This window comes from Anopheles coustani, chromosome 2, assembly GCF_943734705.1.
Source record: "Anopheles coustani chromosome 2, idAnoCousDA_361_x.2, whole genome shotgun sequence".
Lineage (NCBI taxonomy): Eukaryota > Metazoa > Arthropoda > Insecta > Diptera > Culicidae > Anopheles > Anopheles coustani.
The window spans coordinates 5,979,497-6,123,675 of NC_071289.1; the positions used below are offsets into that span (position 1 = coordinate 5,979,497).

At 46.2% G+C, this 144,179-nt stretch overlaps 3 protein-coding genes across 3 annotated transcripts in view; 1 reads left to right on the plus strand and 2 right to left on the minus strand.

Annotated features, from left to right (window-relative positions):
- LOC131267698 (neurotrimin-like) overlaps positions 1-8,397 on the minus strand; it is a 12,864-nt gene extending 4,467 nt beyond the window's left edge. Inside the window, exon 1 of the mRNA XM_058270633.1 lies at positions 8,298-8,397. Within this exon, the coding sequence (XP_058126616.1) occupies positions 8,298-8,397 (100 nt within the window). The remainder of the gene's footprint in view (positions 1-8,297) is intronic.
- A 41,140-nt stretch (positions 8,398-49,537) lies between these two features.
- On the minus strand, positions 49,538-82,722 carry LOC131267710 (lachesin). Its single transcript, XM_058270651.1, has 11 exons — positions 82,719-82,722; positions 82,599-82,643; positions 81,097-81,200; positions 65,139-65,346; positions 62,854-63,009; positions 62,642-62,770; positions 62,421-62,558; positions 55,519-55,683; positions 53,729-53,788; positions 52,241-52,312; positions 49,538-49,701 (listed from the first exon to the last, which is right to left on the minus strand). Exons 1-11 carry the CDS (start codon positions 82,720-82,722, stop codon positions 49,538-49,540), a joined length of 1,245 nt encoding a protein of 414 aa, XP_058126634.1.
- Positions 82,723-131,729: 49,007 nt separating this feature from the next.
- On the plus strand, positions 131,730-132,851 carry LOC131267716 (uncharacterized). Its single transcript, XM_058270657.1, has 2 exons — positions 131,730-132,304; positions 132,797-132,851. Exons 1-2 carry the CDS (start codon positions 131,730-131,732, stop codon positions 132,849-132,851), a joined length of 630 nt encoding a protein of 209 aa, XP_058126640.1.
- The last annotated feature ends 11,328 nt before the right edge of the window (positions 132,852-144,179 follow it).

The window sequence follows — 144,179 nt, forward strand, 5'->3', positions numbered from 1 at the left end:
ATCATTTTCAACTTACACACAGTTTACTCATATGGAATCTAGTTAGCAAAATAAACCGAAAAACGAACAACATTGAAACACATGGAAACCAGTTGATTAAATTAAAATCGAATTGCATTAACCCGATGACAGTTATTATTATGATATTTAAAATTCGTTTAATGGTTAAAATCCAGTTCCAGTTCGGTAGTGCATCAGAGCGGATGTTAGCAGTGCATAAGTTTCCTGAAAGGGTTAGCGGAAAAGTAAGGTTACGGCACGACCGCGTGGTGACGCCGAGCTGGAGCTCAGGTCAGACAAATCCTAGCTGCCGCACAGCTCGTGCTGTTTGAGTCAATCAAGCGGACCACGAGTTCTTGTGTCCTGACAACGGAAGGAATTATCCCTCCCGTGGACGGCGGGTGGACATATGGCTATTATAGCCGGTCCTAAAGGACGAGCCCCTTCATAGGAGTTCGGACAGAGTTGGTACGCCTCTGATTACGTGTAAGGGAACAAATTGTTCGACTTAGCGTAGGAGGATATACCCCGACTCGCATATCGAAAGAAGAAGAAGAATGGTTAAAATAACACAGGATTATTTATTTCATTCCCTTCTTAGTCTTTTCTCTCTTACTATTGACCATAAGGCATAGCATGTTCAAAGTTTTCCGTTCACTTCAACTTTTTCATACAAATTTACAATACGCAAAATATGAACCACTCTTTGCTAAAAAACGGCATGACTTCAAACCATTGTCACTTCATCGATCCCTCGATCACAATTAAACGTCCGCGAGACCGTGGCCGCATCCCGCTGATAAGAAACTTTTCCGACTGCTCCCAAACCACCGAAGAACGGTCACAAAACCGAAGGATTCTTTTCTTTGCCCAATTCTCAGGGAGTTTACCGCGCAAAACGGCGAACAATTGTCCGATACGCACTGCCACGCTAGGATCTTTCAGCTATTGTTCACTTTTTGCGCGAAAGGTTTCGTCTTTTTGTGTCTGGCTATCTGCTTATCCCCATTGTTATGTTCTGTTGCAGCCTGGGGACAGTTGTTACTCTATTTCTTATCCGCATTTCACACTTCCCAGGGATTGAAAGAGGTTTGTACGCTTAGCAAATCTGTTTGGATAAGATGTTCCCTTTTGGGTGACAAAAAGGTCAATTTTGTGCCGCATGGTAAAGAAGTGAGAAGGAACTCCCTTGTAACCTTTCTTTGTGTAGGGGCGAGTAAAGGTTTTCCTTGGACGAAAAAGAAAATGCTGATGAAAAAAAAAATTTGTTAGGTTTTTCATTTTTTTCTCCCTTATAAACGCTCCGGTGAAAAAAGCAGGCGGCGTTAATTTGCTCCGTTGATAATTTATCGTCACCTTATGCCGGTAGTTAGGTGCGTCAGAAAATGGGAAATTTATTGACCGGATTTCCTTTAAGTGTGGTTAATGATCTTCCCGGCGGCGCGTTTTCGGTCGCCTGAGAAAAACTACTTCTTCGCCAGACAAAACACGTTGAAATGCTTAAGAAAGTAAACATTAGCTCTCGGTGCGAGTGTATATTGTTGTGTTTGTGTGAAATTAGAATAATAAATTAGTAATGACATAATTTGTATTTGATTTCGCTTTTATTCGTCATTTGGGTCCTTGAAGCCACGGACTTTGGCGACGACGACGACAACACGGATCCTTTACCACCGTTAGGTTTGAGTTCCATTCACCATTCACAGGATAATTGCTCCACTCGAGTGGGTAACACCGGGACTTTCGTGACCCCATGGGGAACTACAAACGGGAGAAAGGAAAGACATGAAAAAACTGTCCCAAACAAACAGTCGAAAAAGGAAACTACCCAGCAAAAAGGCTTACCCCTATCGGCGGTGGTGTAAATATTTTTATTGCATGCTTGGAGCAGATTTAACACTCATTTTCTTTTCGGCAGTACCATTCCCGTCCCCGGAGTCATGCCTTTTCCTTCCGCACTCACCGTGACCATCGTGCGCCTCGGGGTGCTCCAAGGGAAAACACGGAAAATAATGACCAAAGGGATGAGAAAATTACTCATTTCCAGCCGTTAAGATTTGGCCCAAACTCGAGTTGACTTTCCGGACGGCGTGCTTTCGTACCGGCTCTGCACAATTATTTGTTTGTTTATTTATTAGCCACCAGCTTTTCCACACTATTCGGTTTTCGCAAGGGCTCGCGGGCTGTTTGACACTATTTGCCTATCGCTAGCGCGACTTGTCTGACAAATTGCTTAGCGGGTGGGAAAATTAGTTATGCCCAGAGTGCGCTCCTTTCGTTTGGTTTTCACCGAGCATTCGGTTGATGGCTGTGGTTTGTCAGCAGTTAAGCATTTCCGCCCTTTTCCCTGGGGGCGCGAATGAAATAGCAAATGAAGGAGGGTCAACTTTTTCGCTGAAAGTAGCTTCGGCAAACTTACGGGTGAAAAGCTTCTCTGTTCTTTGTTTGTTTTAACATCGCGCATGAGAAATGCTAGAGTGCAAAGTTTCCAAAGTGCAAGCGAAACACCCTGAGCGTTCGCGAAAACTTGCCCAACTTAACGTCCAGCTTGATTTTCTCCTCGAAACGTTTACGTGGTGTTTACGTCACATTAGACCTCATCATCTACTTCCGGGCTGCACTGGGAAGAAGGGAAGAACGAACCGCACTATGATGGCCATTGGGTGGTTTTTAAATATTAACCCTCATGCAGGTGAGATGGTGAGAAAATTTTGAATTATACATAATTTAACATGTTGTTAACGTAAATAAAATATCAAATGAGTATTATTTTTATTTCAAACTTCATCGATTTATTATTCTGAATGAAAATCGACTGATCCCTTGATACTGAAGGGTTAATCTTCGTCGTCACCATGTCCTTTCTCATCGTCATCGTAAAGGTAAACAGTCTCGCACACACCTCAAGACCTACAAACACCGTTTGCTGCGGGAAAACTACCCTTTCCGGAGTTCCGGTCATTCTCGGCGTTGGCGAAGGGAACTTCCGATCGTACTTAACCAAGACACGAACCTTCCACTGAAACCAAGGGTCTCCTCTTCGGTCGCGCTAGATGTTTTTATTTTCTTCCAACCGGACCTGCATGCAAAACTCTGCTGAAAATCGCTATTGACTTTCTGACCACCGTCGCATGCAGTCGCAGCTGTGCTGGGACAGTTTTTCCCTTTAAAAGTTCCGCAAAAGAAAGCGGTAGAGACCCGCTTCGTTCGGCGTTGGTAGGAAAATCAATTGCAAATTCCCATAATCACGTCTAATTTAGAAATAATAATACCTTCCCGCCGTTAATCATTGCGCCCAGACGGCGGTCAAGCAGCGGTTCGGTCGTTCGGTTCGGGTTGGCAGACGGCGTCCACCTGGATCCGGAACAGGAACTTCCGTGTCGGCACATCCGGACACCGGGACGCTCGTCGGAGTGTTTGTGGTTGTTTGTGCTTCGGCACTGGCTTGGAGGGGGTTTCTTAAGGACCCATTCAGTAACGGGTGACGATAAGAATTGATGACCTTTGCTCGAATGCGGATGATGTTGGTGACCCGTGCTAAGGTTAGTCGGAGCAATGGTTCATGTGTGTTGGTGTGACCGCCGGGCAAGGTCCTTTTCGTCGCCAAACAAACATGCATGGATGTGATCGATATTTTTTTTTATTTTTTAAACTCTCCACTTATGCCAAAATATAAGATAAGGATGTTTGTGTCGCAACGCAGATTGAAATTGGAAATTAATTATGTAGAACCTCATATCTGGCGGGTAAAAGACACGTTATCAGACACGTCACACGTTATCAGACACGTCAGACAAGTCCATGTAAAATTTTCTCGTAAACAAGGTCCCATTGCTTGGTCTCCATCGTAAACATACTCCCTCCAAAGAGTAGCGTAATGAAATTGAAATCCTTTTCTGGAAACCACCGTCGTCGGGGAACGCAAGTAATAAATCAATCTCTGAGTGGGCAAAACACGACTCGCCTTCGAAAACATAACCCCGTTCGCATCCTGGGGCCACGAAAAGCCAGTGCTACAGTGATGATTCAGTGATCAAATCCTTGTACGCCTAGCGTTTCCATCGTGCCGGAGGTAATTTTGATCAAGTAGTCAAGGACCACCGTGTCCCGGTTAAACGGGCTTCAGGGCTCGTGGATACTGAGCCGCTTCAGTGCAGGTGTAGCGACCTTTTGCATATAAAGAGAACTGCGGTAAACGTTGATCTACTATTATTATATCGAGTTAATGTAATTTTATTAGTTTTATTCATGCATGCCTTCATGCGAATCTCTGCCGACGGCCTTCGAGTGTTGAACGGACGAGTTTCCTTCGTGGCCGGAAAAGCGTCCCGCATGATTGAGGCTACATCCCTAAGACACCAAAGGCTAGTCTTGGGGCTAGCCTTTCACGTAAAGAGTTATCACTCCACCGTCGAACGTGCAAGGATGGCTCAGTCTATGATACATCCACACTCACACACAAACACACACACATCACCATGTGGAGGCATTTTGAGGCGAATAAATTATGATTCCGACAGTTTGGCCACTTTCCTTGAAACGTTCGCCCAAGCTCCAAGTTTGCTTTCTACCCACACACCCATTCCTTATTCTGCGCTGCGCTTTTCCAGACGGATTATGACGCAACGCGGTCGACGCAAAACCCCCGCTTGCCAAACGTGGGGAAAAGCTTTGGGGGGGAAGGGAGAAAATTGAGCTATAAACTGCTTCCGGATTATTAGCGTTAATTGAAGTTGTAAATTCAGGATTTTTTTGTTGTTCTGTTTCGTTTCTGTTTTATGTTTTCCTTTCCAATTGAGCTGACTTTGAGGTTTTCCTCGTGTCGGTGGTTCGCGGGAAAATCGAATCCATCACTTTGAACACCCTCCCTCGGAGCGTTTTTATATATATGTGTGTGTAAACGTGTTGGAAAGGGGTTTTACCGATTTTCGTCGTAAGAAAATGAGGGGAGGAACTGTTTCCATGCGAACGGAATTCCAGAAAAACCCCGTTCGCCCATGCGGACCAATTACATTTAATCGCTAAATCGATCGCGGCCGGAACCCGAGCCGCCCGAGTGGGTGGGTTTCTAATTAAATGGTTTATTGACTCTGGAGTGGCTTTTAATTGAGTTAAAATTCGACTGTTTGCTCACTCTTTGATCAAATCACCACGATACAGTTTGGAAAAAAGCGGTGAAGGAAATCACCAAAACGACAATCGTAGAAAGGATATCTGAGAACGTGTTTTTCCGCCCGACACCGACGTTCGTGGCTGGAAAATGTCAAATGATAACATTTACAATGAGCTAAATGGACTTGTAATGCGTTCAGGCGTGGGAATCGGGGAGGCAACGTTGCGTGGAAATGATCGTTGTAGGAAAAGTGATTGCCTTCAAAAACCTCGAATGGTAAACTGACCTTTAGCGAGTCGGTGGATGTGAGACATACTGTACTTTTTGAGTACTGAAACAGAACCAGGGCCAACAAATGTTGGAAGGGTTTGTTTTATTTTTAAACCAAATGTCGCCACGTGTAACCATTTCTTGCTTAAAAGGTTGGAGATTGTAAAAACATATCTAGATTCCTATTTTTTTATGTTGCTTGATTCTTGGTCGGCCATTGATTCGAAGATACAAGCACTTTCCGTTTCTTTTGCAGCAAACCATACCATGCTGTTTTTTTTATTCTTGTGAAGCCTACACTTTAATCGGGTCGGTAATGGAATGAAAAACACAAACAACCGACGACGGCGACGATGACATCAGGTAAGCCTCGTGTTTGCCTTGGCGGGATCCACTAAGATGCCATTAAAATGGATATCGTTGTCTTGCCCTGTTTATAATTCCTTCCCTTTCTTAAACTCCCTCAGCAACGAATCACAAAACTCACGAGCACGAGCTGACGAAACGTTGATCCCTCGATCCATTTGCTGCCGCTTAACATGACACAAATTTACATTTTTTTCCATCTCTCCCATCCTTCCGACTTTGCTTCTTTAATTGCTGGTGTTAAATGGTGTCGGTTAAAGTTAAGTCCTTTAAATATTTTTTCCCCCCTTCTGCTTGTGTTGTCTCTTCGTTTTGCCAGAATATTTGCTGTGTGTTGGATATTCTTTTTGCTTTTAAATGGGTTTTTTTACATTTCTCTGGCTAAAGGTCGTCGTGTTATGTTAATCGACTGGGTTTCAAAGGGCTTTTTGTAATGTTTAGAAGAACACAGTTCTTGATGGTTGTAGCTGATAAAGCTATAAAAATTAGAAAGTTGCATGATTTGTTTGACAGCAAGCATCGTAATTTATCAAATTAACGTAAAACCATCTCAATGGAGGAAAAATTGAAGCAATAAATAAAAACATAGTGATATGTAGTAAAAATCGTACGTAAACAAATGGTTCTACAAACCCTAGTTGACTTTGAACGTGAAAAGATGTATTTATTTAGAGCTACGCAAACATACGCTCGAAAACAAGAGGCATTTGTTTGAATCAAAGAACCGTCGCATCCGTGATTCGATTTCTCAAAATAACCCCTTTCACACCCGGAAGGCAAACGAATCGGCAAACACACAGCGTCTTGACTGTCTTCGGGGTGGAGAAGAATGTTCTTTCGCTGTTTTAATCTTTTATCTGTGAGAAGAACGTCTTGCGAAATCACGAAATCACGCATGTTTGCCCAGAGGGTGGAAATCGTATTCGCCTCATTTCCCCTTTGGATAAACACTCCAAAAATACATTGTTCAGGGGCAACGGATGCGTGCGTAGGGTTTTACGCTACGTACTGTTGAACCGGAGAGAATGTTGTTACAAAAGTATTCTTCAAAGTTCGAATCGCTTCGAAGGTCACTGAAATGATAAAGGAGCATAGCTACTGCTTTTGGAACGGGTTACTGGATTTTCTTGAACATCGTTTCGGTTTGATAGAACGCTGGTTAACGTTATCGTTAGATGGCAGCGTTGCACATAATTTCAACGCATGTGGTAAGGCTCATATCCCGCCCCGAAGCAGCATATCCTCCACTGAACTTATCAATGGCTGGTGCAGCACATCCTCCTCCCACCAAAGGCTTAGCCTTTTGTATGCCACAGTATGCCATGCCGTGGTATTAATTAAACACACCGAATAAAACTAATTATATAATTACACAACCAATTTCGCAGAAAGCTTTCGGCCTGGGGGAAGCGAAGGGCACGGGGTGCTTTGAGAAACGAGAGTTTATTGGCTAAAGTTGGCCGGGGGGACCTGTCTTCTGTTATCCCGTCGGGGCTTTTTGGGTGGCGGTTTCGAGTCGTGGTCGTGGCTGCATATGGTCGTTGCAATTCCGTGCATTCCTATCGCGCCTCGCCGTGGTTTTGCCTTCGGGAACAAAAGAGAGACATCGGGCCCGTGCGCTGGTGCTACAGGTGGTTCTCGAGATAACGTCCTTTCCTGACGCCAAGGAGTTCGGGATGCTGCTTAACATTTCCCCCATGCCACCGTTCCGTGTGCAGCCTTGTGTCGAGCCAAAACCGCAGAGAGCGTACCTTCAAGTGGTACTCGAGCAAGCGGCTTGCGAAACTGTGGCAGCTACGAGTCAAGTCAGGGGATGTTTAACACGCGTAATGTTGTGGGTTAGTTGATTCAATAACATCTTCTCCGCGTAACACTTTCCGTCGTCCGCCGGTATTTCGCCCCGGCTTCACTGATCCCGCGGTGTGTTAATTCGTTATCTCTTTACAAAAAGGTTTTCCCCCGGCTTACACGGGCTGTCGCTTCGGAAAATTGTACCGGAAATGGATAACAAAGTGCACTGGCACAATGGGTGAATAGGTGAGCCCCCGGGGGCGATGCGTGTACGATCTTAAGCAGATTGCTTTCGGGTAGGTTGATTACGTTAACTGTAACACATAGCGTTGTATTGGGTCACGCCGGAAATTATGTTGGAGAATTAACAATGAAATTGGAACAATATGTGTCGTTAAGGTGTAGGTTATGGTTTTTTATTCAAGTCACAATTGGTGAACATTAAACAGAAAAGATAATTATTATTTATTAAACAGAAAAGATAATATTTGATACAGTTCAAAAGATGCTCACTGCTCCATTATTTAACTGAAATCATTTGAAAGTGGGTGATTGCATGTTACTAAATAAAAATATTATTGTTATTACTAAATAAAAATATAAAAAAATGTATAAAATTTCACATTCGGGTACAGACTCAATTATAAAAATAGTTTCACAACAATAATTTGATAGTGTATTTACTTATTCATTTTGTCTGTTTCAAAATTGAATGGTTTTATACGGTTTTCAAAGTAGGTTAACTCAAATCACTTACTTCCTGACACATCCAGTAAAGCACAGCACGTTGAAACACCGTACAGTGCAACTACGGTAAGTTTGAAAATTAAATCCATTTTCGTTCCGTAATCCTTCATAACTGCGTTGTAAAATATATCCTTGTGCGTTGACAAATTGTGCTGCAAAACGATTGTTTTGTAGATTGTTAACCTTCGATATTTTACATGTTGTTGAAATGTTTCCTCAAATTCACTTCTACTCTCGTTTCCTTCACATTTATATTAATCTTATCAAATGAGGTTATGTCTGGTAATTATTTAAACTGTATTCGACCGTTTCCACCACGGCCCACGTTGACCGTCCGCGAGACCAATCCGAACTGCACCGAGCGTAAACAGAAACTGCTTAAGAAGTAACCAACCGACCAGGTCGGGACGCCTCGCGCAAGGGTTTCGAGAAGGAAACGCTCGCCCCACAGGGTGGTGGACGTTTTCACAGCGTGAACCTACCGTGGCTGCGAGGAAAATGTTCGAAACGCTTCGTTGCTAGGTCGCGAATCGAAGTCACCGTTGCCGTTCGTTTCCACGCTGCCGTTCGGATTCGGTTTCAGCTTCGGCACGCTTCGGCTCACCTTTTTGTGGGGTGTTTGGGTGGGGTAATTTTCCACCCTCCCTTGCGGCGCGCACTCGGCAATGGAAATCGCGTGCTTGGGAAAATCGTCCTCCCGAGCAGACGGGACGTAACGCAATGCCAAACCGACGGCGCCTCAACCGAGGTGGACGATGATGATGAAACGCACAGGAAAAATCAAACCATAATCACAGCTTTTGACACCCGGCCGGAAACGGCGGTGACGACGGTAACCGTGTAACCAGCACGAACTTATCGACAGCCGGCGCTGGCCCGACGCACCGTACGGTTTTCCCTTTCGGGCAACCGACGGATGGTGTACCCTTCTTACTCACCCCACAGGACGGGTGTTGGAAAGAACTCAGCGGGCTAACAAGTGGAGGTGGGTGATGCGAAGGCAAACGGGGGACGCCAAAGTGCGGTGTTTTGTGTCGTTTACGATTTTTCGCATGTTTACACAACAAACGAGATTCCTGGCGCGGGGTTTGGAATGCCAAAAGGGGTTGCCGACGACCGAACGGGGTGACGAATAACAGCGAATTCAAACGGACGGAGGTGATTGTGTGTGTGGGAACAAGCCGAGTGGAAGGAAGGAAAAACAATCGCACTCTTTCGCTGGTGTTTGATGGTCGCAATTCTTGAGCTGCATTTCCAGCAGGAGAGCTCGGATTCGAAGGAGGGTGGAAAAATGTAACAATTCTTCGCCAAGAAGACAAAAAACACCTCGACTGCGGTGGCTTTCTATCATTGCTCAATGAACGCGGCACGCGCTGTTTTATGCTGGTTTGAGATTTGTTTTTCCTTCTCGCTCGTCCTGCGTTTTCCCTACCATCAGCAAAAAACGTCGGCGTGCTTCCTTTCGGGTGAGAACATTTTGAACAATTATGTCTCTGTTTATTGAGAGCGTGTTTCCCTTTCCTAGAGCTGTGAGGAAGTTTCAGTGTCATTCGCTTCATGAGTCATCACAATGTGACCAGTGTATTTGTTAATTGTACATTGCTCTTTAACACACTTTAAAACAAGAAAAACTACTGGTTTCAAGAAATATTTATTCTTTAATAAGTGATATAAATAGTTTTTAAAGTGGTACTTACCATGAATTTCAGCAAAAGGATATTACATAAAAAATCAAAACCTCGTTTAAAATCCTTGAAAAAAGCTAAAGGTACCCGATCCATTCGTGACCATTCTTTTTCGCACAAAAAACAACCACTTAGGGAAATTAGAACGGCTCTTCCTTCCGATGGAAGGGAAAAATTCAAAGCAAGCACATTTCCCTTCCAGCACGAGCCAAACGTGACGCGTCGCTTTCATTCTCATTTTAATAGCACCGTGTCTCTGGTCGTTTCATCTGGGAAGGTAACTTCCTTCCACAAACGTTCCAATTCCCTTCCCACACCATCAATCGAGCAAAAGTGCTTGGCTTGGAGAAAAAGGAAGAAAAAAATTAAATAAACGCCCAAAATCGAGGCGAGTCAAAAGTTGACCGTTAAACGGTTTGGCAACAATTATCACCTAATTAACGAGCGAAGCGATTCGGAAAGTTGTTCGGAAGTAAATCAGTGGATCCTTTCATGGCCATCGGTGGCCACGGTCCCTTCGTCCCTCGTATAGAAGGAGTAAAAGTTGCTGACTGTAGTTGTTTTCACTTTTTTCCAGGTCCAGGTTTTCTTCGCCGATTCCGGGAAGTATTATGATTATTGTGTTATCTGATGTCCAGACGAAGCGGAAGAACAGCTGCTAGGGGACGATACCTACAACCAAAGATGAAAAGAAAAAAAAATGTAATGATGTAAAGTTAAGAGAGGCAGGGATATCGAATTATGGGTTTTCCTCAAACATGAAATATTTCCGGGAAAACCTTTTTCCCACGGTCCTTGGTCTGAGAGGAAAGCTTTTGGAAAGGATATTTGAGATTCGACTTCAAAGCTCCAAAAAGCAGACTTTCTGTTGGTTACGCTATTCGCCGCCAGGGGGTTTTCTGGTTTCTTTTAAAAACCACCAGGCGTCTCCATATTTTACTCTCAATCCAAAATTCAACTACCAACGAATTTTTTACTTCGTTCTTATTTCTAAAATGCCAACAGTGTGTAGAGCGAAATTTTTAAAACTAATTTTACTATTTAAAAAAATATCAATCTGCGAGTTGTGAAAAACATTCAGATGAAAATGGCTCGGAGTAAACCAATCAGGTCGAAAATTCCAAGCACTACTTGTAAACCAACGCTACAGTACGATGACTCGCGTCCCTCATGGGATACGGGGTGGATAATTAGAAGAGTACAATCATGAGCAGGTATTGTCCTGCGTTGCATCTTGGTGTCCTTATTTTCGGTTTCCAATCAAAACCCTTTCCTCCGAATCTGTTTCCGAATCCGTTTCCGGTTCCATAATCCATCATTCTATTATGGATCGGTACTGATTTTTCCTCAGCCTTACTGCACTGCCGATGGAAAGGGTGTGTGGATGCGTCACAGAAGCGACACTTTTCGGCACGATTTCGATGCATCCCGTATGAATGTCGGTCCCGATGGGAAATTACGGATCGAATGAATGTATCTCAATGTTGTCATTTTCATTCACCGGTTCCTGCTAAGGAAAAGGGTTCGAGATGGAACACAACGATGCATGGATGCTGCTCAAGGAAGCCGGAAAAAGGGTTGAGGAGAACGCACACTGACGACAGTGAAGGACTTATTAATTTCCACACGACAACCCGACGGCATCTGCGAGTTATGCATTCTTTGCCATCAGCTCCGTTGTTGACGTCGGGAATATATGGTGACATTGTCGAGGCTGGTGAAGTCGATGACCAGAGGTGATGGAACTTCGGTTCGCCCTAACAACGGACGATGTAACAGATGTGTCAATGAGGTTGTGTCTTTTTCGTATGCTGACGTTCTAGTCGTCGAAATTGTGTCAGATTTGGGGAAGAGATTTTGAAGGTCTGTTCGTTTCTTTGTTGCTGGAGGAAAGTTTAGTTGCGAAAGTAATCATGTTTATAAAGAAAACTTCGAGAAACGTGAAACATTCCAAATGAGTTGTCATCATTAGCTTTCCATTTATTTTTTATTGAAATACGATGAAGTTTTGAACTCCTTCGCTTTGGCGTTTATTCTAAACAATTTAATTGCGATTAAAAAGCGTTTACTGAACAGTTAAGTTGTGTGGTTTGATTCAATGCCTCCTTCGTGCGATGTTTATTCAAAAGATAAATGGAGGGTTAGTTTGAGCAGCAGTGTCCTTCATCTCCCCCCAAACAGGAGGGACATCTGGTGCGTTGGGCAAACATACACATTTCTTGTAGCCAAGCGGTATCTGTTTACCGAGCAACACTAAACTGGCCAACTGGCTCCCCCTTTGCCTTTTGCAAACCGTGTCACGTGTCCCTTCTCCCTTGCGCCAACAAGCCTTCGTTGACTTGACGCGGTCGAACCTTCAACGCAGTTCTCGTTCGAGCTGGAGATGGAGAGGACTCGTAACCAAGTCACCGGCAGCTTTCAAGCATTTGAATCTGCATCTGTCGAGGTCGGTTCAGTCCGTAGGAGTCGGGTCGTGCGGCGAGATAGCGTCGTGTTATCTATCACCGGGCAGTCTCGGGTGCAACTGTTTCGCTGGCTCCCAGAACCAGCCTGCCAGACGGCCCGGAAACCCTCCACTTCCTCCCTCTCTCTCACTCTTCCTCTAGCGGAAATCGGTGTCCTTCGCGCTCGGCTGCATTTTGTGCCAAAGGGTCCGCATTTCCGTGCGATCGTGCGGCAGCGATAAGGCAATGCAAATTGCTTCGAATATCTATAAATTTGCATTTGATTATGAAATCTATTTCGAGCGCACGTGGGGCGAAGGGGTGGGTGTGTTCTGCGCCATCCGTCGGAAAGCCGTTCCCGCTGGTCGGAAACGGATTTAGAGGGAAGCGTAAATTCCCGGCGTAGTGTTGTCGGATTAATAGGAAGAGAAGTCGAGACAGAGAGAGAGAGAGAGAAAAATGTAGAACTGTGCAACCGAAGGTTTACATTTCGTCCTTCTTTTAATCGCACCAGACACCGGTTTGAAAATGAGTGACTTTTGTGAGGGCCAGGGATTCGGTTAGGAAAACGGTCTGCGGACCTTTCGCTACAACAACAACAACAGCATGGCCAACGTCGCTGCGGTGCAATGGAGCGACACAACACGACTTGGCACCAGGTTTCGGCCGGGCCCCAGCTTGACCGAACACGCCCGATAATGGGTTTAACATTGGCGACAAGCCACCCTCCCCAAAAGCCGTCATGTTGCCGACCTGCCGAATGGGATAAGAACCTCTCGATGTCGGGTGTGCGTGTGTGCGGCCTAATGGACGCGCGATGCTAAAGACGCGATTTATGTTACCGTGCTCTACCCGAACGAGCCAAGGATGCGTCCGCTTGTGTCGACATGTTCGGCACATGTGTGTGTGTGTGTACGATGTAGCCACTTCATGCCGGTACAGCACGATGTTCATTTTGCAGCCATTTTGCGGGCCCATTCCGTGGAGAGTGCGAGATAAAACAACCCCGGACGGATCATCGGGCACGGATCGTGACTTATGCGCGAGGGGTGTTCCTGTAAATGATGCGGCAGCATATGCCACCCCCGGTGGAGAGGGGGGCAGGGGGTTCTAGCACCACGCAGCGCACCGGTGTTCGGCTAAAGATTTTAATGAAATTCTGCACCATAAAACACATGCGCCCCGCGCGTTTCGCCCGCGAGGGTAATGGCGAGTGAAATGAAGCCAATTTCATGTGTTTTGTGCTGATGGTGGTGGTGTTGTGCTGACCCTCGGACGCTGGTGTTGATTGTGAATTATAGATATTTTGGGGTAATTTTCACGCACTGCTGGGTGCGCACTTTTCCAGCCCGGTGCGGCCATCTCGGGCGCGTTTTGGACTAGAAGGCAAATTATGGGCCACTTGGCAGGGTGACATCTTTTCCCGCGAGCGAAACACTTGATTTGGTGGAGGCTGCAACATAAATGCAAACGGTTGTTTTTGACAGTAGTAGGCGGTGTTTAAACTTAGAGAGATGGCAAATAATTTAAATTGAAACAGCATCATTATTGTATGACCCAAATTAATGTTCCAATCGATGATTCTTGAAACCCAAATATGTTAATGCACGCCTCTTGATGTCTTTATTGTTGGTTATATTGTTTCGCTTATTCTGCTCCTCCTTTATTCCACGCGCAGAACAGACCACAGACTAGACGAAACTAGACTAAACAGACTTCAGAGCCTACGAATAATTCCTTGCTGCGTCTTCGTCACAGTCTACTAGATAACTATAGACTACTAGATTGTTGAAGTTGTAATCGATAACTCAACATTTATATAGTTCGGTGAACCTTCATTTTTCTTTTCTTAAAGTTGTAAGTCATTGACCGAGTAATAAAAGGTAGTCGTCTGTCGCCGGAAGCCAAACCGCCAAACCGGAAGAAATCGGTTGGAGAGAAAGCTTGATAAATTGAATTTATTAGTTGATCCCACATCGCGCTCTGGTTCTTGGTCCGCATACCTTCCAACCCAAATCGACGGGAAGAGTTTTAAGGCTTATGAAATATGTAAATAGCCGCTGACATGGTTGTGCAATCTTGGATGGAACGATGGAAACCCCACGAGCCAGAAATACCTCTTCGTAGTGGAATCGTCAAAATTCCTCCCTCTAGTGGTGCGCCTGATTCTGGAGTCGGGTTTTCACCCGCCATCACGATCGTCAGGGTGGCTGCTGACAGGGCTCACTCGACAAGTGATTTAAATTGAATGAAGCCAGGCGTCTGGGAGTGCATTACAGACACCCCAAAGTAAATCGTGTGTAGCGGTGGTGGTGGGTTAAGCGGTGTTTTCATCCGGATCTTCTCTCTCTCGCCACCTCAACCTGGCGTTAAAAGTGAGCGCGAAAAAAGACATCCTTTCAATCGCTTTCCTCAACTCGACGCGAAAAGCTGCTGCACGATTTCTAACGAGTTTAAATAAATATATAAATTATGCAAATGGCGGGAGTGCATTTTTACGGTTGAAATCGTTTGCTCAAACGGTGGCGGGAATGAATACGACAAACACGCATGCTTTTCAGCGAAATACTTTGCACAAATCCACCAGAATGCTCTACTTTTCTGTGGCAAAGAAGTGTATTATTTGAAAGATAAGAAGATAAAGGAATGGACTCACGTGCCATCCATGTCTTATGGTCTTTGAGTCAGTTGTTTGGCGTCATTTCATGTGTACTAAACACTAAGTTTGCCTTGTGATAAGGGACAGATTCTCCACTCACCTCCCAAAGATCGTACTTGACAGTTCTGCAAATATTGCAGCAAAGTCGGAAAGGCCATTCCGTAGTTGCCACTCGATGGTCGGACAATGGCCGAGATTGTGCAGCCCAGTAATCACATTAATGCATTTCACATGTTCACTTGCCGGCTGTCCGTTTCGGACGGAACTGGAGATCCTCCAGCATAACTCATCGTTACATCGTTTGCTACTTTTAAGAACTTCATATACGGCAGAGATGGCTGGGGGCTCTAAATTTGATTTCTTCCGGCCGACTTTTCCTCCCCCAAGCTGACCCAAGGAGGGAGCTCACAGGTTGACAACGAGTGACGCTAAATGTGTGGCCTGACATTGTTGAACGATTTTATTGACTCCTCCGAGGATGGCACCATCCAAAGGCAAGTCATTTTAACGCCTGTCACAGTTGGGGGGAGCTTTTCGTAAACCATCGTTAGGGATGTGTTTGGTTCATAACGCACATCGGCAAAAGGGGATTGTGCACTGTTCAAAAATCATGTTCCATGAAGGGAGCCTTCCTTAACCTTACGCCACCGTATTTGGTGTTCGGAAATCGGGCGTACGGCGTGCGTACTACCACAATGCAAAGCTTCCGCCTGCCGTTTTTATTAAACATGCAAGTAACAAAATTCAATTTCATTACTTCCTCGCCTGTACAACAAACAGGCCGATGGAAGTAGGTCGTGTTTCGGAAAACATACAACCAGCCTGGCCCGAAAGATACAAGTCGGCCTGACTTCCTACGAAGCCCATCATCTAAACGGGCAAATGGGTTCTTCTATCTTCATTCACCATAAAATATGCATTCATATCCACTGGACTTCTCAGTGGACTTCCTGCGTCCGGTTTGCCGATGAACTGTCGGTTCACTTTGTGGAAAGGTTGAAATTTTCTTTAAATAGACTTCAGCACTTCAGCAATCTGAACTTTCCATACTGCTTGGGAACTGGGCCATTGGAATCATCACGAGTCGGTGGTTTGTACTTTGCAGTGACGTTTAACATTTGGTTCGGTGCAGATTAGTTCCCGGCAATGCAATAGGTTTCCCGGAAGGGGAAAATCAAGTGTCAAACTGTTTGCGGGGATTAAAATTCTGTTCTAAAATCTGTATGAAGTACGCTTGTAAAATTTGTCATTTTATCTCACAAACTTTGTAAGTCTATAAAAAAGATAGTTAATTTTAATCCACTACCACATTTTTTAAGGCTTATGTGGCACAACATACATTTTTCCTTTAGACTTCAAGTATTTGAAAACTCGCTTTGTGTATGGAAAATGCTTGATAGTCAAGGGTTTGCTGACCAATCCTGATGTCCGAACAAGGAACCGAATATTTCTTGCACTTTTCCAACCAACACACGCAAGGGTAGGGATTTGTTTTCATAATTTTCGTTGCTGTAATCTTTGCAAAAGTGATCGACGGAAGTTCGCCCAACAATGGCCCAGGCTGGGCACTTGACCTGCCCGGTAGCAGGTTCTGGACGTATTCGACTGCCTGCTTGTTTGTCGACCCGCTTTCGACACTCGGCTGTGGGGGAAAACTCCTTCGAGGGTGACGAATGGAAGGCTTTTTTCTTCTCTCACTCTTTCGCCTTTTCCTGTTAAAACTACAAGGACCAGTTTTGAATCTTCAAGCTCATGGGTCGTTTCACACGTTTCATCACCATCATCACTGGCTGCTGCTGCTGATGTTGCCGGAGCTGTCGCTACTGCAAGGTTGGACCGGTTGGCCTGACTTCTGTTCGGGCTCTTTGCAGGGCTGCCGTGTCGTCGAGGCTTCCACAAAACTTGCCAAAGAATGGGGGACACCATCGCCCCGGTCCCTGGCTTCCCTGTTATCACCAACTAACGTTCTTACAAACTATGAAGTCACAAGCGACTGACGTGCCCGTACCGAGAGAGAGAGACTCGAGCGAGGGAGTCCTTTCGTTGTAACTCCTGCACGCTTCAGCACGCGCTCCATAGTTTTCCCGGACGAAAGAACGAGCTTACGTGATGATTTTTAGATTTTCTGACAGGCGAAAAGCTCATGTTTGGCATCAGCTTCCCTCTCCACTCTTCATCACACACACACACACACCCGCGCGTCTATCATCACATTCCGGGAGTTTTCTCCATCGTTTTTCGGGCCCGTCACGGACCGGGCCTTCACATGGTGAAAATGGATCGATGATGGACCGAAGTGAGTGTTTCCCGTCGACGCTGGTCGACCTCCTTTTGTTGGGGTTGGGGCTGGCTGAATCATAACTGGCCGTCGGGGAGCAACTAACGGATTGATCGTCTCATATGCCGGCTACAAAAACCTGCCGGCCTTTTCCTTCACAAGCGCGATCCCTCAACCGCCAGCCCCACATCGGTCATATTCTTAAGCACATTCTCATGAAAACCCTGGGCCCGGGGGTTTGCCGAGTAACCGAATATTCTTTCGCCTTTGTTCCCGTCCATCCATTGCCAGGCGTTACCTTTACGAGGCATCCGAGGTTTGCCGGCGACCTTTACGGAGAAGGATTATCGCATGAAGTCTTTAGTGAACCGCACACTTAATGGGAGGAATGAAAACAAAACAAACGCACAAGAAAATGTCTGAACCCCCTGACGAACGTTTTCCGGCGAGAGGGCACTTCACTTCGGCACTGATGCGTTATCTGTGGATCCTTTGTGTGTTCCGTGTGGGTGTTCTGTTGACTCATGCTCGTTCCGGGAGGGGGGAACTCCAGGGAAAGCTTCACACATCGATAAACGCAACCCCCCCCCCCCTGACCCGATCGTTGGGTGGGTGTAGATTACAAGTGTCAACAATCGAGGAAATTCTAGACCTTGTTCTGCATGGAGTTTATGTACTAAGTCTGCATCAAGTACTTCCTCTAGTGTTGGTTTTGTTGGGGGGAAATCTTTGATCTTGAAAAATTTAAAAATTTTAACGGGTTCGAACGTCAGCGCCAGGTTTGCCGGCAGAGGGCGATACATGTAAATTAAACGGAGAGAAAATAAAGAGAACTCACGTTCTTTCTGAACCCAACGTTCTATCTAAAACGAACCACCGGAGACGAAGGACGTGAGTTTTAGCATACGCTAAAACAGTCTATAGTATTCAATCAAATTAAAATTTGACAAAGCCCATAGAATAATAACAAATGATGAATTGATTTATGAAATGAAAACGACCTTAACCCTTAAGGACAGTTTAATGTTGGTTCAATTTATTTAAATCTGTTATAATATAAATTAAATGTCAAGCAGCTAAGTGATGGTTCAAATGAAAGCAACAAATTGCAGATGTTCTTCATTGGGTAAAACACAATTTCAAACCCTTTTAAAGCGTTCTAACAGATTTGGTATCTCATTTGGCCTTTGAATGAAACCTCCAAAGCATCAGGTAAGAAGCGGAAAAAAATGTAGCAAAACACACCTTCACCGAGAGTCGTGACCCGGTTTCCGGGCCTCAAAAGGAGCCAACCAACTGGAGACCAACCATCCGGTCACGCCATTACTCACAACAACAGCCATCGCGCGATGGCAGCACCCGAAACAGAGCTTTCTTTCGAGCTTCCCGACCCCTCGACACTCGAGGGGGCGAAGATAAATTCATCCTCGTTCAGCTTACCCCAAGGTTCGGTGGACGAAGAAGGTGCTGGCGATGGGTGTGGGGGGAGCTAAATAATAAAATATCATATAAAATAAATATATAGCACTTCACACCAGCTGCTCGCGTTCATATTTATAGGGAGCCGGTTTGAAGACGAGCTGGAGCCGGGGTTTTTTTTTCCCCCCGGCGAAGGTAAAAGTAACCGTTTGCGTCCTTTTTATCATCGACAGCAAGGCGAATGGCGAAGGGACCTGTACCGCGACCCAACGAAAGGCCAACGCCGGAAAGGATTAACACCGGAAAATCCTGCAGAGGTAGGAGGGTATTGCTTGAAGAAAACAAAAACGAAGATGACACGCTACAAACGGATAAGAAATGGTCTTTTTCTCCCCCCCTACAAAATCCAAAGGCAGATCGCAGCTGAACGTGCTCCAATGATGCGTCCGGTGATCATTTGCGAAATAAATGGCACGGAATGTCGTGCGCGCTCGGTGGCACGTGAATGAACGAACGCGAAAAAGTCAGCTCTTGAGACAACGGACGCCGAAAAGCGTGAGAAACGCGCCTCGAACCATCGCCATGCAATCGTGTTGCAGTTTTGTGGCGTAAAGGAAAACGAGCTGCTGGATAGTGTTGAGGCGTTGCGTCGTTGCAACGACGACCATGGACGAAATATATGAATCGTGGCGATTTTCGCGCCTGGAAAAAAGGACACCGTATCCCTCCACGGTCTAGGTGTCCTCTTGGTCAGGATAATCGTGAGGAAAAGGGAAGGTAAAGAGAAGGCATAATCGTCACGTAATTTAACGTCAAAATGGTGCACAATTTATGATCTATTTTGTCCAACACCGGATGTGTAGGTGTGTGGGTATGTGTGTGGGAGAAATAGTTCGAAGGAAGGAATACTGCACCGGATGGGATCGAGCGTACCAGAAATAGGGACCATTTTCCACGGGGAAAGGAAACTGCTGGGGGAAATAAAAAAAGGGCAAATCTGTCCGGGCAGAAAGATAACACCCGCTTGCAGTGTTCCCAAAGGACCCCCCAAAAAAAAAAAGAAAATGGCCGAGGGTTTTGAGAGGGAAGTGTTACATTTTCCACGAACCGATCTTGGTGTTGGTTGGCAAAAAGATCCTACCATAAAATTCGTTAAAGCACCGACGTCGACTGGAAATGCGGGAACGCTCGTAAGGAGCCAGCTGCTTACTATCGAACATCCCCCAAAAATGGGTTGGAGGGAAGAAAATTCAACTACTGTCCCGTCCCGCCTTCACACATCGCCCGTCGCCCGTCGGCGGAAACGAGGTTTGATTTTTAACGAATTATAATGTGAGAAATATTGCAGAGGAAAAACGACGTCGTTACGAGTGACGTCCTGTGACTGCGACACGGGTTTTCTGCACACCGGCATGGCACTTTGTGAGAATCTAGAGGGCTGAGATGCTCGCGGGCGTAAGGTTGGAAGGTAGGGGGTTCACTTTGGAAATCGCGGTCTGGCTGTCGATATGATGGTTGACACTTTCGTTCGACTGGAATATGTGGCCTTTCGCCAAGAAAGACGCGACCTTTTTTGGGAGAAGGAAAGAAAACCCCGAAGTCGAAGAAAATGTTTTATCGAAACTATTTGCCGGGAGGTTATCTATTTCGATGTGTGGGACAAGTGAAACGTGAACGAAAACGGTTTATATTAAATGTGAAAATTTGTGTGCTGGCTTCTTTAAGAGTCGACTTTGTTCATTTTAAGCTACGAAAATGTAAGTGGTGCATATTATTGAAAATGTTTAAACTATAGATTGAATCAGTTTTTGTAATTTGTGGAAAAAAAACACACAGTTACGATTGATCCAAAATTCGTACTCAATTTCCCCCATTCAGTAAAAGGATAGTTGATCCTCTCCGATGCTTTCAATTTCTCCTTTTCTTACCCTTTCTGCCCATAAAAATCCAAGGGATATTGAAATAAAAATTTATGTGACGAGAAAGCTGTGACGCACCTTTAGCTTTCGAATGTTCTCCCCGCATCTGTTAGTTTCGTTAGGAAAATCCTTTCCATCCGACAGTAAAGGAGAGAAAAGACAACAAACGAAACGGGTTAAAGGTGCCCGGGTTGGATTTGGAACGTGTCTACCTCGTGGTGGAAAAATGGGTGGTGGCGAGTCCTTCCTCCAGTTCCAAACACCGGCTTTTCGAAACAGCTGTTGGGGATAGGATTTTGATTCAATTTAAAAGTGGATATTATGCGCACTATTTCATTCGAAACTGCAGCCCCAATACTGGCCCCCTGACCGGGGAGCTCTCTTCTGAGTGTCTGTTTTGGAAATTATTTTCGCTTTTCGAGCTTCGTTTCGTTCAACACGTTTGGCCAAAGCATCTGCGAGACAGAGGGCGTATGTGTGTGTGTGTGCGTCTTATGGGACTGTTTTTGTGAGTGGCGCTTCAGTGTGCGACCCTTGTCACGTTTGGGCCATTCGGGCAAATGAAGTGGCCATTAAACCGTCAATAAGTATTAATGGTACTTATACAATACTTTCAAGAACCAGCCACCTTCGGATGAGGGCTAACCTTGGTAAAGGTTGACATTCTGAGGCTGTCGGTTAAAATATTTCGCCATGTTGTGGATTTAATTTGCATTTCACATAACTCTGGTCGTAAATAAATGAGAATTGTTACGGACACATAACTTCGTGCATTTTAGGTTGTGGATGTACTTCGAAATGGAGCTTGATTTTTTGTGTTTTTGGTTGTTAATCTTGAAATAAATTGGGAGGTTAAATAATATCTTTTGTTCAGTTCAAACAACACATAAATTTTATAATCCATGATGATAAAACACATCGATGATTTCGAGTCCAAAAATTCCAAAAACCTCAATTCTTTAAGCACTCGAAAACCAAGAACTACTTATCGATTGGCATAGTTTCGATGGGAAGCTAATTTGGGCGGACAGACACACAACAGTCAGATTTCTTTTTGCGAGTATTTTGGCGGAGTCTTCCACCATGAAGTTGGAAGTTCCACGTGAAAGTTTTCCCCCCAGGCAGCTGGCGCATTCGTACACGATCTAATTACGGTGGCAAATTGAGTTTAAATCATTAATTTAATTCTCATAATTAAACGAAATTGACTTACCGTCAATGAGTTTATGCTGGCACCTGTCCCGGTGGGTGGGTTGCGCCTAACGCGCGCCCACGAGGTGGTGGAAAACTGACTGCTGAAAAAGCTGCAGTCGGTGCTAAGACGGTGCACTGCACGCACTCGCCATGGCAAACAAATCTCCGTCCTTGCGTCAGATCGCAATCGTTTCACCTGTGAACTCTGGGAAAATTTGAGTTCCCACCCCCTTTTCGAAGCGGGCGCCGACCCAAAACGATCCTGCGGGATTCGTTTGTCGTGAAGCCAAACTCGTAAAGTACCTGCTGTTTTGGGAGGGGAAAGCTGTTACTATCGGCCACCAACTGGGGTGGTGAATCTGCATCGCTTTCTTCCGTCGTAGCATAAAACTAGCACCGAACAGTTCGCATCGCTTGCTCTCGTTTTTGTTCCCCTCCCCGCACCCCCTTACCCACACACAGACGCGGGCCACATCCTTTCTGGGTAAGCTGGAGTGGATAATTAACTTAAAAAGAACATTTATTTTCATCTTACCCGTAGCTCGGAGTTTCCCTAAAGATGCTTTCGTGGAACATCGGCAAAGGTTGGTGGATGGTTGCCAGAAGTATGGAGGTGCAACTCGTGGGGTTTCATGTTGGGGTAGGGCTAGGTCCTTGGTTTTTCCTTGTAATCCCAAGCACTCCCCGTCTGCGGGACTAATGGTTTCCGGGATCAAGTGGGATAGGTGCGTGGGGAAGGGAGAAAGGGCAAGATTTAACTGGTATCTCGCTTCCATTGTCGGAGGTTGATGGAGAAGACGTTGAAAAGGTTAAAAAGGAAGGGTGGGTGGACGATCTTTGGCGTGCCTTTTTCCGGGAAAAACGGCTGGTTCGGAACCAGTTTCAACAGGAATAGGGGTTGCAAAAATAAGTAGAACACTACGCCACTCCGGGAGCCGGGTGAGAGTAAAATTTAGAGCAAACAAAACAACACTTTATCTTTATTCTGGGTGAGACTAATGAAGCCCAAGTTGGGCAAGTTTGCGGAGCAACGCCAGCGCATTTGGAAGGCGCAACTTTCTCCCCCTAGTCTTGGTGTTTCGTGAATGCACAGCGCAGTGCCATAGGTCAAGGTTTTCCACCCCTTTCCTAGGGGGGGGGGGGGGGGGAACGGGTTTTCCAGCAGGCTCGCTCGGTTCGATGAAACAATGAACGAACCATTCCGCTTTTCATCGGCACCACTTTCCGAGTCCGATAACGAGTGCAATGACGAAACGGAGCTTGGCACCTTCGAAAAGTCAAGCGGCCTCATTGCGCCCCAGTAACACAGCTTGCCTTTCAGCTCTTGTATGCAACCGGGGGGTGAAGTCCTTCTCGACAACGATCCCGATGGAAGTGCAGAGGGAACCGGTTGTTCATATTTACACTTGGCAACACTCGCAACACATTCTTGTGGAGGCAATGTGTCCGACATTGTATGCTGGACTGTGTCACAAGCTTGTTCGTTTGTGGACAGCTGAGGATATGACGAGTAGGTAAAAACCAGGTTGGTTCTGCAGTGGTTGTAAAGATGCAGGTTTTATCATCAGGAAATTGTTTAAGTTTTTTTTTTAAACGCAGTAGGTTGGTTCTTGTACATCTAATGTTCAAATATTGTCATTTCTTTCATTTATTAGGAACGTTAAAATTAGTTGTTCACATTTCTTATCCCACAACATTTGTTGTATAAATCCACAATCGTAGTAGACCGGTTCTTCTAATAACCTCACAGTAGAAGACAGAAAATTGGCCTTATTTGTTCACACACCTCCGTTAGTCTGCAGAACGATGTAGCAATCTCGGTTGTAGACCTTTGGCCGTTGTGGACAAACGGTCCGTGCGTGCCCTGCCTTGCCTTGGGAATCCGGACACTGGAGTCCGGGAAAGACATCGTACTCCTGCAGCTTGTGGTTTGTTGGTTTGCAGGTTGCTCTGCGGTGGTTTTAAGGGATACCATTCGGGGTAAGGGTTGTAGGCTGAAGAGTTATCTCCACTGCAGCCCACTGATGACACCCGTTGGAATGTGTGTGTGTATGTGTGTGTGTGTTTTAGTGTGCCACAAAAGGCTTGGCAATGAATAAATTACACCGAGACTGGTCATTTATCTGCAGTTAGTTAAAGATACCTCTGTCTGAAGTCGAGAGCGGGAGATGGTGTTTGGTTTCTGGGAAGAAAGTTGATAAAAATACACGCCAAGGGTATTTGCAACAAATCTGTCTTATGCAATTAATGTTGATTGCGGTGAGATATTATTTGTTGAAAGTAATTTCGATGAAGACATATAAAATACTTTCGGGGATAATTGTTTAAATTAATGAGAGTATATAACCAATTAAAAGGGATACAAAATCATTTTTTCCATTGAAACTAGCATACAACACTTTTGTAAAACGTCAAATTTTGTATTTTTCATGCGTTTATGGTATAGAATATTGTTTATCACACGATCGAAGGGAAAAACAATCGTAAATTGTGACACTTTAGAGCCAAAGCACTCCCATTCCTATTAGCCACTCTTGAACCTGCAAAGCAACAAACAACCGATGTTGGCACACAAAGCGATTCTCCAAATCATTGTCTTCCTGCACTCGGTTGATTCCGATTCAACATCGGTGTGATTTCCGCCACTTGTGGCGAGATGAAAAACGGTGCAAAATCCTCAGCTTTGATCATGCCATCCGCACTAAGGTTGTGATTGAAACCACTTGCAGACACACACACCCAATCTCGCGTGTGGTGAGGAGAAAAATAGCTTCCATTTCAGCGGAAAAGTGTGCATAAAAACCGGTGCGCTGTGCGGTCACGAGAAAATACCGTCGTGTTTGCAAAACAACACCTTCCACTTCAACGTGCCGTAAGCCGCTCGGGAATGCTTTTGTTTGGGAAGCGAGATTCCGACGCTTGCCTACGACAACGACAAACCGATTGGTGCCATTAACCCGATCCACCGGGGAGAAAATCCCGTGAAAAGCCACCCCTTGGTGTCCTTGGGTGAAAAAGGTGAGAATCTTCGAGTGGATCGGCGAAAAGTGTCACTAATCAGCAGAAGCAAGTGCTTGCCAAGGGGGGTTTTTGGGAAGGAAGGAACCAAAGACGGTGCAAACAGAGTAGAACTGCATCTGAATGGCTTCAACCGGGTCAACAAGGTGCGGATGAGGCGACAATCGAGCATCGTTGGAGTGTCGGTGTCAAGATAGGTGTTGGTGCGTCGTCCTGATTGCACCGTCCTTTCGGGCGGGAGCGGTGATTTGTCGCCCCCGGAGCGCCACACTTTCCCAACCCCCCACACCCCCCGTGCCCTGGATTACTTGGAAAGGCTTGGTGATCCTGGGCTTCCGGCGTTTAAAAACGGCTTCCCCAGCTCGTGCAAAGAAAGAAACGAGCACACCCCAAGGGATCCTTCACGGAATGGAGCTGCTTCGTAGTGATTTATTCCGCTGGACTTTTCCCCGGTCGCTTCGTTTAGATCCCATCGGTTGAGGTTGCAGCTTCGCCTTATCGCCTTAGCCTGTCCTTTTCCTCATGCACTTTTCTTTTTCGCACAGTGTTATCGTTAGACATCATAGATGGCGCACTAAGGAAAAAAACCGAAAGTGCATCGCTTAAAGGGAACATTCTGTTTTGTCGATAAATTTTCCCGGGTTAGGGTCCCGCGAGAATAATTAGTCTTGTTTAACCCACGGTTGCACGGGCTAAACGGCAACGTTGTAGTTCAACTGGGTTTTCTTAATGACGAACGTATTAATTGTGCGCTAGAAACGTTTGAATGATTGAGTTGTTGAATGAAAATACTGGAAAGGTATCATATTTAAATCTTATAGAGAAATTAGATTAGTATTCAACTGTGAGATTTTATACTTTGTGTTAATCTTGAACGAAAGTCACTTATTTAAATGATAAACGTGAATCAGGTCAATCCAAAAAAAAGGGTGAATATTCAAATAAGTCTATTAACTTCGACAAACTATATTTAGGTTAAAGAAAAGTCGTCAACGGTTAAAGGAAAAAAGTATCTTGCCAGAAAACAACGAACCTCATATCTCCATTTGAGTCACTTTGGGGTTTTCCTTCGAATTGTTCCTTTACCAGGCGGAATCATCTTCCCGTAACTTTTGCTTCTTACGACTCGAGGATGCTTGGAACGGTTCTTGGGCTTGTCTTGCTGCCTCCGGGCTACTTCTGCATCGTGGACGGTCGTTTAGATGCCGTGTTCGACGATGCGAGCAGCATCGCGCTGAAATGCGGTAAACGGCAATCCATTCTTTCAGCTACCTCTCGGTATGTACCCGCAGCAGAGGAAAAGAGGAGTCAATTGGGGGTGGAAGAAGGGGGAAACTGAAAGACAGGATCCAGACGTCTGCGGCGGAAGTTGAAACGAGCACCGGGAGGTTGCGTGAGTTGGAGGGAAGATTGTTACTCGCCGATTTTCCTACACCCGGTGGTGGAAAAATTGGTAGAAATAGGATGAAAGCCGGCCGAAGAGGGGTAGGTGGTTGAGCAACCCAGAGCGTGCCGTGTTCGGAATCGGAGCTCCGGTGGAAAGACACAAGAAGACATTAACCTAGACAAGATAGATGGATGACTTTAGGGTAAATAATAGAGGGTAATTGAGGTGAAATGAAACCAACCGCTTCGAAAACGTATTCCCGAATACGTGGGAATGTGCAAGCCCCTTTCGGTCGTTCCGGTGCTGGCTGGTGTTTTCGTTCTCGTTCGGTCCTACCTGCAGCCTGGTTCCGACGAGGTTCTTTCGCAACAACGACGCAACCTTCCCGTTTTTTTTCCTTCTTGTGTTTTTTCTCCATTCCGAGTGAGATTCTTTCCGCTTTCGTTCGTCAACCGTTGGTCGGTCTTGTGCTCAATGTCTCACTTATGGTTAGCGTTTTCCCCTTGCAGGGTGAGTTTTTTCTTTTCCACTCTCCCCCCCCCCCCGTCTCCCCATTCCTGCAGCTACATTCGACATTCGGTGTCATGGCGCATTCGAGGGTAGCATAAGTCATGCGTCACACGGCCACATATTACATACTCCCGTAGCGTGGGAAACGTAAGTGGGTGTAAAAATGCGATAAGAAATGCTGCCAAAGACAAAGGAAAAATCTGGAACACCACGGCAGACGCATTGCATACGGTTTCGGTTCTCGGAATGTCCCCGGAAAGTGCGAAAGAAAGCGACCCGCACGTTTCGTTCGAAGGGAATACGACCGAATTATGTGCCGCATAACGACAATGGGGGGTCCGGTCGGGGAGGGTAACGAGATTTTAAAACTGCCTTTTCTCAACTGCCATTGTCTCGCGGGAGGATGCGGAGGGAGGTGTAATTTTGTACGCTCGAGGACATACATGAATTTTCGTGCCGGCAACGAAACATTGGGTGCGATTCACGCTTGAAACCGGAAAGTACATTCCCATTGTCATCGTCAAATTGTCATCAAATGTATCTTTTCCGGTGGAGGAAAAATGTCATCCGTGGCTTTCGGATGCAACGAAACGTCGGCGCAAATACCTTCACGGGCACGATACGTGAATTTATCATTAAAATGTGTGGCTCATGTAGGGCATATTTTATTTCCAGGTTTCGTTTCTCACTTCTGACCTTTTCGAGGCACGTTTCGGATGAGGTGCGTTTTTCTTTCGCCTTTTTAATATGATCTCTAAAAGGAATATCTTGTTGCATGGTGTAACTTTCAAGTGAAATGCCTCAACGTTGGAGTTTCCATGAATGCTTGTAATAAAATGATCGTGAATTTATTTTTAAATTTTAAGACGAAATATTGTGCAGCCTGTTTGAATGAATTTCCAGCAAAAATATTAATACGCCTCAGTTCCTTTTTCTGCCACATGAAGGTTAAACAAAAATATAACTCCTGATGCTCGTGGGCATATTAAAATTGACACATTCGTACCTTTTCCCCGTTCCCCCACGCAGGGAATCGATACCATTTGGAAAACCAACTCTCCCGGTTGGTGCCCTCTAAGAAAGGCTCAATCCGGGCTCAATTCGTAGTCAAAGTAATGCGAAACATACGAGACGGTGGTTGGTGTGCGATAAAACTAAAAGCATATGCGCCTGCCATCGGCCTCGGTTGGCACGTTTCATCATTCGGAGGGAAAAAATAAGGAAACACATTCCGACGGAGGAGGCACTCGGAGTCTCTCACATATGGTCCCCCTAGGGCTCCCCGGCGGGCGCACTCTAATGCATCATATTTCGATCTAATCTGCATAAATCAATAATCCATATCTTCGATTTCGGTGCCTCTACGGCCCCGTCGACTCCTCGCATTCCGTTTCCCTGGTTGCAGATGGTTTTATTTGTTTATTTATTTATGTGCATCCGAGCGATCGAGCGGCGCGAGCGTGAGCGGCTCGTTTTCACGTACGGCCGTGAAATATCGAGCTTACAAGCTACGCCACGGAAAATATATATTGAAAATATTGATATGAAATAATATCCTCACGAGCGAGCGAACGAGCTGTCCCTGTGTTCCGAGGCGGTGTGCCATCAGGGCCATCGGTATCTCGCCTCGGTTGGCGAATCAACTGCGGGACCCGAAAATCGGAGATGGTTTTACTTTTTGCCAGTGAAAGCTTTCACTCTTCTTTATTGAGCCGGTGAGGCGCATATTTATGGAAGCTCCACATATCGGATTCGTCTGTCGATTCGTGGACGGGGGTTTTTTTTACGGATGGAGCCCAAGAATACGTGACGAACGTACCCCAGCCGAGCCCAATCGAACGTATCAATCGTTCTCGATCGCTGGTGGAGGCGTTAAAATAGGCCAGAACAGAAAAGTGGTCTCAATTCGGGAATGAGGAAAAAATGTGCCAACACATCGATGGGAGAAATTTTAAAACGCAAGTAGGGAATGTTCAGTTGGTTCTTTAGTAACTCACTGTTTAAGTAAGTTTTTCTGTCACGTGTCTTACAAAATTTGTTCAAAATGTGATATGATAAATTAAAAAGCATACGTCAAGTGAAGATCCAAGTTAATCCACACTCGTGTTTTGTGGTCTCAGGAAAGGCAACAACTAATTTGGGGGCACAGGCGGGGGCGCCTGTTTTGCATACCTGTGACGCAACCTTATTAGCATTCACCATCCATCAGGCGCATCAAAGCCGTGTAGGTTTTTCCTAAATTCATCTTCGTCGCGCTTCCGTTCGGACGCGAGCACACGTCGTGTGAATGTGTTCCTGACAATCGAATTTCATCTCCATTTCAGAACCCACTCTGGGCCCCCGCCCAGGGTGTGAAACATGAAAACATAATGCGCACGGAGCGCGCGTATGTTTGTACAAACTGCACACGAACAGCTCGCGTGTGTTCGCGAGCAAATTCGCACACCGGTTATTGATGGCGAGGCTATCAGTCACGCCGGGCGGTTCTCTCCCAAGGAGTGCGAATCTGTCATCTTCCTTCCCGTTGGCAAGTGGTTTGTTTGTAGGGAGACAAGACAAGCGAAGAACCGGCACAAACAGGAGGACGGCAACCTGTTATGGAGAAGATTTATTTTGACACGTTCATCCGCTCGGCAGCCGCTTTTCGGGGTTCCGATTTTCGAACGAATCGTACGGAGATTTCAAGTGGCAGGCACAGAAGTAAGAAAAAAAAAGACAACGACACCCTCACCACGAAAATTTGAAAGCCTGGCAAATGAAGAGATATATTCCTTCGTCGTTTGTTCCTGGAAAACTCGTGCTCCACGTGTGAGATATTTTTTTTTCTTCTCTCTAAACTCGCCATTTTCCATTTGCCAGCCACTTTATGGGTGTGTGGTTTTCTTGTGAGGGGGAAATAAATCACAGCACCGTCTGTGTGTGTGTTTGGGGCATCAATCGATATGTTTTGATATGTTTGCGATTGGCCAATCATTGTCACCCTTTGGGTTCTAACGTAGGAAAATCAAGCAAAAAGACATGTCCTTGTGGAAATGTGGACGATCGTTGAAGTAAAATACCACTGCTCACTTTAAAGTCAGTTTAAAACACCCCTTTGTATTCGAATGCACAATAGTGAAAGCCATTCAACAAATAATTTCCTTCAAAATGTTTGAAATGTCCCACAAAAACCACCCGACCAGGTCCTCTGAATCAATCATTAGTTTCGGAATGTTAGCTCTACACTCCTTCCATTGCCGAGAGTGGGGACATATTCGTGCAATATTTTTTAATTACCCTATTTACCTGGCTGAGTTTTATACTTTTTTTTTTTTTTTTTTGTTTTACGTCAGGGGAATCTTCTGAAGATACGGGCGCGACTCCGTATGCCGGATTTTTACCGACTAAACCACCTGACGGGCGCAACCCTCATCCCCCCCAACTAGTGCCGCGAGGCGTTACTGGGGGAGGGGTATGGCTCCTTTCTGGAGCTTTAACGCTGCGACCCGCTTGGGGCTCGCGCAAAGCCCTTGCGCTGACTCCGCTGGACATATCCAGTTGTGGTTACTGCCACCCGTTGTTTACGCTGGTCGGCGTCACTGCCTTGTCTCTGCGTTAACTCTGCGATAGTGATGCACGGGCTAGCGGCCTGACGTTGTAGCTTCGGTGATTGCTGCGTCCTCGTCAGAGGTGAGGGCTCGTCGGCGTGAGCCGTCAGCCTCGTCACCGCTTTCACCGTCGCTGTCGCTGCTGTTGCTACTTCTACTGCTGCCAAAGCTGTCTCTGCTACCAGCATCGTCGATAGTAGGGAGCGTGAGCAGGAATAGCTCCTCAAAGTATCCACGTGCAAGAGCAACCTGTCTTACGCGCTCCAGAAGCTCGCGACGACGTCGCCGCTCCTCACGAGAGACTTGTGCGGATGGTAACTGTTGCTGCTGGTGTGGCCGCTGCTGTTGGAGCCGCTGCTGCTGCTGCTGCTGCTGCTGCTGCTGTTGCTGCTGCTGCTGCTGCTGTTGCTGCTGCTGCTGCTGCTGCTGCTGCTGCTGCTGTTGCTGCTGTCGCTGTAGCTGTTGTTGTTGCTGATGGTGTTGCTGCTGCTCTCCAGCCTGTCGAAGCCGGAGCCGCTCACGGTATCGACGTTCTCGCTCTGCAGCTGCCACTCTGCGAGCAAGGGTTCCTGGAGATAGAGGGGCTTGTGATGGTTGTTGCCTCGCACGCTCAGCCCTGCCCGCTGCCACCCGCTCGTTTTGTTGAGCATTTCGATGGTTATCGCGAGTCCGTAAGCTTCCTGCTGCCTGGGCTGCATCTCCCTGCCGTGCCGTGATCAGGTTGGCGCGCTCCTCGTTCCACTCCGACTGAAGGATCGACGTGATCCGTGTTGCTAGTTCCGTCACGCTACTCCACTCCTCAGGTCCTCGGAGGAGGAATGTCTGTAGCATGCCAGGCGCCAGTCCGCTGATGTATTCACGGCGAATTTGAGTAAACCGTGGGCACTCGAAAACGGCATGCTCGGCAGTCTCTGGAATTCCCTGACATCGTCGACAGTCTGGGGATTGCGTGAAACCCATGCGACACAGGTAATCTCGGAAAAATCCATGTCCAGAGAGAACCTGGCACAGGTGGAAGTTAACGCTTCCATGCTTTCGTTGCATCCAGGCCGTGATGTCTGGGATTGCTTTACGTGTCCACTTAACGAAGCGTGAGGCTCCCGGTCTGGCCGCCTTCTCGTCCCACTCCTCCTGCAGGATTTGGAGAGTGGTCATCCGCTCCTGCTCGCGAACCTGCTTGGCACTCATCTGATTTCCTTCTGTTTGCAGCCTGGCATAGCACCTCGCATCCTCCTTTACCAGGCGGCATATCGGCACTACGGTGGCTATCACGGCAGCCACCTTGTACGACACCGTGCGGAATGCAGAGGCCGTCCTAAGAGTGCATTTCCGCTGGGCCCGGCAAAGAGTCCTGCGTGCCGTTGTGGTTTCCATGGCCTCATGCCACACGGGAGCAGCATAGCGCAATGTCGACTCGACGACCGCGGACAAGAGACGCCGTTTGGCATCTTTCGGTCCGCTGTGATTCCGCATCAGGCCCGTGACTGCGTTGGCAACCCTTGTTGCTTTTTCTCCGACCTCCCTGATGTGTGGAATCCACGATAGGCGCTCGTGTATCCGGACTCCCAGATACTTGATATCTTGTTGCGACGAAATCTGCTGGCCGTTTACAACCACTGGGATGTGCCGATGTCCTGTTCTCAACTTTGACACCATAAGAACTTCCGTCTTTTGTGGTGCTAGACTAAGACGGTGGGCTATCATCCATTGATTAACGGCTTCTGTGGCTGCGGTTGCTCGGCGGGAGGCGACTTCGGGGGTCGGGCCAGGAACTAGTAGCACTATGTCGTCAGCATAGGCTATTGCTTCCGTCCCCTCCGGTAGATCAACCGACAACACGCTGTCATACATACAGTTCCACAGGGTGGGGCCAAGGATGGACCCCTGTGGAACGCCTGCCGACAGCGGCCTTTCAACCGCGCCTTGGTCGGTGTCGAAGACCAACTGGCGATCCTGGAGCCAGTTCTGCAGTATTCGTATAATCGGAGTTGGGACCTCCTTCTCGTGTAGGGCCTTGGCAATCTCCAACCAGCTAGCGGAGTTAAACGCATTTTGGACGTCCAAGGAAACGACCATTAGACACCGATCTGCATTCCTGTTCGTTGCACGGTGAGACCTCGCAAGCCTCCCCGCGTCTACCACCCGCTGAATGGCCATCACAGTCGAGCGTCCCCGGCGAAACCCAAACTGGTTGGGAGACAGGCGAGGTGTCTCCAAGTCCTCGAGATGCTCGTTCAGACGATCGGCAATTAGACGTTCCAACATCTTCCCTGCGCCGTCCAACATTCCCAGAGGGCGGAAGGACGAAGACTCGCCAGGCGGCTTGCCGGGTTTCTGGAGAAGTACCAGGCGCTGTCTCTTCCAAGGAGCGGGGAAGACACCTAGGTCGAAGCAATCCTGATACACGCTGCGGAAGATTCCAACGTGCTCCTTAACTGCCACTTTAAGTGCCGCGTTGGATATGCCGTCTAACCCTGGCGCCTTTCTGCAGGACATGTTGGATGCGATGACGCAGATCTCCTCCTCACTGACCTCCCGTACGGTACTCTCTGTTGCGATGCGCTGCGACGAGGGCCACTCGAATGATTCATGGTCCGGGAATAGGTCATTGACAATGCATTCCAGCGCTGCTCTGTCCTTTTCGGGAGGTACTCGGCTACCTCGCAGGCGAGTCATCACAACCTGATATCCTGAACCGAAGACGTTTTCCTGGACTTCCTCAATAAGTCTGTTGAACTGCTCATTTTTGCTGGCCTTGATGGCACGGCTAAGTTGTTTCCTCAATTCCTTAAGGTGGTTCTCGGCGGAGACTCTCCCCGCTGGGTCTCGGATGGAGAGTAACCGGTTGCTGGCTGCGAGACATTCCTCCTGGGATTGGCCAATTTCCGCTGTCCACCAAAAGGTTTGCGGTCGTATGAGGTAACTTGACGAGGTGTTCCTCTCCATGAGCTCGTCGCAGGCTCTAGTGAGGCCCGTCACTAGCCCCTCAGGAGAGTTTGCTGCTTCGGAAAAGTTGCTAGCCAGTAGCGCGAGCTTGTACGCTTCGGGGTCAAATTGGCGCTGTTTCCACCGAGTCCCCGCTACACGCTGTCTGGTTGTTGTTGTTCTTCCCTGATGGTGGCGAACGCCCCCGGCCGCCGATGTTGGTGCGCTGATGACTTCAAACTGAATATAGCGATGGTCGCTGTATGAATAGCGGTTCACTAGTACCTGCCATGTGTCAGGTAGAGTCACTGTTTGGCTGGCGAAGGTGACGTCCACTACGCTTGGGGTGGCCGCTCCATTACCGGTGAATGTTGGAGTAGTTCCTCGGTTAAGTGTTGCCAGTCCGAGATGGTCCACCATTTCAAACAGTTCAACCCCTCTTGGCTTTGTACGCGAGCTGCCCCAATGCTGATGCCATGCGTTGAAGTCTCCAGCAATGACCAGGTGCTGATGTGCGCGAGCTTCAATCTCAAGGCGCTGGAGGAATGTTCTGAACTGAGCGATGGACCACCCAGGGGACGCATAACAGCTCACAAACGTGACACCTCCTATCTGTGCTGCCACCATGCCCGGCTCATTGTTCCAAACACGCTGAATGGGATGCGTGCCCGTTGTTATTATCGCCGCTTTCCCCGTCGAGTCCACAGACCAGTTCCCGTTGTTGTTGGGAGTCCTGTAGATCTCGGAGGCAAGGACGACTTCCACCCGCTCGGCCCTCGCTGTCTGCAGTAGTAGATCTTGCGCCGTTCTGCTTCGTGCCAGGTTGATTTGCAAGACTCTCAATCTGGCCACGGTGCGCTGTGAGGAATTGCGATTTACGGGGAGCATTGTTCTGGTCCTTTATCGCAGTTTGAACTCCCGGTGATGTGGGGGCCGCCACATTCAAGGCACTTCGCAGGGAGAGTACAGTCCCGTACCTTGTGATCCTTCGAGCCGCAACGAAGGCACATTTCCGTGCGATCAGCCCTGCTCTTGCAGTTTCTGGCTTGGTGACCTCGGTGGTGACAGCGCACGCAACGTCGCTCGCTGACTGGTACTGGCGGGAGCTCCTTTACTGTGCATCGAGTCAGTCCAATGACCACCTGCCGGTCCGCAATCTTTTCCATGGCCTCTACAGGAACGCTAATTCTAGCAGTCTGAAGGCCGCTACTCTTATTGGTCCATTGTGAGACGTCCGATGTTGTCACCTCCACACCTAAAGTCTGCTTGATAGCCTCAATTGTGTCGTCCACCGTAGCCAACATATCAATATTGGTCACTATGACGACCGTTCGCGGAACCATTAACTTGGCCTGTCCTGTCCCCCCGAGGGCCTTCTGCACGATGGCGAGTGCGGCCTGGCCATCCGACGCTTTCTTGAGGGTTATTGACAGGACTTTGTCGGTTATCCTCTTCGCCTGTAGCACGTGGTCGTTGATCGAGCTGTCGGTACGGATCTGACGATACATATCGAGGTAGTTTTTCCCTTCAGGGACCGTTACCTTGATGTTCTTAGGCCTGTCTCGTGCCGCTGCCTTCCTCGAATTTGTGCTTCGTTCGGGCTGGCTCGATGTTAGGTTCTCTCTGAGGCATACCGCTGGCGCTGAATTTACAACTCTAGCATAATTTTGTTGTTCTTTATGAAGCACCTCCCGCTGCAGCTGCTGTTCCAGCGGTTCCGTCTGCTTTCGCTGGCCTTGAGACTGCGACATGCTTAGCAGCTTCTGCTGCTGTTGCTGCTGTGGCTGTTGAGAGCTATGTTGATGCTGCTCTTCCTGCTGCTGCTGCTGTTCTTTCGCCCTTTTTCGCTGTCGTTGGAGCTTGCGCTTCAGCGATCGATTGGACGCCGGGTTCTGATTCTGGTGCTCTTGCTGCTGCTGCCGGGAGGTATTCCGTCGCCCTCTCCGCGCACCCGGCAGGTGTTCAGCCACCAAGCGCTGAATCTCCGCTATGGACTCGGGGATCAAAACGCTGTCCTCTTTTCTCTCCGCCTTGATCCGCTCCTCCAGCGCCTCGCGCAGTTGACGCTCTCGCTCGAGTTTGCAGGCCAGGTGGTTCAGTTCCTCTCTCATCGCGTTTACTCTCTCGATGAGAGACGCCACCAGGCCTGGCTCTGCTTCGATTCGAGGAGAGGGCATCGTCGGTTCCGGCGACCCGACTGCCTCCGGACTCCCTTGACCACCCTCGATCGACAGCGCCGATGGTGGTGTGGCCAACTGCTCCTGTCCCACGCTGGGCTTTGTTCCTGCGTCTCTGCTGGCTAGCCGCGAAGAAGGCAGCGGCAGGCGGCTCAACGGCAGACGGATCGACGGCTTTTCGCCCTGCAATTTTTCGACCAAACGAGTCGAGAACCGTGTCTTTTGCTGTTTCGAGGCCATGGTCAACGCCCGCACCCGCTGTTCTGTACCTAGCGTAGGTCAAACCTCTATCTCCGGACGCCTCGCCGTACCGCAAAAACCGTTAAATTACCGTTAGCAGCTGTCAATCCCCGTTTCTTGCACACGCTCACACCCGCTCACACACGCTCACTCACTCGCTCCGATTGCGTTGGCAACGGGTGACTTATGAGTCCGTCACCTCTGCTTACTCACGCACACGCCAATTAGTCTGCACACTACTTTTTTTTTTTTTTTTTTAATTATTGTCCGCTTCACACGCTTCTCTTAAGAGCGCTTCAAAATCACGTCTGCACCGAACGGCAGATCGAACGCGACCGGCTGAGTTTTATACTGGGAATTCGTAACATTCCACTGCATATTGCATTAGTGTGGCACAAACTAACGGTACGGGTAGCGAGAGCCCCGTTCCGTTTGCTTCGAGGTCGCACTCATAAACTATGCACTTCACGTTGTTGATACTCAATTTTGCTCGGGCAACTAACGGAGCCACCAATATGGACAAGAGAAAAAAGAACTGGTTACCCTCTTCAGGATGGAAGTTGTGCAGCGAGGGTCTGTTTTTGTCGTGTTGCACTGAAGCGACCTGATCAACCTGATGTGCTCCATCGGAGGAGTTGCAACCAAACGTGTGGCTGGCTGCACACATACACTTGTCAATATACTCCCGGAGGACACTTGCTCGGCGGGGGCAGGGGGAAAAGTTTAGCAAGTGACATCGAGGCCGCTACGGCGTCCATTCTATTGCATCGTCAACCACCAACCGACCCTCTTTTTGAAGTGGCCCTGTGTGTTTGTGTGTGGCGACGGTGGCGTATCCGTGTCGCGTTCGGGTTTTGCTGCAAATTATTCGCATATATTCCATGCATTCGTAATGCAAATTTGCCGTTATCATATTATTTGTACATATGCGCGCAGCATTACTATCATTATTGGCGAGCGACCGGCTGAATGCGTGTCACCGAAGGGCACTCTCCCCGGGAAAACCTTTGCCCTTCGTTGGTGAGGGGAAACGAAATGAAAGAAAAATTCTCACAAATGTGGTTCGAATTTCCCCATTAACTTTTTTCGTAGGAGTGGAAAAGGGGTTGGGTTTTGAAGTGCGAAGAAAATTGCAATGAATTTTGTATCACCACCGAAGAGGAATCGAGAACGGAAAGTGTCGCTGAAATTAAACGAGAAGCATCGAAGTTGAATTGAGTCCAAAACTGTCTTATTGAAACTGAATACATAACGAGGCAGAAGTGAAAACATCGAAATGGTGATAGGTTATAAACATTTTTATGCAGCATTTAAAAGAGACAGTTTATAGAAGTTGAAACGATAGTCAATAAAAGCCAGTTGAAATAAAGAAACTATTTAAAAGTTTCATTGCTCATGAAACGTCCACATTCAGTTGAGAAAGTTGAACAAATTGTTTGATGAAACTATACAAACAGTTGAAAAGAGGAGATGGCTTTAAAAGACAATAAAATCCTGTTCATAAACAGCAAAATATGTTTAATGATTTGTTCTCTTGATTCCTCACGGTTTGTTTGTAAGCCGATAAAGTATTCCGGGAAACGCACCCATGTGATGGAAACATTGTGTTTCCTTTCGTCGAAGCTCATGTACATTGCTTCCATTGCTAACGTATCGACTTCCTGGCAAATATATGCGCAATTCCGGTGATGTATGGGATTCTAGGAAATTTTCCTCAACATCCATATCTTTCTCTAGGAATATGATTCTGGTATCAGACACGCACAATGGAAGGCGAAGTGTGTACGCACACAGGCGAAGCTATCTCGTGTTTAGAAGAAACTCAGTAAACAACCACCAACAGTCCTTTCGAAATTGTGCAATTTCATGTCCTAAACAACCAACCAACCGTAACATTGCCAATAGTAAGCTTTTCTCCTCGATTGGAGGTCGCAGATTGTGGTTGAAATTGATTGAAACTTCTCCTACTGCGAAAAGCTGCAATCCGTGTCGCATTCCCGGTCCGTTTTTTTTTTTTGTGTCGGAAATGCAGCGACATTTGTTCACTTCCTGCACCGGCCTGCACATTCACAACCGAGCCCGACATTGGGGGGGAAAACAAATTGAAAACCATTAGAAGTTATGACAGGAACAGGATTGGAAAGTTTATCCCTGCTGCGGGAAAAGAATTTACAGATCGCACGAGAAGAAATTGAGCAATAAATGCGGGTGGTTTCGGGTGAGGAGAAACACGGGGGACGCAAAACACAATCAATTCAATAATGTAGTTCCATACTTTACGACTTTGTTAGCGATCGAAGAGTTTTTGACGGGAGGAACAGCGATATGGTTGTTAAATATTTCTTACGGGAAAGAAAAATAAAATCCACCAGTTGGATGAAGAAATTCACTTCACTGCAAGCTGCATTTCCCCGGCACGGGCTCCAACGGGGGTTGGAAAAGTCGAACGTGTCGTTTTCCGTGACTTTGGTTTTAATGAGAAACAACTACCGTAAAAGGCGAGGGCACCGGGAGAAATCTCACCCGTCTGTCGTGCACGAAAAGGATCGCGATGGCGCAAAATGACGCCAATTCCATGATCTGACCTCCCGACGATGGCTCTCCAGGGGGGAGAGTGTTCTTTTGGGGTTGGCCACCATTGAGCCGTTGCCAAGGAAATGGGACATCGTGAAAAGTTCTTGTCCTTACTGCAGGGCTAGATCTTTTTGCGGCCCACACTCTCGGTGGATGAAGTTATGCAATAATCGTTAGCGAAATCGGACGCAGCATGAAGCTGAAACGAGTGCGACACCGTCTGGGAAGAACGTTCATGGTCCACCAAGACGACACCGAGGACACGGCGCGCCGTAACGGATCGAGACGGAAATCATAATCTCGAAAATTCATAAAGTTTTCATTTTAGATTTTCATTAATTTCCAATTTGCAGCATGCGGGCGCGTTGAGCCGGAGCAGGGAAGAAGCGGAGGGATGGTGGTCGTCGGTAAGCCGACTAACCGATGGACTTGAGGCCGAGAAGTTAAAAATAAAAAATCATGGCTTTGCATTACAGTTGAACATACTTTGTGGGATGAAAAAAGGAACAGTCGGGCTTTGAATTCCTTTGACATTATGTTCTTCTTCGTCTATTGACTAATTTGTGGAGTGTTTTCTTGAGTTCTGTCGATGTTCATGGTTTGCTGAGCACTTAGTGGGCAAATAATTGCACGGAGAGGGAACGGAACATAAATTGGAAAATTTTAACGAGAGCTATTTTTGGTTGTTCGAGTGCATTTTTTTTCACCCTAAGGTGATTCATCGAAAATGTGAACAATAAACATTTGAACGAATGTCTGCCAACAAAAAACTCGTGTTTGTTTGACGTAAACGAAAATCGTATTCCATTCATCACACAAACCTGTTTACTCAAACATGCTTTACGCGAGCAACAGCACAAGTACAATAAAACATTCCGAAAGCCTGACCAAACCATGCTCCATTTCGTAATTGGCCAAATGCGATAAACTGTTGGCAAAACAAAGAGTTACTTACTAAACCAACAAACACGGAGTGGGAGAAACAAATCCTACCGCCGACATTGAGCCACACTCGTTCCAAGAACTTGGTGAAAAGGAAAGGAGAAAACACAAGACGGAGCCTTTTTCCTTACGTTTCCTGCTTGCTTGTTTCACTCTTGCGTTTCGCGCATCCGTTTTTCACGCGATGACTGATGTTCGGGTGGAAAAAGTTGCGCTGAAACATAACGAAAAGTTCTATCAGCTTCCAGCTGCTTCCCGAGCTGCTGGCCTCGGGAGTCACTTTTGCGGTCCGGACCGACTTGAAGACTTTGGAGAGCTCGCTCACACACACTTTGTCACTGTACACAATCGGGAAAATGGTGGGCAGCTTTTGCTTCGTCAGTCGAATGAGACGAATTGGTTTCGAAAGCAAGGAGAAAAAAAAGCAAAGCAAACAAAAATATTCCGGGAAAAAAAGAGAAAAAGAAAGTGATGAAAGTAAAAAACTAAAACACATCCGGATTTTGAAGAAAAAAGTGGGAAAAAAGAAAAACCAACGGGAAAACTCGCTATCCAGCCAGAACTTGGGTGAAAAAAGTAACTCCTTCGAGGGCACCAGTGTGCCATGGAATCGAAAAAGTTTCCAAACACGGTACCATGAGGTTCCACCTGCCACCATCCACCCTTTTTTCAGCACAGTCCATGGTATGTGTGTGTGTGCGAGGTGTGTGTTTGTTGTTGAATCGCGAAAAACCACCAATGAAGAACTTACCATCGAACGGAGGGAAATTTCGCAGGAATATTGTGAGAACACTTCACCCTGCGTCGGGTTTTGACCACCGAGCGAAGAAGAGATCAATAACACAACGATAATGGTTGTATTGGCGGCTCCCTCGGCCCACGTAATCTCAGCCCATACCACCCCTCATCCCCCCGTTTCCCCTTCCCACCCTACCCGAGCGACAAAGTTACCAATCGCGTGAGATTAAAGAATTGAACAATCGAAGAACGCCCACCACCCTTCGTAAAGTTGCCACCATTTCAACATTTTCTCCTTTGGAGTTGGGTGGAAACGAAAAGGCACGGAACAAGCGGGGAGGACACTAGTAGCAGGGAGGGAAAGCCCTCAACCCGGCGAAGATTTATGGGAGCTCGCCAGAGTCGATCTATCTTTTTTTTCTTGCGTTTGCTTTCCCACTCGCCAAATCGGATGGCTTTTCTCCCGTCGTCTCGCTCTTCCCACCCCCCACCACTGTGCAGTTAACGCTTCCGCAAAGACTTTCCCAATTGACAGAGAGTGCTGGAAAATTTATTGGGACTTTCGATTCGATATTCGAGTGTGTCCTTCTGCTCGCCAAAAGGCACGTGGCGTGTGCACCTTGTTCTTTTGCCATTTTTTTACTCCCTCCTATTTTTCCGTTTCCATCGGAGGGAGATGACGTTCGGGAAAACACAAAACTCCAGCGCCAGCTGGGAAACCGGGAAAACAAAGGCACATTTGGGACAGACTTGATTTTCCCTCCCCCCTCCCCCGGGGAAAGTGATAGCAAAACCGGACACTTATGGTGGCCAGCAGCAGTCGGCGCGCCGGGAAAACTTGCTGCCTTGACGGAAAATTGGAAAATCATCGTACCGTGCGTGCCGGGGCGGGTGCGAGCTTAGGCAGCGGAATTTATCGCCTTAAAATTTGCTCCCGCGTTTTCCCGATCAGATTGTTTCCATCTCTCTCTCTCTCTCTTTTCTTGTTATCAACCTGCCGAAATGGTAGGAGAAAGAAACTTCATCCCGACACAGTTTAGCGGCCGTAAATGTTTCCACTCCAGCTTTTCCAGGATGGTCCACCGATGGTCAACGCGTAAAGTTTATGGTAGGCGGTAAAAATAATCTACTTTCCGATTCGGAACTTCTTGTTCGTTTGGGTGGGGAAAGCGATATGGAAAAGAGAGCCGTTGTGGTGTTGGGGAAGGTTTTCGTGACCAGAGACATAAGTGGGAGGAAGAAATTTGATTTGTTTTTTGAACGTTTCTTTCGCTGATCTCGACAAACTCTAATATTGAAATTTTTTCGTTGCCATTCTGTTTTAGAAAAAAAAAAAATAATAATGTAAATCTTTAATAAATACTCAAGCTTTCATATCTGGTTCAAGGTGTCTTGTTGTACGTTCTTCTCCCTCTCTCATGTTTTGACTTCTCTTTCCTTTTTAACTGGAAAACTTTTTTATTCGCCTAATAAAACACACTAAGCCGCCAACAATCCTCCGTACCTTTCGTCGCGTTCGGCTAGACGTAGCCACAACCTCCGTTCATCTTTCGTTATCTTCGTGATGAAGGGAAATAAAATAAAAAAAACACACACCAAACCTAGCTTTACAAACCCGTAAATACCCGAGGATCAACGTAATGGCCATACATAAATTGGTGGCTCTAAAATCGCCTCTTAAATTCCACTGACCACTTTCTGCTTCGTTCGCGACCTCGCCAGGGAAGCGCCGTCTAATGCGGTATTGGGTGGTGGTGGTATATCCCACACCTGATGGATTTTCCCAACCCCCCCTCGACAATGGGTGTTGACATCCGCCCAATCGATCGGTGTCTCCGATGGCACGAAAGCTGGAGGAAGGCGAATAAAATTGTCCAACGTTCGTTTTGCTACACAAAAATAGGCTCGGAGAAAAAAGAAAAGGGAAAATCTAGTGGAAAAGGGAGAGAAACTGACGTGAAGAAAAGGGGCCCCATCATATTACCGGCCGTTGAAACGGAGTGCAAGTGTTCTGGTGGTCAATCGGGGTTTTCACTAAGCCCACGGTTCCAGCTAAAACGACTTCCCGGAAAGCGGACACCGGAGAATCTAGAGCATGATAACTTCCGCCACCGGTTTCCGAAACCACCACGAAGGATGACGCTCAAGGAAAAGGACACATTGGGTTGTGTGGTTTCCCTCGTGGCACGGTTTTCTCGAACGCCGATCCGGCGTATTATCGGGCGTACAATCGCCAATAGTGGACCGTTGTCGCTTGATATGATCCGATAGAATTTTATGTTACTTTTCCGGCCTAGCGCCAAAGCGCTCCCTGATCGTGTTGGTGATATTCATTTCCGGTGAGGTTTCCTCAATTGGGTTTCGGTAGGCAGTAACGGAAAGCGAGAACGGTAATTTTAACGATAAGAGCATAGTTTCATTAATGCCAGGACGATTTACACAAAGGATTTTCGCTTTTCGTGTTAATATGTTTCTTTTTCCGATTGGAAATCTTAAAGTATGGTTCCTAAAATGACTTGAGAATATTGTAACTGTCTTAATTCCTTGTTTAAACGTTTCAAATAATTCCTATGACGTGTTTTGATATTTTCCTTCCACCATAAAGTTTAAGGAGTGGTGTGAATTCACAAATAAAACTACCCATTCCTATCATAAATTGGAAAAGCCGTAGCAGTAACAATCCGGCATCGTTTCCTCGATCGTTTTCGGAAAAGAAGGACGCTTACGGTAAATGGGGTCGGGTGGAAATCGCTATGTTATCTTAGCATTTATCCTGACGCCAAGGACGACACCGTTGGTTAAACCACGGATCTCCGGTGGCGTAAAGCTACGCCAAAGTCGGACACGTTGTGGCACGCTGCGGCGGCCTTTCCTTTGTCACCAGTTTCTTTTATTTTCTTTTTCCCTTCCCTTGCCAGGGAAACGATAAAGACGACGAAGTGCTGACTCGCCCGGGGGGAGGTGTTTGAGGAGGGGTGATCTTTTCCTCCTCGGGAAATGCTGACCCCCAACCGCTTTTCCACCTCCTCGGTTGGTGAGTTGGAGTGTTTTGCACTTGCCTCGGAGCGAAAGGGAAAGAGCGAGTTTTCCCGTTTTGCCTCCGATGGTATCGGTTTCCATCGTGTTTCCTGGTGCACGTTGTCCCTTGTCCCCCTTCCCGGTGTGGGTTCCCTATGACACCGATCCTGTGTACGTGCAGGATAAGCTAAAAGGGGATTACAGCATTAACGGATGGGGATTTTCATCGGCAAACCGGTTCGTTGACGGTTCTTCGGTCAACGAGCGCCTTGGTGCAGCGAGCGGCCAAACAAGTGTCCTATCGGAAGCCGGACGGCGATAACTCCGTTTCCGGGAACATGAGGTTTTGGGGTTAGTTTTTACCACCACCATGCGAAACGGCTAGATAATTTTTCCTTTTGCTCTTTCCACGTCTACCTTTGGCGAATTTCCGTTTTTTTTCTTAATTCCACAAAATCACTTCCTATCCCTTTTTGCACACGTCAGAATGTGAAAAACGAGATAAGAACCTCACAAAAAAACAACAAATGAATAAGAACCCATCAACAGCTTCAACAGCTCGACGAGACAAAGGCATACGACGGTGTAACGATATTATTGCTGCAGCTCTTTGTTCACTCACTTCCGATCCGGGGCTTCCGGAACGCACTCTTCCCTTGTGTTTGCACGTACTGTATTTATTTATATTTTTTCCTTCCATCCAAGCACGGACGGAAGTGCAGGTCCTTCCGGTGGTGAAAAGTGAGAAGGATGAGTGTGTAATTAGTGTGATGAACTAACGTGTCTAGTAACTTCACACGAGTGTGGATGTGTGTGTATGTGTGGTGGAAATGTCGAGTGTATCGTCTGACATCCCGGTGTGTCCAGGTTGTTTTCCCGGACCAGCTGTACGTGCTGGGAAATATTTATCCTCGGGCGCTAATTCGTGGCAACATCATAATTGGTCGTGGCAGATAACGCTAGCTGAGGAGGACCGACCGATGTGTTGGATTTATTTATTATACATCGTGCTCCAGCTTGGCGTTGTTCATTAACATAGTGATGAAAGAAGATTACACCCACTTTTTTTCATCTTTTTGATCGGTGCAAGAGACGTGACCTCAACCAAAGTGGGTTCATCGTTAAACTCTCCATCTTGAAAATGCTGTTACGTTAACCTCTTATATTTAAAATGCTGATAAACACATGCAATTTGCATAGCCATGTTGAGCTAGTACTCTCTTTTCTACATACTACTTACCTTTACCACTCAAAAAAACTGGTTCTGTTTTAGCTCCAGCTTAGAGTGCCATTACCAACACACTCATGATGTCCATTCACAGCGTGGCACTTTAGCGATCGTGACGTGGTTTTGGCCCGCATCACTTACCTTCTGAATGTGTATGTTCGTTGGTTGTTCCCACATTTTCCAACAGGTTTTCCCATTCCTTCTCGGTTATGCTCTGGAATGCTGGGTGAAATGCTACACTCCTCAGAACTGACACTTTATCCTTCCCCCGTTTTCCATTCATTTGTTTCTTTCATTTCGTCCTGGCACAAACCGCTGGGGGGGCATAAGCGAAGACAAAAACCATTCCCTCCCTTTGGCTTGCACCCGAGACACGCCACGGAAAACGCCACGAATTCCGATCCGAACAATTCTGGAAGCCGCTTTCGTTTGTTTCTCGCAGCAAAGTGGTTAAATCAGAATTCCTTGCGTCGGTTGCTCGCTGTTGCGTTCGCGCTTTGATGAAGGCACCTTCTGCCCCGAGGGGGCGAATATTTAGCGTGTGTCCGTGTGCTCAAGCTGCATTCTGGCTAGGGGGAAGGGAGAGGCGGATGAAAACGACTACCCTCCGTGAAGTATTCCACTCGAGAGGGTACGGCGTTTAGAATCCCCATCGCATGATAGGCCACACACAAGAATGCAAAGCGCTCGTTGAGCGTACACCAGAAGTATCTCGAAAGTCCTCCGGAAAATGGGCCGACTGCACTCTCGAGTTGCATCGCCGTCATCGTCATCAACAACATCAGCAGTAGCTTTATTCCTAAGAGCGAGGAGGAGGGGGGTTCACTCTCGTCATTCCGGCGGCCTCCTTAAGCGAATACATTGAGCGAAGCTGATCGTTCTCAACGGGTAAAAGTCACAGACAACAGTGTTGCAACGCCGATATGGTGGTAGTGTTGTTTTTTTTTCTTCAAATGTGTTCATCTGTTTGTTTTTATTTCATTTCGCTCCTTTCATGCAGCTTTGCTCTTTACATCTTTTAAACATCTCAGCACTACACGCTTCCATCCGTACACAGTCTCTTGCCATTTTTATTTTGATGTGTTTTTTTTGCCATTCTATTGCCTTCAGTTCGCTTCGCCAACATCACTTCAACATCGCTCTACTAAACCTCTCACGCGTTTTACATTTTTTTTTCGTTCACTTCACAAAACAGCAATTGTTGCTTCTACAACGCATCACTTAGGGCATATAGCAGTGTTATGTTTTGTCATTACTTTTTCTTGTGTTTTTTTTCTTTGTTCAGCTAGAGGCTTAGAAGAATGGTTTGCTTACTTATTTTAAATCTCCCTGCGCAATTATTTACATATCATACTTATCGTTCTGCGTACTGGTAATCTTGTTGCTACGGGTGTTCTAGTTTTTATTTTAAATATTGTACACATTTTGATCGTTAGCGATCACAACTATATGCGTTTCTCGTTGGCTGAATCCTGCTTGTACACGTTTGTTTCCTTCGTTCGTTCGTATCTTGCTTTTCCGGTCCTCGGGGGTTATTTGCTTCCGCAACCGAAGTGGGAATATTTGTTCTGCCCGTCGTGAGACCGCCTTGCAATGCCTTTTACACTAGTATTTACACCTTTTTTTTTTTTGGCAGAACCCGTGCGAACGAGCTGTACAACGATGGGACGATGAGTGGGAGACTTATTGATTAGTTTTTTTCCCCGGTCGGTTTCTGGTTTACTTTTTAACAAGTGCTCCTACGGATATGAAAACAGCACAGTCAATCGATGGGCGCTGATCGAATTTGATTGGTTGTACACAAGCTGTTTACTGTGCTCTTTTTAGTTATTTTCGTTCCACAATGTGAAGTACCAAAACATCTCAAGTACTCTGCATCCTTAAGTTGAGTACCGGATCAATGGGTTTGTCAATTCCGACTCTGTCGGATAATCCATACTCGCTATGCCAATATTAGCTGCAAGCACATACGTTTCGATAGCAATATTGCTTTCATTTGCAAAAACAAGAAATCAAATCTCTCCACAACCTTCATATTTCATGGTGGATTATTTTTGTCCTCACCTCAATCAATATTTGAAAAATGAGACCGTTACGTTCTTGGCATGCTATGATGGTGGGATGTTTCTGTGTATCGAGTTTAAATTTTTCTTGGATCGGTTTTTCTCGTTCGAATCGAATCGATTCGGTGGATAACAGATCAACCACGAAAAGCCACTTGCCGATTGCAAGGAAAGCAAATGTTTTCCCAATAAAAAACAAACCATCCAGTGGGAGGAGAAGTCAAACAAAAAAAAACGACCCGACGTGTTTCCACGGCTGACGTGGGCAGGAAAATAATTTGGTTTTCAGTTCAAGCATTTACTGCCTTCATGACATTTTCCAACGATCCCGTGCGCTGATGTGGCTTTTCCCGCTTCCCTTCCAGCTAAACCGATTCCGTATGGCATTTCGGTTTCGGTAAAATCTCAGCATCTTTTTCTCATTCCTCCTGCCCACGGTCCATAGGTCTGTTTGCTTTGCTCGTTTGCCAGTCGTCTCATTATTACTGGCATGTTTTCCAATTCGTTTGACGCACATACCACTCCCCAGTTCCATGCCTCCGAATGCATGTTGATCTTTTCCCCAAACCAACGGAAAACATTTCTGCCGGTATGGTAAAGAGGATTTTATGAAGACGGGGCAGTGAAGGAAACTTATTACCTCAGACGGAAGATGGAGCCTTCAATCTTGAAAATCAAGACTCAAAACGGTGGTTGATTCAATCATTTATTCAAATCCTAATCTTCTCCGTACCAGGACGCGCACTGATGGCTTTCCCGGCATTCCCCAAAAAAGCAAATCCAAGGTCAAATTGCCATTTCCTGCTCTCTTGGCGTGTGTTGCTGCTTCGCTTTTCCGCTTGCTTGCATTTGCTTTGATTGAAAACATTATGCAAAAGGTTAGATAGACATCGACATCGAACGGAAAGACTCCCAATACAGCATTCAACGATTCATTTATCATTCGTGGCTTACCCGAAGCTACCATGGAAGAGATGTCCGTGGGGTTTGGCGTCAGGAAGCAGCCATCAGGAATCGATTTTCCACTAATATTCGTCGAGTCGTCATTTTGCTTCGGTTTGTTAGTGAGTTTTTTGCTGATTACTTCGCTTCATTTCTTCCACTCGAAGGTAGTGGAAATTCATAGAGGCATCGATCCCGAGGACTTGGGCAGTGGCATCGTGTATTCTCCACGCAACGGATATCGACCAACAAGGTATCGATCCTTTCCAAACCGATCAATCATTCGACGGAACTGATTCGATTCGGTTTCCATAATCAAACCCTGGTGTGGTGATGGATTGATTAATAATTTACCTTGCTGACGGCTCCAACATTGAAGAGCTTTTTGCATACTTGTTCCTAATTATACGAGACTGTGTGTGGTTGGCTGTTCGTCAATGCATCAATTTGGATCAGCTTTTCGTCGAAGCATCGGAAAATTAACTTTGTCCCGCAGAGAGTAGAAATCCATGTTAGGTATAAAATATCTCCGCTTTTTCTTTCTCTGTTGATAGCATATTCTGTTGTATCTCCAGATCCGGTTGAAAAATATAATGAATGAAATTAGATGAGCTATAAGCAGCTCTACGCAACATTAAAGTTACAACTCATCAACTTGATGTGAAATGCTTGCATTAAATCACTCATTACCAGAAATGATTGGCAAATGTTCGAACATTTCGTAGCATCAAACTTACTTTTCAATTAGTTAAATGCCCCATAGCGACTTTTCACACCCACTAAACACTCGAAGGAAACTCAATTTGGATGCAATTTGTAGAAGACTGCAACATCAGGCGATCGAATGTACTTCAACGCTGCTAGAAAACCCTACCGTAATTGCACGCTTCCAGCGAACCATCACTCGAAACCGGCCCATAAATTTCCATTTACCTCGCGCTTTCGACTGCGGAGGCCATAAAAGCAATTAAATAATCATCGCACCCATCAATCGGTGCGAAACGTTTCGGGCCATTTCATAATTACACCGCACGAAAACGATGGCTGAAGATCGCGAGTAAATGGAGAGCAGCATTTAGTGGCTCGTTTATCAAATGGAACGCGTTGCAGTGGAGGCTCGAAGTAAAGAGCTACGTAATCTCATACCGGTGAATTGTGCTGCACACCGGCCATCACCGAACAAGGGTGCTTCGGAAACGGACTTCGCGCCCAGTCAGAGTTATTAATTTTCGATGGTCGTCATTACGACCGGCGTGTTCCTTTCAAATTCGACCAGTGGCGTTCGATTGTTGCTGCCTATGCACTTACAAATTAAAACCTCTACTAAAACAACCGCAACCCTGCGCAGTCGAGCGAGGGTGAATTTGACGTTTTGATCTTACCGTATAGCGGAATAGCGGTTTTTGTTTTATTTACAGTGAGTTTCAGTATTGCCCTTCCTCTTTTTTTAGCAGATCTAATGATTCCAGTGTTTTGCATTTTATATACTTTGCGGCTACAGGTAACTTAAACTTAACCATTACGATTCAACACTAATCTCGGCACCGGGTCCGTTGGAGAAGGAAACGTTCATTCATGCCCCTAGTGGCGACCATGCAAAACGTTCTTTCGTTAATAATTGCACAGCATCCTTACGAGGGTGTGAACAACATCACCCATTAAAATGAACCGTAGTGAAATGAACTGAATAAATTATTTCTCTGCATTTCCTCCGACGGACGAAAATGTTGGACATTGAAATAAATGTTTAATCCTGCTGGATTGTTTCAATCAGACGTCGTCGGTCGAAAGCAGCAGTGCAACAAAATCGGTGGAAGCGTTGTTCGTTCGCTTGCTTGGCAAGAGACCCTTTTCCAATATGGCAACGCACTGTGCATTCATTTCCATAATCACCATGGCAACCTTTCCTTCTGCCACGGAACCGTGCCGGATGACGAGAAACATACTTTTACTTCATTTGCCTACAACGGGCTCCCTTTGTAAGAGAGGCTTCGCTTCCGGATTTGGATTTTGACTACGCGTTCACTTACTTACTTGACTAGCTGTTGGTTTGCGAGACTCGGTTTGAAATCGCACGGAAGTATTTTCGTTCCCATCGGTTTGCTTTCGGCTCGAGTGTCCACCTTGTTCTTCCATCGTTGGCGTGGGTTTTTTTATGCACGCAACCATTTTCCATCCACGGAAAAGAGCTCGTTAGCTTCCAAGAAGCGGAAACTCTTTTCGGTCGGATCTTAGCAAGCATTGGATACGTTCACCCGCCAACTGCGATGGCTAACGATGGCGATCGGTTGCACTATTCACTTTCATCTCCTGCCATCACCCGTCAGATGGCGTTGCGATAGTATCGACAGGAGTTGCAGCAGGAAAAGCAAGCCGCAGCAGCATGACCAGTAGGACGTCGCGTGAATACCTCGGCCAGACGCGGCCCCGTTGTGGAACGCTCCCGGTGGATGCCGTATCGAGGGACCTGCAATGAGAAGGGCAGAAAAGAGTGTGTTAGAAGACGGCCTAGATTACGCCAACGCACGCATCTTGGGCCAGGCTGGCTTGAGACATGATGCGGAATAAAATGTTAATCGCATCGCATGCGTGTGGTTAAAATTGATTGCCGAAGCCAGTGATTTGCAGATCGTTCGTGGGGTGTTCTTTGCTAAGCTCTCGCCAAATCCCGAGACCGGTTTCGTGCTACCTTCCTGAGGGTTGAGTCGCAGTGAAATCGAAGGTAGTACAATTAGTATTACACCGGAGGCTGTGTCTCAGGGGCGCGTGTTCCAGCGTCGCCCGCGGATGAAGTTTTGAGCGCCCGGAATCGATTTGCAGCTGCTCCCCGGGCGAGCTGCATTGATAAATGGGCGAATAATTGAGGCACGCTCGAACATAATTAATTGTACTTTGCGAACTGCTTCCGTCCTTTCCCGCCGAGGAGGCTTTCTGTTCTCACCTTCTCACGCCGGGAACGGAAGGAACGAAAAGTGCGACTGTCCTCGGCCAGAAGGACAGATTCAAGCCACTTCCCAACCATCTCCCCGGACCGGAGAGAAGAGCTGAACGGTCCCCAGCCGTTGCTGCCCGCTTCTCTCATTCCCCGTCAAAGCTGTCAAAGTGGGCACCCGGTTCACTCACTTGCTGACCTCCGGAAAAGCCCGATGTAATTAATTACCTCCCGGGGACAGTCGGCACAAATAATGTGCGCCCGGAGGCCACTCCGCCGATTCCTCCGTTTGACGCCCACACCGAACTCGGTGAAGGGTTCTCCTAGGGGTCCTTTCGTAACTTCTCTCAAATTCTTCTCCCCCCGCTCCCAGCCACCACCTTATCGGTTACGTGGAACACGAACAAACCCCATTTGTTAACAAGCTGCGAAACACGTCTAACCGAGATGAGTTACAAAGATTTATTGGCTACGCTGGGGGGAAACCGGGGATGCCGCGGGACAGCTGGGCGGGGATTCGGGTTGGAATCGCATTTTCGGGGTGAAAATCGCTGCATGATTTGCAATTACCGACGGAGCCAGCTGAGTCCGGAACCTGTGCTGGAACTCGAGTGCTTGGTCGGTGTTAATTGGAGTTTTATGTTTCAGGGAGTAATTGAATCGTCATAGTTTTCTTACTACCAGGAATAGTGTTGGGTTTGAGCAGCGCTAGATATTAATTATGATACAATGATAATCTGATTAGCATGGCAATTTATAAAGCATTTCCTGGCAGCCACTGTGATTGATGGGTTTTGGCGAATGTGTGCGAGTTCATTTAAACACTGACAATATAACCGAAGCTAAACATCGTAGTATGCTGTGGATCAAAACAAGCCGGGGTGTAAAGTTTTTAATTTAAAGGCAACACTTTAAAAAAACGTTTGATCCGGTAAAAAAGTCAACAGCTTGACAATTCAATTTAACACCGAAAACCGCTCGAAAATGTCAATATCCTTTCGTTCCACTCAACAACTTCGGATCGGCTGTGGTAGCAATTTATTTGACTTTTTGCTCAACCAATGTCCCTTGTGTTGCATTGTTTTATGCCGATTTCATTCGCAAAACAAGAGAAGAAGAAAAAAATCCAAACGAATGACACAAGTGGTGGTTTTGGCAATGAAGTGATAATTGACTCGTAAATTTCAACGGGATACACCAAATTTCCGACACGTTTGCACCACTCACGCAGAGTGTTGCACTTCGACGGTTGGCGCAATCATGGGTCTTAATTCTCGGAGGGAGAATAGTTTTATTGAGCGAACCAAAAAGGGCCAACACAAGCGCCCCAAGCGGTGTGCAGTAAACCATTACACATTCCCGCTTCGGTTTTCTAGCTTGATGTGTTTTCCATTACGTGTATTGAGTGGTAGCCGGGCACGTCATTGTTTGGTACAATTCGGAGGAATTCTTTTATGTTATTTGTTGAATCGATTGTTTCCATCGCTTTTTTCACAATTTTCACAGTTTTTGTTAACCATTGCTCGTGGTTTTCTTCCTATCCTCTGTGTGTATCTGTTTTAACTGGTATTTAGTTTTTTTCTCATAGCTTGGCGACCTATTTCTCTCTTCACTTTAGTTAGGTGGTGGTGAATCCAGCACGGATTGTCCATGGAAAATTGATTGTCCACCGCCACATCACGCGACAATCGAGTAGTTGCCGTGTCGTGATATGTGGTTTGTAATCAATTCAGTTTTTACTTTGCCACCTTATTTTTATGTCGTTTGGTCCATTTTTCAGATATAAATGGCAAAACTAATCCCAGTTGAGTGGAATGTGGTGAACGTGGTGTTTCGGATGGTGCTGATTTCCACATTTGAAATAGTTCACGCGTGATATAGTGATAACCACGGGGTGCCTTTTCTGTAACCACATTTTACGCTCCGATACTCTACCACCGAGAGCTTGTTATCTAGGAGGTTTTCATGCAAATAGTGAGGATGGTACTTGGTGGATTGTTGAATGTTACACTTCACATTTGATACATTTAGCACATTGAGTAAATGGGGCACCACAAAGGGGACTTAAACTCACCATTTTCTTTCCACTCTTCGACTCCATAGTCTCCCACCATCATGGGGTCGTGTTTTTTGTTTGCTTTGCGACCTGAAATGGTACGTGAGAATGTGTTAAGTTGGTTCATTAAATAATTAATTTTTAAATAAGTTGAGTAAAACAAATGGTAATCATGAACAAAGTGGTGAACACTTTAGCTTTATGTGTATTTTTGACATTAAAACTCATCGCAAATAACCAAAAGAATGTTAGGGAAAACAACTGCTGACCAAGAAGTTTCAAAGTACCACTAACCAGTGGACTTCTTTGAAGCTTTTCACAGCAACTGGCTCTTGGGAGTGGTTTGTGTCGTTTTTCTTCAGAAAATATCCCCAAAACCGCAAGTTTTCCAATAAAGACGGAAGAGGCGCGTTTGAAGAGTCGTACAAGACGAATCTTGGTGAAAACTCCCCGAGGAAGAGCTCGAAGATTGATTTCCTTAAAGGAAGCTCGCTTTGCATAATCAAGGTGTCGGAGGAATAAAGTTTCATGGAAACTTCTTTTCGCAAAGTCTTTGGAAACTTTTCAAAAGACTCAACAGTATCATCAAATCATCGGTGACATTTTCAACATCATCGCCATGTTCGTCTTGGATGGTTGAATTCTGAGAAGGAAGGGATTGGTAGAAAATATATTGAGCAATGGGTGATCTTCACCGAGGGAGGTTTTCTTGATGAAAAAGGATTGATATTCAGTGGAAGGGAAATTTAAAGTGGGCACCGAAAGCACTCGTCAGGTGTTAGGGAAAATGAATGAAACGATCGAACGTCACAGTCCGATGCATGATCGCAAACAGGAGTATAGACATGTTGATTGATAGTGATTCGGTTCCAATGAAACAAATATTGTTGACCTGAAAACAGGAAAAAAAACACACACACTCCGAAATTGGAAAAGTTGATCATGTTTTGCATCGGAAAAACCATTTGCCATTCATGGTGAACGTAAAAATGCTATCGACCAAAAACGGCCCCAAAACCAAGGGCGCCCGATTGAAGGTACCGTAAACAGAGCACCGAGAGAGAGAGAAATGGCACAGGACATGAACATTTCACCGCCCAACTCGAGGCAGTTGCGAGGGAAAATCATCAATTCACCCACTTGATCGGTATTTTCTGTGCGGTTTTTGGTTTCTTTGCGGACGACGTCGCCCGGTCGAACACTCGACGAAGGACGAACGAAATAAATGAAACGAAATAGGGCGGGGGAAGAAAAAAGAACGGTTTCATCAGGAAACCGCAGCAGCAACACGGTTCGATGGAAGAAGTGCTCTCATGAATACGCTCACACCGTGTGGTGATGGGAGAAGGGAAGGGCTTGGCTGGAAAAAGTGGGAAACCCAACGCCCCACAGTCGAGTGGGTGAAGTGGCTGGTGATGGGAGGGAAAGGTGAGATCGGCTGGGGAAGGGAGGGGCACATCGGATGGATGAAATGAAAATACATTTTAAAATTTACATTTAAATTACCTTTTGATCGATTGTTATAAAGTGATTCGGTTGTCAATATTGTCGTCGGGGCCGGTATTTCTGAATATAAATTAAAAAACCGAAGGCAAATGAAAGGCATCATTAGTTCGGTGTCCGCTCGGTTGTGGTGGTGATGGTGGTGTTGTGCTGTGGGAAGTGGAACAACAACAAGGACACGCGCCAGCACTCGCTCGGTTCCGGGACGCTGTGCGATAAATAACTGTTGATGTAAGAGGGCCTTCGGTTGATCTGTTTCATTATTTTCGCACCCTCCGTAGCTCTAAGTTTTGTCATTGTTTCCGAGTGAAATAACTCACCGGCCGTGTCGGCCATTGCGGTGCTCTCGATACGACGTCATTCTCGGAAAAGCGCTAGAGTGGGACGGTCGGAGCGAATATTGGTGGTTCGGTAAATTGGTTTTTCGATTTCGGCCTATCGTGGGTTAGCGGAATGCAGCTTCCTGAAACCAATCATAGCAAGCTGGTTGCGTTTCATAAAACCCTTTCCATGGTGAGTGGCTTAAATTATGACGATCATCAGTTGAGTTCGTTTGGGTTAGTTATTTTAATTTAGACGCATTAAATCAATATGGTTTAAACTTGCATAAAAATGTAAATAATCCTGAAGAATCCAGTAAAGCCACCCGTCTATCGTTCAATGTATTGAAACATTTAAACTCCCCTTCAAATCGATACCACATTGAACACGGTACACGCTGTAACCCTCCTAGTTTTCAGGGAAAGCATGAAAAATCAGCGCCACAACATCTCTCTTGTATTGAAATCCAGTCGGCCAGAACGGAGAATTCCTTTATTCGAACCGACGAAGTGCACTTGTGTGGCTGTAGATCCGTTTCGATGAAATTCCATTAGCTCGGGAAAACTCAATTACATGCGTTGCCGTTGCCTCCGAAGCCTACACTGGCGCAATCCGAGATCAGCGCCGAACGCCGGCCCGCAAGCGACGCAAGCGGTGAATGCGGACGATGCCAATCGGCGGATGCCGTCGCGGAAGCACAACATCCGTTAATTATGGAGCGAAACAATGGGGGGAATGCATTTTCCAGCGAAATCAAAAGTTTATCCACTATTATGTGCACGCACACACCGGTTTCGCGGGTATGCGTCGCCCTCGGGTTTTCCGTTTTTTGTGGTATCCGTTTCTGCGTGAACAAGAAAAAAAAGGGTCTCCCTAGCCAAGGGAACCCTTTGGTGGCGTGAACTTTTCCGTCTCGTAAATCGCACCGATTCGTCCTAATTTGGTTACCCACGCTGTTTGGGGGCGTTGGGTGAGTTTTGATGAACGATGGTATTGCGTACCATGTTTCGCTTTCGCTCTTTTCTCTTCGCACACCAACGAACCCAGGATCGTAAACGAACGTTCGGGGAGGAAAAAAAAACACCTATGACACATTCCCTGTGGACACCGTTCAGTATCGGATGTCCTGTTTACTCATGACCTCGGACAAAGCAATGAACATGGTCCAATTTTGCGTTCACGGAAAGTTCCTGCTGGCAAAAAACGGGGTAAACGATGGCGCGATGGCATTCACCTATCGAGTTCCCTTTCGGCCAGTGTTTTATGTTGCTTCTGGAACCGAACCGAAGACTGGCGATGCAGTGCGTGTTAGCTGCATTGAAAAGCTTCCAGGTCCTTGCGGCTGGACACGATCGGCTATCGGTAGGATTACGGTCCGCTGCCCAGGGAGTGCAAGCCCTTTCTCCCCCTTTGGATGATTTGGGATGAGGGATCCTGGGAGGATAGGATATGGGATCTCAGGGCTCAGTTACCGTCCAATTTGATTAGTCCATCGGTTTCGCCTAATGAGTTTTTCGCCACGCATCGGTAGGAGCCGAAATCCGCCGGGCCGACGTTGCGGATCTTCAGGCTCATGTACTTCGTATAGCCCGTGTTGCGGGACATCGTTTCGAACTTATCGCCCGTCCGGGAGGTATCTGAAAGTGGAAAACAATAGAGAGAAAAACAGTTTTAATCCCAGGGTTGTGGAAGAAACATTCCTGAAAAGGGCCTAATAGCCAATGTAAGGTAGTGTTAAATCATCCTTTGTTTTATAGTCCAAGCAGAAAAAAGGATGGTCTTTAAATTGGTTTTTGAACTAAACGATTTTAATTTTTCGAGGCAATATAAGTACATGAAACACCATGCGCCTCCATCGAACCTCAAACACCATGCGCCTCCATCGTCAATTCCGTGTAGCATGTGGCAACCCTGCGTCATGTACCATAAAATCCGCTTCGTTGTAATGCAAAACAGATAGGTTCTTTTATGGCCCTAATGATGCAGCATTACTTTTACAACGAGGCAAAATTGAGCCCCTCATTAGCCGCTCCAATCCCCAGTAAATGGAATCGATTCTGGTGTTGAAGCGTGTTTTTTGGATTAGAACCGAATTGACGAAAGGTACTTGTCGTGCTGATTATCCTTAATTATCTTTCCCATTTTCTAAACAAGCTGAAGCCCGGTGCCAAAGTGCATATAATATGTTGTTCTTTTTGCTCGTGGTGCAAATGAGTGGCATTATTGTACTTTCCCCTTTCCCAGCCCCTGCCTTTCGGTTGGTTTCTATTCAAATATTCATCCACTGGCTTTTGCTGTACTATTTATCCACAAAAATGTACAAAAACAAACTCATGAAACCATTGTGATTACATTAAAATTGCATATCCAACTATGCTCTGGTCAGCAAATTTAGGATCCGCTGTTTTTTCCACCAAATCCTTTGCTCTGAGCAATAGCTTCGTACATCAAGCACGAACCTGAAGCTCGCACTAGTTGAAAATGTGTTCCAGTTTTGTGGGTGGAAGCTTTGATGCCGTCCACCGTCCACCAGCAAAAGCTGCTATAATTCCATGTGACACAAACCATACAGCGCCCTCGGACCACGCAGCTGCTGATCTGCCCGTGACGGATGAATCGTATGTGTGTGTGTATGTGCTAGATCCACCAGATCGACCCGACAGCTGTGGTGCATTTGTGGCATCATGGAATGCCAGCCCGGGCTGCACTCGAGTGAAGGGTGGTGCAAATTTAATTGTTTTATTAGCAAGCGCTATAATAAAACCCTCTACACGCTTGTCGCAGCGTAGGGTTGTGGTAGAAAATGAGAATCCTGGTGCTGGCTGTTTGTTGCGACGGGCGCATGTTTTTGATGGAGGCTTTTGTGTGAGTTTGCGGACAGGGTCGGAATTGTCATTCATTTAAAATTCAGTCCAGCACTTTTATGGTAGGGAGACCAATTTCCTTCCAATCAACTCCTGGCAAACACCGGCATAAGTAAAAACCGAACCTTTTCATACTACTCGCTTTTAAAATACTGCTTGTAGACAATGAGTTATGAATATTTTTACTTCCACGAGTCCATTTATTGGTTTTGAAACATTAAAAGGTTGAAAGCTCGTCAACTCGCATCGAAATTGGTAAAACTTTTGCGGGAAATACCACCAAAACCTCAAATAATTCTGTTGCACAAGACAAATGAAGCTCTTTACCGAAAATCCCTGCAAACTGCGAGAATATCATGACGATGGCGTCGTCGTCGTCGTCGAGCGTTTCCCTTGCGCCGCTTGTTGGCCAATTTATTTTCTTCCAGAGAGGCCCGAAGAATGTTTCCATTTCACCACCGAGTGAATCGATCCGTAACGATTTATGTTGCATCGCTGCGAAACCAATCCAAAACCATTTCAAATGTACTGTGCTTTTCGTCCTTGTCTCGTTCAACACAATTTCGAGGAATGCGCTGTCCCTGTTCGTCTTTCGCTTCCTTTTTTCTCTTCGTTCATTCTCGAGGGGTTGTGGTTGGATGGGGGAGGGGGATAGAAACGACACGGGTAGATAAAATGGAGATCTACAAACATGTGTTCTTGGTCCTGAGTTATGGCGGGCAATTTAGATTCGAATGAGTTGATATTGGAAACGCTGAAGTTCTCATCAGGAGCTCAACTCACATTCCCGGAGCTTGTCGGGCTTACGGTCGGAGTACCGTTGAGCGTCCGGTGTTCGAACGAACACATTCACACACACACGAGGCCGAGGACGAGGCAGTTTTCACCGCCGACGAATCGATTCCGCTGTTTTTCATCGATACTCGTGCATTGTGCTCCGGACGGAAGCTGCAGTCTACGAGCTGGAAAAGCACACGCTGGAAAAGCGAAGCGGACTGCGACGCAACCGCATGCCACCCACAGTGGACGTCCATGTTAACGGACGTAATTGAGACCGTCCTAGTCGGTGTTTTCCAGTTTCCAGCTGGTCGCGTTCCGTTCCACGGGGCTAGTCTAGCGCTCCCGCTTGCCAATCCACGCGGGGGTTTGTGTAGTATTAAATTGATTTAATTATAGAGAACGAAACGTTAACACAGATAATTCTGTTTCGATGAGTTCTGTTTTCGCGATAACGGGGCGGCCCGAGGGGGTTTTGTTCCGTGGATTAATTTATCGCAGCATTACGCAGCACCCTGAATGTCCACCGACGGATGTCCTTCCGCCGCGAAGGAAGTGGCCGATGATAGTAGGACGATCGTAGTAGGAAACTTTCAACCCGGCCCGCTCAGTGGCCCCATTTACTGCCCCTCCATACCCCTGCTACCGTCCTTCCTGTCTCGGACACATCCTGTCGATATGCTAAATTGTTACACATTCAAGCATCCCGCTCGTCCCGATGGAAAGGACGAATGGCGGTGGAAAATAGATAACTGGTTGCTAAAATCCCCCGTCGCCTTCCACACTTTCCACCGGTTGGCCGTCCCACGAATGCACCATTTTGTTGCCGCTTCGGGAAACCGCTTTGTTGTGTGCGCCATGTGTGAGGGTAATTTAATATGCGTCCAATCGGTACTGGGAGTGGGTGCTCATTTCGAAACAGTGGACGCATTATCATAACATAACCACAACCATAATGAGCTAGTTGCGAACAAGGGGTCTGATTAGCAGTGACATTACGCGGGCACGAGACGATGGGAGAATTAAATTGTATGTTTGGCCGCGGAATTTATGGTTGCACAATCTTTTCTCACAGGTATGTGTTGAGTGTCGGCCGAAGAAGTAACATAAACATAATCGGTTAACATTTCAAACAATAGTGCACATTTTTGATACAAAACACTACTGATGTAAGCTTCTAAAGTAAGCTGTCAACAGTTAGTTCATAGTAAAGGAAGTTAAAATTTAAATAGCATTTTGTTTTCCTTCTTAATGAAATTAATCCCCTGTTTACAACGATAAAATATCCTTTAAATATCCAGGCATTGATCGATATTATGTTTACGATCGAAATCAAACCAATTATTTTCCTCGTGTATACCAACGTATCAGCAAATTGCATGTTTTTCTCGTAGCACAAGATTTCTGAAGAATGTTATTTTTGTTTCAGTTTCCCACAATGTCATTGATGCAGTAGAATGTATCAGTCGTAAACAAGATTATAATTGCTTCTGCTGAAAAATGATGAAGCACGAAAATGCTTCTCAATACTGTTTCATTATTCTTAAAGTATGTACATTTTGAAAAATAAACTTGCTTGCTTTATTTACTTGTAATAAAAGTAAAGCGATGCATGGACGCTCCTTTCATCTGGTTTGTCAACGCATGCATAAAACTAGCCTTTCCTATAGCCATTTGCCTGTTCACTGGTCAATGGCTATTTTCCAATGTTTGTTTACCATACAGACTGGAAAACAAGTCATCCCGAACGTACGATCATCTGGCTATATCCCATCTCTTTATATTTCTCCAATGAAAAGTCCAGTTATTCACGCATCATACCAGGACTCGTTCGATCGGAAGCCCATCGTGTCAATAGGCCGTTGGAATTTTTACAGCGAAAGCTATCATCAACAACAAAGCCAACCCGGTTTCACCTACCTGAAGTTGACTTGTTTGTCAAACCGATACCGGTAGGTGCCGACCTTCCATGGTGAAAGATCGATTTATCGTTCGTTTTGGTTTGGGAAAAAGTAAAAAAAATGAATCCAAACAAACGCTAAGGAACGTGAAATGACTCGTTCATGGCGAGGGTTAGCGTGGTTCTTGTTCATCAAGTGGTTCGTCATGGTTGCACGTGAGCTTGCCTGCCATCAACTTTTGCCCTTTCGACTGCCATCCGTCTAGTTATTTCTCTCTTCAACCCGGTCCTGCAACTGACATGCCGCCCCACCGTGGCAGGAAAAGTCGGAAAAGCTGTGCTGTGCTTTTTCCACCAGCATGTGTTTATCTGTGCGTCAATGACTTCCACCGGGACAACGTCACCCGGTGCTCCGTACGCTTACGACAGTGCTTTTGATGTGCGCCCACCCTCACACACACACACACATACATGGTGTGTTGAAAATGCATCCACCCTTGGCATTTCCATTTCCTTCCTCCCACGCAAAGCAACCCCTGCGGAACATGTTAACCCTTCTGCTGCCAGAATCAGGAAAAGAAGCGACCCCGACTCGGATGTTGGAGCACAAAATGCAACCTTGTTTCCGAAGCTCCGAGGCGGCGCACATCATCTTTCGGTCGAGTCTCACACCGGCCGGTGAGGGCGCGTGGCAAAGGATACCATCTATTGTCGGTTATCTGATCATGCTGAAATGGGATTGGCATGGTCGAGCCAAGCGAATCACGGAAGAGTCGAGGGCTTGGGAAATTGGGAGTTGGGCTTCACTCGGAACCAGCGCTCAACTCTTCAGCACTCTCGTGCTTTCCCACTACATTGTGCGGTGTGACAGTTTAGGCCACACGGGGTCGGAAAAGAATCCCCCACCCACCCCGGGATGGTTGGGAGCAGATTGAAGATGAAAGATACCAATATTTAACAGGGTAATGTGTGAAGTTTTCCTCCGTTATCACCGAGATTTATCTCTTTATCGAGTGTCGGCTTGCGGTGGGTGTGTGTGGCTGTGTGCTTGTCGTGCGGCAGAAGGACCAACATATTTGTGGTATCTTTATTCGCCTGAATGGGTCCCTCAATGGGTTCATTTCCTGCCTGCATGCTGGTTTGCCGTTCCGCTCGACGTTGGTAAATGATATCGGTGTCATTTATTTCCTGTTTGATTTGAGCAAGCACCGGCTCGGAAAATCCGGTTCTCGGTTTGCGGTACACAGTAAACGCAATGGAGTATCTTGCTTAGGAACGCGTTACAGAAATGGAGAAAAAAATCTGAGAACAGAAAATGGTAATTTGATTGCCTTCGAAACAGCACATATTGAAATTTGTAGGCAAAGTATTTTTTCAATACCAATAAAAGCTTAGTTTAATCAAATGTATCATTCCGTTTGAAAATCACTTGACCGAAAGTAGAAATTCTAATTGATATTAAATTAGATTGTGGATGAAAGAAAGTTTTCCGTTTGCAATGTAAACACTTCAGCGAGAAAATTAAATCAACAAAACAAATCGACCGGTTTGACGCTGCAATCAAACCACTATCGAACGATTGCGCACATTTGTGACCATCTCACCAAACGGACCATTTCAACACTTTGCCACAAAATTGGCTGTTAATGCCAGTTGGCAGGAAAAGTGACACCATTTAGGGCCAATTAAAGCTGCCACCTCCACCTCTCCGGAGCCACGTCAAATCCAATCCAAAGTGCACGTATCAGCACACATTTGAGGGAAAGCACACGGTCATGTAGGACAGCAGCATCACGCCGGCATCGGACATCGGTTCAGGCTAACGCCAAAAAGTCGAAGTCGTATTCCTATCACTTAGCCTCAATTCAATTAACGAAGGTGTGATGCGGACCGATGGGTTCGTTCCGAAAATTCCCACCCAACTCCGTCCGGGACTGTAGCTAACTTATGTGTCCGTGCGAGTGTGTGTGTGTTTATTTCCGGAAAACGCTTACTCCAAACGCATGGACAGATAATTTATTTCCGTGTCCTTTCTTGATTGGATTTGACTTCCTTTTTTGTACGGAACGATTCCCACCGAAAATGTCACGGTTCCGGAGAAAGGACACATTTCGTGCCAAGATTTGACCGTCCGCCTACGGAAGGATACTGATACTTGTACGTGTGTGTGTTTGTGTGTTTCCTTGGACGCCCGTGTGACGATTGGCTCTTCGATTGGTTTTGCGGTGGACGGTTTTATTTATTCACGAGTGGCAGCTTCTGAAGCCGTTCCGTTCAAAAAGTGGCCGAATGTGAGCATCGTCTCGTCCAGCTGCCTTCCACTCCACGCACCTTCGAGGGTGGTTGGTGTGTTGATCTTTTACGAGCTTTCCACCCACTCCGGGCCGACTCCGGTTGATTCGCTTTCTTTCCTCGCTCACTCGTAACTAATTCTCTAAATTGAGTTAAGTTTTATTGATTGCCGGTTGATTGGTGTTAAGTGGGAAAGTTCTGAGCGTGGCCTCCGAAAGTGGGACCGTCCTCGCTCGGTGTGTGTGAGCGCGATGAAGGTATTAAGTCAATAGATTGACCGACGAAACAAACCTCCTTAGCGGGAAAAGGGAGGGAAAACCAACCCTCGAGCGGAAAGGACCCTTTCATCCCATTCGAAACCTTTTATTTATTAATCGTCGTTTTCGTCCGGGGGGGATTGTTTGTGCGTTTTGTGGGGCTTGAAGCCTTGTCAAAGTTCAGCCCCAGCAACTGTCCAACTGTGGAATTAATTTCATCAAACGGGACCGATTTTCCCCGCCGAAGCGCATTTGTAACCCGGATGTTGAGGTTGAAGGCTTACCGGATATTATCATATCGCCACGCTCCGTCGTCCAGTAATTGATTGATGCCGGATACGCCTCCGTGTGACATTCGAGCACGACGTCCTGCCCCACGTAGGCGCCTTCCAGCTGATTGGGGATGGACAGCATCGGTGGAACTGCGTGGGGGGAAACGAGTGCGAAAGGTTAATTCATTCCACGCATTTTGAACTCAATTTGCACAACCTCGAGGCAAACGTACATTGTACCCGCAGCTGCACCCGCTTGCTGATCGATGGAGGTACACCGTTCGATGCCACACACAGATACGCCGCCATATGAAGTCTGCTTACTTTGGTGATGTGTAGAATTTCCCCGTCCACTACATTCACTGTGGATATTGTAGAAAAGAACAAAGAAAATGACGGTTTTAAAGACATCAACAAATATCTACTGAGAGACGTTTTTCCTTACCATTTTCCCCTCCTATGGCCATCTCGTCCCCATCCTCCCGGCGCCACATGACGTAAGGTTCGGGAAACCCTTTCGCCTTGCAGTTGAGCGTCACATTAGTGCCTTCCCGCACCACCATATCGTTGCTGGTCATCGACTCTACGATCGCTGGTGGAACTATAAGAAACAGATTGGATAAAAGAAAAACCATTTTAACAAATTTTCATGATTGAAAACGCTTATTGAATAAGCACCATAATATTTTACGAATGAATTTTCATGGAACATAGAAATAATAAAAAACTTCGTGGTTTATTCGTCAAACAAAAGTTTCGTGAATTTTATCAATCATGTCAAGGAAAGCGAAATATAAGGAAAAACAGACAATCTATACGAAACGTTGTTATCTCGATGCACATAAACAATACGTTCCGAAAGAGTATTCCGTTTAATCACGTGATGAAAATATTGCAATTCGATATTTTACTCTCATCGAACGGAGTTGAAATTTGTGTATGTTTATCCGCCTTTGTGTGTGGGTGTGTTTGGAAAAACGCTGTTGCTTTTCCCCGTCAGAATATGAAGCGCTTTGACAGGGTGCTTTCAACGTTAACTTTATCCTTTCATCCAACCCCGAACCAACACCTCCCGTTTCGTATCGAACATAAACAAGTGTGATCCCTCGTGTTAATCGGCTCCCACTTTTGAAACAACAGTTGTTTGACCAACACTATCGCGCATAATGATAGCCATAGGTGGGGGGGAGTTCGGCAATGATATCGCTTTTATTTTTCATCCCTCGTGTGTGTAGGTCAGGGTGGTGCTGTTGATTATCGCGCCGGCGGAAACCCGATCAGCACACTTGTCGCGAGGCTAATCCACGCCTGACGTTTGTTTTTGATGTTCACCGGATGCTGTTTGGTGGTCGGTTTAAGGGATGATTTATCAAAAACCATTCACTCCAGCCATTGAGCTAAAGCATGGTGGCCCGATAGGAGGAGTGTGTGTGTGTCGGGAATAGTGTCACAGAGCGATTGTGATATGTTTGCCGATAAAAGGTTGTACACACAAAAGCGTGTGGGTGTGTGTGTCGGGTGCCATTTATCAGCCACATCGGATGCACATCTTCTCCGCTTCCGGAAACGCACGCGAGATTAACCGCCGAATGCTAGCCGATAAATGCAAATTGCTTTCGTCATTGTCAAATCAAACGAATTCAATTTACATTCCACGTTCACGGGATTATCTCTTCGGGGAGAACAATGTGCTGGTCCGGGACTGGTGAATAAATAAATAAACAAGCTTCAATTTTGACACGCTCTTCACTTTATGCTGACGGACAAACAATCGCAAACCGATAAAAAAGGAAATAAAAAGCGATGAGAACGATTTGCCACTCTTGAAGCCGTCGGATCTATTCGGTTTGAGTTGGCTCGTTATGACGCGCTGGAATGGGAAACGCTAGAAATGTTATCTTGACCAATTCGGACGCTAATTATTTCCGACTTTTCACTTTCTCTTTAGCTTGGGAGTGTATTTCCTAAGGAAAAAAAATGACTTTATTGTTACTTCCCATCGGCATTCAGTAACGTTTCGCTTTGATCATCGATCAGAAGCTTTTGCTTTCCGCTGTGTTCTCCCATTTTTGCAGTCTACTCTTATTCCAAGAAAAAACTTGGGCTGAATTGTTTGGAATAACAATGATTTCTACTCGCATTTTTCCGCGTGGTTCGTGGGCGAGGGGAAAATTTTCCACGAACAACCATTTGGTTTATTGCCGTGGTCGAATGCCCAATCATCGCCGATTGGGTTTCCTCGAACTGGCTATTTGTGGTTGACTTATCATCAACTCAAGTCATTTCCGTTTCGGTTGTTTTTTTCAACTTTGCTTTTGTTTTGGTTCAGTTTGTTTACTCGTGGAATTTGGAAAACGAAAGTCAAACAGTTGTGAGTTTATCAAATTCAAACGAAAATTATATCAAAGAAACGCAAATTTGGATGAAAGTTTTGTGTTTTCAAACGAACGAAAAAATAATCTTTTGGACTTAAAAGCAAGCCACATAAGTGAAATGACTGTTAAAGAATCTAATTACGTTGTACTACAGGGGTTTACTACATGAATCCCGACACGGTCTGACGGTATTCTTATCCCACATGCCGGTCCTCGTCACGCACACCATCATCGAGTAATTGCCGCATCAAAGTATGCCATAATTGAAATATCAACTGCGAATTATTGCCCTTCCCCGATGTTCCGAGGGAAAACCGCCCCGTTAACCAAACCCTGACCCAGCTACGGAACTTACCCACGACCTGTAAGTATCCCTTGCGCGATCTCATGGGATCCGTGTTGACCTGACACATGTACCAGCCCCGGTCGTTCTCCTCCACCTCCCGGATGTGCAGATACCAGGACCGGTGGTCGTTGTACGTGAGGCTAATGCGTGGGTTCTGCGTTATCACGTTGTGATGAATGGATAGTATGGTTTGCGTGTCCACCCGCACCCAGGCAACCTGTGAGGAAGAGAGGGAACGAAATGGAATGTTGTGAGCAGGAGCGAGTTAGTGGTTGAAGCTATCGGAACCCAACGGATGAGGTTGTCGATGTCACATCAGTCCAACCGAGTTCGGGGCTTTATGAAGGGCTGAAACAGGTACCGTTGGGTCGCAAAGACCCCCAACCAGGGTGTGTGTGTGTGTGTGTGTGTGTTGTGCAGTCCCGGCAAGTAGGTTGTGTCGTAATAAATAACAAATTGAATAATAATATAAATTGCTTAATTCAAACTTTGCCACTGTATGAATAATGAATTTTAGAAATTGAATAAATCCCAATGTTTGTTGTGTACCGGGCTCAACCCCTCAGGTTGGGCACTCTACTTCGTCGAAGGGAAGGGGTGGGTGAGGAAAGTGCAAATGAAATTACCCACACCCACCCGGACTCGGAGCCGGAGCAGAAGAAAATGGTCGCGTCGTAAAGCTCTGGACCCGCCGTACGGAAACAAGGGACTGCGTATGTTTTACGAAATTGGCGCAGCTTGTCGACGCTAGCGCTCGGGCTGACGAGTTGGAACCGCGAGGGAAATGTAGATCAGCTCAGGAGCGTGTTCGACGAAAACTACTGTGACTATCGTAAGGGGTTTTCTTGTTGCCGCAAAATGTTCCCAAGCAAGCATTTACTTCCCCTTGGATGTGATTTAATTTACATCGAGCTGGGTTCGTTTGGTCACTTGTTATCGTATTCTAAGCAAAACGTGTAGATAGTGAAGCGCACTTGTACGTTGTTCCTTACCCAAAATTACAGCAACATATTTCTCCTTAAATAAATCATGCAGAGGGAAATATTGATCATTCCTTTGGGGGCGAAGAAAGTCACATTCTATTCCATATTCATCCATACATCGGGGCGAATCTTGAGTTAGTTAAGGTACCGGTACCGAACTATCCCCGTTTTCAGATCGAATGTAAAGGTTTATTTTCCGGCAGATGCAAATACCTGTTACCGTAACTGCCTTTCCATCTTGTGCGACACAAAATCGAAAGAAAACCTGGACCGATTTAAAATAACCCCCTGTTTTGCATCCACAATACTGCTTTGCGTGACCCAAAATCCTTCCGTTTTGCTGCACAAAATCCATTCCAGGGAGGAGCTTGTTTTCCACCGGTTCCCGGGTCGCTCTGGTCACATCTCCAAGGAGCACTTGCGGACTTGTTGGATAAGTAGAAGTGTTCCGGCACGGCAAGGAGGTCTAATGCCATCAAAGCAAAAGATAAAAACGGGGGAAAACTTCTCTGCGACCGGAAACGGTAGCGGATATGGACCCAAACAAGCTCCAACGGGGTTGTGGGGGGAAGAAAAGGTACGCTTTCCGCATTTGATTTTCCACCACCAACCGACACACATATGGTCAAGCCGTAGGAATGCCGTGAAACGAAGGTAAGTTTCGAAAGCAGGGAAAATAAAAGAACAACCTAATGGAAGAATCTGAAACGATTTCCACCCGGGTGTACGGGGTGCGAAAAGCCATCAGCAAACGGACACGATGAAGCGGTCGAGCAACAACAACAACGCCGAAGCGGGAAAAATACACGTAGATTGAGTAATACTCCGGTAAGAGTTTCGGGGGTTTTATTCCATTTATATTCAAATTTTATCAATTTATTCCGCAAATAAAAGCGAGAGCCGTTGAGTGAGTGGCCACCGTTTCCGAGTGGTGCCGAGAAGGTGGCTGGCAGTTTCCGAGAGGACTCCGGTCGTCGTTGTCGTTAACGGTGGGGGAAAAGTATCGTAGAGGAAAAGTGGCAAAAAAAGCACACATTTCGCACCCAAAAAAACCAAAACAAACGAACACGAAGTGTGTATTGCTACTACTGACCAACGACGGGAGTGGAAAGAAAAACTAAAACGAACTACACATTGCACCAAAACGGGCAAACAACTCGAAGTGGGAAATGTTCCTAATAGAGTGGAATCCTTGAACCGATTGGATGGCGCAAGAAGAACGAGATCGAGCGAACGATCGACACCGGGTGAAGATGGTCGTTTTTTTTGGCGGGGTCGTCGGAACCATTCTCGGCAATGGTCGGTTTTTCACAACCAGGTGAGCAGCGAATTAATGAACACGATTTCGGACGACATCATCAACGTGTGTACAACGTGTGTAGCTTACCGGTGGAATTGATGGCATCAATGTGAAATATTTTTGTCGAACCCACCAGGTAACGACGTTCGAGCACAGCGTTGGAACCCGTTCTGAGACTCGACCGAAACACGAACCTTTGGATGTATCTTGCGCAATTGAATTAATAATATCACTAGATCCCGCAGTCTGCTTTGCATGAAAAGCGGTGCCTCGAGCGGTTTCGGTAGAACAGGGAGGAAAAATGCCCCGCATAAAGAGAAGGACACAACGTTAACAAGCTGTAACCCGCATCAGACCCTCGTCTCGGGAGTGAACGAGTCGGATCTTATTATCTTGCGAGTCTTAAACGAGCCTCGGAGTCTCTGATGGTGTAACCTGGTGGAAAAACAATGCAAGTACATGGTCGTGGAATGTCAACTAACCCGGTTTGTCTTAAAAGGAGTTACCGTAAGGTACGTAAAGTTTCTCATGTCACACAAATGTCATGCAAGACAAGTAGGAAAAAGCCTTCCGGGATAAATTACCTTCCGGTGCAGCAGGGAGAAGAAAAAAAGCTACGACACGACAATGAACCGGTTAGCAGAAGTTTTTCGAGACAAGAAAAAACATAGCTCGTACCCGCAGCATAATCGAGGTGGTAATAATTGAAAATTAATTGACTGCAGCTTGATCAAACAGGGTGGCCCGATGTCGGGAAAAACTTCCTCCTTATTGTCCTTCGATCCTTTCGGAGGTCCTTTCCTTGGGGGGCGGGGGAAAGAAAAACTGTTCTTCTTGGCGTTAGTATGCTGACTCATTAGCTTGGTGGGTTTTTCTTCCACGAGAATCTCCTCCTCCTGGGGGGTGGTTGTGAGTCGCAATCCTTCATACTTGTTTTTCCTCCCACCCTTAACCCGACTCTTATCCCCACCCCACATTAAATATGTTCCACGTGGGTGGCACGGACCCCCATCCCCTGGCGGTCTTTGATCGTTTGACTTTTCTTCTTTCCACTCCTCCGCTCGCTTTCCCGAGCGCGACCACCTTTCATTTCTCCCGGATCGTTTTTCTCTAACGAGCACGACAAAGTCGACGACTTCGTACGTAAAAAGGCTGGACCGTTCTTTCGGGGGTGGGGCAGGGTGTGTTTGTATTGCCGCTCAGAAGACAGTCCGCTTTTTGCTACCGAGTTCAGTGTTAAATAAGCTGTCTTATGAATAATACATTTCCCACTTTCAGCCTCGCTATATTGAAAGCCGGCACCCATCGGTTCTTTTTTTGTGTGTGTTCCTTTCTGTATTTCTCCCTGTTTTCGGTCTGTTTTCCATTGAACAGGCGGTGGAAACACAGTTCGTCGGGAAAATGCTTCGTACAATTTCTGTACCAATCCTAACAGCGCTGAAGGAAGAAAACAGCACAAAAGGTTGGGGAAAATTTGAAAAGAAAACAAAAGGTGGAAGAATGAAGGAAAAAGGCAAACACCATCAAGAAAGCAAGAGAAAAAAAAAATACACACACACACTCCAAAGTGACTTCATCGTTCAAAACGTTCGAAGAAAAGATGGCAAGAGAAAATAATTATTCGTCATATTTTACTTCGAATTCCTGGCGCTGGCTGGCTGGCTGGCGGTTGGCGGCAGATGAATTCGCCAGGGACGTTGCGGGGTGGGGGGAGGCAGGATTGCCCCGGGAAAAGCGCAGGGAGCTAAGTTTATCGTTCAATTGTGCCAAAGCTTCCCCAAACGAGTGCCATGATTACACCAACAACATCACCATCATCATCAGCATCGTCATCATCGTACTCGCTCCGCCTTTTCTGCCGTCCGTTTTCCACCAGGGCCAGGCAATAAGGTTTTCTTTTTTATATATTTCTCCGCCTCCCTTTCCTCCACGCCAGTTCGATCCAGTTTCTTAGACCGGCCTTTCCTCCCTGTCGGAGGGTTTTGAATACGAAATTGATTTTCTTTCATGATCACTCGGTTTGGACAGTGGGAAATGGGGAGTGCGGGAAACTGGCGGCAAGAAGTCCGAAGTCAATGGGGTTTCGAATCCCCGACGTCGGGTAATCGCATATTCATGAGCACACATACATATTCGCCCGGGCGCTCGACATGATAATTTATCTGCCGCAGAAGGATTTCGGTGGTAAATTTTCATCAGCTTGATGGCCTATTAAACCTAGCCGTGTGCACGATCATCAGCTGTTAATGTGTGCGGGGTGGGGTGGAAAGGAAATCTAGATAAGTAAATAGGATCAGATTTTCCGCGTGGAAGGCAAATGGCCCCTTAATGAAGATGATCAACGAAACACGGCGTAACGAGCAAGGGATGTTAACGTCATTCGAATTGATTTGTAAATAAGATAATGTTCGATCAATATGAAGGCGGAAGGCTGAAGAAAAGTTTGGTGAGGCATTATAATGTTCGAGGTTATTTTTTCAAAATAAGTGAGACTAATACAAAACACATAAACTTAAACATGTTTCGACGTTTAAAGTGTTCAATATGCTGTAAGTAATTTTAAACCTCGTTTTGAACTTCAAGTAACAACCCAATTGAGTCGTTACGTTCAACACTTCAACCTTTAACGCTGTTTTACCATATAAGACGTCAACGGAAGCCTTCCCGGTTCGGTTCCCGGTTCAAGTCATCATCGATTTCTCTCGTTCAAGTTGGGAGGGCGAAAGTCAAACAGTGAATGGTGCCTTGTTTGCCAAAGTCACTTCCGCCGGTTCCAGCCAACCGCGTCAATCCGTCCGGTCGCCGACCGGAAACGACCTAACGCGGCCCTTGGAAGCTCATAACCAGCTGAAGACTTCCGGGTTGTGCCGGCGTATTTGCATTGCGTGCATCGGTTCACATCGCTTTTCCCGTTTCCGTCTTCCACCGGGAAGCTTCTCCGAGCCGAATCGGCCGTTTCTGGGAAGGAAGAACTTTAAAGTTCCCTTCTCTCTCCGAGCAGGACAGTCAGTTTTTCCGGTGAACGGGTCAAAGGGTAGGGAAGTGCTGGCTCGAAAGTTCGCGGTGTTGAAATTAGAAATGTTTAATTATTTTACTAAACTGTGGCCTGAAATCGAACGGAGGCGAGAATATTGATTTCATCGCTCTCCTTCCTGTACCGGTCCCGCTTTGCAAATAGAGACAATTTCCCTGAGCCTTGTCCCGTCGAACCACCACAATTTCCCTGTTGACTGAGGTCGAGACTCCACAGCCGATTTCGATCGATGATAAACGGTCTCACAGAGCGGGGGGAGAATGTCGAATCGTTCGCCATGGGGTTCTGCTGACAGCACCGATGGTCTCAGCTGTGTGTTGGCTAATTCAACTGTCACTTTGTTAATACACGCACAAAGGGTCACCGCAATGGCCGAGGGTTGCCACTTTCGGTGCAACCCGATCCGACTGCTTTCGGAAACACACCGGTAATCGAACGCATTCGTGTTCCTAGCGAGGCTCTTCCATTGCGGTTCTTCCAGTGGCACTTATCTACTTACACATTGACGGTGAAGATGGTGGGGACACATCAAACAGGAGCTTCAGTTTAAGCCGTTTATTATGGCATAATGCCCTACGGCCAGTGCACCACAGGCCACTAAAGTCTTCACCGTTGGAAGGATGCTTTTAGCGCGTTGGGTTAGCATTTGAACTGCAGAAGGGACGTATAATTCTCGAGGCAATAATTATCCTCGAGAAGGGGAATGACCAGGCATCGGATCTTATCTTGCCTTAATGTTAAGCCTATTCAACATGTATTCAATACTCTGTATTCCATGAAGATTATACGGAGCGATGTTATATTGTATCTACAATAAGGGGTTATCTTTGGAACATCGATGCATTTGTTCCGTTTTTAAATGCTTACTAATTTGGTTTAATTTAAGACCAACACATTGTAAAACATGTTGGTTATATATTTACTGTTTGTTAAACGTGCATTGAGATTCGCTTTTCAAATGTAAATTCAACCAAAAATTCCATGTGTAAAAACCCATTCGAAGATAAAACGTACCGGAAACTTCCTTCGGATCATCCCATTTCGGCAATCGGGTCCCTGGCAGGGTACGTTTCCGGTTGTTAAACCATATTTTATTGCTCCACCGCTGCGAGCGCGCAACACGTAAACACGCTCCGACACAGTATGAAGTGGTAAATAAAGTTTACTTATATATTTCGCAGCACGTTACTCTACGCTTGCTCTTTTTTTGTGCTGAGTTCTGCTGGCCCGATGAGTGGCGAGCCACTTCAGTCGAAAGTCGACTGCAAAGTTCCAAAAAAGTTTGAAAATGGACCACACCGTTCGGTCGACGTTGCGAGGTCCTTTTTTCCCGAAAGGGAAAGGGAGTTCTGCCGGCACGACACGAAGCTGTTGAACAAGCGGAAGTATGGGCGAGACAAATAAATAAATATATAAATAAATACAACTTTCCTCCACCGACCGGCGGGGTTTTCTTTTCGCTGCAAAACCGACGTGCAGTGGCTCCAAAGTTTGGGGGTTTTTAGTTCCGTTGGGTTTTTGTTTAGCTTCTGAAAAACTTCACCCCGGAAGCGAACGGGATGAAAAGCCCGAGTGGAAGGATCGTAAAGTTGTGCGCACTTGCTCTGGTTTTTTTTTGTTCCTTTACAACGCCACTGCACCAAGAAGTGCAGCTTTGTAAGTCCTCTCGGACAGTGGCGCGTTTCCTTCCTCGAGAAAATCCTCAAACGAACGATCGTTTCGGACGGAAAATATATATCTTTGATGAGCTCGTTCGTACGCTGCCCTCTTGCGCCCTAACAAGGTACTTCAATTTATTTATGTTTGCTCAATCTCAATTGTGAAGAAGCGCACGTGTTGTTGTGTGTCTGGCTCCCTTCCGGACAACCATGTGTGTGTGTGTGTTTGTGCACCTAGCCGGCCAAAAAAAAGACAGACATACGGACGAACGAACAAACCGATCCAGAAAGGAAGGGTTGCGATCGCTCCTTGGCGATTTCTCGTCTCGTTACAGCGCAAAAAGGCAAACATCATTTGGTGTAGACTTCGACGAAGGCGCACCAATTCAGCTTCCGGCTGGAGATAGCAACCCTCCCCCTTCCCTTAGTTCGATTGGTCGAAAGGGAGCAAAGATAATCCGGGAAAACACAGGAAAAATAAAGTTGGCCTTACGCTGGCATCGCATCCGGATATCGACGCGCTTTGGCTAAAGCAACAGCGCAAGCACTTCTAAGAGGGGGGTGGGGAGGAGGGAGTGGAAACTATCCGGTGGAAAAACATCCTATTACGAACCAAATAAGACACACACACACAAACCTTGGAGGGGTGGCTAACGTTGAAAAAGGAAGTTGAACTCCGGAACCAATGTTGTTATAAGAATTTCTCAAATGAGATTTTCCCTCACTTTTTTTCCCGCCGCCCACGATTTCCTCACTTCAGCTCGGGGAGAAAATACATTCGCAACGGTTTCCACCAACTGCCCTTCCCCTTCCTATACAATTTCCAAATGGAAAGTTCGTCCTTGGTTGCAAATTGATTGGAAGGAAAATATAAATAAATGTCAATTACAGAGTTCAGCACCTCCACAAAATGGCGGCGAAGATGCCATCGCCCTCCGTAGCGTAGGAGGGTTTTTCGCTGGAAAAGAAGCGACTGCATATCGCGGAAACCATAGAAAAGCGCGTCGTGAAGAAGTGGAGGGAAATATTTGAAGCGTACGCTCCGGGAAGTGGATGCACTTTCGCTAAGATGATGCCATTTACTTGCTCTCCCCCGGTAGGCTAATGGCATTATGTGTTCTTTTTCCGCAATGGTTTTCTTTATCTCGGGTCAAACCACTCGGATCTTGATGATGGTGAGGAGTGAATTAAATTTTTCGAACTAAAAACCGTATGCTCAGCAAAAAGTGAAAATTATTGCTGTCTTGAAGTTTTTTAACAAATGCACATAATTGAGATCCAATTGGTCGTTTTCTCTATCTAACATCAAATCGGAAAGGAAGTGTTAAAAATGATTGAATATTTTCTCTCATCTATTTTAAATTTTCTGATACAAAGTAACATAATATCCTCACTTCCATTTGTAACGGAGAAGGCAACTTTGTAAACGTTTACCTCAACTGATTGGTCCTTCTTTCACCTCGTGATTTCATCTCGCTAACATCATCGGACAAGCAGCCATTTTTCCAACATCTTAAGCACGAAAACGCTTCAACCTACCCTTCATGCGGATGTGAATGCACTCGGAAAAAACCCGGCTTACGAGACCTCGGAGCCATCGCAGCTTAAGCGCGTTTGTTTCATTCATTTTCCGGCTCGGGAGAAAAACTAGAAATCAGCAACGACCACCGGTCGGTACCAATGGCAATAAATGCAATCAGAGAAAGAGATGTTTTTCTGTTTATCGAGCCCATTAAACCGCGTGGCTCTGTCCGGGGATTTTTTCCGAAGGGTGCTTCCGAGAGGGAAGGTATAGATGTTCTTTTCCGAGGGCTTATGCCCCGGCACGTCCTCGAATCGGGATGTGCCAATACCAAACCGGCCTTTGTTAAGGTTTATATTCCCCACCCAGCGCCATGTGCAGCTGTCTTCCCTCGTTACGGAAAGCGGACCAGCTTGACCAGCAGCACTGGTGTTGCCCATCGACCATTGCGAAAGCGACCGTTATCGAGATTGTGTACGAGAACGTCTATTACGATGGTGGAGCACATCTTCACTGGGCGAGAAACAATCGGAATCGCACAGTCCACAGTTTTACCCACCGCAGCATCCACGGAATCACGGCTCGGGAACCTCGGGAAACACGGCGGTGCAGTAAAGTTGCGAATCGGGTGGCCAAAGCTTCGCCTTGGAGCCTTAAGTTATGCAGCAATGCACATCCTCCCGAGTCCGTAAATATCCGTAGTTGTATTGTAAGGCGTTCAATTGCACTACCGACCCTCGCAAGCGCACCATTGCGCCACCGATTGCTATCGTGTCAGTGGAGCTTAACATCCCACCTCAAGACCAGAACCGAGAGCGTCGGCAAATGGGAAACCCACGAGCCGTGTGGTAGAACTAAATGAAATTCCTTCGGCAGGAATGTTCACCGAGCTGCTAGTGACCATCGGGAGGTTTTCTCCCGGAACTGGACACTCTGCTCTCCGGGTCCGAGACCTCCCCACCTTTCCCGGGGGGTAAAAAATATATTATAAACATTCATAGTCACATCACGTACAGCGTTCGTTGTTTTCTTCGTGTTATTGTACAAACGAATGCCATGAAAGTATTCACATTCGTCCGTGTCCAATCTCCACCGGACCCTGCGTTGCATTCCGTTTCCCGAGGTTTCATCTCGGAAGATTCCAAAAGTTCCGGAAATGCCTTACCGACGATGAACGCTGGCCACGACATCCACTTGGTCGAGACCATGGGGCACGGATTTACCCAACCCTGCCGGAAACTGTATCCGTTTATCGATGCTCTAAGCTGATAAACGCTGCTCGTGGACTCGAGACCAAGCGAAATCGAACAGGTGAACGAGGGCGAGTCGTTATCCTTTTACGGTTAATTGCGTTTCGTCTTTTGCTTAAAGCTGTCTTTCCTACCGAAATATTGTCAAAACACTCTGTAGGAAATTTCTTATCTTCGATACAATCAGTTTTCTATTCCTGTATTTACTTTTATTTTTCAAATCAAACCTACTCTGTATCTGTGGTTGCAAAATTAATTTTATCAGATCTTGCCTGCAACAACTTTGTCGACATCATAAACATTCTCAATAAATCTTCCACCGAATCTCGCCCTCGCAATACAAACAAACGGAAATTCCTCGGTTCCGATTGTGCTCGGTGTAAATTCCTATTGTGCATTCCACATTCGATCCGGGGGAAGCGTTCAGATTTAATTTGTAAGTCCCATATTTCAAAGGCGCTACGTGATCCAAATTGTGCCGAAACTCCACTCCGACTCCGTTCACCTGTTTGTTTGCAAACGTGCCTCAGAACTCGCAAAGCAACACCTTACGACAACGAAGCAAACGGAATGGTGTGTGTATGATGTTGTTTTCCATTCTCTCCCGTTGATTTCCCTTTTTTACGACCAACGGCGAATTGTGGATGGTTGAAATTCAATTGTAAGACAAACTTAATTTTCACTTTTCCCCCACACGGCTCGACGGCTTACCGAAGGGGTTTTCCCGACTGACTCCGACGTTTGACCTGGCCGGGCTTGATCTGTTGAGCTGATTGTTGATGCTGCAAACACTTCGAAATATTTTTCCAACACCGCTTTCCTCCCCACGACAGATTCCAACCATGCTACAACCGACTCAACAGGAGAGGCAGTAAGTTTTCTCACATAATTGCTCCGACATGGAATAAAAAAGGACAAATAAAACACTGAAGGCAAAGGAAGCAACACCTCGGTGTTGAAGGCCCTCGGGCGGGGAAGGCATTTTAATAATAAAACATAGATTTAATGATGAGTGAAAGTGTTTTCGTCGTGGCCGTCTTCGGCGTGTTTTTCCGAGCTTCCGCCCTTTCCTCCGAACTGGGATTCATTGACATTCATTTATCTTTGCCTCCCGAAAAACAACACCGCATCGGTGCTGCTGTCAGGGAAGTCAGGTGGAAACTTGGCCATGTTCGGGCCTTTCCCGGTAGCAAGAACCCGTCCCAAGGGCTGATGAGCGCAGTGGGAAGACAAAAAACGACGACGACAACGACGTTCGCCGGAGCATGGAGACGCTTTCGTTTTACGAAAATGTCCGGCAGCGATGCTGGAAGGTCGACTGTGGAAGGCGGAAGCAGGAGTACCAGAGCTCAGATGGGATGAGATGAATGTTTAACTTTTTTCTCACCCCCAACGTTGGCCCCTTGCTCTGCCTCTCCCATAATGCGCATCTCGTTTTCTTAGCCTTCGGGGGGGCCAACGTCGGTCGGGTCCGGTTCGGTTCGGAGCCTTCCGTACGGTTAACACGGCCCGGTGTTTTGATTTATCGTTTACCAACGTTGTGTTTCCCGGCGGAAAATCATGGGCGGGCATCCCATCAACCAGATGCCTCCGGGTGATGGAAACTGAACATTCGTTCGTCCCGGTGAGGAGGAGATCTCGTGTAAACAACATTAAGTCCTCCCCGAGGGGCGCCCTACCCGGTGTGTAGGATGTCCAACGGGGTGGGGGGAACAAACAAAGGCGGTGCAGCCTGGCGTGTTGGTGTGTGTTGCTGCCGGTGACAAGGGCAAATCAACAGGAGTGACAGGATCAAATCCCAGCGCTTGACCTTCCGTGGCCGCCGGGTTAGTTGGCCGTGACCTGTCCGAGCGCTCACCGGGAAATGGAAATCTCCGCCCGTCTTAAGGTTGTCACAGGCTTTCTGTCGGAATGAGGGAAGATCGAACAAAGGTCCCGCAAGGATGTCAAGCGTCACGGAAATGACCGGTGTGATTGTGGACGTGATTCTTTCAGTGACGGAAGGAAAGAAATCCTTCCCATGTATTTAGTTATTAGGGATGGGAACGTGGTTAAGGAAATGGTTTCTAAATCATCGGATAACGTTGAAATCATGAAATCTGATTTACCATTTCCGTTACCACTATATTAATTACAAATAATTAATTTCCCAACCTCACACCTAATAATGAACCCTATTGGAATTCAAATTAAATTTATCCAACGATTAATCAGACCAAACATGCACGGCAACATCCTTCCGGTAGGTAAAATTCATTCGATTTAATACATTGATCCCACTTGAGGCAAGCCGCCGGCAAAGTCGAAAGTTTTATCATCGAACCCAAACGAGCGAGGAGCGCGCCGGACGGAAGCTACCCTCGAACATTATCGTCCACTTCCGATACTCGGATTTATCGTTTCCGAAAACTTTAGCGACCTTCGTCAAACGCCAACGCGCAGTGGTGGTGGTGAGTGACGTGGTTAAGTTTTCCTCGGTGAATAAACACCACCTTCCCCGGAGCGTTAGAGGAAAATCCACACACGTGGCGCGCGTCTATCGACAACACATCGACTCGCACGATTCCCTGGCGCTTCAATAGCGCTAGGGAAAAGTTAATGTATGGCAAAGGGTGGGGTGGGAGGTGGAGGGAGAGGTTTTCTGTCAGCGGCAGCAGTAGAGGATGATCATTTGGTTTTATTTATTTATTTATGAGCGTAACACTTACTAGCTCTGTGTGTTAATGCGGGCGCGAATAGGGTTTTCCACACACACACAATCGGATGGAGCGATTTCCCTTCGCTCGGCGAAAATTCTACCGGTCCCTCGTGTAGTGTGGGGGGGGGGGTGATTTCGGTGGAAATGGGTTTTCCGATTTTGGCAGCCCGAAAGCCCCATAATCCTCGTGTTGTTATGATACCGTTTCTCGCGTGGGACAGTTCGGGGATTTCGGCGTACTACTTTGCGATGTTTTTCCGAGGAGGGAATAAAGTTTAAAGATATGTTTGTGATGCCCAACTCAGACCCTTCGTTGAATGCTTACTTTATCCAACTTCTGCCGGCCTCAAAACTAGAACTTTCCGCTTGAAAACTTTGCACGCTTTCGTGGATAAACGAATTGATTTTAAATCAATAATAAAATTATGCTTTATTGATATTAAATCCAACCCACATCATCATCATCATCATCATCAGAAAGGTTGAAACTAGTTCACACATACGCTACACTTTCAATCGTAACGTATCTATTACCGAAGGTCCTCCGATGCTCGATGTGAGAGCACGTCGGCAAAGGTCCGGGACCGGTGCCGATTCGGATGTTACCCCAATAATCCCTGCCCTTGTGACACGATGTTCGATCTCTGCAGGTCCGCAAAATTCAACCCGTCCCTTTTCCAAAGAACGATCTCGCTTTCGCTCGTTTATACGCTCCCAACGCTTTTCCCTCCCGATGGTTAGTGCCGAAAGGTCGGAATGGTGGGTGAGAAAATTTCATTCGCTTTTCGGCACTTTTCTTCGATTCGATTTCTGGGAGGAAACATGTTGACTTGCATGAGCTTGAACTTGGGTCCTTTTTTTTGGGGGGGGCGCGACAAACGAGGGGGGCGATGATCACGGCGATGATGATGTGATAGAAAATATATCAATTTTATATTTTTATATCCCCCTAAATCCTTGCATCGATCATCGCCCACCATCGGTGGAAAGGACACATGCTGGCGCTCGTTTTGGGGCCCGGATATGCTTACGTCGTGCTGCAGCATTAGCAGAATAGGAAGGGGGAAATCTTCAAAAAAAAAGAGAGCTCAACTAGCTGAAACGACGATGTCGGCTGTCAATTCGTTCGTTTGAGACGAAAGTGGATCAACGTCATCGATGAGCTGCTTTGCGATTCCAGCGCTTTCTTGGGGATTTTCCTTCCACCTCCACCCGACAGATTGACATATCAGCGAAGGTTCAATCATTTGGAATGTAGAAAAACCACGGAAAAATCACATACATGTCTCGGCTCGTGTGTAGGTGTAGGTGAATTAGGCCACCGACATGAAGATTCATGTGAGAAAACCTCCGCCTTTGGCATGGCTTTACGTCAATTTTATTCCATTTTCTTCCACGTCCCGACGTGAAAAAGATCCACTGTCATTTTTCAGACTGCTCGTCAACATACAGACACAGAAAAAGATTCCACAACCAACACGAAGCCAAGGGCGAATCGTATATCTCGCCACGGTGCAATCGAACGCCGACGAAAATTTGCCATTTCGATCACGTACCGCACAACTTTTATGAACCGATCGGGGAAGCTTAAATTTCTTCAGCCGTGGATAGCACTGGTGCGCGTGAAGTAAAGACCCCTTGCCCGTACCCCCTACCTCAACCTCGGGGCGAGCGGCAGACACGGTGGGAAATCAACAAAATATCATCCTTCCAGTCCGCTTTCCCACAACTTGTCTCGAACGTCGACGTGTCAAATTATTTTATGTTGCCCTTTTTTCTGCGCTTCCTTCCGATTTCGGCTTCACTTCGCCACTTGCGGGAGGTGAAGCACGTGCAAATCGGTGCGCAGAAGTGTTGGATTGAAAAGCACGAAGTTGGAAATTTTATCCAATTGTGTCAGTGTGCTGTCGGCGGAATTAATCATGGCAGTGGAAGTGAGCGACTGGGCGCCTCCATTTCGTGGGTTGGTTTTGGGTTTGAGGCGGCGCGGCAAGGGAGGGGAATAATCGGGTGGTAAATCGTTCGCGTAAGCTAATCAAGGGAAAGTTGAAATTTTGTGTAAAAGTCCGAGAGGCTTTTAATCGCGTGATTGTTGGGTTCGCCGCGAGTTTGAAGCGATTAAACGTTAACGAGAACTTTGCGATGCGTAACGAATGTTTTAATGTTTTCAACTCTCTTGCGAACTCTTTGGGAGTGTTTAACTGTTTGTGAAGTTTTAAAGCAGTATAGAGTTTTACACATTAGTTACAGATGTTATCCAAATATTGAAATGAACTTAAAGAAGTTACTTCGTAGGAAATAAAATCTTTTAAAAGCTCCATTGTACATTCAAACATAAAACCGAATTATTAATTTTTCAAAGCTTGGTTGGGGACTGTTTTACTAAAACCTTTGTGAACGGAACGTACCAACCTCCATTAGTTGCTCAAAAAAGGCTTTAGAGAATTCGTCAAGCGTAAAATACGATTTCGCTGAAAACAACCACCATTCAGTAGACCCACCCCTCCCTGACCTATCCTTCCCTTCAGGTGAAAAGCATTTCCCCAATCGGATTTCACACCAAAATGCACCCCCATCGGTTTCGAGAGTGGGAGAGAAAATGTAAAAAAACCGACCCAACACCCCGGGATGGAAAATATTTCCACGACCACGTGTCACGCATGGTACGAGGCCTGTTTGCGCAATGTCGGTCACTAATCCCGCAAATCCCCCTCTCCCGCGGGGCTTCTTTGGACCGACCGACCCGTCCGGGTCGATTCCGATGCATCCCAATGCCCCGGAGCATCGATAATGATAGTGCCACACACAGGAACACGCACACATCCAACAAGGTTTCTAATCCGAAAATGTTCCCGCGTTCCTCTCGAAAACCGAAATGCGGAAACCGCGAACCGTCGAGCTTGATTGCGTGCGGCGTTAATTGTGGTGTGATGGAAAGCAGGTCCGGGTCTCACTCCTCTCTTCCATTCTTCCCTTCCAGTGGCCGAAGGGGAAACTAAAACAAATAAGCTTCTCACCCAAATGATGCCGGTGAAACGAAACAAAAAAAAAACGCGAAAAACACCAGAATAAAAACAACAGGTACCATCGCTTATCAGTGAAAAGCTGACCCGCGGTGCGAAAACAAATGCGTGCGAGCCCAAAACCCATCAAACCGTTTCGTTACGGTTCCGTTCCACCGCAAGCCGCATCCCAGCGTAAACCTCCATCGGTTTTCGGTGTGGGTGTTTTTCCACCATTCACTACGCACCATCGGTCACTGTTGCGAGGGGAAGGGACAGAAACAGAAGGCTGGTAAAAACATCACCCATCCCTTGGTTTCGCGCTAATATAACGGCTTGAAAGAACACACACACAGACACATACAGGGTCCGGTGTTTTTATAAAGTCCCGAACCACATTGAAAAGCACATTTTCAACAACCCACCCAACGTTGTTTTACGCGATGACCCTCCCGAGGCTCGCTCATCCTTCTCCCCTGGGGAGTGGAGAGGGTGACGAGCAAGGGGAAACAGGACTTACCTTGTATCCTTTCAGATTATCCACGACGCAGGCCAGCAATGCGTCACGTCCTATCGTTACCGTAATGTTCGGGATCGGCTCAGCAAACCGCGGAAAACTGGCCTCTGTCCGTGCGTGTGTGTGTGCGGACACGGTTTTCCACGGCGCGTGACGGTGGTTGAGACATGGTAGAGAAAAAAACGGTGAGAAAAAAGAAACAAATCACACACGGGTTAGCATGGCCGGGTTAATCAATTCACTCTAGTTGTGTAATAAAAAGAAAAAAGAAGGACGAGGGAAAATTAAAAAACAAAACCCACACCACCATGTGGAGGGAAAAATAATCGAAAGAGAGGGCTACCGCAGATGGAAACCAAATAAACTGGCAGCGTGTGCAAAATAAAGCGGGAATTACATGCATTTAACCCGCCGCGAAAAAAAAACGCAGCCTCTACAGAAAGAAGATTATTTAATTACAAAACAGGCTGGAAGTACTTGAAGGTGAACTTTTCAACCACTCATTCGTTTTTTCACTACAGTCGTTCACCCAGGAGCTCTTCAGGACAAAAGCGAGCCCGCCCTTTTTGCAGATGGCCGTGTGTGCGTTTGTGCGTATGAGCTTAGAGTTTTTTTTAAAAACCGAAAGCCCGCTCTGTTTGCCGTTGAGTCAGATGACATCGCCCTTACAAAAATATGCTAAATTCAGCAACCTCCCGACGCGTGGAAGCAAAGGGCGGACGGAGGGCAATGCTGTTTGTACGATTTAGTGATGGGTTTCGGTGTTTATTCGGCACATTTGCCATCCGGTGATTCTGGCCCAAAACCACACATACGCACACACATATTCAAGGGGGATGAATATTGAGGGGAGAGGGGGAGGGATCGAAGGTAAATAAGCTGTACCGAGTTCCACGAGGGAAACTTTGGTTGGGAACATTTTTTTCAGAGGTACATTTTGTTTTGAAGCGAGAAAAATACGAGGGTGACGAGAAATGAATTATATTCAAGGACTGCTACTGGAAGAGTCGAACCGGGGGGTGAAGAGAGGTGAAGCACAGGGAGGGAGATTTATGCGTCCCGTTCCGTCAGGACTCATTTGCCACACACGCACACACACTGGGCAGCAAACAAAAAAGGTAAACAAATGGGAGGGATGCTGTCTCGTGGGCAAACGACATGAAATTGGGATTAATTTTCCATCCGGTTTTCCACGTGGACGCGTGACGCTTCATACGATGAAGTGGGAGGGGGGAGGCGGTATGAAAGGATGGATGAAAGGATAAAACAAAGCATACACACACACACGTACACACACACATCCGCAATCCGTTAGTTAGAGAGGGTAATTTAGCTTAATGAAGGGCTTTCACTGGCTACTCTCTGGACGCTTGTCCGGTTTGTGTGATGGTTTGCTGTTTGATCTTTCGCATCTTTTCCTTCCCGGAACGTCATTGCGTGTCCTGGGCCGCGCACAGTGGCGTGGTTACGCTGGCAACCGACTAAAGCTACGATGATATACGTACCATTATTAAAATCCGAAGGATTGTCGTGCATGTGTGACTGTTTGGCTGAAACGGAGAGAAAGCAAACGAACGAAGACAAATATTATTGCGTGGCCGGCAAGTTTCATTAGATTTGCTCACTCATTTAGATAAATGAGTTACATTGTACGTGGCATTACAGTACACGACGCAGGGAACGTGAACATGGGAAATAATTTGCTCGAGTATATGAGGCTGGGAAAAACGTGCTGTTGGAAAAGAAGTGGGTTTTACTAGAAACATAAATTGTTGTACTCTTATTTATTCCCTTTTCTCAGAACAAAGATGTTCGAAAAATTGGTTGACAGATACCGGAAAACCTGAAACTTTGATTTTATTATTATCTACGCTTGTGTTTTCTATACTTCATGGAAAGGATTTATTTTCAGTTTTCAGTAGATTGTTTAAAACAATAACTATCCCATTTTAATTTCATTTCGAAACTGTACTCAAAGTACTTTATAATGACACTCATTTTCACTTGTTTCATATAATCGAATAACATTGTGCGTCTTCACCCAATTTAAGCTTCGTCCACGAATGGCGTTTGTCACTCGTGAACTTGTTAGCGAACCATTAACCATTCCGAAACCTATTCGACGATGCCGAATGGCCTCTCACGCCAGTTTACGACGTTGTCATGCTGACGAGCGCAATAAAACGCATTACCCCTTTTTCGACCCTTCCCACCACGAAAGAGGAAACATCTTACTTCCAAACGCTTAGCATACCTCATCAACATGTGCACCCGGCGCAACATTAAGTATCAATCATTCCGGAGGTTATTTCCCATGAAGCAAACGCGGACACCAAAACTACCTACCGCCATATAACTCTACCACCGAAAATCATAAATTCTAAAGAGTTAACAGCCGTCAGCACGGTTTCCGGTTGCAGTTTCGACACCGGGCGTGCTACCCTTTTTTTGTGACCGGCATGCCGATTTTCACCTCGTGACCCGTCATCCACGTCCACGTTTGTTTTCCGCTACGAAAAGCACGAACAAAACTCCCCTTTCACCGGGAGGCCACCCGTTTTATTAGCGACTTTCATTTTGCGGTCGGCTTGAAACGCACACAAACACCCACACCCACAGACACATACACTTGCCAAATTGTTGCGCCGTAAAGAGCCACTTAGTTCACGCGAAAGGTGCGAGATGTTGGGGAGGGGGTTCCTTTTTTATATGCGGCGAGGGACGCGTGAAACCTGGAGCTTCACGAAGCGACTGCAGAACCAGCTGCCAAAGAAAAACCCTCTCTCGTTGTCTCGTTGGCACACCACCAAGGTGTGATGGTTTGTTGTGTAAGAAATTCCGTACAAAATTTATGATACTTTGGCGGTCGCTTTCCTCGCGCGCGTGTACATAACGCTGGAAGCTTTTATGTAAGAACCCTCACCGCACCCGAAAAAAGGGAAACTTCCCGGAAAAACCACCAGCATCGGATTGGGGGAGGGAAAGGGGAAAAAGTGGAAAGAGTTTTTGCACAAATATAAGAGGCTTTCGGCTTACCGCAGGTAGCGAAAACTCAATTTCCAGCATCGACACGAGGAGCCGATTGGAGAACTCTTCGATTGTGAGTGCTCTCGTGTTTGACTTCCCGACTTGCCGGAAAATCCTTCCACACTCGGTCGAGAATCGGTTTTCCACCCCACCAGCCCCAGGAGACCAATTACGGATATTTTCTCAGCTCCTCCAGTTTTCCTTGGCAGCATCCGGGACACAATCGATCCGGATGGGAAAAGCTGATCGAAGCGAGCAAACAGACGAATAAATATCAATTTTTGGCTAACTTTTATTTATCAATTCCAGCATTTCGTTGCAGCACACGTTGATGGGCTGCGAACGTAACGGTTTTCATCGAGACTCGAACTTTCCCGGGTGGTTGGCTGGTTGGGGTTGTTGGAAAAGTTACAATCTTCGAACGGTAAAGCCGAAAACATTCCGCCCGATGCCCGGTTCCCGCTTTCCAACGAACTGTCCGAAAAATGATGATTCCGGTTGATTTAGGAGGGAAATATGGGCGATTTCTTCGAGAAAAACCCTCCCTCCCCGTCATCCTTCCACGCTCCCGGTTTCGGGATCAAAAACAGATAGTTCAACACAAACAACACAACCGGAACCGGAATGGAATCGAGTTTGGCAAAGATTTAGCAAAACGATCACTCCTCGCCATCTCCCCTCCTCCACGGCCGCCCATTCTCCGGTCGGTAATTCCGGGAAAGTTTTTCGGCATCATCGATTTTTAAGCCTTCCGAAACGATATGCGAAAGGGAACGAACCGAGCCTTTTACCCTTCTTGCCGAACCGATACGTTTTCGCAAGGTTTCAGGAAAAAGCAATAAACGGTCGAAAGAGTTATCGGCTTCGGCAGGAAAGTCACTTTAGACACTCGTTCCGGGCGGGTGGAAAGGTAGTTTCGTCCGTCCGATGTAAAGGGATGAAAAGGGAAAACCAATTGAAAGACAACACATTTGCATCAGCAGTATTTTCCGTAGCCAGGAAGTAGTGGAGTAAAAGTGGATGAGCGTTCTGGTGGGAGGAAAATTTTAATGATTGTCCGACCGGATCAGACCTTGCATCATTTGTCGGTAGGACGTTAAACGATGCCAATGACCACAAATAAGTCCCTTTCGGGGTATAAAAATTGACTTACGAGAGCATGTGATGGGCTTTCGGGAAGTTAATTTCATCGTTTTCGATAATCGCCTTCACCCGACAAGCGGATCAACCACTTTTGAACTTTTCCACTTCTTTTCCGACGGAAAATGCCACAAGCTTTCGAAGGGAAGCGCGGGAATTTCGACCCGTTTGCCTCCTTGGGAAACATAATCCAGCAGGATAAACCCGATAAGAAACGTCCTCGCTCACGTTACGATACCTCCCCCTTTCTACCCTCCCTCACTGGTACGCAAACAGTACCGCATTCATTTATTATTCCCTTATCGAAGCGTTCGATCGCTCTCCGTACGAAAAGACACGAGGGCCCCGAGGTACGATGCTGCTGCCCTCCGGACCATTGGCAAACACACCAACACGACTGTGCAGTGTGTGCAGTGCTGCACTTTTCTCCGCAAAATGCTGCGGGGCATTAAATTTCCCTAATCCAAGCGTGAATTCCCCCTCGTGGGAAAAAACCATGCCGAACGGGTGGAGTTTTCTTGCGGGATTCTGGCGACGAATGTTCCGTTTCTCAAGCGCTGCAGGTGCTTGCGTGTGGCATTGATCATTTATGCAGTTTTGCATCGTTTTTCGCAAAGGGGGACGTTAGCAGATGCAAATGCAAGTTTAACATATTTCCCGAATGACCGGGTTAGTTTCTTAAGGGTATTTTTCTCGGAAAAAAATTGTTTCGTGATCGGTATTCAGTAACCAGAAGAACTTGAGCATGGAATAAATATTTGTTTTCGAAAGTTATCTATATTGAAATCAGTTAAGAATTCAAACCGTTAAAAAGGATTACTTTCACTACCTTCCACAGAAAACATCCAAACCGACGATATTTCACTTCATCGAAAGAAGAAACACAATGAATTTCTTCAGGCATCAGGTTGAGGTTTAAACTTCGTTGCCAGTTGCAAAGAACAAAGAATCATGCATAATTTATGCCAAGTAGCTTCCAATCTACTTTAAAATCCAGCCTGAAGGCTTAGAATCCCTTTTCTCACCCGCAAGCGAAAAAGAACACCGCAATGCAACCTTAAGGTGTTGGGGTCAGCAACACGATGCTTCCAAAAGAGCAGAGACTTTTCCTTTTTTTCTAGGGCATTTTCCTGACCAGAACTTTCTTGCCAGTTGAAGGCAAAGATACTTAAGATGCAATGGGAATCTTCCAGAATATTTTTTTTTTCCTTTTCTAACAACTCGTCTATGAAAATCGTCGTCGGTGGCAGCAGTGGCCGTCTTTTCCAGCACTTAAAATCGGACACTCTGGAGTTGGACGCAGATCGTAGCGGGAGGTGGCGAAAGCTCAAGCTGGAGCGAAACTAAACTAAAAAAGATCCGTCACATTTTCCAACGTTGCGCGCTCGCGCGCTGTTCTTAAAATTTATGAGCGACGTTATTATGGTGACAGAATTTTTGTGTGTCCATTTTACATTCCAAGCGATTTCGCTTTTCGTTTGACTTTCGAGTCGCGTTAAAATGACAGACTCTGGTTGGAAGGATTTTCACCAGGAAAAGAAATTTAATATTTTCTCTGAATCGCAGCTCTACTCCCGCCGCCAGGCATTCGGTTTCGGAAGCTTGAATGGGAAAATGTTTGGAAAAAATAACCCCTCGAAACGACAGAATCAAAAGCCTCCATTTCCGACACGGAAGCTACCGGGGGAGGGGGAAGAACTTGGAAAAACTCTCGCTCACCCAGCGGCGACAAAAAAACGGGGGCTCAACATCCACCCGGATGACTGACGCGACGTAGGAAAAGCGTGTGAAAAGTGCACTGGGGAAAAGCGGACGTCGCTCGCCACATCGTAGCAAGTAATCTTTTATTCAACAAACCGTGCTGCATCTTTACGTTGCAAAAAAAAAAAAAGTTGACAGTGCTGGAAAATCCGTGCCCGGCGTGGCGGCGAAAGACAACAGATGTCGTGCAGCTCAGGCCGGAGGGCAGGTTTTTCCAACCCCACTCCGTCGCCCAACGCGGCAGTCCCGGATGCTCCGGCACGGTTGAACAAATCCTAGCCGTTGGCTACTGCAAAAACCAGTCACGCCGAATCAGATCGTTGTCCACGCTGAGGTTGAAGGATCTCCCTCCGGTGGATAAGCGCTGTGGCGTGGTTATTCTTTGGGGAGGTACGGGTGCGGGGGGTTGGGGGTGGCAAGAGACGAACATGACTTTATGACTGACTGCCAGACGGGTTGACTACTGTGTCGCCTTGAAGTGACTGGGAAAAAATGGGATTCTTCTTCCGCGTTCGCTGCGTTCGTGATGGCGGGAAGGACGTTGAGAAATTGATCTTTTGATTTATTGCAGCCCTTTTTACCGAAGGCTAGGCGTCTCCACCAGCTCTGGAGGGCCGTGACTGGACCAAACGATGATGATGTGGAGTCAGACTGACCTAGAATATTAAAAACTCATGCATCGCCGGCGAAGTGAGCGTGGCAAATTGTGTTTTAATATGAAAGCTCTTTGAGGGAAAATTAAACTTAAGAGTCCGAAACAAGTTTAAACCGATTGAGAAAGATTTTTTTATTTTTGGGATGTCACACAATTATGAACACAAATTACTGTCCTTTCCTAAAAAAAAAACAAAGATCCAAACAAACATCCAATGGAAGTGAAAGACATGCCAATGAGCCCTATAAATAAATAAATAAATAAATAAAAACAGCTTATTGCACAGTCTACCCGTCCATTAGGAAGGAATTAAAAGACGCTTCCCGGAAGATAAATACATGGCCATGCGCAACCATTAATCTTCCGTGTGGGCCGTTTCCAATCGCACCCAATCGCATTAAAGAGTATGGCACAATTTCAAATGGCATTTTCCGGCAAGAAATTTCCTGCCCACGCAACGGCCGACCCCAAAATCTAATACCTGCCAGGCGTCCCAGACGGAAAGCAACGATGTTGCTTGCTCCACGCCCAAAACATTCCTTTTTAATCCTCCGTCGGTCGGTCCGAGCACATGTCACGCCGTTTGCAGTTGGAGTTGTACTTTTGCTTCCCGTGCGCATCTTGCCGTTTCTTTCCGTGGGCATCTTCCGTTCCGCTGGACGGGGAAATATAAAGGATCGCTCCTTAAGACCTCCCGATACTGGGAAAGGCGCTCCGGAACATCGAGTAAATATTTATAGAGACGCCCTTCATCTTAAAGTCCCGTATGATTGCTCTCCCGGCAGCCGGAGGCAATTTTGTGCTCAAATGGAATCGTTTTGCCACGGGAAGGGAAGGAGCGGGGTTCGGACTGGTCATAAAAATAAATTCCTATTGTACTGCTGCCTCCGTCCGCCCCAAATCGATCCTACCTCGGGCGGGGTCCAGAAACCAGGACTCCATTCCAACTCCAATCGAACGCTTTCGAAATCGTTTTCCGCTCACCTTTCGCGCTGCTGCCCAGTGTTGGTCACTAAGAATGGGGTTGTTCCTTTTTTTTTTTGTGACCACGTACCACTCTCACCACGAGCAAAGAATGGGACAACATTCTGCACGGGACGCGCTCTAGCGCTTCGTTACGAGCCGAGCCCTTGGGCTCGTTGCGGGCAAATAAAATAAATCGTAGAAAATTGCACAACCGTTACTAAAAATAAGTTGCAGTAAAATAGTGTTGTTTATTTTTAATGGGACAGTTTGAATCCCCCCGGGAACCGGGCTGACCTCTCGAACGAAGGAACCACCCGGAAATGTGTGTGTGTTGGGGTTTTTCCTTGGCATCACACACAAGCGATGTTAAATTGCTCTTCTTTTTTTCGACCGATTTTCGAAGTTTCACCAGGATGATCGACTGGGAATTAATGATTTTTGTTGGCTTCATCAAACTTTGCCAAAGCTGGAATTTTTCAAGCACGCAAGCATGAGTTCTTCCCGAGACTCGATCAAACTTTTCACGTTCCCAAAAAACAGAATGGAGCTCAAACTTTTCCCCTGGGTGTAATTACCAAGCATCTTAGACTTATAAGAAGAAACTTTAATCAAACATTCTACCAGACCACAGACTCTGGCTTACGGAAACAGTTTAAGAATATCGTTTTGAATAACTTTCTCGGGCTTTTCGACACCTCATTCCAGCAGTGTTACGTTCGAACTTGGTCGATATATTTCTATTGACTTTCCCGACGGTACAAAGCAAGTGTTCACGAGAGGAAAGGTATTAATCCGTCCTTCGCGGTACCAACACCAATTTCCCTTCATTAATGAAAGCTGCCGCTTTGCTGGCGACGGAACATGGACCATAAAATCATTTAATTCCAATTAGTCTGTCATCGATGGTTGACAAACGATAAAGCGGCACGACAGGGCCCAAATGCACGGCCAGTCCTTCATGCCGCAATCAAATCGTAAAGGGCCTACCCTGCCGACGGCAACGACGACGACGAACCGTGTTGTCAATAATTGGCAGCGATAAATTATGATTTTATTTTAATGATTCCTTTTCGCTTTTCTCCCTTTTCCCGCCAGCAGGTCCCCGGGCTTCCGGTCAGAGCGGAGCGAAAGAGAGGGGCGAATCGCAGCAAATCAACCTTCGACGGGTCTTTCCCCACCCGAGACGCGATGGGTGATGGAAATGGCTTTGGCCGGAAATGGACGGCCGAGCCAACCCAGACACGTTAAAGTGAGCCGAAAGGAAAGCCCATCAAAAGTAAATAAAAGCACCCGTCCACAATTTTGTCCCAGAATTTGCGTCCGTTCCGTTGCGTTTTCTTTCTCGGCGAAGGAAAAAGCGAGTGGAAAACACATTCCATAAAATTGTCGCCATCCTCTTTTTTTTTTGCGCGTGCAAGTTTGCGCACGGAAACGTTACGAAAGAATGCTCATAAAACAAAGATTTTAATACCATGATTATAATTTATATGCAATTGTTTTCCCTTTCGGCATTCCAAAGCATCTCTCCCTACCCGATTCCCCCAACACCCTACGCCTTCGCAAAAAAAATCCCACCGGGCACGATTGCATCCAATAAAATATTTTAATTGCCCTGTAATGGTGCTCTAATTTCGTGCACGGCCGTTTCATTCCGACGGCTTTGCGAAAGGGACCCCGAACATAAAAGGGAGGCAAAAGGTTTTTGTACCAATTGATTTATCAAATCAATGCCGACACGGTAGCGGATGGTTCGGGCGGAGGGAACGGGGAACAATTAAACATGATCCGCCCGGAAGGCGCACGTTTTATGGACGATTTGGGTAACGATTGATTTTAAAGGGAGTTGTTTTGCTGAAATGAAAACATGATGTTTCCAAATGACAGTTACAATCAAAATGAGTATAAGCTTTAAACAAGTTTAATAAATAAACTTATATGAAGTCAGTTAATCTACTTTACTAATACTTAACATTATATTTCTTTGCCAAATGTATTCTCTTTTGAAACAACATTGCAATATTCATATGAATTTGAATCGGACAAAACAGAGTTAGAAATAAATATATTTGGTAAAAAAAGCAATAGATGCATTCCATGCAGTAATAAATGAAATCCGGCATGGTTTTCTTGCTAATATTACATTCACACACACGCAAAAGATGAACATCAAAACCACATAAGGCAGTGGAGAAAGTGTTTCAGGATTTTCCGGTTGTTTCTATCGTTGTTCAATTTTTTTCTCTTTACAACTCGAGGTCGTGCCCGAGAACTCCTTAGCTCAATTTTCCTCGGGAAATTTCCATTCATCAAAAGTAAAGAAACGGCTAAAGTTCAGCAGTTTGAATGCACACATGCAACTCCTTTGCACCGATTGTCGAGCAAATGTGGTGGGAAGGCTTTGCAGAGAAAGAAACATAAGTGGAAACGAAAATGCTCGAATGAATCCAATTGAGAGAGGTGGAAAATTTTCAAAAACCACAATGAAAAACTACTTCCCCCTAGGAAACCGTGAAACCTCGGCGTTCCATAATGGTAATAATTTGCTGATAATATATAATTTTCTCACCGATACCATCAGAGGCCATAAAGTTGACCCCTTGGTGAAATTCCATATTGAGCCAGTTGTACTCCTCCTCCGTAGAAAATTACAACCTCTACCCCTTCCCCTTGGTGAAATGTGCAGCTGATAAAATGTGGTCAACCGTGGGTTACATTTTCCCATTTAAAAGGGTATTTCGCTGCCTATTTTTTCGCCCATCGACGAATCGCGTAAAATGGTCGGGAAATTTCGAAGCGTTGAACATCGGTTTTCGTTACCAGCCGTCTTTTTTTTTGTTGTACTCCGGTGCCGCGGTTCATGCTGCAGTTGGCCCCTGCATGCGGTACGATGCAGTGAGCCCGTGTTTTTGAAACTGTATTTCCACGGCCTTTGGTTCGTCTCGGTTTCGGAGCACTTTTGAGCTGATGCCCTCGAACGTCGAAGCCCTCGATGACCGGACGGTTTTTGAATTTTCCACCTTTGACCGAGGCTTCACTAGTGGAGTCGGTCACTTATTTTCGAAGCCCTCGCCCTCGTTTTCCATCCCCCGGGTCCGCACGTTTGACCGGATCGAAACTTTTCACCCATTATACACCAAGCTCGGAGGTCGGTTCATCGGGTGTTCAGCCTTTTGTCCGTCCGGTCGAACGTGGCAGTGGTCGGTGGCAAAAATGTTGGCCCAACCCGATCGACCTCGAACCGGGATGAAAAACTCCCGACCAGCTCGTAAAATTCCCCACCGGGGACGACGTCGGTGGTGGGCAACAATTTTACGAAAATCTTGATATGTCATGCGGGCGGTAGCGTTCCAACCTCCAAGTGGCCTTCCGGGGGTCGGGATCGAATCGAAAAATTATCCTTTTCCACCTGACGACGGAGAGGACTAATACACGGAGCCACCGGGCGAAGAGGGGCAAAGATAGTGGTCAATTAAATTTTATGCTTTTGACACCTTCGATTTCTTCGTTAGCCATCGCACGGAACCGCTGACCGTTGTGTGAACCTTTTCCCAGGCCACGGGTAGTTGAAAGTGTTGAAATTGTTCTATTAACCCGGCCCGGAACTGGAGCAGAGCGTTGGCCATTGAGTGGTTTCGGCTATCGACGAGCTTTACGGGCCACAGGAGTTGTCCAATACGGTTTGCAGGTAACTGAACCGAAGCCGAAAATGGTTCGTTAAAGTCAGGCCATGAGAAAGGAGGAAGAGTTTTCCGACTCGACCATGCAACCGAACCGGTTGGGCACTTTTTGGTCGAACGTAATTGAATTTTTCTCCGCAACCATTCGGGAAGGAATGGTTTTCGAAACTAATCGAAGTGTTAGCTAGTGGTTGTTGAAGTGGGAAAGTTAATTAAAAGAGTGCTGTTTAATAAGCTGCTTCGCTTGTTAGTTAATGACTAAAGTAAAAACGTGTTTAGTAAATACAAGAAAAATTTCCATCAATTGATTCAATATTAAGAGTTGTAGTGAAAACATAGGTAAATAAATTATTGTTATACTTAATTTCCAAATTGCCTCCTTATCATATATGTCATCCTTGTTTGTATAGCAAACCAAGGTGAGCAACAGTTTATTCCGAAATCCCATTCGCTCTGAAGTTATTCCTTCAGTACTCCAGGTATCGGAAAGCAACAGCAGGTTTTCAACTTCCTTATCGTATTTCTAAGTTGTTTTTCCCCCCTTTCTTGGTGAACAACTTCACATTCGACGACTCTCAATTTCCATTCCATGCGCTCAATCTTACGACATGTTTACAGATGTGTCAAACACCAGCAGCAGGATTACGTGAGGAGTATAAAGTAAATAAACAAACAAATCCATCCCATCGACACTACCCGGGTACTTTTTTCCGTCCTTCATGCTCCCTTGCCCTTCGTTCGGCGCCAAACGATTGCCCTGCGACAAATTTCCCATCCTTTCCTTGCCAACGTGCGGCATAATAAACACATAAAGGTTCAACAATGAGTAGGCGCGTGCTGGTGGATGTTGGTGGCGAGCATGGGGGAAAAAAAACACCGGCCAAACGTGCTCGGAAAATGCCTTAAGACGTTCGAGTGAGTGCCTTCCCGATCGCTCAAGATGAACGTCGTAACGTCGAACGTCGCAGGCAATCTTTTGCCTGGCGATGATGACACAGGCTTTTAACATACATTCTAACGAGCGTCTTGTCCGCTTTTTCTCACCCTCCCCTCCCTTTAGTCCTTTTTTCCCAACCGGATGTAACGAGCACAAGTATCCAAAAGCACGACGAGGAAGAGATACAGCTGGGCAAAAGAGAATGGTGGTGGAAAATGAATCGAATATACCGAACGTGCGAAGGGATCAAGGGCTCGGGAAAACCGTCCGACATTCCTGCATGCCCTTGAACGAAGTGACAAAGGGATTGTAAAGGAAGGTGCCACAATCCGCGCCCTCACCGATCCTTCCCCCCTCCGCGGTGCGCCTGAAGCACTTCCCGTAAAGCGACGATCGAAAAATGTCTCTATCAACAACAATGAGAGTTATTCAATTTCAATTTTCCCTGGTCTCGCCACTTCGGTTCTTTCCGGAGGTGCGGAGGGAAGGGATTTCCCCGAGCAAGGAAAGGCTGTCCCGTGAACGTTGGGATCGGGCTGGAGGAAAATCGGTTCGCAAGAATTTTCCTTCCAACTTTGGGGCCAGTCTGTTTCCACGCTCTTTTCGACTCCCTCTCGCCTCCGCAAAACACTTTTCCCGGACAATCCGTTTCGGTGGAATCTTCCGAGGATTTGCTTGTATCCTTTGCTCCAAGGGGTTTCCTTTCCCTGTTTATCTGTCGTACCGGCGGAAAGCGACGGAACATCGTGCCATAAAGGAACGAACGAGCAGGAAGAGCTCGGTCGGTAATGTCGTTATGAGCGTGGCGGGGTTTTGGTTTGCGGGCCGCCGCGTGTTTACATACAAAAGCCCAGACCGACGACCGCCGGCAAAGTGAATGCATAGGAAAAACTCATTGTCATGATTCTATTATGCGGCGTACCATTCCGCAACAAGAGGACGTACATTATGTTATTGGGTTTTTCCCTTTGGATGAATTTCCCCAGCCCCCCCTCCCGACACACAATCCCACGCCAAGGGGTTTCCATTCCGGCGCCTAATTCGCTTCCGGATTTGTTAAAGCTCATTTCTTTGTCAGTGCTTTACCCTTGCCCAGCCCAGTCGAACCCTTTTCCCCCAGCTGCATGGGTCTCGAGGGAGAACAAACGGTTTACGAGGAAAATCACACCAACACGTCGACGACATGCACTGCGGAACGGAACGGGAAAGTGGATTTGAATCACCTTCGGGCGATTCTTTTCCTTGTGGATCTTGGAATCGGTTGTTGCATGCCCGAGCTTGAGCATTAGAAGGAAAAGAAAGAACAAACAGAGTTTCCTTCGGTAAAATCCCTTGCCTGATCCGTGTGCCGTTTAGGGCTATTGGTGCCATTTTGGGAAAGTGTCAAACGGGTTTTACTTTTCATTTTTTAAACATTTGGGAGAACGATTTCGATTCGGAATGCATTCTGGTCCTAAGTGGAATTTCGTACATCCTGTTTCTTAGTGTTTTTTATATTCTTTTCGAGAAGTCTTTCTCGGACCATTCGACCATTTGCAAATCGTGAACTATTTCGCTTGATATTGAATTCTTTTTCACCGGTGCTGGTTTTGGTGTCAGGAATGTCATGGTGTCGTGGTCAGGTTCCGTTTTCCGAACATAGCCATTTCAAAGTACCTCCACGACCTCCAGGGTCAGGGTCCACCACGCTTCGACTGCTGCAAGCAAAACGCAACGGAGCATAGATTCAAATAGGAAAACGAAATACCTGCAGTTGCTCACTCGACGGGTCGAGGAGAGAAAAACACGGGCACGAACTGCAAATGGCAGCCAGCAGCAAAACATGGATTATTTATAACCGGAACTGTCTGCCGGTAAAAGTATTTGTCGGCTAGTTACGGTTCAGAGGTGGCAAAAGAAGAGCTCGAAACTGGGTCCGAAGGGGGTGAGAAAAAAAAGAAACATTGCAGCAACTGACCAACGGGAAATGCTTCGCTACCGGAACTTATTTTGCACCTTTCCATTTCCACTGCGGGAAGAAGAAATTTCCCATCCCGTTCGGTTTGGATTTTCGTCCGTGCACGCGGCGATAAGGTGCCTTGAGTGCCATGAGTGTGCAAGCTACAATTTTCTGAGAAAAAGAACGAAAAAAACGTTGGGAAATTACAGCATGAAATACACACGGCGTGAATGCGCCCAGAACTCTTTAAACAACACACACCGGTGGAGAACTCCAGCTGCGATACAACCATTGCCCATCAAGAGGATGCTGTCTGTAAGAGAGCCAGATTGCACAAAAGGCACCATGATGGTGAACGACTGAACGATTGCAAACCCTTCGTACTTTGGAGAAAACCCCCCTTTTCCATTCCAATGCAGAGTTGGATGGTGAAACATAAAGTACGATTTTATTTCTTTTACGGCAAGAGTAATGTTTCTCGTTTTATGATAATTAAGTGAACAGATTCATGGAACTTTGAAGAGGAGGAAGTGGGAGAAGGAGGTGATATTCTTATTTTGCGAAACCGAAATGAACCAAGGTTGATCAAATAAACAAGCTTGAGGTTGTTAACACAAGTAAAAGGCATGTAGAGAAAATATTGATTACTTGGAATGATAAGTTGGTATTATTTGAAGGTAAATCATCACAAAAAGTCATTACTTAATAAAGAAGCCAAATAAATAGCAACGTATTATTACCCACAAAGAAGAATGTAAAAAAAACCTAAATCCTCCTTTTCATTTTCTTACTTTACGAAAAAATAGAACGAAGTGGAATGCATTGAGCAGAGCATTAAGACATTCAAAGTCAAAGTCTACTGTGTTACCTTCGTACTAAATTCACCGTTCATTAAATCAACTTCCTGCACTCAATTTGCGTTCGCACTTTTTCCTTCAAATGTAAATACCACTCCGATGGAGATTGTTAGTCTTACAAAAAAGCACACCAAAAAAAAGTTCTAAACTTGTTTTGAAAGAAACCGCCAAGATAAAAATAGAGGAATATCAAAGTCAAGGCAGTCTATTCAACTAGCAGATCAGGAGGAAAAAGGAAATTTCCACAAACCAACCACGCTAGATGGAAGTTTGTTTTGCTTCCCCTGTCGTTTTTCCTTCCATCCGGGTCGATCATCTCATCATTCACTCGCTTTTCACTGTCCGCGGTCGTGAGCATAAGTCAGGGAAAGTTTTTCCTCTGTTGGACTTTTTTTTCTTGCCTGCATCGCGGTCGCAGGCTTTCCTTTTGCTCGTCTCGTTGCAATTTTCTTCGCCCCGTGTAAGGCAAAGCGGAATGTTTCCCATGCCTTGGCTTAATTTTCCATCTGCCTTTCAATTTACTCCTTCCCTCCGACGCCCACCCTACCACAACAGTGCCTGAGCTGACAGGGAGTATTTTAATTTATTCAGTAGCACAATTTAACGTAAATAATGAATTACGGTGCGTTTCTCACTTCCCGCTTTCCCCTGCCTGGGCCCGCTGAGAATGAATCTTTTCGGGAGTTTTTCCCCGTGCCCTGGCGCATGCCGGAACGTTTCACCAGCGCACCAGCAACTCTGCTCGTCCATTTGGGGCTTTGCTGATGAAATTTCTGCGGTTTGAAATGTTTTCAACTTTCCTCCGAGACGGGGTTCCACCGTTCTCGAAGCTCCTCTCGTCATAATAGTCCACATCTTGGAAAGCCTTCTTGAGCCGTGACCATTAGTCGGCCCTTTTTTTTGTTACTTCAATCTCAACCATCAGAACATTAGGAACATCATTCTAAGAAGACGCAGAAAAAATCAACTGCATGGCAGCGCTTGATCCGCTCTTGTACGGTCTCGTTTTCTTCTCTCCATTCCATGTTTCGCCAGCGGAGGCTTTTTGCGTCACTCCGTGCCACACACACACACACACTTTACACCACAATATCTGCATGCCACGAGTTCGCGGTCCCGGGCAGGCCTTGTTTAGTTAATTGAAAGCGATAAACTCACCGCTTAGGCCGATCATCGGAGCAGCTTTCAGGCGGCATCTGCGAGATTTTCACACCGCAAGGTGACGATCGAGAACACGCCCCTGCTCGCCCCGAAATCGACCAAGCGACGGGACGATGGGGCGCTTTTTATCCGAGTGCTTGCGGTTTGTTACGTTGTTTTCTGCTGGTGAGAATTTTTCATCGTTGTTTTTGTTCCTCCCTTCTCTCGAGACGCCCGACTCAACGTCTTGAGTCTGAAAGCTTGTTAAGAATTAACGCCTCAAGGTAATGATTTTTGATGAACGACGGACGAAACCAGAAGCGGTACGGTCGGGGTGAGGGTAAGTGCAGGATTCTCCCCATCAGCAGGATGTAAATTAATTGAGGTGAAATGAAGAAAGAAAATGCACACGAATCAGAATGAAGAAAAAAACATTCTTTTTGTGTTTGCCTTGAGGCAAGGAAAAAAAGGACAACGATGGACAACATTCTGATTTACGAAAGTGACGAAGTTGAGCCAAAAATCGGCTAATGAACTTCCGGAAAAAGCTTTTTCATGAATTCATTTAAATGTACATGACAATAAAAACAAGCCGTTCTTCTTAGACGAATGGAACAAAATGGTACGCTTAATAGAAGGGTCAAGTTTGAATGATTGACCGAACATCACTTCTTCATGAGTCTTTTAATCTTTTGACATAATCGGTCCTGGTCTTTTTTCTTCCTTTCAATATATTTAAGTAAACATGTTCAAAAACCAACCAGTACAACAAACAACAATATCGAATTGCTACTCATTTCCAAGCAATAGAAAACCAATCGAAGCCAACGACGCGCGACTCAGTATCGTTTATGTTTTCACATTTATCGTATCATATCAATCAAACGGGGAAAGGAGGAAGTTACAGGCTAATCAAGCGAGGAAATGAAAGGATAAAAGTCATCACCCTCTCAAACATGTCATGTCAAGCAGTTAAAAGAACGCAAACAAACAGAGACATCGAATGACATCGATTATTCTTGCCCATCATTGGAGTGCCGGCTTGTCAGGAAGGAACGCCAAACGCAGCCTAGAGGAGATACACAATAAAACTACCATTGGACCACAACTAGCTTCTCATGACAAAAGAACGACACGAGGAAAAGGAAAGAAACCATTATGGATACGCTAAAAAGACAACAGGAAAAGAACGGTGAAACAAGTTCACCACAGCGGCGGCCCGAAACCATACCGTCATAAATAAACTATGGCACCCGACGGCGCCTTCTTCTGCAGCCCCCCTCCCCGAAAAGTCGAACGTTGCCAGTTGCAGAAGCGGCTGAATAAATTATCATATCAAGGTGACGCACGTTGCCACCCCGGAACGGAGTTCCGTCGTTGGTTGCGCGGAGAGAAAAAAAAGCGGTGGCCAGCAACTCCCGGCCAGCGAGAACCCATAGGTTTGCCGTCAGTGGTTACACGAGCTTTACTTTACTGCAACGGCCGGATATTTATGACGCCATTCGTCATGAGGCTCGGGCCAAGGGGGGGGAGGTTTTCGGGGCAGCAAACTTCTTGCCATCGAATTTGTTTGTTTTGGAAGCTTTTTTCGTGGAAGGGTGCAGTGCAAAGGGAAGCGAAACAGTATAAAAGAAAACAAACACATCCACAAACGAAACAAACTCTCAAGAAGGCGCCGAAGGTAACCCGATGGAAGGCCGGTGGAATAAAGTTGCCCCATATTGCGTGCGGGTTCCATTTTTTTCCGTCGCTCCGGCGCGTCTTTCCGGAAAAAAGTAAGACAAAGTTCCGTTTCCGATGTCCTCGGGCGGACGGAAGGGTCCGGGATCTCACCCCCCATTCCCCGTGTTAGGGGACGACGACTACCCGATTTGTGCCTCGGGAAAACGAATGTGCCCATTCACGGGCTTTGATGTCACGAGAATCGAGCGGAGCCTCACAAAACCACACGCACACAATCGTACGGCTGGTTGTGGTTGTCCCGGCACCGGGACAACTCCGGACTCCAAACCACCGACCTCTCGGACCGACGAGAAGCTGCCGCAAGTGGGTCATTTTGACAAAACAATTTCCTGCCTTTGATCGTTGGCCACCGCAGAAGCTCCAACCAACTCCAGTCGCAGCATCCAGCCGTCGTCGTTCGAGACTCGTCGAAGCGAGCAAAACCTCGATCGAGCCTGACTGACGGACGGACCCTTGGAACGAGGCCAATCGCAACGAAGCGCCAATGATTTCCCAGTTCATGAATATGACATTTGACATATGGATTGTCTCCATTCCAGCACACGCTCGGATAGGTTTTCCCTCTTTTTTCTTCGTTTTCCATATCAACCCGCTTTTCAAACCGGGTTTAACAGATGACTGGAACAAGCTTGAACGCATATCAATAAAAATGTGCGTCTCTTTTGGAGCAGCGTGACGTTCCTGACGTCATGCTCTTTTCCATTTGCCATAAACAAAACAAAACAATCGTGGGTTTGAAATACTCCCAATACCGATGATCCGAACAGGACACGCTGTGGGCTATGACGGTTGAAAATCATCGAGAAGAAAAATTAATAAAAAGCCCCAGCAAAAAAGATAATCAATATTGGTTTTAGAAACTTCGCTTGAACTTGTCAACCCGGAGGTTGTACATTGCTTCGGAATATGGTGGTAGGCCAAACTTCAAGGAGAACCTCGGTGCATGTTTAATATCAATCGCAAGCTCGAGTGACACGAAAGCGCATCAAACTTGCAGCGGCCGGTGAGTTTGGCGAGCTAGAAATTAGCGAGAGACACTCGATTGACGAACGTCGGTCAGCGTTATTGGTCACATCCCGAGTTTGACAGCTCTCGGCAGACTGGTCTGTTTTTGTCAAACTGATTAGTCTCTTGACCTTCTTCCGAACCTGCTCTGGTCGGTGTTGTACTGCATTTTCAGACGGAAAGCTCGCTTACCGAATAGAAAACGAACATCGATACGATCGATGATGACTGATGGTGACGAGGGAGAACAGATTTTTTTCTCCATCTAAAAACTTAAAAGGCCACAAAAAAGAACACCTCTAAACATCAATCATGAGTGGCGATCTGATTTTGGAAAACGTGTACAAGAGGAGAAAAGTTCACGATGCCAGCAAAAACTGGAAAATTTGAACGAGTAAAAAGAGTGGGAAAGTGGCCAAGATACCGTGAAGTATTGATAATGAATTTTTATTTGATACAAGCGCCACGTATAGATGATAAATTATACAAATGGAATTCATATTTTGTTTGTTTTATAATACCGAGTGCAGTGTTATCATTTCAAGCTTCACTGTTTCACATCGAGAAACACCAGAACACTCATCATTACAACACGTTACTCGCTAGTTTTTTCCACTTGCATCCTGTTTTGTTTGTATTTCTGATTTCGTATCGGTAAACATTCGATGAATGATGGATTTACTGATCGTTGTATCGATCCAGATACACTTCACTCTAGTCTTGTCACAGCAGTGATTGAACTGATTACAGAGTACAGCATTGTTTGCAGTGTCATCCAAACAGAACCCTCATGATTGATATGACAATATAAAATGTACTTGATTTTTCAGTCGACACAAACAAAACGACACCCTCTCTGAGTGTCGGCGCCGCTTTGTTATGAATTAATCAACCTGTTCCGGGGCTAATCTCATTAAGCTACCGTGCTTTGCATAATTTACTTGCCCTCCCCCCTCCTTGATTTCCGCACGTTTCGCACCTGCCATGCGATAAGAATTTAAATTCTTTCCACCTGCACCAACTTTTCCGCGTCGCCCGCTCCGGTCGGCTTCGCAGTTGGAAAACTTTACGAACAATTCACTAATTTTCCGTCTCGCATCAAATGGGTCCGCGAATTATCCGTCCCGGCTCCCCGTGAAAGCTGTTTTTGGGTTGTTTATTTTATGCCTCGGATGGGCGCGAGAAACGAAACAAGAGCCACCTCTGGTCGAAGGTTGAAGGGACGAACAGGTTCGTTTGGGTAGGGAATGTTTTGGGAACGCTGTTCCACGTGTTTCAAGACACGATGGGAAAGGTTTGTTTGCCACGAGGAGGTAGATGAGAAGATTAACAGCTATGAGTGGTGAGATTAGGCATAATTTATCTGGACTTCCCTACGAAGGTGTGGGAGGAAACTATAGTTCACCCGTTTAGAATTTCTTTCGAAGAACTGAAAATTGTTTTTAAGATCTACCACTTGTAAGAACGTTCACTTCATTTAGAACATCCGACGGAAATAGTGCCTGATTCTCACTAAATTCGGAAGCGTTACAGCAAGGCCTGCGTTGAAGTTTCCGCTGTCCCCAGGCCCAATAACAAACGAAAACCAAGCCGAAAACTAACATGCCACATGTTTTGACGAACGTATCGCACAGTTCCAGCTCATCACCAAGCTCATCATCAACCCTAAATTAACACCATCCTTCCCGAGCGAAGACATCCATCACGCCTCCCAGCCCGAGGATCATCTTCGAACATCTGCTCGCTTCGAAAGCTAATTAACATGCTCGCCCGGTTAGCAACACCACCGTCAACCACACACACACACATGCACGTTCAAATTACCCGCAAAGTTTTCACGTGACGAACCCCGTCCGCAAACATGGCCATACATTTACGGAAACACCTCGAGCCATCTACGGTCCATCTGTTTCGGAACACTCATCCCACACGGAAGGCACACGACACGACAGCGAGCGGGCCCCGGAAGCCTGTTTTCCTATTATCAATTTAATTTCAGATGGTAGATTTGCTTAATAAACATGTTTGCCTACCGACGGAATCGTAGGAAGTTGGTTTAGGCTGGAGAGCGCAAGCAAGCAGCCTTTGATAAGGATTAAACCTAGACGACGGGACCAAATGTGGGACTTATTTGAGTGCAGAGGAAGAGGTGAAGGGTGGAGGAAAATAACTTCCAGAGCATTTTCACCTGTGGGGGCCACGAGAAATAAGTTAATCTCTCCCATCCCGGTATGTGGATTAATTTATGCGTCTGTAGGTAAAGGGAGTTTCCCGCAAAAAGATAAAGACGACGCCGTGTGTCAACGCTAATTACGTACGCAAATGATGATTTGGTTTTCTCAAGAACTAAATTGTCACCATTAGTGGTTGAGTTTCGGGAAAATCGTTTGTCATATGTTTTTCTTTCTCGTTCCGACGGCTCATAAGGTAAATTTGTAAAAAGCATATTTAAACGCAAACATTTAGGAAAATAATTTGTTCACCAACTCAAACTGTATCGTGGAATGTTTCTCAAATTCACCAAACTCTCTTGTGTGTTAAACCAAGACCACGAATCGATAGACTACAGCGTTCCAGTTTGTGTTGGGTTCCGTTCATACTTTTGTTTTCCCAAACCCGTTCCAGAGTTTCCATTCCATCGTCGAATTCGAAGAGTGTGTTTGTTGTTGGGAAAATGGCTCCAATTTTTTACCGAACACCATTGTCGGTGGGTTGGAAGCGCTGAAATGACTTTTCACCAACCCAACGCTCTGGCCTTCAGGGTCGCCTCGCGGTAGGGAAAATGAACTCACACAACGACACGACACGATCCATGTGACCGAGGCGGGACAACCGAGTAAATTGCCAAGCTTACCAACCGTCGCCATTTTCGCCATCGACCACAGCGAGACCCGGTTGGAAGCGGTTGAGCAAAAGTTTTCCATTATCCTTACCGGGTTGGAAATTGAGGAAATTGAACCTAATGATTCTCTATGAGTTGGCCACCAGCGTGCGCGCGCGTTGCCGCTCGTCTCCGGGGCCTGCGTACGTGGAAAACACCTTCCACCAACCGGCCCCAAGGACACTTTCTAAGCCATAGTTCCTGTCATAGGATTTCTCAAACTTTCTCTCTTTATATCTTTCTCGCCGCTTTTCGATCGAAGAAAGTGGTAATTCAATTTATTAACGATGTTTCAGAAGTTATTCCATCGCTACGGTGACTGTTGTTCTTGGAACGATGATAGTTCGGTTCGCTTAAAGTTAACCGTAGCAAAAGCATCACACTACGATTGAGTTGGGAAATGTAATTCGATCAGAACCACACGTGGCACACAGAACAAGCGTGGAAACATTATCATTGTTCGCGAATGAATCGATAATTTAAAGTAACCCAAATGTGTACAAAACACTACAAATGAATGGAAATATTCAAAAATAGGGGTAACATTACAAGTCACCAGGATCGCAAACGCCACGTAATCCAAAACCACGATACAATGCACATTAACAGCAGCATAAAGCGACCAACTTCGAGCGAGGAAATCCCCTCTGAGTGTATGGGAAGCGTGTTTCGGAAACCAAATGACAAGAATTTCCTCTTGCGGGCTGCGGAGCGGGAATGTTCGCCATTTTCACTGAACCAAGGAAACGATTATCAAGCCGTGGCTCTCGAAAAGTGAAAAGCGGAAACGAATGCACCAGTGAATGGCGCGGTAGAACCGCTTCTGGCGGATGACTGCCTGCTTTTTGTTTGTCGTTTCACTGTTACACTGTTTCGCTGTTACGGTTTTGTTAGTTAAGGTTTAATTTCAATGCTGATTTCGCTAGCAAGTGCATAAGCAATTAGTGCCGGGCCTCGGAACACCGAACAAGAAGTTGCCAGTGGTTTTGAAGAGATTGAAGTAAGACGATAGGAGATGGAGGCAAAACTGGAACGACAATGATTAAAAATTAAAATGCATGCTTGTTTCAAGGGGCCGTTTTGTGTGACCTAGTTGTAAAGATTCACATTATTATAAATATACACAGCCTTGAATAGTTCCTGTAATTTTTCCAATGAAACAATGAAATTAAAACTCTGTTAGAGAAAGCCCTCACGAGCACGTCCTGTTAAGCCAAGGTCTATTTTAATCACCGCCTCAGTACAAAATGAACATATTAAGCACCTCGGGTTTGACAAATCCCGTCGTTACAGTCTGTAAATCATGAAATTAAAAGCAAATAAATCATTTGCAGATTGCAGGTGTCAAGTTTTAAAACGCCACGAAATGGGTGTATTAACGCGTAATACCAGCGTCCAAAAGGCCTCGCTTCAACTCTTTCGATCCTGACATAAAAATCCACTTGTGAAGCGAAAGATGGATACGTTAAAAACAAAACCGTATATGCGTATTAACACGGGCTCCTCGTTCGCAAAAGTGTCTCATTTTCATAATCCACCATCATCGTAACGGGGAGGAAAAAAAGGCCAACCCGTGGCATAAAACTCCACTTCAGCTTACGCAGAAACCATTTTCCACTGCTGCAGCGCTTCATCAATGGGCTTTCGCTGCCAACCAATAACCGTCGCTGGGAAGGAAAACGTCATGCCAGCCGGCGCCAGTTTCCACCAGTTCGAGCGAGCACAGAAGGCGGCTCTAAAAACCTGTGCCGGTTCGGAAAACTCCTTTTCCCCCTGCTGGTGGGCTCTGAAGCACCACTCGTGGGTAAATTTTCTCCTCATCAACAAATCCAATGACGCCGCGCCCTGGGAAACATATTTTTCACATATTTACCGAGCTTAATCAAACAAGCATTCCTTCCAGCGTCCGGGCTCCGCTCCAGGGGGGGGGGCGCCAACGGAGGAAAAATCCCACCCTCTTTCCCCCCGACCCGAGTGGGATTTCATAAAATTCAAAGCAGTGGCGAGGAAAAAAAGGGCCACGCGCTGTCAGGGTGGAAAATTCGCGCCACTTTTCTTTTGTGTGTGTGTGTGTGTGCGCGCGCGTTCGCGGAGCAAGTGGCGTCTTCGCAGCGGGCGTTTGCTTTGGACCCCCACGAGAATTCTACCACGGGAGCAGCTTTCCTTCGCTGATTATTTGTTTTATGATTTCTGCTAGCGTGGAAATAATTTAAATTAATTTATTTTCCCGCACACGCAAAACCACACTGTTGCTCGTGGATGTTAGGGAAGTGCTAGGATTGTTTGTGTAAAAATAGGATGAACACATACCGTTGAATTTGAAGCATCAAACGAAATAGATTATTAAATTTCATACCAGTTTAACCAACATGAGGTATTCATAGTCTTTTGTTTTTGTAAAAAAATAATTTAACATGAACAGTTCTCCACGCAAACTATCAATGCGAGGATAAAAACTGGCTTGCAATAAGTCATAAAATCAATCAACAATAATGGTTAAATTTAATTAATGTTAATTAAATAGCTGCCTCAATACTTTAACTTCGCCTCATGGGATTGTTTCAAATTGCAAACCTTTCGATCGAACTCCCAAGAGTGAACCAGCATCCGACCCCGTCCCGTTTTCCAGCAAGCTCCTCCGTAACGCAGCCTATTGTTTCGACTAATTACATCATAATTATCGAAGCGAAACAACAGAAACTCTGCCACGCTTCGCATCCTCAAAAAACTATATCCATTATCCGTGCGCGTTTCGATTCGACCCCGGCTCGACCGGGCTCCGTACACCCGAATCCATTACGGGTATTTATTGAACTCTTTGTTTTAGCATGATTTCCCAACGGAGCGCTACGGGAAAACGGTGGCCTGGTGGCCCCGTATCGGTGCGTCCGGAAGTGCGTCTTACTCGATCGAAAGGGGGGAGGAGTTTTCTATGAACGATCCTTTTGGCAAAGAGGATTGCTTTGAATGCCTTACCAGGGGTGGGGAACGTGGAGTAGCTCGGAGCGATTTCGGGAATATTTGCTCGAATCTGGTCATACCTTGAATGATTTATGAAGCGAGCAATCGATACCTGGCGGTTGCGATTTTTCCTTCTTCCTTTTCCATAGTAGTTTTCTCAATATTGTTGATGGTTTAACCTTTTTTCTGAAATCAAATGGAAACAAATGTGAACTCATCTTTACCAAATTAATAGAGTAATAGAGATTAAGCTCATAGCTTCAGTTAGCCATCAATTGCTAATCTTCTGCAGATGATGTTTGATTACACACATAGCTGCTGATTGTTGCTGAAAAGTGGTAGTTTATGAAAAGCTACACATTTCAATTCAACTTATAAAATAAAGTGAAACAACTTCCCTGCTACAGCTATATAGTGGTTGATGAAATCGTTCAAAAGAGTTATAGTGGAAAACTCTTCAGATGGAGACGCATGGTGGCTTGTGACGCAACTTTTAAATTCAAGCGGAGCAACTTTCCTTTTTTGTAGTTGATTAAATTATTCTAGCGAGGGTATCTATAAAGCAACCAATTGTAGTTTTTCGATGAGTTTATAGTGGAAAACGGCTCAGAAGGAGACGCATGCTGGCTTGTACTTAGTATAACCATAAAACAATCATTTACAGGCGATCGTTCATTGAGTGAGGAAAATGATGGCAAACATGTTTTTCAAATATGTTTGTTGTAAACTGTGCTTGATGGAAAATTCAAGAGCGAATTCAACTTTTAAACTCAAGCGAACCAAATTTCCTTTTCTGTAGTTAATTAAATTATTCTAGCAAGCGTTTCCATACGTTAATAAAGCAACCAATTGTAGTTTTTCGATGCGTTTGTAATGGAAAACTGTTCAAATGGCATGGTGGCTTGTGCTTAACATACGCATAAAACAATCACTCACAGGCCCCAATCCCTCCGGAAGAAAAATGATGGCAAATAAGTTTCTTCAAACGTGTAAAAAATCATTATTCAAACAGTTTTCCCTAGAAGCTCCGTGGGGCTGAGGAAACTGGAAGAGAAACATGTTCCAACCAGTTGGGTTTACGAAGCTTACGCCCGTAACATCGTGGAAGGATGGAAAAATCATTCGTCCCCAGAGCTTGAGCAGACGCGCTGCATGCACCCTCCCCCACCCAAACCCACCCACACCACCGGAAGTTGTTTGTATTCTGGCCGTGTCGCAGCCACTTGTCCAGCTGTTCCAATGGACCGTTGTACGAGCGTACACACACACACACACACACACAAAAACTCGGGAAAACATTTTCTCCCAGTCGTTGGAAATCCATGGAGAGTTCCTAGCCGATACCGAACGACCACTGGCGCACGTTTTTCCGACGGACCAGCGACTTGTTCGGAAGCCGGAAAACCTCCCCTCCCGAGATCAGCCTTCCCCCCATCAGGGCAAGATCCATCCATTTCCCTGCGAAAAGCCTAGCCCACGACCGGCACCCGTTTGGTACGGAGTCAAAATGGCATCATCATACACTGCTCGAATGCTGCTCGGATTTGCCCTTTGTGCCCCGCAAACCCCGCCACCACCTCTCTTCCACCACCAGCGTCAAAAAAACAAGATTGCGAACCGGAAAGAGAGCTGTCAGGAAGCGGCACGGCACGGCACCATGGGCTCCAAATGGGCCTCTGCAACAACTGGCAGACTATGGAATTCCCATCAGCTTTCGGAAGGACCCACCTCCGTCTCCGTCACCAGCTTCTCTCCCGCCGTCTTCCAGCCGAGCCGGACGTCAGGCTTTGGGATTATGTTTTGTTAATGGCGTGTGATGGCTCGGGCAGTCGAGCCAGAATGACCTAATGTTTGCCACTTCAGTAATTGGATGAAGCCAGCCATTGTCAAGGACGATTAAAGCGGGCGAACATCAAAGCGGACGTTCGAGCTTTTGGACGCGTCGGTCGTTGGATGTTTATTTTTTCGACTACGACATTCTGTTTTCCTTTCCCCATTTTTGTAGGTCAACATATTTCAGCAAGCTGATGTTATTGCTCCACTTACGAGTTTCATACAATGAGCAGATTACAATGAAATAGTTTCCCACTTATTGTACAGTTTTAAGTCTTCATCACGGGGGAATGATTTTTTTTCCAAGCAGGATAAATTTGTTAGACCCATGAAGGATACAACTGTGTGTCATATAATAACAATGGATCTGATGCCTCTGATTTTCCTTGACGTAATTTATATTATGCATGGCACGTGAACTGTGTCAACAATTCCTCTTCACAGTTTCACAACACAATCCTTGGAAAATCTCTCCCCACCATCAACTATGCCAAGGTATCCTTTTTCGGGCTTATCACACAGTCTTTATTAAACCAATATCGGGATTTATCAATCACGGCTAAAAGCATCGCCCGACTGCAGCACACTTTTCAGCTTCATCAGCTTGATGGAGCACTCCGCCCGATAGCCTCCTTGTTTGGGGGGGTTGAGAAAATCAGAAACGGGGAAGAAAAAGCATGATAAAGGAACTGTTGGCCAATCTCTTGGTCAGTGGAAAAGCTTTCTCGGCGTAGATTTTTGTTTGCTTTTCTACGGGTATAAAGTAAATAATACCGATGCTACCGGGGGGGAAGCGAACGGTGGATCAGTGGGAGAAGGATGCCAGCTTAGAAAGCTGATGCTGGTCGTTCGACGGAAGGATTCCAGCATTTCTTTTTGCTTATCGATTTTCCGACCGTTCTTTTCTAGGGTTTTGATTTTCCCCTCCCTTCTTTCGCTTTGCCAAAGCGATCGTTCTTCGAAGTTTCGTCATGATCAAAGCTGCACTAAACTCGAGTAAAAAAGTAAGCGAAGGATATGAAGCTAATCTATCCCGTAGAGCGTGGGTCCGTCGTCACCAAAGGAAAAGGCAATAAAGCCTCGGAAACGCCCTTCCCCAGCGCGATTTGTCTGGAGTCCTTGGCCTGAGAGTCTCCGGGGTTGCGCTATCGACGAAATCATTCGCTCGATTCGTTTTCGGGTGCATTGCAGTTGAAAGGCTCCCGGCTGCTTGCTTCTTCCTCGTCCACACGTCTTATCTGGCCTGTAACCGTGAAGACAAAGTCTTATCGACTCCCGGCTGGTGTTTTGGAAACAAAGTTTCCCATCTTCATGAACAGCTCCGTCCGCCGGTCGATGTTTGCGGACCAACGAAACTGAGCGACCAACTTTCTCGGGCATGTCGGGCCACTTCGTTTTGCTTGTCGAAGCTTAGCTCGTTATAGCTCAAACCACGGTCACGGAATACAGAAACAGTTTGAACAGCAGGGATCCTTCAGGCAGGCGAAGCGTCATCGACGAGCGGTGGGTGCCCTATTTTCCCGACTACCTTTTCACTGCACTTTTTCCGTTTCTTCGCTGTTTTTCGTTATTGGTTTTGAGTGAGTCTGTCTTCACGAGGGAGAAAAAAAAAACAACTGGCGTAGAAACTGAGTGCAATGATGGAGTACCGTCGATGAATGGAGCCAAAGCACGAGAAACCCTTCTAGTTAGTGTGTTTTCGCCTTTACCGAACTTTCACGAACATTTTTTACCTGCAAATCATCATTTCAAGCGCACGCTGTGAAGTGGAAAGGAAAAGGAATCACGTCAACTCACGAGCGAAAAGTGCACCTTAAAATCGAGCTGGTTGCAAATGTTGGATTGCTTGGAAAGCTCAAGAAGAAACCCTCCTGAGCAGGTCAGTAACCGAAAGTGGCTTTCCATTTCTACGAACACCCCGTTCCCTCACCAACGAATACCTATTTATTGGACTTGATAAATAGAGAACGGTGCACCCAAAAACATGATAAATGACGCGCCTGAAACCCTTCTGTTTCATCCGGGCTTCTTCGCTTCCCTTCGGCGAGCAATTTTCCAACCAAAAGAACTCCATCACAAGCGCACAAACCTAGCCGAATGACCTGGATTCAAATCAAACGATACGTGGAACCGGCTTTGCTGCACCGTGCACTTTAACTGGAAGACCCTGAATTGGTTCGCCCAGTTCCGTTAATGGTTTGACTTTGGCGAGAACTTTCCCCTCGGGTGGAATGGTGAAGAATGGAAAATCATTCCTATTGTCGATGGAGAGGAAAGCAAGGCTTACACAATAGATGCCTGTTGAACAATCGATCACATCCAACCTGGCAGTATTTCGCATTGATTTGTTTCGCTTCGAGAGCTTGTGTTTGAAGATGCAATATTCAATACACTCTTCTTTTTTAGCTCTTGAACCTAACAGAAATACCCTGCCTTCTTCCAGTTTAGTTATCTGCATTCATAAATATTGAGATTAAAATAAAGAAACAAAACCAATGTTTTTCCATTTTCCAATGTGCTCCCCTAACTTCGAAACACCGATGAATATTTCTCCGAATGGCATGGCAAACAAAAACACTCAACCAATCAAATTTACAAATTCAAATTAGACTATCTTGAAGCGATTTATCTTTCAAGCATGAAATGTAACTGCTGCTGAAGCTTCTGGCAACCAGTTTTCCCAATGGCGGGCACGAATTCAATCGAACTCGCCATCGCCATGACAGATGAAGGTAGACTGTCTGCAAGGCAAGACGACCCAACACAAATGGATTCCATTCGGCGGGATCGAACCGGTTGTACCCTAGCGTCCGCTCGAGCTGTCACCGATGTGCTGATTTTTCGCCAATGCAGAGTCGGGATCGAGGATGGAAAAATGGCTTCGATGGGCAGCTGATAAATTATCGACCAAGTTGAGTCACCTCGGATGGAGGGAAACAACATCAAGTTGCCTTTCTCCTCTTGAATCCTGCAATCCCCTTGAAATCGGAGCACAACGGGTGCATTTTTCAATCCCTCCCTCACACACACAAAAGGGTTGCCTTACGAATGAGTGCACTCAGGAGCCGATGGGAAGAATAATCGTTCTCGAAGCGATTGGTATTCATCAAACCATGTTGTTTTCCCTGCCGGCGTGTCTGTCCCGTTCGATGAACCCTGACTCTTTCTCTCGAGATCATAACCTTCCCTGCTTCGGGTCATCCTGTACTCATTTGTAACACTTTGTAAAGCTTTGTTTGTACTACCGAAATCGTGTTCAGCATCTTGTACAACTTGATACAAAGTATTTGCTGAGAAGAGTAATTCAACTCCTTCCAAGTTTTCCATACTTCAAAAGCACTCGCTCTAAACGATTCCTGATATCAATTTAAATTTTTAATTAAGCCGTAGTATTAATTGTAAACTTGGAAAATTTCTACCGAAGTGTTGATGCTGGGAACTTCAATGAAAGAAAACATTATTCAACTTTAACAGGAATTCTTTTCTACTCTTTTATTCAGCGAAATGATCTTAAATGCTTTTTACCGAAAAGTTTCATTCACAAGAATCCACTAAAAGCACTCCTTCGGTGCTGGAACTCATCGTAGCACAAAAATACATGTTCTTCACCATACTTATGGTGGTTGTAACGCCCTGTTCTTTATATTCGACGATAAAAACATCATTTCCGAACTCGCTTTTTCCATCAACTGATAAAAAAACCCCCCGTACGGAGAAGAATGGAAACAGGCCCGAATCCGATGGAAATCGCCGTCGTTTTCTGCGCGTCTCTGCGCTGGTATTTGCTGTCAGGTGATAAAATGAGATGCTTTCACGAAATAAAGCACCACCGGGCGAGGTGTACGAAATCGCACACATACCCACAAGCAACAAGCTTTTCATTCGAAGGCGACAACCGCCCGGTTCTTGTTGCGATGTGGGTTAAAAGTTACGCTTCTCACCGTGTTACTTTTGGCGCCGATGGGTTTTTCTTTTTTGCCAAACACCCGTACACTACCAACAGGCCTACGTTACTTTCGCACCTTTCGCCGCTCCCGCCAGCATATTTGGTGGAAAACGACGTCATCGTCACTTGCGGGTGCAAACCAAAAAAAAATCTCGAATCCCTTTCCACGAGGTGCCTGAAGACAAGCAATAAGCTGGAGTTGCTTGGAGCAGGGAAAAAGTGAAGGAACTTCTGGGAGACAGGGTCGGTTGCAACGGGGGGAGCCAATCGCGAGAAGTTTCGCGCCGGAGAAAGCATGAGATAGAGGTAAATTATGAATGATTCACTTCATTACATATTAATGGTATTTTATGAGTGCGCTGCTGCACGCCGGGAAATGAAGTAATTTCACCGAATTGTTCCTGCATGCCTGAAGCGGGGGGATGAATGTAGCCCCCGGCGCTTTCCCTAGCCCCCCTCCTGCACATACCAGTTGGTAAAGTGTTTCGCGTGCCAAACTTTGCGCCGAATGGTAAAATGCTACGAATTTTCCACCTCACCCAAGGCATGCGCCATCTCCCATCGTTTCCCGGAGGGTTCGTGGTATGTTTCAGGCGTGGAATGCGCGCGTGCCACGCGTACCAACCACTTCGAGCAGCTAGGCGTGCCCTTTTTCCGAACAGTCCAAAGCGAAACGTGGTGTAAATTAACGCGTTTTGTTGTTTATGGATCAACGTGCGCGACTGACGGGGCGTGTTGTTTTACTTGCGCGCGTTCCAAACAAGTCACCGTAATGGCCGTTAGTGTTAACTGGCGTACCAACCCCCCCATGCACTATCCTGGAAACATGGGCTCGGGTAGGGGTGTTGATTAGGGAAATTTTAATCCTTATAATTCAACCGAACAAAACGTCACATGTGTGCACGTGTGCTTTCTCTACATTGGTGTGGAATAATTGAAAAGGTACTTTCCCTCAAGAAGGCACTCACACATAAGGAGCTGTTAATATTCAGCTCTAACGAAACTATGATACTAAAGTTTCCAACAAATTGGAAAGAGCGTGACATTAAATTCCTCATTTACGCCTCATTTATATTCATGTACATAGTTGGAGTGACAGTGAAGTGGCTTCGTCTTTAAGAAGTTGTTCGCATGTACTCTTTCAAGTTACAATTTCGAGTAACAGAGAACGACTTGAAGAATACATTTGAAAATCAAACGCGACAGAGTTAGAAAGACATGCCAACATGCGAACGGTAGGTTTTCAAACCAATTAATCAACAACATCAAACCACTAAACCAAGAAAAGAGTGGAACGACGACTGGAAAAATAGAAATCAATCAAAACTCTTCAGACAACGAATGTCACGCCGTGGTGAATGACACCGTATGCATTTGAAACCTCTACATCTTAGCAAAGATGCGCCCGTTCTTCAGCCGTTTCCAATGAAAAGCGAACAACACCAGGCGACAATCATAACTGGCAGAATTCAGAACGAATCACTACATAACTGTCATGTTTTGATAAAGTCGACCGCAGTCGACAAATTGTGTGCATTCTGTGCCTTTTCCGCTGCCGCTTCGGAGTGCAGCGCCATGACCGACGAGGGGAAAAAAAGACCAAACCGACCATGAATGAAACATTTCCACATTCCGACGCCTCGGCTGCTTTCATGCTTGCCGTTTTTCCCCTTTTGGCACCGAAATATGTCCCGTACCGGAACGCTTTTCATCGTTAACGTTATCCTTTCCTTTTGCGATGCCTCCTGCCATAGCCTTCCCGAAAACGATGCAGTAAAAGCGTCGTTGCATCCGAAAACGATTCACGTCCAAAGGCTGGAGCGGGTAGAAAAGCCACAACATCGTTCGTGTCTGGACGGCTACACGGAAGGGGAGTCTCGAAGGAGAGGGTGGGGAAAAGAAAATTCGTTCAATGAAAACGAACCAAAGAGACATAGAACGGTTCCTTGCGTGGTTTCTCAATGCGTCTCCGGCTCTAACGAGAAGGTTCCGCACAGTTTTCCCAACACGCCAACCGTCAAGCTGAAAAGTCTGCGAAGTGCGAAGTAGTTGTGGAGAACGGAAAATAAGATGCCACAACGTCGGCTATCGCGAACGAGAGGAAGAGAACGTTGTGCCGACATCTGGTTTCCCAGTGTCTGCGGGAATTTTCTTCCCATAATGGCACGAAGTGAACAGCAGCAATAATAAGTGCAATAACAATAATAATTTAATATGTATCTCAAGACGTCCCTGGTTGATACTCGTGAAAAGCCATGTAAAGGCGAACTACCATACCATGCGAGTGTGTGCCTTATCTTCGCTTCCTTTTCCGGCTTGAAGGGAACAGCGAATTTTCCCGATTTTGAGCAAAATCCAAACCGTGTCGTTTCCAACGATGGGATGGGAACAGGTTTTCCAACCCACCTGAAATCGGGAGATTCTACGCGTGATTGTGGATCGAATAAATACACTCTCGAAATCGGAAAATCATAAATATCGAATCGAACTGATCGCACCGTCGCTGCTCGAAGAGCAACATTTACCAGCATCAAATAAATTGAAAATATTATCAGTTTGCCTTTCCATGCCTTTTGCTCGCCGGTTTCCAAACGGAAAGCCAATGGAAGATAGATCACATTCCACGGTGTTCGGGTTTTTCCCGATGTCTTTGCGCTGGGGCTATCACTGTTTCGCCGAAGCCAATCGGACCTAATTGACCGTAAAATTGTGCACATTAGGGCGAGAGATGATCGATCGGTGAAAAGTTTATCGATTAGAGGTGGCAAAGTTTTTGGTGGACTCGCATTGGTTGTCGGGTGGAAACGTGTGCAGGGGAAACGTTGCTGTGCACAGTGAATTTGAAAAGATTGTAAAGTTTATGGCCGATGACTTTTCAATTTGGGGCACACTATATTTACACTGATTGATGAGTGTGCCTTTGGTAGAAAGGGACTTTTGTGAATTGGTGACTCGATTTAAGTACTTTTAAAGGGTATGAAAACTAATCGATTCGAAACAGTTGACTGAGGCTCAATAAACAAAAATAGGAATTCGTGTCGGTGAGGCCGTTTTTAATTCCTTGCCGTGACTTTTCCATTTCAATCCAACGACGAACATATTTTTAATCACCAAACTGCAACGAACCAAAGAGACAGGCAAGAGGATAAACGTAACCTCAGGTGAAGTGCTCCATAAAGCAGAAGCAATTAAAACATTTCCTTTTTATTTTCAGCTCTGAATAGGAAAAAACAACAACCTACCAAAAAGCTCTGACTCCCGGCACACGTCCCTGCTCTCAGATAAAAGAAGTAAACCCCTCTTCAAGCACCAATAACTAGGAGAAAAATCTGGATAAATGTTCATAGCAGCTAGAACGGCCTCCACTTCCCACGATTGAGGAAAAAAGCGAAGCAAGAAAAACTACAAATCCCCAAAAAATTTCGCGACCCGGTAAAAAATAAAACATCTCAAAACACACTCACCTTTCGCTAATCCTAGCACGCTCGATGCGACGGAACACAGCAGCAAAACTGTTATTTTAATAATCTCCATGTTTTTTTATGAGTTAGTTCTCGCGTTCGGGAGCTTTTTTCCTTTGGTTTTTCGCTGGCATCGGGTTTTTGTTTTGAGCCCTTTCCTTAAACATCCATACGCTTCCACCGTTCCTAGATCCCGGTCCAGGGCAAGGATCGAACGTGACGGGGGTAAGGTGGGTAAAGGAAAGCGTAGGATTGGGGTGATGATACTCGTAAAACTTGGCCCAAATTCCGACTGCTTCTACGAAAAATGTCACACACCGCACACAATTTCACCGTGGGCCAAACGAAGGCTGACCTTTCCTCACTGACAGATGCCGAGGAGAAAGGGAGAGAGAGAGAGAAGGGGAAGATGAAAATAAAAATGAGGAAAAAGGAAAATAAAAATATCAACCGCACCCTTTTGCGGAAGAGGAATGCAAATAGTTCAAACTAAAAGATAACTGAAATGTGGAGAAAAATCTGAAAACACCACACACCGGATACAGACACACACACTCACTGGCACCTCACCGGGGCAACGGGAAACTTTTCAGCTTGAGTCAAGCTCGACGGCATTAACCGGCTTCCGCGCCTTCCTGCCTTCCTTTCAGCCTCAGGTGGAAATTGGATGGGAAATAATCACTAAAACACTAACAAACAGTGGCCACTCGTTTCATGTGTTTTTTTTTCTGTCGTTCCGCCCGAAATTTTCAGATGACGTTTTTCGCAACGGGCTCGCTTTTCCGCAGCTTTCGGCCTCCCGCCGCTGGCCGTTGCAGAACGCGCCCTTTTTTCCGACCACACGGCACTCGCAATGGCACCATTGTTTCACTGTGGCTTGATTTTAAACTTCCTCCCCCTCTTCGGTTTGTTTGTTTGTTGGCTTCGTTTTTTATTTCGCACACCCACCACGGAACTTTTCCCTCAGATGGACCTTTCGGACCTGGCTTTTCTTCCGGGCGATGGCCGGGTTTTTTTTTTGTTTAAACTGCGGCGTACAGCTTCAGGAGACTACGGAACAGAACCGTACGTTTCTCCGTTCGGTTGTCAGGCCGAGTTTGTTTGGTTCACTCACTCGTAGCGTGTTTTTTGTTTTTCCTTGCTAACGCCACTAACCATTTGCCATGAATACTCTTACGTTGTTTGCCGTTTTTTTTTTTACTCTCTCTCTCTCTCCACTCAGTTTTTTCCCATGTTCGCCACTCTAAAATGAAAGATTTTTCTGTTTTTTAGCTTAATCTCCCTCGACCACTTCGCGCCAGCGGATAACGATTATTTCGCTAAGCCTGCTGCGACGAGGACGAAAAGTATTATTCCATCCCGATACGTTCCCGATCCCGAGCAGCCTCAAAAGGCCACGGGGATTGGGTGGTTTGGGCAGAAACACACACACACACACACATACACACAGATGAGCATGAACGATTTTTCCTCATTCACCAGCTTGTGGTTTTGTTCACCGGGACAATCTGTTTACAGTGTTGCTTTCATCGCGGTGTAAAAGCGCCGCATTTGCATTTTAGCACTTTGCAACGATTTCTTTATTGCACACGTGCACACGATGCGCTGGGGACGTGGAAGGCCTGTAAAGAGTAGGAGAAAGACCAATAGTTAGTTTAATTGTTGAAAAGAGTGGTTTTAGGTTAAGTGAGTCATGGTGAAATGTTTAACAGATAAAAGAAAGCTTTCTCTCATTTATTAAATACTGTTGTTAATTATTAACTGAACCACAGTGATGTCAAATTAAAGTTCTTGTATTATTAACACAAACTGCGTGTGTGATTCTTGACCTTGAATATTTTAAACTTTTCATATAACCATTTCCCTGACAGGAAGCTGTCCAAAATATTTACATTTGCTTAAATTAATGGGGTTTCTTTCGTAAATCGATTTAACGCATGCAATGGGAACATTTAAAGGCGAGCTATTCTGCTACCTGGGAAGAGAAAAGTACCACGTCCGTATTTGTTCTCTCCAAGCGTGCTCAATTACACCAACAACCCGCCCCAAATTCTCCTAAATGAGGTTCCAAGAAGCCAAGCGTCACAAAACAAAGCGCTTGGGACAAATATTTACTCCCAGCGCTCCTCCGTAGGCTCCTTGAAAATTCTCATTTAACCCCTTTATTTGCGTTTCCCCCCGTGCTGCACCTGTCGCCTCGGTCCAAGGCCAGGAAGCTTCCATTATTGTATTCATTTTCCCATCTTCCCCCCCAGGGCTCGTACACATGCGTCACCTTGCGACCTCGTGGTCGGACGGAAACACGCTGCAAACATTTTCTCACTTGTCATCAAGTGAAACCGAAAATTATTTTATCTTTTCCTCCCCCAAACGCGGCCGAGCCAAAGCCTCGGGTTTCCTCCGCTTTCCACCGACAGTGAACAAAGAAACAAATGTCCTTTCCGGGTTGCGTCCTTTTGGGGCATTGGGTACCTTGATGAAAAGCGTTTTTCCCTCGCTGGAAGCTACCCATTTTACCCGCAACCGTCAATGATGGGAACCAGACCGCCGTTCCGGATTTGGGGCTTCCCGGAGTCTCATTAACATCGTATCAAAAGGTAGCTGCAGTATTTAGCAGCGTGCTGTGTATTTACCATGGAAAAAAAGGATCGGAAAATGGGTAAATAAAATGGACGAGTAATGAGGAGACAACATTTACATTGAGTTCACCAAATTCTTGTTTATGACGAATCTATAGAAATACTCAATTTTTTGTCAAGTGATAAAGCAAGTAGCCAAACAAATTTAAGGACTTTGATAAAAGTGGAATATATTGAGAAGAATCGATGTTGCTTTTAAAACTGCACATGTGTCGGTTTACGGCTTTAGCGAATGTTTGCTCACTAAAATGTTAAAATCTCTTATGGTGAAACAAATCTATTTTCCGAGTAGCCAATGCAACATCAAACCGGCTCCCGGTTGCAACCCCTCACGTTTTGCCTACGCAGTTACTTTCATCTTAACGAGTTTGCCGCTACTAGCCAGCAAAACTTTCTGTAATCAAATCGTAAAGATACCTTAAACGTGAAATTTACGACATGTCCGTCCATTTCGCAAACGACGTCGGAAAAGTTAATCCATAGTGCTACGCTCTGGAGGGAGAGAAAAATCTTGGTTGCATTCAGCCTGGGAGCGCATTCGCCGCCCACCTTCGGGACCCAATTGTCAAACTCACCCTACCCGGAAAACCCGCACCCCCGAAAGCGCGCTTTCTTCGGGAGGCGATGAAACTTTCCCGCTAGCGGGCAAAATCTTGTTGAAGAAACCGTTCCGGCTCGGTTGTTTCTGTAACAAGATTGAGAAACCGTTTGGCTCGTGGCAAAAGCCCGCAAAACTTCCCGAGGCCAATCGATAGACCAGGCCTCGGAACGTCGGAAAACTCGAGCCAAACCCGGTCCTCCCACGGGGTTGATTTGAGGTCAGCCGGAGTCTCGGAACCGAAACAAACAACTCCACCGCACGAACGCGTAGATTCCGTGTGTTCTTCGGGTGAACTTTTTCCCGTTCCCGTTCCAAGCCACGAACCGCGTTGTCGAAGGAAGAAGAATATCGGCGAGGGATTTGTTTCCTCTCCCGCCGCTTGAAGCAACCGCCCACGAACACGGTGGACACGCTCGGAACAATCTCCGTCTCATTGCCCCTGCAATCAACCGTGAATCGTATATTTTGCTCCGGTCTCTCACTGTGAGCTTCTCCGACATCCTCAATCGCCGATGAAGGGAAAATCCCCATGCCACATGGGAGAAATCGTTTGTCATATGACCTTTGGGGGAGGGTCGGTTGTCGACATGCTCGCCCCGGTGATGTCTACACACCCGTGCGAAACGAGCTAACCGTCATCCAAGCTTTTTGCGAAACGAAATGGAAACAAAGCACTCCCACTCGGGAGGTGGAATAAAAAATGCCATTGATCCGGTATTAAGTCGCTCGATTCGCAAAAAGGTACAGGATTGCTTTATCTTCAATTTTTGAAACAGAACCTTCGTTCATCGGAAATTGAATTCATGAAAAACATATTTCATAAACGTCCTATAATATTTGTGTATCCCTTTAAAGAGCAACACAAGGAAGAAAACTCCCATGACATTTTCTATGACCTACTTTGAACTTTCTTGTAACCGTTCCTTGGGAAAACAAAAAGTTCCTGCCCAAACCCGATTCGGTTCAACCGTTACCTTCACTCAAGCTGACCCTTCTGCATCGGTTTTCGTCAACCGACGCAATCGTTTTCGGGAACATTCCGTGTCGTTTAACTTCACCGAACCCATTCATGAAATATAAATCGTCATCTCGTTCGTCAAACGCAGCCCGAAGCTGGAGAGTTGTTACAAACCCCGAAAATAGCACTAAATCGTCCCTAACCCTAGCGCTGCTCGAATGGTTGAGTTGGTGTGGTTTTCCTAAGAATCGCCCTGCTCCGTCTTCTCCCGATGGAACGGATACGAAAATTACCCACCCAGCATCATCAAGCAGCCGCGGGGGGTTCGTATAACTTCATTAAACGCCTATCATATTTGTGTTTATTATCTTTAGCACCCACCACCACCACCAACTCCACTCCCACCAGGGTGATGATAAAGATAAGCACAACGATGATGGTGATGGAAATAATGACACCGAGCTCTGGTGCTGGTACGAGGAGGGCTTGTTTTCGGGAAGGAGAAAATCCCCACGAAATTCGGGTAACGGGAAAAGGGCCGAAATAAGCCAGCTGTCCCGAGGGAGTTAAGAATCACCCCTGGGAGCGTCCGGGAAAACAGGCAAGAGGATCGTATTACGGACCAGTAGCCTCTAGGGCAGAATGTAAGGCGGAAATAAATGTCCGGAAAAGGTTGATTCGATTTTCACAATTTTCAAATACAGTCTAAATGCGCCCGGGAAATGTTGCCCAAGAAAAACCGCCCACCCATGCACATGTGTGTACATTCGGGAGTCTTCTACATCACTCGAACCCAAACGAACGGTATCGCCGGAAGGAGAGATGACCACGGATATGGCCACATTCTTTTACGGCCATCGATTCGCCTCAAGAGTGGTTGTTGCTTTTCGTTCCGATTTTCCTTCCGACCTCCCAGACAGCCCCGTTGTGTCCCGTTGTGGCTAACAACGGTTGAGCTTAAGACAAGTTGGTGAAACAAAGCCATCACCACACCGGCTTCATAACGTTGTTAAGAAGGGCTTCCGTTCCAAGATTTCGGCTCGTTGACTTCCGATCCGGGGGTGACGAAATCCGACGCGGAAAAATAGATAACCAATGGAGCGGCTGTATCGCTATCCGAGCGGAAAATCAACCACAAGGGTCCGTCCGTTCGTTGTTGGCAGCTTCGCCAGGGGCCCGTGGGAATGTCTTCCGCCTCGACGCCCCGATCAAAACATCGCACATTGTCGGCAAAACCCTTCGAACAACGGTACGAAGCCGGAAAGATATTGACGGATACCATGATGGGGGTATTACACTTCCGTTCGGGGGGGTTTTCCTTTTTTGGGATTCTGGCTTTTCGAAGGCTCTTCTAGGAAGCGCATCCTTTTTCCACGGAGCGTTTGCTGGTAAACGACTTACGACAATTTCGTATCGGAAGCTTACGCCCCCTCCCCCTCCGGAAAATGCCCAACCGGGTGGAGGCTGCCTGGAAGGGGATGTCTTTTTAGCCGATAATGGCTTCGGAGCGTAAAGAGCTTAGGCGCATTAAGAATGTTTTGCACAGGAGTGTGTTTTGTTTTGCTTCACCAAACGCTTTTTCCCTTGTTATCCTACACGCATACAACAGGAAGTGATACGCTAGAGGATCCGGTTAGGATGTATTTTCATGAGCCTTTCTAAACACTAAACAGAATGTTCTTATTTTACTCTTTCTAGACTTTCTTTTCATATGCTTTGTAAGAATGTTTTAAATGCATTTTAATTACTATTTTAAATAATTTTTATATTTAAACTCAATGTCTGTGCCTCTCCACATGCCCAAGCTCTCCTTAACTTTCCTCAAAATTGTACTTAATTCATCCCGGAAATAAATCCAATCTACTGCCCGCCATCCAACACCCCAAACGCGTGGCTTCAGAGGCAAACAAAAAAGGAAATTAAACGCCCACAGCCCATTAAGCAACACTTACCCCGACTGCGCTGCGTGCTGGCCGCCCTTAACTCAACGGATATCCGATTAACTTGGCGTACCCAGTACGCTTTTGCCGGTGAGCTCGTCCGACTGACGGACACGATACCGAAACACGTGGATCAGCTGAGATTTTGGGCAAAATGTTGCAGAGCGATCGCCGCTACCCTTCCGCACGGTACGCACTGTTGCACCCTAGCCCCGGGCACATACGTGCCAACACACACATATCCCGAGACACACACACCGATTAACGGACGACACGGTACGGTGCAGCTCGAGTGGAGTGCAATAACTTTTCTCCCGTGCGGCACTGAATCATGCTCACTGACCCCATAAATCACGCTCAATTTCCGGTGCACGATGCACTCGAGAAACGGCCGTGGGTTTGTGTGTGTGTGTGTCTGTGTGTGGGAAGCAGTGTGATACTGCTTTATGTTGAAAGGACGAGGCTGAAAAAAGGCAGAAGTTTGCATCGGGAGTTTTGGAGTATTTTTTTGTCGTGCTCCAGATGTTTTTAATAAACAGAAGGTTTCACTCACATTCACTACAAAGTACGACAAAAACTAAGAAAAACTCCATCGTAGGACCGCTTTTGGCTTTTTCCCAATGCCAACTTTGGGTTCACATTACACCGGCTTCGCAAACGAACGCATATCGTATCATTGTTCGGGATCCAAGTAAACAGTTCTCCCTTTTCGAGCCAACACCAGCCAACCTTAGCGCTAATATCGTTCGGCGGAACGATGAACAAATTATTAATAATCCCCGCCAACCATTATCGGAGATATCGTATCGCATCGTCACGGTATCGTTTTCCCGTTGACGCCATCGGGCGCCTACACCAGCGCCATAATTGACGCCATCGGCAGCAACTTCATCGTCTCGAAGCGCGTGGTGCGTGTATCGCGCGCGCTTTCGGTTATCGTCATCCGGGAAATCGGGTGTTTTTATTTCTACATGGCGTTGGCGTTCGGTCGCCTCAGATCCTCCCCCCACTCGCTATCCAGCCCTTGGCGATGATCGCTTTGGCCGTGGAGGAATATCTTTAATCGGATTATGTTTTCATTATTGAATTAATTATTCACTTCCGCCGCACGAGCAGAGAGTTGGCGCTCTTCCACAGGACGGGTCCGCACTTCCGGCGATTGTTTTGATTTATTTTTCATTTGCCTCCCAGCGCCGGGAAAGTGGAAGGATATCCAGCAGCATCTATCGGAATTAGACTTAAAGTGGATTGTGTTGGGGGGGTTGTTTTTCCTGCTTTTTCGCCTGCTCGAAGATTACCGATTATCGTTTATGGAAGTCATAAATACACGCGAAATGCCAGACGCGCACAAAAACAACACCAATCAGTGTGTTTGTGTGTGTATATGTGTGTGTTTGTCTGTGTGCTTAGCACGTCCTTCCACGCCAGCGTAGCGTAACCTATTTATTCCGACCACTTCTGCCCGGCAACTCTATCGGATGTCAATCTGCCAGCGTGCGCTTCCGACGACGGTTCGACACTCCTCGAGTGCCGCGAACCGGAATGACAGCAATCTGTCTATTATCTCACGACCGGACCGTTTGCTCATTGTCAATCTGCACCGCACGCCAGCTGCTCACTCACCGTCGATGCCCGGAAGGAAAAACATCCGGCTTTATTTTTCCGTTTTCCCCGAGCGTACCGGGGGGACGCACAAATCTCTACTATGAATAATTAATCATCTTTATGGTGTGCGCGGCTGCTATTCGTCACTGCTGTGTGTGTGTGCGGGTACACGCTGTGGGCGACTGGGTATGGATATTTATCTCACTTGCTGCTGTTTTCTTTTTCTCCAGCCCAACCACCACCCAGCCCACCGGCATGGAAAGTCGGAGAAAAATATGCACAAATTATACGGCCACGAGGAAGCTGGACCAGATGCTGGCAAAACTAACCCCCTTCACCCGACGGAACTAGGGCATCCTCGGCCCCTCGAAAAGGGACCGACTTCGCACACAAAACGTCAAAACGCGGAACGCGTCACGGCGACCGGCGCACGGAACGTACAGAACACATCCGCCCAGAGCGAGCGACACGTTGGAACTGGTTTTTCCCGATCGGCGTCCGAGCGCATTCCCGGAACTACGAACGCCGACGTGGCCCGAACGAGGCGATCCCCGAACGCCAGCATCCTTTAACAGGCACGCTTTTCCGAAACCGGGGTTTTCACTCTCACCGGACGCCGAAGGATTGTTTTTCACCGAACGCACACAAAGCGGCGAAAAGCGCAGGACAAGGCTGCCGAAATACCGTGGAAAACATTCGTGCACGAATCGCTAACGAAACGGAGCACCCACACACAGCGGGAATGTTCGTGTTCCCTTGGGGGAGAGCGTGAGTGTACGATGTGGCTGCGTACTTTGTTTTTCTCACGCGGTAAAGGATCCTTCACGCTCGTGAGTGCGCTAACGTGCTTGTATTTATCTCGGCGCGTCTCGTGAATGTGTAAATATTTGGAATCTGGCCAAGTCTGTTGTCTTTGGAAGAGGCACAACTAACAACAGAAAATTTTTCGGATATTTATAATCACATGAGCAGAAGTGTTCACAAGTGAGATAAAGTTCTCACTGGTTCCAACTGAATGTGAGAATTCGTTCATGCTATGATAAAAACATTGGAATGAAAATGATCCATACGCAAATACAACGTGGGATTGTCTCAACATTCTTTGAGGATGTTATGAATTCCAAACTGTATCAATCAGCTAAAATTAAGGTATTATTTATGTCGTTTTATCTATCTTTTTCAATCTGAAATGGTTAGTTTACCAATCATTTACTGAACCAAAAATCTTTAAATATTTTTACAAGCAAGGTAAGAAGTATTCCCTCACGCTAATCTATCGGTGTTGCTGAGTACGCTTCATTCGCGTTTGGATGATTCGAGGAGTAAAAAAACTTTTCTTTTCTACTAGCCTTGCCTTCATGTCTTCATTGTACGCACACCTGATCCTTTGCACGAGAGGCTACTTTGTTGGCCGATTGTTAGCGCCACTGTAGTCCCTGGAGAAAATAAATCGTAAAAACTGTTTTAACTTCTGCTTTTGCCTTGTTGTTTTCTTCTGCTCTTCGTCCGACGAACGTGTTTGTGTGTGTGTGCTGCTGTCGTTTAACCGTGGCTTTGAAGTTGACTAGGATTTTATGCTTTCCTCTTTCTCTAGACTTAACGTCCACCGCCCACTGCAGCCCCGCTTTTCCCTCCCGTGCACCGATTTAACTTCCCATTTGGCCACTCACCACAGCAGCAGCCATGCCACATTCGTTGCACTTTTTGACCGAGCAAAGGCATTCTTTTGAAGAGTTTGTAATGCCCCCGCGGGCTCCAGGCGAATACCCGTCGGGAGCATAAACTTGCGTTCAGCATCCGCCAGCCGAAAGAAGGGCTGGGGGGACACCGAGCGGATGTATAGTCTGCACCTTGGGACGCTTAAGGGTGTGCTTTCTTTTATTCCTGTGCACCCTGTACTCTGCCTTTTCGTTTGCAATTTGTATGTGGACTTGTGCACGCGTTGCATTCACTGCCGGTTTTCCCCCACTGTTCCAACGCGACTTGCGTCTCATTAGCTTGTGTAACAGCTTCAACAGAGTGCTTTTGCAAAATGGGTCCAGTTAAAGATGCCATTACAAGTTCGCCGAAAAGAATGTAGCAAATTGTTGTGGTGTCCATTCTACGCAACCAAAGAGCAGCATTGTTTCTGGACAAGTAATTCGGGCGATTATTTTTAAATTGATCGTGAGTTATTTTCCCATCACGCCAACATTATTTCGTGGTATTTGAACGGAGCTTATACCCACACTGGTGGCGTTTAGACCAAACGCTCTTCCCACCAATTATTCGTATGCTTACAGCTAAATACCATGTCCCAAAATAGCTCCCTGATAATACCCATCCTTCTTGTCCTTTCCACTGGAGTAAGACATCAGCATTCCCCCGAGTAGAAAGGAAGCGAAAGCTACTCGGAAGCTGTGGACACAAACACCCGAAAACATGTGCGACGAGTGCAAAAGACGGCGATCTCTCCCGTGCCGTATATAAATCGTTCCCCAGACGGTGTCGACGGCCAAAATAATGGCTCATAATAATCGCATTATTTTCACCGGAATGGGAATTAAAAACATATCGACAGTGAACGTTTGCTTTCCCCGGGTGAAGAAATTCCCTCCCGGGCCCACGGTTTCTTTTGTTGGCGAGGCACATGGCACGGAACTTACGGCCTACCGCATGCGGAAAAATTGTCGTGATAAGTGCTGATGACACATTCATAGCTTGAAATATGTTGAGGTGGAGAGGATTTAAGACAAAAAGAAAAACAAACCTTCGTGAGCCAAATAAACAAATAATAAAGTGAATTTTGTCACATGAGCTCGGGGGTGATACAAAAGCGAGCAGATGTTTCTTGCATTTTATGATCTTCTTTTGAAGTTTTTACCGAGTTTTACATTCCTATTTTATATTTTTTTTCTGATTTGGCTCATCCTGTACTGTTTTGATGCTTCATTCATGCTATGCTACTTCGTTAACAAGTTTTTCATAAGCACATGAATACTTAAGTGCTTTTTAATAATCCGTCATGCAACTAAACGAACCCCACCTTTCATGGATACCTACAGAGTGCAACTTCCATTAGCAAAAAAAAATCTCTCTAAAGAATATCCATAGTTTCTCGATGACACAAGTGCACTTCTGTTACCTTCCGATTGGATTATCCCGGTGGACGGCTAGTTGTGAGCTGTGCGGAAAAGCGGAGGAAAAAAGAAAACTGCTTATCTTTAAATAACGCTCCATCGGTGTGTAGATACGTAAGTGTAGCTCGAACTCCTTAAGCCCCTCTTGAACTTCATCGAGGGCTGGAAAAATCTAAGTTCTCGGCGTCCTGGGCGCTCGCCGGTCTCGCTGGTGCGACTTTTAATCTCGAAACAACCATCCCTCGAGCTCGCCCCTAGCGGATTTAACCGACAAAAGTTTATCCACTATTAAAAACCTAATAAAAAAAAGGGAAGGAGATTGGATGAGAAACGGCAAGGGTGGACGAGAGTACGCAAGAGTCCAACGCAAGTAATGCTTCGTGTACATTAATGGCAATTGATGAATGACATTTTTATGGAGGGCCACTTCTCCGGACCGGCTGTGGCGTCGCTCATTCCCCCCGGCACTAATACTTCTCGGGGAGTACTTTTTTACGACTCTTGCTACCCTTACTTTAAACTCGCTCGTTTAAGGGGGGCCCCACCGGTGCAGGGCTAAGGGTGCCCGGGCTAGACGGATGCGGATGGCCGGCTGGTGAGACGGAAACGATCGGACAACTTTCCAGCGGGACAGAGAAAATCGCTGCTTCCCCCATTTCCGTGTTGCTTCCGGTTGGTTTATTTTTGTTGTTCCACCACGAATGTCACCCCATCCGTGCACTGGTTGACGCTGTTGGTTCCCCTGTTGCTACTAAAGACATTAAAAATATGTTCCCTCCACTACTGGCCGCTTTCCTTTTTGCTTCCAGTGCTCGGCGCTAACTCCCCAGGAGCAGAGTTTAACGGCGGTACGGTTCCGCTGCGGGAGCTTTCCGGGAAATATTTAACACAAGTCCAGCCAGCACCGACCGGAGCGTGGCACGACTCGGAGTTGGCATTCGTACGCTGCTGTCCCTTACTCCAGCTCCGGAAGCTGGGGATTTCTTGTTTTCCCCTTGTTGATTTAAAAGGAAGCGCGGGTGAGAAAGAAAAATACGGAACTAATTAAATTTTATGCTTTTTAAATAGAAAGTTTCCGCGAATCTCTCGACGACTCGACTCTTCAAGAGAAAGCTCTTGCTGCAGGGATCTTGAATCCTCGATTTTCAGTAGACCCCCCTGGAAGAGAGGATAATGCTTCTTCCAGTTTATATTTATCGTTTAATAATGCAATGATTTTCTTTTTTTTAATAGAATAAACATAACTACACGACTTCATTGGCATTCGTCTACAGAAATAGCGTAAAAATTAGTCATTTTAAATAACCATAGGTACACTTCATGTAAGTCATTTAATAGCCCGTAAAGATGATTTCAATTCTATTGTAAACGAGAAAGCCAGGGCGATTGATAACGAATAAGCTCATTTTCATTCTCACTCTACTTAGATAACCGGAAATCATTAAGCAACGATCGTGAAAAAGGATCTGCCTCGCTTGGAAAATTGATTTCGGGTCATCCGCAGGAAAACATCTAATTTACCTTCTCCATTAGTTTTCCGAAACTCAAATCCTACGCTAAGAATCCTCAAACTGTTCCTTGTCTGGAGGGGAAAGAAAAAAGTGTTCATAATTCATGAACCTCAGTGCCCGCCCAATAAACAAAGTATCTTGCCCAAAGAAATCGAAACCTCTGCTTACAAATGAAAACCTCATTTCGACGGTTAGAAACACCTTTTCCGTTTTATTCGTTTTACCACTTTTTCTAACACGATGTTGTTGAAGAGGAAACGGTGCGCAAATTCAACAGCCCCGGTTAGAGCTCGGGCAGTTTATTTTATGTTTATTTCCACCAATCTTTTTCCAGTTTCCCTTTCTATCCATTTTATTTTATTTCGTTTCCTTATGGACCCCACATCCCTTTGACATCTTTGAGCGAGCATAACGGTTCTTTCTCTTCCCGCTTTTTCGTCTTGTTCGCTTCCGTTGGGTTCTCTTTGTGCTGTTTTGTTGTCATCGTCAATGGTTCCGTCACTACCTACCCCAAAACACTGCTAACCGGATTGAGCAATAAAAAAGACGAACAACATTGCGACCCTCGTACCATTCGTTTCCCTGCCCCATTCGGAACAACATTCCACTTCGAGGAGTTTTTTTTCCGAAACATCCCCATCCAAGGGCAGAAACCAAAGGCCCCAAGCAACATAACGGGGGAGGGGGGGGGGGGGGACACAGGGCGCCAAGGATACACAAACAAAGCCAAACATGGTCCTCTCCCGGCCGGCTGCCAGCTGTCGATGGGCGGAAAACCCGGCGGGGTTGAAAATGAACCGGTTATTTTCACGCCCTTGACTTTCCCCAATTCGTCACCGAATCGATGAGGTGGGGAAGGGGTCGGGACGTCGAGGGGGTGGGGAAAATCTCTAAGTGTAATGTTTGTAGCCCGGATTGCCGGTTGTTCATTGCCAGCTGTCTCCGGAGATCCGGAAAAGTTGGGCGGAAGCTTTTCCCTGCCGTCGGGTGGTCCTTTTTTATTGCATTTTTAATTTTATCTCTTTTTCGATGAGATAAAAGTGTATCGAGTGTTGTCGGTCTGTCCCCGAGACGGTACCCCTTTTTTCGGGAGGTCGTAAGAAGGGGTGTGAAAATGGATCTCTAACAAATCTCACCCACGGCTTTCACCCCTTGGCACCCCTTTATTCATCCAGCAGCTGGTGCAGGGTTGAAACCTTTTTTTTCGCTATGATTTTCCCGGTGTAAAAATATCAACAAGACCATTTTACGCACGCACTGGAAATAAAATTGGTTTGTTACTGTCCTTCGCTGGCGACAGGGAAGGCAAACAGGAACTGGTGGTGTGAAATTGCACGTTAAAAGCGAAGAAATCCCGGTACCTTCCCCAATCGGTACCATATGAGAGGTGAGGACACATAAACGACACGGTTAAGTGTGAAAATGGGGCGTGGATTGAAAATGGTTAATAAAAAAATCTCACGACCAACACAATAGAGCAATACTGGGGCGGACAGAGCAAGGGTTTATCTGTTCGGAGGGTTCCTCCGGACGACAGCTTTACGGCCTCGTTAAAGGGCTCCTGGTTATGGGGTCAGCCAAATGGTTAACCACTTTCGTGCACACTCTTTTCTGGCGCGCAGAGATTCGAACGAGTTTATGTAAAACTGTCCGGCATTTTGTTCAAATTACACTAATTTGACCGTTTCGTTTGATCACCTGATATCGAGTTTATTACGAATGGAAGCCCAAACAATTAGTATTAACAACTAAGCATATGGCTTTCACGATTAATATAACTATTCAAAAGCGATTTAACTACGATTTTATAAATTGAACAAGCAATTAAGATTATTTATCGGATTTTCCCGGAAACAGTCGTTAAACATTTCTACTTCATGACTAACGACGATTCTCTATCGCTGGCTAACTTAAAAAGCGTTTACATCGTTTGCTTATTGCCGGAGTTTCCCAAGGAAGGACTAAAAGCTGGAGCCATTTTCGTCACCGAATGCTTTCCAACTTCTCTAAACTTCTAACCGAACTGACGTCCAAGAGTCGTGTAATTGTCGATGGACGTCGAAGAAGTGATCGTCCCTCTCACACCACTTAACTTTTCACACGGCAGCTGGGCCAAAGAAATGCCCACCACGCCACCGACAACGAACCCTAATCGATTTTCCCTGTCGACGGAAGTGACGTTTGCCGCAACAACAAGTCGAAAAACTTTCCACGCGCGCTCGCGGTGCGTTATTTTGGCTTTCGTTTGACCGATTTATTTCGGCAAACAAACTGCCCAAAATTCCCCCGGGAACCGCGTGAAACTCGCTGAGGATGGGGGTGTTTTCCACCGGCATGGAAAACCCACCAGCACAGCAGCCGATCGCAAGTGGTCGTCAAAGTTCGCCACGCCAAAGTGCTCGATGGGCGGTGTGCTTTCCCCGACTTCCTTGCCCGCTTCATCGTATCACTGCCATTATTATGGACATTTCCACTTGTTCTCCATTTCGTTCCCCATCCTCACACCCCCGGCAGCATCCATCCTCCTATGGGCGGGTGGAAAAAAAACACATAACACAACCATCCCGAAATTGGCCAAATCGACGCGTGTCCTGCTATTAACGTGGAACAATTATTGAATTGGTTGCAATCAAACGGGCGGCCGTAAATTTCCAAACCCACCGGCCGCCCACCACCCTCCTCCAGCTTGTTTCGCCCGGCACTTCAGGAATGGACGGCCCTCGAAGCGCGCGCGTTTAATGTGCGAAGGTATCGTGGCGGGGCTGGCGAGCAGATAAAAGCGTCGATGTTGGCTGTCGAAGCGACGCTATTCGAAGAATCAATCCGACCATAAATCGTTACACTTACCCTCTCTTCGTCCACGCAGCCCCCTTCCCCACCGAACGACCGTTATTTTTATCCCTCCATCTCTCTTTTCCTTTAACATCATCATCGGACGGTTTTTGTTACCGGTAATTAACAACATATTTTCGCTTACCGGACCCTTGCTACGAGTTTCGTCCGCTTGACGTCAGATTGCACGTGCAACACTTGTAATTCTATTTTCGCGTTGCCGAGCATTTCGCCACCCAGCTTTTCCGCTTTTTCCGCGGTACATTTTGCTTTAAGTTGCTACGTTCGGCGGCTGCTGAAGTAGTAGCGTCACCGGTCTATGAGGGCTTTTTTTTACGGCTCAACGGTCATAAAGCTCGTCACCGGCGTTGGCATGGCGTCAGAGAATGGTGTGTGTGTGTGTATGTGTTCACCATTCAACGACATGAGGGACAGAAGGATCCTGCAAGAGCCGAAAATACGTGAACATTTCGACCCACTAATGCTCATGTGTGTCCGCGGCACATAACACTCGCCATTATTTTCCTATTAAAAATGTAACTGACCCAAAATGAGAATCTAATACCCCCCGGCTCGGGTGGAACGAGAGGGGAGAGGAAGAGAGATAGGAAACCATCATCCTTGAGGGGTTCCTGGTTTTTTGGTTCCTGCCCCACCCGCCCCGCCGGCGATGTTACGTGATCCGGGCCGGGGCTCGATATGGGGAAACATTAATATTTCATACATTAACTGACCATCACCCAGCGCTGCAGTCGAACGACGCAATGTTGTTGGCGGGCAAAACGCCACATCCTTCCAGCTCTTTAGCGCGTTCTCGTTGGGCTAAATTTACTGCCTCGTTGCTCCGTGGGAGATGGACCGCGAGGTGCGTCGGCAGGCCGGGGGGGAGGGTTTACCGGGGACAAAGTGGGCTATTTTTCGGACCGTTTTGAACTTCCCGGTAACATCGGCTTGGGCAGCACGTACGCTCAGGCTGGTTGACGGAATGGTCAAGCTTTGGGGGCTTAATTTGTGGTGACAATTTGATGACTTGGCGATTACTTTAATAACGTACGCAAGAGTACTTATTGTTGAACGGAGCTAGGATTATATTTATAGATGATTTCAATTCTCGTGGAAATGTATCTCGTCCAAAGCCAAAGAAAGGATAATTTGGAATTGAGAATTTGCAGAGATCTATGTGAAGATTCAGTTTGTTTTCCAAAATGAATCATAGTAGGGGTTATCATGAAATCGTCGTTTCGTTTTAGCGGTCGCTAAAGGCGCTCATTCGTCGTTAAGGGTGCTCATTTGTTCATTATAATGAACTTTTAGCGACTGAAATGAACAAATGAGCACCTTTAGCGACCGCTAAAACGAAACGACGATTTCATGATAACCCCTAGTAGGTTGGATGTGCTACCAACTTGTTTACTTTGGTTACATCGAGTCATCCTTGAACTGAACTGTCAAAGTCCTATTTTACCTTCATCTAACCATCCCGTTTCAAAATCATCTTCACAATGGTGTTTGTGTTACGATTCCTGCGGACTCGAATTGGCAAACTTCACGAGTTTCTTCTTCGAAACAGTAAAAGGCTTCTGATATCTTCGCTACTCCTAGGCCTCGCCACGGGAATTCTTCACTGGCTATCCATCCGCTATCCGGCGCTCCCGAGGCAGCTCCAGGAAAACCTTCGCACCTTTCCGGTGCAAATCGCTTTCTGCGCGTTGTCACTCCTGTCCTTAGGAATCATGCTATCGGTCAGGCTGTACAAGCGTCACCTCGCGGTCAAAGCACGCCGAGTCCGATCCGCCATCCGGCAACGCTACATCGACTACATCGTGCTCTGTTTGATGGTGAGCGTGGCCAACTCGGGCCGTCGGCATCTTCAGTCGCCCGACAAGGAAGGACTCACTGTGACGCAGCTGGAATGCTACCGGCGGGAAATCGAAGCAGCCATCAGTCGGTTCCGGGTCCGCGCGAGAAAGCTTCTATACGAACCGCCCGCCTCGGTGACCTCATCGACGCCCTTCCTCGAGCGCTACTTCCGACTTGACGGCGAACACTTTGGGGAAGAGATCCTTACCCTCAAACGGTCTGTAGGGGTTATCATGAAATCGTCGTTTCGTTTTAGCGGTCGCTAAAGGTGCTCATTTGTTCATTTCAGTCGCTAAAAGTTCATTATAATGAACAAATGAGCACCCTTAGCGACGAATGAGCGCCTTTAGCGACCGCTAAAACGAAACGACGATTTCATGATAACCCCTTGTGTTTTGGGTGACAATAGGGGTTATCATGAAATCGTCGTTTCGTTTTAGCGGTCGCTAAAGCTGCTCATTTGTTCATTTCAGTCGCTAAAAGTTCATTATAATGAGCAAATGAGCACCCTTAGCGACGAATGAGCGCCTTTAGCGACCGCTAAAACGAAACGACGATTTCATGATAACCCCTAATGTCCGTTAATTTCAACCAAACTTCAATCCCTCCCTTTGAACATTTCTCGTCCTCCTAAATATCTCGCCCTGTATAGCCATTTTTCGATATCACTTATCAGGCTCATTCTCTTCTGTCTCCTTTTTTTCCATAGAGACGCCAACTCACTGGTGAACGTACCGGCCATCAAAGGCTTGCTGGATTGCTAGAAACCTGTCGAAACGACTCCATTCCGACTCCCGGAAAAGAAGCCTCCCTGAACGAACGAGGATTGCGCAGCGCCAGCATAAATTCAAACTCGAATCAATTAAGAGATTATCAAATAAGCATTGCCGGATGTTTGATTTATGTTCTGGTCGATTTTACGGACTGCTTCGGAATCGTTTGGCATGTCTTTACTCATCGCAATCGGTTGCTCGTTGCGTTTGGTCTGCTGTTCGCTTTCATCTTGCGTTTTTCTTCCAGCCAGAGAGACTCTATGGTCCATTGCGGAAAAAGGTGAGTCTAATAGAGAATCAATACCGTCTCTGGAAATGGGGAAGCAAAACTTGGACCTTTTTTCTGTTGCCAAAATTAAACGAACCAATCGTACTCGGAGTTCAGTGTTTGGACAGTGTCGATTCAAATGATGGAAAAATCTGGCCCAAGTATCAATGCTGATTAAATCAAAGCCCTGCCGTACTGTTTGGTGTGTCAAGAATCGGTTCGGATCGTTGTCACTCGATTGCTATCCAATTTATTTCTCTTTGATGACCGAACGACTGTCATCGTGCTTTGTTCACGGTGCCTACCATCGCTCCTAAGCCAATTAAAGACGAGTTCAGCCACTCTAATTAGGTGCTAATGAAATCAGAAAACTGTACAACACCGAAAAACACTCTTTTTTCGGTCGTTTACTCTGTAATGCTGCCGCTACTACACAGAAGTAACATAAAAGATTCATTCCATCTGTTCCACCGTTGGGCTCGATGTGCAAATTGTTTCTTAAATAACAACTAATAACCGTACCAGCTGACCGCGGCCGAACTCTTGGAGCAGAGTAAAAGTGTGCCCAAAGTTTTCTCTTCCCGGGCTAACTTTCTTCATCCATTCGTTCTCGTGTTCTGAACCCCGGAAATGGAGACAGCAAAAGCGGTAGCTCCGTCGGAAACCTGCGACAATAAGAAACTCTAGGCCGGGACCATCTCACCATCTGCGAGTGTGAGCAAAAACGTCTGGAAAAGTCGATGGGACGGCTCGGGCCGCGTCATGCCATTGCAGACGTCGCCCGAATCTGGACCAAACATAATTTTAATTAAAAAAGTTTCCCGCTCATTGCACTGTTCAGGCGCGAGCGGATCGGTTGGTTACGTTGTTTGGTCCTGTTTCGCGAACTATGGCAGCTTCAAAGAGTTATTGGAACAACGAATTTGACCGAAACTGCCAACGCGATGGTACGATGCTGCTCGGACCACCTTGGCGGTCTGGAAAGAAATAAAGAAAGCAAGATATACTTTAGAAAAACATCAGCAGGTGGTGCATGAATGGAGCTGAACGAAACGCAAGGAGCATATAAATTAATGAGATATTATGCAGTTGATGCTACGGAGTATCTTTCGTTTACCATATACTCGTCCGAACATCGGTTTTGCGACTGCCTTGTGGATTACCATCGTGTTGGTTTCGTGAATCATTTGCTGCCGAGTGTCGCTCGATTTCTTTTGAGATCTGCTTTTGACAATTCTTAATTCATTTTCTTCGTAAACCCTTGACCGCTATCATTTTCAGTAGAACTTTCGGATACTTTAGAACAAAAAACTTCCCCGCTGTGTAAAGTACGCACTAAAAAAGTTATAACACGTTCATTTTTCTCTATTTTCGTTTTCATCACGATATTTATAAAAAGCTTTCTGCGCCTAAATGTAGTCTATACTATGCACACGATATTGCAAGTTGGATACAGTGCATATCAAAACAAACGCAAATGCATGATATTTTGTGAATGAAAATTTAAGGTTAGTCATAAAGTAAATGAACTATTAAGGAATAACTGGTGCTGAGCATGCACTAGAATGTAGAAATTAAGTTATTTTTCTTATTGAAAAAGTTAGCTAACCAAGACGTTCAAAATTACTATATCACCCCGCAAATCACTTTTTAGTTACGTCTTCGGTTAAATTTTTTTTATATAACTGCATTTCTTACGAATATCCTGTTTAAATTCAAACCTACCTCTAATCGGTAGTCTGATATCGATTTTTTAATGGTTTGTTATAGTCTCTGTTTCGCGTCAATTAGCGATCGACTCACTCTGCCACCTGCGAATATCGCTCGGACTATCTTTGCCGGACGCCTTCTAATGAACCGTGAGTGGCCTATTCTAATGCGAACATCTTATCAGAAGTTTGCGAACTCAAACTGTTGACTACTGGAGGTTATCAACCGCCACGCCGAACCGGAGCTACCGAAGACAAATGGGAGCAGCCGATGGCTAATGGCCACTGGTATCCGGACACCTCTCTGGTGCCGAAATTTAAAAAAAATAAATCCCAAAAAACACCCGTCTTACCTCGGCCGGAGGTCGTTACATCACGCGTGCGAAAGAAAAGTCGACGCAAGGTCGCGCGTTTGTGGGATGAGAAATGATTCGTATACTCTTGTCACTGCCCGAAGCTAGTGGGGCGAAGAAACTGCGGTTCAGAAATTATTGTTATTAAATATCTCCACCTCCATCCGCTCATGATGAGCTCATGAAGAGGCGCTCCTAAGTCCGGTCGTCGCAGCCGGTTTGACACAACACTCCTTCCAACAAGTTCAACACTTCGGTGTTCGGTTCATCTATCTCTCAAGATGGCCCCAAACAATGTGTTTATCAAACGGATGTCGAACGGGCTCCAAAAAACCACTGACCAAACCCACTCCTCTTGGACAACTCCTCCTGTGTTTTTTATTCACTTTCAAATCAGAGGCTGGTTGCTCTTCAAAACAAACGCAAAATCTGCTGCGACCGGTTCTACCAGAATGGCAAATGTTGCAGTCTGGCGGAAGTGTTCGACACATTGCGACCATTGGACTTTGGCAAGACTTGAATTCATCAATCTTCGATTCGACGATTGGTTCGAATGTTTACCAAATTTTATTAAAGTTATTGATTATCTTTTGTGATTGCGTGTTTTGTGGGTTTATCCCATGACTCCGCAGAAGGTGTGACTATCAATAAGACATTATAATCCAAGCATGCCACGCTGTATAACGTCAATCCGCACATCCGGCATGATGGCCTAAGGGAACGAGAAATGTTCTCGAAAAGGCTTCAGTCGAATGGCTGTGTTTTTGGTTTTGATGTGTGAATTAAGAGTGATTCTAAAGATTTAAAAACACGATGTAATATATCATTTAATCTTTCAAAAATACATAAAATCGGGTTAAGTATTAGCTAGAATCTATAAACCACCACAATAAAACAATAATTGTTCGTAGAAAAACCTTTAAAATATCTCCAATTTAAAGCAATGAGATTAATTGCGGCTAAATTTGAGCCTCTAAACTCAGCCATTGAGTGTTTAAAAACCCCTCAACAAATCCCCCAAACCATCCCACCGAACCACCAGACCGTAGCATAATCATTACCAAACAACATTCGTCCCCACCGACCCTCTACCCGCCACATCGAGACCCGTTCTCTCTCATCGCACCCGTGAACCGGGCCAACCAACACAGCAACCGGCACCAGCTCCGACCGACCGTTTGCTCCATTCCCAGATGGCCAAATACCGTGGAAAGTTACGAGTGTCGCCTTTTGCGGTAGAAAGAAGCAAAACTCCGGGGGTGAGGGAAAAGGAAATACGGGCGCACCGGCGGGCGCATAATTTGGAGATATTTCTTTACGCGTGCCGGCTAACCCAAGGACATCCATGAAGCCTGCCACAAGACGGCTCGAACGGCGGATGACGAAAGAGTGAGTGATAGGCAACGGTTGCCTTCCTGGCACCGCTAATTAGATTGATAGCAAAAATTGTGTGCCGGAATTCGTTCGGGCAATATTTGCTAGTGCCGGTCGAGAAACATAAAAACGAAGGCTGGCTTATTGCGAGAAAATATTTAGCACTTTAGTAATTGATTAAGGAATCGGCGAAGGTGTCTCCTCAGAGCCAAAGCCAACGCAAACAGATAAAATTTCCGAAATCCAAAACCATAAACAACTTTCATGGTCTTACATAAAACTTCCAAAAAACCACTTTCAATTCCGATCGGGTGTACCTGAAGCGAACGGAATCCATCGGAAATCACTGATAGTTTTAGTGTCAAGCCTACCAGAATTGACCTACATTCCCTCGTCGGACATATTTGAATGGCGTTTGGCGGAGGCCACGTCTGGCAGTACGACGAGTTTTGTGGTGACAGTTCGGGTTTTTTTTTGTTTCTACATACCAAGTGTATTAATTTTGGCTACAGCTCTAGCCTAAGGTGACACCTTACGACGTCGTCAATAGACAAACGACTCTAGTTCCTCATACGCGCAAGCTTTACTACAGTCAAGTTCAGGTTTTAGATAGGATTTGTGAATGTGCATTGATCATTGTTGAAAAACATAGTTGTTTATTGAAAGTGACAGTGTACTACCGCGTTTGTGGCTAGAATCCGTACGATTTTGGAAGGGATGCTAACTCGCGCTCAATGTGAAGTTATCTCGACCGGTGGAATGTTTAATTATCATGCATCAAATCATGCCTCCGGTGTTAGTGCGTGAATCGCACCGAACGTGACGACTCAGTTCACCCGAGAACACCAGAAGGTCTAGGACGTGGTCTGGGCGAAGTTTGACCGCGATCTTCGATAGGCCAATTAGCGCCTCCTTTGGTCTTCGCCATGCGATGGACCGCGATCATGCTAGCCATGTTCAAGGTTTACACACGCATATCACCACCATTTTATTGTCCTATAACCCTTTGGCGATCCGTTGGGTCCAAGATCCGGCGAGGAATTTAAAGCTGAAGAAATACAAACATGCACCGTTGAACTCCGCCAAGTCGCGAACCTTCGCAAGCCCCTAACGTTCGATGAAAAATCGATAAAACAGGTTTTGCGATTCGAAACCATCGCACTCAGCACTCGACAACAAACTCCACCACTTTTTATTCCGCCTAAAACAGGAAGAACTTTGATAGCCTACACACATTTTCAGTCCTCAACTTTGACTTGAAACGGCGGTTTTGCTGATGATGCTTCTATTCAGGGTATCTCCCAAAATCCGCTTCGAGCAACTTCCGCGATCTTGTTTGTGGCTGTTGTTGGCTGATATCGTATTTGTTGCTATTTTTCCCCCCTTCGCCGACTTAAGGTCCACCGAATGGCAGGCCAAATAAAACAGAATCACACCAGTCCGACCGGAAAACGAATCCAACAGCAGTTTCGATTGGCCATTATCTTCACGGTCATCCAGTTTGCGACGCCGGTTGATCGCATTCGTGAAGACAGCATCGCTTCATCCAGACGTCTGAATTGTTTTGGAGATGGCGAAGATTCAAGTTCCAACGCCCAACCGGTGGGCGATCTCGGAGGCGCATTTCATCTCTGGTTTCGACAAAACATTTCGCTAACGAACATTCCTGTTTGATATGTATATTATAATACGGAACCATCTCGAAAACGACACAAAAGATATTTTTCATATCCGATTCGCGTCAATGCGGACTAACGAAGAGGGGTAGAACAAGCTAAAGGAAACTTGCAAATTTTTTGTGTTGGTAGTAGTAAACGAGAGAATCGCAAATTCTTACCATCTTGGTGAGGTTTTGTTTTATTTTTACCTTATTTATTGAAGAACTTTAGCTCTAACGATGTATTACGATAATTTTATGACCGTATCATAATATTAACGGAAGATTCTAATGAATTATTCGGCCATTGAATTTGGATTCTTTTGAAATAATCCTTTTTCTTCTTAGTTACTTATCATTCTCAGACCACCCCAAAATAACTGATCTTTCACAGACCCTCCGGACAATTACCGGGGCAAGCTTGGCAACCCAAGCCATACACCAGGCTGATCCTTTTCGGAACATGCACAAAGCAGTGCCAATGCCAAACGCCATGGGCAAACAAGTGCGTTTGCAATGCGTCGACATCCACCGGGCCCGTTCGTCCTTGCCATCAAGTGGTCCGGTGATCTTGACGCCGGACCACGCCGCCCCAGCGATGCGGGTATCTCCGATCGACGGAGCTGTCGAGCGCACTCCACAATTGCACTTCAGCCGCTAATGTCTAGGTCGGGACGTGGCGTTGCGCCACGTTGGTCGTGAAACTAGAAAACTGCCCCGGCCGGGCTTTTGTCCGCCAGCTAGCGGATGCTCGAATGGGTAGCATAATGAAGTTTGATGCAGCATACACATCGTGGCGCTCATAATGGTGGCATGCTCGGGGATGGACTCGGCGTCCCTCAGCGACAAACATTCGCCAATGTCAGCGCGTTCCGAAAAGGTTCGATCGGCGGTCGGTTGGTCGGCTGTTGTTGGAGGTAATTGTCCGAATCGAACTCTTCGAGCTATTACCCCCCGCCGCCGTCACGTGGGGTGCCTTTCTCCATCCGTATGCCTGCCGATGTTGAGTGTTGCGTAACGTCGATGATTGATCATGCGTCGGACGCGGGCAGAAATGAGCGGATCGTTGAATATTTCGGTGATCACCGATCGAAGTCTAACATCGCTTTTCAAGGTTCTCAAGGTATGGTTGTACGAAAGAAACCTATTAGAGACTTGCTGCATGGGATGCATAAGAACTCCACCAGTGCAACACCGAGCTGGAAAATTATTGAATACCTTATGGTGGGCGATCGGACAGAAAACCGTTGGAAACCTGTTACTCCGTTTTGGCAAATAATTTACTCTTAGTCAAACGCAATTTGCCCCCTCTATCTAACGTCAGTTAACTATCCGTTTGCACACACACACATATGTGCCGAGAGTCGCAGCTACTCCAGTTCCAATAAAGTCGGTTTTAGATTACGGCAAGGTCGTGCAAACTCCAACGCGTGCGGTCGGTCTCCATCGGTCGCTTAACTTCGGAAGAAACGCTTCACTTCCCAACTCGATTTCCTTGGGAGATGCGGAGTGTGTGCACCTGACGTTCGTTGGCTCGGTTGCCCAATCCAATCGGTGTTTGTCCCCCTTCCCTGCAAGAACCAACAGTCCACTCTGGAGTTCGGCGTCAATTTGCAATCGGCGCTAGTCAAACAACCATTCGCACAAATGCAAAGGCAACGCGCATGTCGTTGGTGGTTAAGTTCGGAGGCGAAGGTTGCCATCCGGAGTGGACGCGTGCGTGAGGGTCCGTGTGTTGCCGAACTGGACACTTCAAGTACAAATGTTTCGTTGACGCGACTCCTTTCACTTAATCTGCTTGCGAATAATTTAATAAAAAGTTTTTTGCACGCCGTTTTTCCACAAACAGGATGGAATACTTTGAAGAGTAGTTTGTCATACGCAACAGCCATGGTTTCAAATTCTGCAAGCGGCTTAGTTCATGACCTTTCCAAAAAAACTTGCTGATTCATTGAAACCGGGTGTGTGTCTTTACCGTAAACGCCAAGGTTTTGACGCAAACGATTCCATTTCCTGACACTTGGCTCGACGATGGATGATTAGCCCATTGCCTCCGCCTTTTTTACTGCTTGTAATCGATCTTAAATTGATGCTCCCTGGCAGGTTCTTCCGACCCCCTCCGATGCAATTGTTAGATCCGCTAGCGTCTCCAGAGCACACTACACCCGTTTGGAAGCGGACCCTACCCTTATGCAAGCACACGTCCACGTTCTGCATCGATGAACGTCCGATAAGAGCTCGGTGAAATATGTGTTCGGATAAAGAAGATACTCGGTTTGTTTTAGGGGAAAACTATCATACACACACGAATTGAAACACTTTGGTGAAAGTGAAAAGTGCAATGATTTTCCGTTACGCTTTCCATCGAGGCCAATTGTATGATTTTGTCTCTTAAACTTTAGACTCTGTGATAAAGACAAATATATTTAACACGTTCCCTACCACGTCACCCAAATAACTAGTTCTAAAAAGTTTTTGATCCATAAATAAATGAAATTGCATAAAAAAATTATAGTTATATTAATTAGTTATATTAAAAATAAGTTATGTGCTAAGCTAAGTTTTTACTTGGCCTTCGAAAACAATCGGTTTAACAAATATTACAATTAAAATATTACAATTAAAATATTACAATTAAATAATCAAATTACAATTAAAAAATTGTACTAAAAATTGTGCTAAAAACGCTTGGTACGAAACGTGTTAAGGTTTTAAACAAAAAGTTGCGAGAAATCAACAAAATATTTCTCCATTAAAACAAACAAGAGAGATAAAAACCAGCGTCATATTTCCTTAATGTGCAATGTTGGGAGCCAAATAAATGCGTTCAGGTCGGTTGGAAAACAATCGTACGTCTTTAATCCAGTGCGAGCAAGTGTCTAGACACCCGCTGGACATCTCTTGACAAAACCATCACAATCGTCAGTGACCACTGCACAAACTCACCCCAAACATCGCGCCATCCAATGTGGCATAGACCTTGAGTTAACTGTTCGAGCCAAGCATTGAAGAAAGAGTCGAAGTTGAGAGTCACAAGACGCTGTGGAACATGGACTGGGATGGCATCGGAGTGAAGAAAAGAGTGCGAGAGGGCTTTGCGTGATTATGCAACTTTCCAACAATCAAGCATAACACACACACACAGCTGCCACGCCCGTTCCTCCCTCCCTCAACGCCAGCATCTCGCCGTGCGACTCTCACCGCAACAAGGGGTTGTACCGTTCAATGTCGCACCTTCCGCCACGGGCGGCACTTGGGGTGATCTCGCAACGCCGGCGATCTTAGACGCATCTCGTGCCCCCCGAGCCGCCGAGACAAGACATTGAACTGGACAAGTGCTGTTTGCCTTCGTTGTTCAATTTTCGGTCACTAATTGTACGCGTCGTGGCTGACCTCCGTCCTGCGCGCTGCTTGATCTTGAAGAATCCTCTCTCGCAGTGACTCCTGCAATCCAAGTGCAAGTTCGTCGCGATGGCGTCATCGAGCAGCAGGATTGATCGGGTCGGGATCGGACGCATCGGAGGCCTCGGTCATGCGTAATTAGTAATTACTCTTCATCTCCCTGGGCTTCTAACGCCGCTGGCCACTTGACCGTCGGACAAATGTCAGTCACAATTGCCGATCGAATGAACGCCGAACGCCCAGACGTCCATTTGACGGTCATCAGTCCGAAGGTCGGCCGTTGCGCCATAACGGTAAACCCCATTCGGACACTTTCCTCCAATTGAAGCAACGGTATAATGCCAGATTTATGAAACCCAATTAACTGCGCACTGGGAGGAAGGTTTTTCGGATGCTTGCAGCATCACCGTTTCTGCATGCAACTGCAACCTGTGTGTTTGCACAACCGCGTCAAGTACTTGCCACAACTGCACAACAATTCGATCTCCCTCGTCCGACCGGAGCTTGCACCCCATTGGCCAAGACGGACGGAGGCTCAGCTTGCTTGTTTGTTTCGTGCGACAGTAATTAATTCATTCTGCTCTCGATATGCTCTGGTTGCGCCGGTGACCTCTCGAGCTCCGGGTTACAGCTACCGCGTTTCCTTGCCCCGGCCCACCACCCATCTTCGATGCACACAGGTTTTTTGCAAACCGTATCAGCTCGTTTTGGAGTCGATTGCTCAAAACCACCCCAAGGGAGTTTTGAAATCGTCTTCTTGCTGTCCAAGACCACCTTTGGCATCTTTTTCATCCACCAAAAAATTATGATCTTCGTAAAAGTCGTCGGTGTGTGCAAATAATAAACCACAAAATATATGGCACAATGCTGGTGAACCCGGACACAAATCGAAAAGATTCCTACGGATGACGCAAAACGCTAAATGAATCCCGAAAACTCGTTTTCCAACGCAAATTCGAAACTTGCTAATAACGACCTGAACCCGAAGATCATGGGAAAAGTTCTCGATCTTTCTTAATTTTTTTGCAAAATCGAGATCGTTAGAAACCGAGGCGGGGTGGGGGGGATGTTGCAAAAACACAAAACTTGCCAATCCGGTTCAGTCCTCAGTTCGTCCGATGGAAAGTCGTCGGCTCATCGTTGGAGAAATGAAGAAGAGAAAAAGAAACAAACCAACCAACCCTTTCCGGTTTGACACGGTTGTTGTTATCTTCTTCCCGTCTACTTCCTCACCGTCGCATCCGATCTCGTAAAGCTCCCGAAAGTGACGCAGCAAAACAACACCCTCCCTTTGTTGGGGTGATGAGAATCACGCTTCCCCGAGTGAGGATCCCGCGAAAATGTGTGTTCCAGAGCCAAATCGGTCGTTTACATATATTAATACCATGGGCTAAACGTCTGACGCACGCAAATCGTTGCGCTTCACTCGAACGGTTTTCTCCACATCCACGAGACGGATAGTTCATTTCGCAAACGGTTTCAATTCTTGTGTTTTCGAAAGAAAACGAAGTCACGAAAAGGAGAAAACCTCAGAGCTAATAAATTAGTTCCCTTTGGCTCGAAGAGGATCACATCGGGCACGTGGCTTACTTTGTTTCCTGATAACTCCGGAGTTCACCATTTTACCCAAAATAGCTTCCCCTTTGAGCGCCACTTAGGTATTTCTAAACTCTGGTGGATGAAAAAGAAAGCATTTAAATCGAGGATCGCTTTGAACCCCGGAAGAAAACCGCTGACACATAACAACAAGTTCTTGTCGGCGAAGAAAAAAAAAAAGATGCAGTGTCAGTTTGTTCGGTATGCAGCCTAATTAATATACGACACTAAAATCCAATCCTCGTGGATATTTTTAAATCGAAGGAAAAAAGAATTCAATCACCTCCGGGAAACATAGCAGACGCCAGCCGCCGATAGAGCACTCAAAGTCGATGTAAATTTGTGGATCCATTTGTTTCGTGGCGGTTTTATTCGTCTTCTTCAGCTTCCCGCGCTTATCTCCCGTGGACGTGGACTTCGAGAGCCAAAGTCCGCGAGCGCGTTGACGTCGTATTTGACTCGTTCGTAAAGTTCGCATAACAAAACAACCGACCGAAAGAAACGGACTAGAAATGGAAATAAACTCACACACAGTTTTGTGGGCTTCGAGCCGACCAACGACACCTTTAAACCCGCCGGACCACTAACCGTAGCGTTTAGTTTAGTCGTCGCCTCGACCGAAATCGGACGCTTGTCGATAAGCCCTAACCCGGTGGGAGATTCAGTCGAAAATCGAACTTAGAGCAGTTGCCCGAACGCCTCAAGTCCTCGGAGTTTGCAGAGTGCAAGCGTCGTACGTTCCAAGTGACACGATGGTTTTCATTGTTGTGTGACACGCTAGTGTGTGAGTGTTTGCGTGTGTGTGTGTGTGTGCAGAGTGCAACAGGTCCGTTATCCTTTCGAGCTGTGTTTTTATTTGTGATTAGAAAACAATTAATTCAGGACAATTATATTGCATTTAAAATTCTCGTTTACTTATCACTCCTTAATATGGATCCTTTTGAAATCTCTATGTGTTGG

Bases quoted from the DNA above. Each gene is read 5' to 3' on its own strand.
- LOC131267710 (XM_058270651.1), bottom strand. The intron at 81,201-82,598 runs GTACGTATATCA...ACGCACGGACAG, and splicing joins TCCTTCGGATTTTAATAATG to AGGCCAGTTTTCCGCGGTTT. The intron at 63,010-65,138 runs GTAAGTTCCGTA...TGTTTCTTATAG, and splicing joins GGGATACTTACAGGTCGTGG to TTCCACCAGCGATCGTAGAG.
- LOC131267716 (XM_058270657.1), top strand. From the start codon at position 131,730: ATGGTGTTTGTGTTACGATTCCTGCGGACTCGAATTGGCAAACTTCAC. The intron at 132,305-132,796 runs GTCTGTAGGGGT...TTTTTTCCATAG, and splicing joins GAGATCCTTACCCTCAAACG to AGACGCCAACTCACTGGTGA.